This window comes from Lampetra planeri, chromosome 8 (genome assembly GCF_965212315.1).
Source record: "Lampetra planeri chromosome 8, kcLamPlan1.2.h2, whole genome shotgun sequence".
NCBI classification, from domain to species: domain Eukaryota; kingdom Metazoa; phylum Chordata; class Hyperoartia; order Petromyzontiformes; family Petromyzontidae; genus Lampetra; species Lampetra planeri.
The window spans coordinates 7,945,900-8,067,795 of NC_136114.1; the positions used below are offsets into that span (position 1 = coordinate 7,945,900).

General features: G+C 44.3%; 3 protein-coding genes and 1 long non-coding RNA gene across 6 annotated transcripts; all 4 read right to left on the reverse strand.

Moving 5' to 3' along the window:
* Nucleotides 1-3,900: 3,900 nt before the first annotated feature.
* On the reverse strand, nt 3,901-18,801 carry KCNJ11 (potassium inwardly rectifying channel subfamily J member 11). Of its 3 annotated transcripts, XR_013585737.1 has the most exons (4): nt 18,249-18,801; nt 15,601-16,837; nt 12,342-12,402; nt 3,901-12,201 (listed from the first exon to the last, which is right to left on the reverse strand). XR_013585737.1 is itself a non-coding variant. In XM_078596870.1 (3 exons), exon 2 carries the CDS (start codon nt 16,796-16,798, stop codon nt 15,623-15,625), a length of 1,176 nt encoding a protein of 391 aa, XP_078452996.1. In that variant the 5' UTR covers nt 16,799-16,837; nt 18,249-18,801; the 3' UTR covers nt 12,214-12,402; nt 15,601-15,622. The 3 variants fall into 3 exon arrangements, 2 of the variants coding, with proteins under 2 accessions (XP_078452996.1, XP_078452995.1); XM_078596870.1 differs by lacking the exon at nt 3,901-12,201 and having other exon boundaries at nt 12,214-12,402; XM_078596869.1 differs by lacking the exons at nt 3,901-12,201; nt 12,342-12,402 and having other exon boundaries at nt 15,065-16,837.
* A 16,644-nt stretch (nt 18,802-35,445) lies between these two features.
* On the reverse strand, nt 35,446-41,033 carry LOC144720268 (uncharacterized). Its single transcript, XR_013585738.1, has 3 exons — nt 40,971-41,033; nt 39,505-39,692; nt 35,446-35,603 (listed from the first exon to the last, which is right to left on the reverse strand). It is a non-coding gene; the product is annotated as an uncharacterized LOC144720268 (long non-coding RNA).
* Nucleotides 41,034-44,274: 3,241 nt separating this feature from the next.
* On the reverse strand, nt 44,275-49,127 carry LOC144720449 (ATP-binding cassette sub-family C member 9-like). Its single transcript, XM_078597251.1, has 3 exons — nt 49,069-49,127; nt 46,771-46,874; nt 44,275-44,517 (listed from the first exon to the last, which is right to left on the reverse strand). The coding sequence occupies exons 1-3, from the start codon at nt 49,125-49,127 to the stop codon at nt 44,336-44,338; spliced, it is 345 nt and encodes a 114-aa protein (XP_078453377.1). The 3' UTR covers nt 44,275-44,335.
* A 780-nt stretch (nt 49,128-49,907) lies between these two features.
* On the reverse strand, nt 49,908-121,678 carry LOC144720450 (ATP-binding cassette sub-family C member 8-like). The gene is made up of 32 exons (XM_078597252.1): nt 121,544-121,678; nt 116,570-116,812; nt 115,622-115,810; nt 113,516-113,680; nt 110,210-110,365; nt 108,847-108,981; nt 106,584-106,797; nt 104,535-104,575; nt 102,418-102,566; nt 100,893-100,998; nt 99,346-99,459; nt 98,906-98,981; nt 98,316-98,421; nt 97,246-97,380; nt 95,747-95,831; nt 94,758-94,838; nt 92,901-93,038; nt 81,712-81,837; nt 80,564-80,669; nt 78,288-78,521; nt 78,224-78,231; nt 76,764-76,930; nt 76,256-76,325; nt 74,838-74,995; nt 73,917-74,009; nt 71,963-72,065; nt 68,566-68,679; nt 66,638-66,758; nt 58,894-59,024; nt 55,742-55,820; nt 50,387-50,495; nt 49,908-49,914 (listed from the first exon to the last, which is right to left on the reverse strand). Exons 1-32 carry the CDS (start codon nt 121,676-121,678, stop codon nt 49,908-49,910), a joined length of 3,894 nt encoding a protein of 1,297 aa, XP_078453378.1.
* Nucleotides 121,679-121,896: the final 218 nt, after the last annotated feature.

A 121,896-nucleotide genomic window follows, 5' to 3' on the forward strand; every position in this document is an offset into this window, starting at 1 on the left:
GGGACAGCGCACTGCCTCTGGGCTCAATCACCGTCATACCCAGAGAGAGAGAGAGAGATTGGACGCTTTCATGGGGAGTCCCTTAGGGAGAGTCCCCCCCTCGTCCTTTTTACTCGAGTAAGTTCATCATTAGAGCGACGTTGGTCAATGGAGAAGCTACTCATCCCCCCCCCACCATCGATATTTAACGCCACGTTTCAATGGGAATTGGTGGCAGGTGCTTGTTTTTGGTATCATGCAGGTAAGTAAACACGTTGCAATGAACCAATAAATTTCGTATTACACGTAGCGGTGTTTGCGTTTAATAACTTTGAATTTAAACAGAAGTGTTTGTTTATTTATTTAATTTATTAGCACGTTGACACAGCACATTCCTGTTGGACAAATAAAAAATAATTTCCAATGTTACAATAACGTTGTATTTTACGTGCGCTGTACAGTGTGCATTTTGTAATTTTGTTTCACAAAGGCCCTTTGTAGCACAAATGTAACTGGCAAAACACAGTAAAGAAACGCTGAATAACATTGCACAGCTGCACAAGTTAAAATATTTGTTCTGCCCGAAATATACAACACTGTAGATGTATATATACAATATAATGTTTTACTGTTAGAGCCTACACAGGGAGACCAGTACACGATTTCACACACACACATATAGACATATACACATGGTACATAAATTACACAGTTTATTGTTCCGAACAAAGGACCTACATAATACCACAAATTCATTGGTCAGTACCAGAAGACATTTTCAGAAATATACTTTATATATCAAATGTTTACAGCAGGACTTTATATTGGAGAATATAACGTGAGTGTTTGTTTATTTATGTAGGCTAAACGCAGCTATGCAGATGTCATGGGAAAAAAACTCCACATATATGAAAGGCCAAGCGAGCAAAAGCTGACAGCAATGGACATCCTCTTTGCTTCATTAGGGTCAAGAGGATATGCTATGGCCTTTACGCAGTGTTCTTATTTAACAAGTATTCTGGAGCTTGGATGCTTCCTGACTACGGCCACGAAGCCATGTCACTCAGACCACGTGTCGCGTCACAGATGTTGCAGTGGCTTTTCCTGGGTCGTCGTCAGCACACCGAGCAAGCACGCGCACATTCAATCTCGATTGCGTACGGGCAGGGCGAGCGCTTGTAATCTCAACATGAAGAATGTCGAATTTTTTGGGGCTTATTCCGAACAGGCGAGATTATAAATGGGTTCACCTGCTTTTTATTACACTTGGAAATCGTGTAAGCAAAAAAAAACCCCCACCAAATATGTTCATGAAATCACAGTTGGGCAATGTTGTGTATTATTAATGCATTTTTTAATGCTGGAATGGAATTCATATGGGACTGATTTAGTGCACCAATTATTCACTTATTTCCTATGATAAATAAAAAAAAAACGCATATTATTACGTCGAAATATTTTTACATTTCTCTTACGTAACTGGGTGCGAGGGGTCACAGATTGAGTTCCGAATGCTTTTTCGTGCGTCACACACACAGCGTCTTTGAAACACACAAAGTCAGGAAGGAAGGCCAAGAGCGAGAAAAACACGGCAACAGTCCATGTTGGCGAGGCACTCCACTAAAACACTTGCCCAGGTTCTCAGAAGACTATAAAACACTGCTGGCCTGAATGACCAGAGGTCATAAGATCACACAGAGAGAGCTATTCATGGCATCTATTTCAACCCACCAACACGTACAAGGCTTGAATTTAGAATACAGAAAACGATGGTTAATAACAGACCTTATGTCTGAAAAGCCATTGTAAATTTAACTATTTTATTTTTATTTTACCAGGTAAAGCCCACTGAGATATATAGCTCTTTTTCAGAAGCGACCTGCCCACAAATGATAGTTTAACAAAGTGGCTTATCACGTGGATATATGCAGAAGCCAAATACTCTAAATGCATGTTTCTGAATGGGGAAAACAGGAGAAAAATCAATGTGACCACGGGGGAGAACATGCAAACTCCAAATACACAGGTATCAGTGTTGGGATTGAACCCACGACCTCCTGTATACCAGGCGAGGCAGTTAACATCTCGCCAGCGTGGCGTCCATCTGCTTCCTCCTACCTCTCTAACCTCCTTGGCCCTCTACACTCCTTAACCTTCTTTCCAGTCTAGGAGTTCCCCTCCCAAAAGCATGCAATGCCTCCACGTGGAAAGCAAATTGACATTTATCACTGTCGCTTGCATTGACTGTGCAACAGATGGAGTTCTAATTGACTGTTTCTACTGGGGAGGTTCGATCCTTAAGAGAGAAATTTTCATTCGCAGCCTTGCTCGAGGTTTGACGTTTCTGAATTATTTCCTTTTCAGTGTTCGACAAATGTCAGGAATATGAAATCCTTTACAATCTCCACCGCCTGCCACACTTGCTTGTGTATTCAATTCTTAGGTGCATCGCACACCGTGCTTCGTTTATTCACCGAAAATGTTTTGCAGTAGAGAATATTAAATTCATAGAGTATTGTCAATTCCTATTATCTGCAGTAATTTGCGGTAATAAATGGAGCATTGTAGTCGAGGGAGCAGTGGCACAGTGGTTAACTCACTGCGCTATTAAACCGATGACCTGAGTTTGATTCCAGACCACTCGACCATCAGTGGTGAATGATATCAGAACAAGTCCCGAGCCCCCCGACCCAACTTCATTCACAGTGACCAGCGTGGTGAAGTAATATCCACAATCCCCATGATTGACACGGCATGGGGATGGGCAGTTTTATCCAACAGTGGGTGGACGAAGGGCTGTCAATTCATGATTGTAGCATTGTATTCGTTCCTGATGCATATTCTATACAGTCAAGACAGCACAAGGCTTGTCGATAAACAAAATGTAAACATGACTTTCCCATGGTGTTATTTACGTGCAGTGAAAGTGTTTAGCTGACGAGGGCTTGCTGCATACTGTATCATCAATATAAACAGAAAAAGTGATTGCTCTGTCTACCAAAATTTGAAGGTTTAGCTGATATTTATGGAACATAAAACATTATTTATTTAAGAATTCCCTTGCCAAATTTATCTTTGCCAACAGCCACATGACGTGCAAACTTTGATTCCTTTTGTCCTTGTAATGAAAGGCAGATTGTGATAATCTACATCTGCATTATTGGACTATGAGGCTACAAAGGGGCACATTACATGTTAACCAGCCATTATATTTGCTTCAAATACAACCTGCCACTGTAGCCTTCTGTGAGTGATAATTAAATAGGCAACGAGGAAGAAGATTCAGTAACTGATTATTGAAATACCACAAGCCATTGTTTAAAATTAATAAAATTGCAGGAAGCCCTTGAAAGCCCATGTGCACACACCCTGCAATTAGAATAATAAAATGTGGTTTTTAATGGCACGTTGGCTGAAAACGGTGCTTGTACAAACAATGGTCATGATAATTCTATCTAAACAATTAAGACTCTACAATGAATGGTCTTTTCGCTGACTTCTATATTTCAGCTGGTTAAATTGATCCAGTTGGGTTTTTTCATGTTGCGATGTTTTGTAAAATTATTTTGCAGCCGTTTTTTTCAAAGACTCGATAACCGCAAAACAAACTTTAACCTTGCATTAATCCCACTCGAAGGAGATGTTAACTGCAGGCGGCCTTTAAGCAACGACAACAAAAAGGCGATGAAAATGTTTCAAGGCAAACTTTCATCGCAGCCACCATCACAACTCCCCAACCCCCCCGCGTCCAAAAAAAAAGATTGCGGAATTGTTTGTGGTGCAATTAGCGAGAGGCCTCGCTCCTGCGGGGTTAATGCATGAACATGGGACTCCACGCATCCTGTCTCTCACGGAGCCTTTTCCGTTTGATCAGAATCAGCTGTTGGTTGTCCTCAAGGCAAAAGACTGGGGGGGGGCAGGGGGGGGCAGGGGGGGGGGCAACTTTGCAAAGGTCGGCGCTGTGGGACGGAGGCACCAGGGGGACCGTCTGCACCGGAGAACAATGCACCGGAGGACAGCTGTTTGGTGTGTCCTCTGCTTCTGGAAAAATGTGTCCCATGTGCTCTGGGATGTCACTATGCAATTGGATAATCTTACAGTAGGAAAACTAAAATAAACAGTAAAACTTACTTCCGAGGAACAATCATTTGATACTTAGAGAGTCAGATATATAGAGTTGTGTAAAATAATTCTCATATCAAAATACATGTGGTGCAAAATAATGTTGCATTCCACATTAAGTGCGACAAAGATAAATGTTTACACAGAATGGGTGGATGCAGGTGTGGGGGAGTTTAACTTTGGAACATTCCATATTGTTTGCAAGAGCTGATACAAATATATTCCCAGAGCCACTAAAACAAAAAAAACACCCAGTGATAATTAATTGTATGGTTGCCAAAATCCTATGTGTAAATAACATTGATTAACAGATCTACTAAAGTGAAATAGATACACTTTTAGTAAATAAATACCATCATCACGAGACATGATTAATTCGCTGCTGGATGAAGGCCTCCCCAAGCCATTGCCATTGCATCACAGTCCTGCAAAGCAATAGTCAAATACATACATATATATATTTGTACACTTGCATATACAGTTTATATTTTGGCTGGTGATACAATTCTTTAAATTCCACCATTAAGTTAACATTTCAAAGATTGCATTCTCTGTGCAGTAAAATGTATGCAGGAAAACACTGACCTGCAGTAACCAAGGTAAGACTTTGAAATCATCACATTTTAATGTTTTACTTTCATACAGCATCATTTATGCAAATGGCTGATGGGACTACAGACAAGCTAGAAGGCAGCCAGACAGTGAGGCGGCAGCAACAATTGCCTGAGCGCTACAGTCCTCTTTACATAAAGTTGTCTTCAGCCAATTAGTGAGTATTTAGCAGAGGTCGCAAACGGGTTTTGATTCCTTACCCGTACCCGTACCCGGCCGCACCAGGGTCGCAAACGGGTACCCGTACCCGGCCGGTATCGGGTACCTGATTGCGACCTCTGGGATGAAGCCATGTTGCAGGCGCGGGTGGGTTGATTCTAGTAACTTGAATTGTGAGAAGAGACAAGACGTTGGGAAATGAGTGACAAACGGTTACTCACCAGTGACTCACGGCCTACCCGTACCCGTACCCGGCCGCACCAGGGTCGCAAACGGGTACCCGTACCCGTACCCGGCCGGGTACGGGTAGCCGGGTATCGGGTACCCGGTTGCGACCTCTGTTATTTAGACATGTGAGAGGAAACCGGAGCACTCGCAGAAAAAAACACGCATGTGAGTGGCCAACACTCTATCCCATACAAAAGCAACAGTCCATACTTGGCAGTTCTACCTTCATACTCTTAGTTTTTTCGGTAAAGTCACGTAAAAAATGAAATTAAAATTAATAAAAGTAATAATAAAAATAAAATAATAAAAAATAAAAAATCACGACGTTTCGGAGGCAACACAAGTCTCCGTCATCAGGTGGGACCGTCACAGCTCGATTTGCTGTATCAAGTGAGGCAGGGATTCCAAGTTGAAATACAAGTTAAGGGGGAGGAGGGGGGGAGCTTATCAGAATGTGGTAGCCAATGAATGGCTAGATTTGAAGCTTTCGTGACTGCAAGGATTCATACTCTTAGTTTTTTCGGTAAAGTCACGTAAAAATGAAATTAAAATTAATAAAAGTAATAATAGAAACAAAATACCTTCCTCTGGCAAATCAGGGTATGGCACCTTCGTGCACACGGGAAGGTAGAATCAGAACATTGTGCAATCCACCAATCGACGCCTCTACAGTGCTGGATAATGATTCTAATTTATAATTAGAATTAGAAAAAATTATAATGTGCATTCCATCCTAGGATCCCAATCCTGTAAATAGACTAAAACACATTTGGTTTTAAAGTGCAATGTAAAAAAAATGAACGTATGAACGCAGTAATGTGCATGCACAAGAGAAATCTTCATCAACTTTGGAATAAAGGATCAACCTCCCAAATGTGTCAAGTCTAATTAGCTTGTAATGCATTTGGTCACTGGCCATTTAATTGGCTTGGACTTAATTGATCATTTATAATATAATGTGATATGTGTATCAGGGTGTGCTTCAGGATTACTTACGATTAACATCTACATAAAAAAAAAGTTGACAATGTAAATACCGTTTAACATCCCTGGGTATGAGGCATGCCAATCGCATTCTCAGTGCAAGACATCAACAGTGTGATTCTTTTATAGATACCCCACACATTTCTAACGGTCCTCTTTCCTTGCAACAGCTGATTTAACATTGTGAAAGCAATGGCTCCATATATTAGGTAGAAGAGCGTAGAACTATTTACCAATGCGTACTAAAGATTGGCGGGGGATGTGCAGAGGCGCTAACATACACAATGTTGTCTTTTCTCTATGAATGCATCACCCAATATATCCACATTTCGATAACTTCAATACACACAAACATACAATAAGACGTATAAAACTATGGCAACAACAAAAAGGAAAACAAGCATTACATGCAATAAGGAGACATGTTTAAAAACCAAACCAAATGATTAATCTAGTCAAACACAGAGGCCAATAAAAAAAAAACACGCTGACAGACACGAGCAGCATGTTTCCTCCATCACGACCAATCTATGGCTGTCGCCTTTCTTGGCGGATGAGCGTATACGATGTTGGTGTTTTGCACGAAAACGCCTCATGAAAGATACACTGCAATTCATGATGGTGGATTTTGTGGTTTATTGGGCTCTAAATAAACCCACTTAACTTCGTTTATATTTGTTTAGTGATTTGTTTACCTTTCCTATACTTTGCACTGCTAACGTGTTTTTGTATTTGTTGTAACGTTCTGACCACCCGCCCCGTGTCGAAATCTGTGGCAAAGAGCTTCATAGCTCATCGGATTCCTCCAATATAAATATTCTGAACCTGAAAAAATATATATTCTGACTTGTATGTGCCACTCCAAACCCTGTAGAAAAGCTGTTTCATCACATTTCACGCCTCTCACCATTGCTTAACACCGATGACTTTATTTCCACGACTTGCATTGTCTCCTTGGGACGTTTTTACGAGCATCTTTTAACTTCTGGTAATTTTACCCCATTTCCTGAAAACTAATGGATAATCGTTTTTGCACTCACAGTTTATGAACCCCGTATAGTTTTCAGGTCAATTTACACCCCGATGCTGTCACGTTGCTGTCAGCCTGCACGACGCGATCATAAATATTTCATGCAGGCGACAAATTATACTGCTGCCGTTATTTACACCTGCCACGTGAAACGGAAGAGCTCTGAAGACGAATTATTTTTGGACACCAGTATGACAACAAAAAGGTGTCCAATGTCGTGTGGGTTGCCGTGTAAAGCGTGCCATCGTCCTGGTTTACTGTGGTGCTCTGTGGTTGTGAGCCGGCACATTGGATGGGTTTAGAGACTTTACACCAGTGTGACAGCCATGAGAATTATAGTGAGGATCACATGGCAAAATAGTGATCAATAAATGCAGCAATACAGCAATTTAGTAAGTTATAGTCAACTTTGTACATATACTGCGTTCAATACTTTGTACAATGTTAGTTTATTCTCTCAGTTTCCTGGACAACAATGCTTACGGTCCACAAAAAAAATGTAGTTTACAAATTTACCTGTCATATAAACATTCAGTCATTACATGCTGCATATGCCTGATGATTGATAAACACATCCCAAGTGGCATATAGACTGATTTAACTCAGCACCTTCTATGTCAGGTGGGACATGTTTATCAATCGTCACGCATGTGCAGTGTGTAATGAATACATTTGTGATTTGAACGGAGGTTATTTGGTAAACTCGGAACGACGTACCATGAAGTTTGGAAACCCCTGCAACTTGTAGACCGCCACGTCCTGGCCATGTCAGCCACGTGACCACTTCACCCGTTGGCCACAGTTCAAATGATATATTTTGTCGATTTTTTTTACTCCCAGATGAAGAGTGGGTCAACTGTTAAGAGAAGAACACACATGTTTAATCGCATCATGGCGTTTCTGACAGTCTACCACTCGTCAAAATGTGTTGCCAGTACAGCATTTTGAAAAAACACATGATTCAGTGTTTTAATGTCTGGTCTAATAAATGAGTCAATTCACGAATTATATAAACAGTTCTGAGGTATACAAATGGGATGTGAAGTTTACCTCTTAGGATGGATTATCTCATGTGCAATTAATTTCATGGATTCATCCTGATCTTCCAAAACTATAGATATGTAAAAACTTCAGGTCAAAATAACTTTTGAATGGGATTGATTATGCTTACAGAATTATATAAAACAAACTAACAATAACAAAAATATGCAATCTGGTTGGCCGGGTGGCTCAGTTGATCAGAACAATGAGCCGACACCACTGAGAAACCTGGGTTCGAATCCAGGCAGCCACCCGTAATGAAACTGGGTCGCTGAGTGTAGAGAGTCGATGGTTCCACTCCACTCTAAGAAGTAAAACCCACGTGATGAACAACTCTGTAACAGGGCACACGTGAGAATGCAGCACACTACTATAACAACAAACTATTTGGTGATAATGTATTGGCACTGGTCCACAAGCACAAATAACATAACACTCAACGCATGAATCATTAACACTGCCTTAAAGGGAAAGATATAATATAACAAAATGCAATTGACATGCTACGAAGATGGATTATTGCTCGAAATGCCCCCTATTGTGATATCTCCTTCTGTAGTCCTCTCTCAAAAGCATGTTGATGCATTTGCTCCGCAAGAGTTCCGCATTGTAATCTCTTCATCTTGTGACATGATGTTGAGAACACAGCTGGAGACAATTTTCTCATAAAATATTAAAAAAGTAAAGAAAAAACTTACAGAGAACACGTTCAGAATTCTTTTTTTTAACCAATTACTGACACATAAAAACTATAAAATTAATAATTGTAGTAGTTTAATTTTAAAGGTCACAAAATAAAGGACAGTCCTTAGGCATGTTTGTAATAACGAGTTTCACCAATTAGTAGGTGACTAACACCAGCATTCATCCCCAATCAGCAGGAAAACATTAAAGGCTCATCGTTAATTAGTCTGCTTTGTCATATCCCAATTATCACCTATCCAGGATGCGTGATAATGAATAATTATTGCATAGCTCACTAGTGCACCCGCACGGCTTGCCTCAGTATATCCGCAGTGATGATGGCAATTCTGCGTGCGATTATGCTACATCAGACTGAAACATACAATTTTCAATCAGGTAAAACATCAAAGTCTGCTGCGAGAACACTGCAATTGTTTCCTGATTACTGCACAAATGCACTGCCATCATTGTATGCGTCTCGGATTATGTCGAAAAGAAAATCATTGGTACGACAAACACAAATGTAGTGATGAAGGCAAGGAAGTGTGAAAAGGCAGAGTCATAATGTTTTTGCTATTATAACACTTGTTTACCAAGGAAAGCCTCGCCGAGTCTCGTAATTCTTTTTCATAACTCAGAACTCTTTATCAGGAGGGTCCTACCAGGTTTTGAACAACGTTTGAGTAATCTGCGGTGTCATTTTAAAAATAAATATTTGGACCGTGACGCCGGCAAAACAATGGGCTCGTCTTGCGAACGACATCACGGGATCTTTATTGTCCACTGTACAGCAGACGGCGAGTATTTTCACGGTTAACACACAAGACCACCGTAATAACCAGTGGCGGCCACTGGAGTAGAACCGAGAACCTCTGCAAACAAGCAGCGAGTGCGCTACCGCTCGGCCGTTTCAGAAAAAAAAATCAATGTCGTGGTGAATACGGTACAGTATAAAAAAATACTTTTTTTAAGTATCGCACATTATAGCCTGATTATTAGTTGCTATTTTATAATTGATGCCAAAGTTATCATTTGTGTGAGAATGAACACGACTATGCAACAGAATTCAATTGTACCTATATATGGGCAATTTTCACGTTTCATTTTTTAAATACTTTCTGCGAACAATTACCACCAGTCACTTGAGATGAACAGAGTGCATTTCCCGAGATTTTATCCGCATGTGTATCAACGGAGCAATGGACATGTATAAAGCACACCAGGTGATGCACTCTCACAAAGCATTACTACACTCCTCTATTAATAAGAGATGTCACTGAAATGTTTCAATACTAATGGGGTATTCCCCATTGCCAAGAGTAAGTTTAATATGAAGCTCACCTAGAGAGATAGCTACAAAAAGAAACAGATGCTCAACAATTCCGATAATTATCAAATCATCATTATCTGCCGCCATCAATCCACTGCTGGATAGAAGTATCTGCAAGCCGTCACCATCTCGCACAATCTCTGATGTATTAATCCACCCTAAGACCTGCGCACGAGCTGATTTCATCACTCTGTCTCCTTGGTGGACGTGTTCCACTCCTTGGCTGCCACTCCTTTATAAATCTTGATCACTGGCCATCATGCTTTCGAGTTGACATGTCTCATGCAAGCACACTCAGTTTTATTAACAGTTTGAACTGTGTCTTTAATCTGCTTATGTTCCATAATCCACGTCTTCCTCTTTCTATCTCTCAATGTCAATTCCAAGCATCTCATCATGCCGTGCACACTTTGTTTTACCTTTGTTTCATTTACTTTGTTAATGTCCATTATTCCTTCGCATGGCTCGGCAAGGTAGTTTGCACCGGTTAAAACTATCTTGTTTATGGACATTGTTAAGTTACGTTTCATTATCAAGTTCATTTCTCCCAGTGACACTCGCATATATTTTCTGAAAATGTAATTAGCGACATCAAGGCAGAAAGACAAACGGTGAAAGTATTCACTGCTGTATTTCAGATTAATTAATAACATCGTCTATATAATGAGCAATGATACTTAACTACAGGAAATTATTAAATATCTTTACAAAGGTGACTGCTAAGTTGGCCTAAAGATAAATATGATAAGAAAAATGTGGTGTAATAATATCCTTCTTTATACAGGGAAGCCAAACTGAGTGTTAATACTCTTTTTTTTACACGCTTTTATTTAACTCACTCTGTCTGTTGTTGTATCCTCAAATCTTGTAACTCAATTTTAACCCACTTCCAAATGTGGTATCGACTGCAAACTTGGTATACTTATGTAATACTGATGACAATACTATATTCTATCATAAAAAAATTAAATACAAACATTTTTGAATAATCTTTTTTATATGTTATGTTTCGGCTTGTGTCTAATAGTCCACGGTCAATTGACGTTGGCTGTAATTGACCACGGTCCCTTAGGTTATGGCAAGCTTCGGGGCCACTTCCTGGAGTCGTGGAGTTCTTCCATTACTAGTCCGGTACATTCCATTAAAGCGTGTTTTAAAATCTTTTTTTTATATTACTTATTTAAACAGGGTTCTGCATAGAGATATGTGGCCAATTTCATGTATTGGTGTTTGGCTCCATGTGGAAGGAAACTGGAGTACCCAGAGAAAACCAACGCATTTGAGTGAATAACACTCACAGGTCCACACAGATGGATTAAATCCACTTGCTGTAATGCCACCTGTTGGCCACTTTAAATGTTAAGCTAACGTTTTAGGCAATGGTCCTTCTCCAAGAAGCAATATGGAATCAAATCTATACTTATTAATAAAAATACATTTTAACTGATAGACCCTTAAATTTAGATGTAAAGCTTTCGTGACTGTAGAGATTCATATGCTTGGTTCTTTTGGTAAAGTCACGTAGAAGGGAAATAATAAAATAGTTCAAATATAAAACAATAAAATTCTCACGACATTTCGACTGCAACACAAGCAATCATCATCAGGTGTGAAATCCACACCGAGAATATGATAGACCTTTGTCAATCCACTGCTGGGTCAAGGCCATGTCGATCATGGGAGTCGTCTGACCATACTTCACCACGCTGGTCAGCAGGGGTCTGTGAAAGATGGGGTTCATCACGCAAGACATATCACTCACCGCCGAAGTTAGCCATGGCCAGGAATCGAACTCCAGGGTTTAAAGCAGAGTGCACTAATCATTACATTACAGCTCCACCCACATTTGTATCACCATCACTAGCATCGGAAAATCATTCGTGCCGAATCAAACGGAAGCCATAATAAGGGTGATGTGTTGCTCACCAGTACTCTTTGCCGAGGCTGGCTCTTGGGAGTGCAGCAGCAGCAGCAGCAGCTTCGCGTGCACTTCACTCCACAACCGCGTGCCTCCTCCGTGGGTTTGCAACCTCTAGGGTACAAAGTAACCGGGACATATCACCGGAAGAAAAATCTCTCACAAAACTAGGAGAGGGGAGAATGACGTGCAAATGCATTGTCTTGAGTGTGTATTATTACGCAATTGACATTGGATGTCCCGTGAAGACTTACACATTTTTCCATTGGCTATTGCAAAAAGGGGATGATCCTGGTAAAACCGACTTCTCCAGCTCTGCAAATAAAACATGGGGGTTGTCATTTCCGAACAGATTAGACCCAAAGTATAGGAGGCTGTCAGGATCAGCAGAGGTTGTTTGAATTTTCAAATTCAAAGTCTGCCGTCAAACCTGATTATCAGCAGCTTTGGGTGCAGTGCCTGGGTTATCATGTCACCCCTCAACACACTTACTCCTCACCATGGCAACCAAATTAATCCCTGAGTCATTATATAAAAAAAAAACCCAATGCTGCTGTGCTCAGTCTTGCAGCAGCGTTCGTCACGTGACATAGGGATTATCTCAATCGAGCAAGCCTCAAACTCCAACCCATGGGGTCCCCAAGTCAATCTGGAAAAAAACACCAAAACTCGGAATTGGAGACACAGTGGCAAGGTGTCAAATGAGACATCGACACCGCTAAGAGTAAATGCAACTAAAGATTTTTGATATTCAGTCATCATTTAATTGCTACCCTTATTTACCACCTGCCATGAGGAATTTGACCAAATCTGTGGCAGGACACCGGTTCATGGACTCACTAGAGGGACCCAGAGGCAGATCTGCGCTCACGCGTGGAATTGCACGAACCACCGCTCGTCACGGGAGGAAGCCCACGGTGTATTTAACTTGTCCACCGTAAAAGTAGGACTTGGTGGCTTGCGTTTACAGTGCAAGGCCATTAAGACGCTCTGTCATAAAGTGCCCTGTCGCCCGTGACAGGTGGCGCGCGTGCGTGCGCTAGTGCACACGTGGATGCGTGCACACGCTCACCCCCCCTGCGCTTTTCACGGCTGGCTGCGTGTCTGTACTCCATTTCATGCGGCCAATGCCTGGCTTGCGTGAAGCGGTGACACCAACTGCCCCTTCGTTCCCTCCCGTAGCAAAGATTAGCGCGGTTGGCTACGTGCGGCGTGCGAAAGAAGTTCAGCGTGCATGCGTACGGCCTTTCGCCAGACTTGCCTTCGACAAAAGTGAGCCAACGGACAGGGCAGAGGGGGCCCTGTCCGTACGCAGTGCTGCACAAAGCTCCCAGCAAGGCTGTGAAGGAGTCCAGTGACTAGATCGTGTATTTAGCAATCACTGATTTGGCCTTGCCCATTGCTGCATCGGTCCTTTCATTAATTCGAGGTTTGAAATAAACCCCCCCAAAAACACGTGCTCGATGGCATGGCTGCAGTACTGTTGGATGTAGTTATATTATGTACAAGTACGGCGTGTTTTGTCAGTCCACTGCTACATGAGGGCCTCCCCACACCGCGTGTGTCGTGTGCGTTATCAATATTTATGGTTTCCACTTTCACCAAACAGTATATATGCTGCTTGAAATATTAACTATACAGATGTAGGGTTTTGAAATCTTTTCTCTGTATTGAGGTGTATCTTTTTATGATGTGTTACCAGTATTTGTTTGTGAATGTTCAGTAGACAGGTTTCCCTCGCTGTGTGCGGTTGCAGATGCGTTCCAAGAAAGTGGCGCACAAAATGAGACCGCACGAGACAGCTGCCCGCCGAGTAGCGCACAAAGTCCACACTACACAACGACGTCCCACGTCTGACCCCATAACCACACATGAGCGAGTTCAAACCGTATATCGCGAATTTCGAGTAGGAATCGGTTAGCCGTATACACGTGAAATCGCACAAACACTCTTTCAGGTTGTGGCAAAGCTTTGTTCCTGGCAAGGACGCAAGAGAAAGAGAAAAGATAAAGCACATGATTTTTCCATGACATAGCAAATGCAGATTATTTTTCATTTGTCATGACCTAGGTTTAACTAAAGGACACTGAATTGAGTGAACAGTAGCACTCAATGACATAATTGCATATGCCGTAAAACATGTCTCTAACAATATTTATCACCCACAATATTTAAAATGTGAGATTTGTCATCTCCTCAACCAAACTGTTGCCGAGACCATCATCAATGCCTTATTCACATCCCGACTGGAATATTGCAATTCTCTCCTTTATGTCCTTCCAAAATGTCTCATCTACAATCTGTAGATGATCCAAAATGCTGCTGTTAGATGTGTCACCCACACCCGTAACCGTAAGCTAACGAGACCACTCAGTACTCCAATCCCTCCATTCGCTCCCAATCCAATCCACACTCAATTTCAAGATTGCACTCAAGATCCTCAGCGGGCTTGCCCCTATCTCTCCCCTCTCGTCTCATTGCACTCCCCACTGTGCACTTTCTGTTCCAGAAACCAAGGAGTTATATCGATGCTCCCAGTCAACCTTCAATAAGTTGTCCGTCTCTAATTTAGCCCCTGCAATCTGGAATTTACTGCATCCAGCCGTACGTACCGTTTATTCCCTGCCTCTGTTCAAGTCCAAGGTTCAGACCTTCCTTTTTCCCCTCTGCCTATGATCGACCGACTGACTCTCTACAAAATAAATATTCCCACTGTTTTTGTTCAGCGCCTTGAGATATGGCTGCATATAGACGCTATATAAATCCAAATTGCATTGTACGCCCTCAACCCTTGGAAGCTACTGACTCCATGACAAGTGGAGTCAGGCTTAGAGTAATCCATTTAAGACTTTCCCTGCTCCATTTGGTGCGAGTCTACGTATTGTATTACACAATCAATCACTTGCCCAGGCAGTCAAATACAGCAGCTCTACGTTTGTTAAAGTTTTGGCTTTCGAAAAGAGAGCACAGTATTCTATTAATGATATATTACGCTTTTATTCAGACAATTGTAAAAATCCAACTTCCATGCACAATATATATTGCTTCTTTGTGCTTAAAAGTGTACAGTTTATACAGCAATATACAGCGTCCAAAAACATTGTCGTCTTCCTTAAATTAGCCCTTGCCTGGCCAGTACAATAATTTGCTCAAATTGGCTGTTGAGTACTGATTTCCAAAAACATTTAAATCATCCACACAAAATGAGCAGAAACGAACCTCGCCGAACTCTACTCAACACTGAAAGCAAGAGGCTCAAACTCAGCAAACAAACCATAGAGCCGGTGTCATTCAAATTCAAGCAACACTCTTTGCAGTTTCCATCTTGGCCTTCGGATTGTTTTAGCAGCATTTCAAAGTGAACAAGCAATGGCATTTTACGCCGAAGCCAACTGTCGGAAAAAAAGTTCAAGGCAACAAAAATATAGCGATGTAAATTAGTTTTTTTTCCCATATATATAAAATGCCATTTAACGATAATTTTCCTTTAAGAAAACAACAGTGGCTTTTTACTTGTGCTGAGGCATGGTTGGCATCACGAAAAGCGAGGTTGCTGCGTCTCCAAAATCCCCGACGCGCGCCGCTCCTCCACGTGCCTCCTGCGTGTGGCGGTCTGGGCCCTCTGTGAGCTCGACGCCGGCAGCGCTCCGTGCTGCTCGTCCAAGTCCCGCGCGCTGCACCGCGGCGTGGCCACGCGCGTCGTGTTCCCGAACTTTGAGTAGTCCACCGAGAACTTGCCTTCCTCCTCCGTGACGATAGACACGAAACGGTGACCCCACAGGATCTCGTCGGGCAGGTAGGACGTCCTGGCCTGCGTCGTGATGCCCGTGGTCTCCACGACGCCCTCCAGGATGATGACCACCTCGATGTTTTCGTGCTGGAGGGAGTTGGGTGTAAGCAGGTACAGGGGGCTCTTGCTGTCTATCGTGTGGCAGATGATGAGCGGGGACACGAGGAAGATGCCGTTGGTGCCGATGGGGTTCTCCATCTGAATGTCGACCTGGTCGATGGGTATCACCTCACCCTCGGGCGTGGTGGTCTTCTTCACCACCTGCATGTGGATGCTGGCGCCGATGATCATGCTCTTGCGCAGGTCGCCCACGCGGAACATGAAGCAGAGCCTGCCGTTGCGCGGGGCGATGACGGCGTGCTTGCTGAAGATGAGCGTCTCGGCGCGCCGGTGCGCCTGCGCCGTCTTCATGAAGATGCAGCCCAGCATGATGGCGTTGATGATGAGGCCCACGATGTTCTGCACGATGAGCATCGTGATGGCCAGCGGGCACTCCTCCGTGATCATGCGGCCCCCGAATCCGATGGTCACCTGCACCTCGATGGAGAAGAGGAAGGCCGAGGTGAAGGAGTGCACGGCCGTGACGCACGGGTTCGGCGCGTTCTCCACGCGGTCCAGGTCGCCGTGCGAGAAGGCGATGAGCCACCAGATGATGGCGAAGAGCAGCCAGCTGCACAGGAAGCTCATGGTGAAGATGACGAGCGTGTGCGGCCATTTGAGGTCCACGAGTGTGGTGAACACGTCCTGGAGGAAGCGGCCCTGCTCGCGGATGTTCCTGTGGGCCACGTTGCAGGCGCCGTTCTTGCGCACGAAGCGCGCCTTGCGAGGACGCGGCCGCTGCTTGGGCTGGTGGCCCACCTCGTCCTCGGCGAGGCGGGTGAGCACGTACTCCTCGGCGAGGAGGCCCTTCCTAGCCAACATTGCTGCCGGCTCTCGCCCGCACCATCACGTCCGCTGGACCTGACGGCGACAGGCAGGAGGACAGCAGGCGCAAATCACTTTCACCGCTCGCCAGCTGAGACGCTATCTACACTAGGAAATGTTATGATCAAATATCTATCCCCCCCACACCCATGCCACCGACTCGCTTTGGCTATGAAGAAGGGCCCTTTCCCGAAACGTCGCCCGTGATGTGTTTTTTTTTATGTGGCTAATGTTATTGACATGGGTGCTGAGCTGTTCGTTGTTCTTGTGCACAGCTGCCGACGACGCATCACAAACGTGTTCCTTCTTGTGTGGCGAGCGTATCGAGGGGCCACTGGGACCGCGTGAGAAAGCACGGGGGTGGAGTCCTGCAGCCGGGTAAACAAAAGCCCGACCGAGAAGCTCCGCAATTCCACGCGCGATCTCAAGGCATCAGGGTCCCGCGCCACGCGCAAAGAGAGACAGGCTTACGAGAGAGAAACATAATGAACTGATTCACACCCGAGGCAATTAGGCTTAATTATGTAATCCCATTGTTTGTCGACAACACGGACACACACACACACACGGACACCCACGCGAGGCGTGTATGCGTAAAACGTGACACGCACGTGGTCACGATTCGAAATTCGTTCGTGAGATGCCACTGTAACGGTGTCGTGTGTGAGTCCTCCCGATTATGCTATCGAGCAAATTACGACAATGCACCCTCTACCAATGCACGCGTGGAAACATTAAACCCGCGCACCAATTGCGAGATTCCGCGGATACACACACACACACGCGCCTCCTCTTAACACACAGGGACAGGTATGGGCTCACACACACACACAAGGCAAATATCCCCCTTAAGGTACTTTTGGGGCGTGTGTTGTTAACGAGGACTATTGACGGCCGGCATGGCATACGAAGGGGTGGGTGCCCAGCACCACGACGGACTGCCTTTGTCTCCCCGATGGCGATGTTTACACACCGCATCAGATACCAATTTAAGGCTGAGTCGACCTAGGTGAGTCCCAGGACCGGTTTGGATATCACTCGCCACTGACGAGAGGCGTGTCCTGGAATCGAACGAAGGTCAAATGGAATTCATAATGTAATTCGCCAATCGCTATCACCACCGCTTTCTACAAACAGGACGAAGGTACCCCCGTAAATAGCCGTAACGAGACTGGTGGGGCAAGTGCTGTTAGCGAGCACCTAACACTCGCACACAAACAAAGATCCCCCGTATAGCCTTAACAGACTGTTGGGGCAAGTGCTGCTAGCGAGCACCTATGAAGGCCGGCACGGCACACGAGCGGGTGGGCGGCCAACACCACGCCCGGCCGCCTTTGTCTCCCCCAGTGACGATATTTACCACACACGGCACCAGGTACTCATTTGAGGCTGAGCCGACCTACACGCACGCGCTCCCACACTCGTCCGGACCACTCCGCACACTCACCAATTCTGCCGGCGGCTGCAGCTGCCGGCGAGCAGCAGAGGGGGTGGTGGTGGTGGAGGCGTCGTCGGTGACGGCGAAACGAGACGACCTCGTGCCTCCTTTGTCCTCGGCTGGGGAATCGTGAACGGGCACAGCAGCAGCAGCGGCGGCAGCCCTCGGCGAGGACGCGCGCCTCTTCCTCCTCCTCCTCGCACGTCGGGGTGGTGGTGGTGGTGGCGACGTCTCCCTGTCGGACCCTGCTATGCTCGGCACCCCCCCAAGGCTCAACGGCGAAGCGAACTCGAGCGAGCGTCATGTGCCCGACAGCGGCGGAGTCGCGTTTCTCCAGGAATAGACCTCCTCTTGACAAGTGACCGTCACTGTTGCCGCGATGGTGGTGGTGGCACGATTTCGTTCGCCCTCCCTCCCCCCACCCACCAGCGCCGACTTCAGATGGTGCGGGCGCGTGAGAAGCCACATATGGAATGAGCGCTTGTGGGATGATCGAAGCAATGAGGGAAAGAGAGAGAGAGAGGAGGCTCAGAGGAGGGGGAGGTCGGTGCGTTCGGGACGGGGTGGACGAGGGAGGGGAGCGAGATAGTGAGGGTAGTGGGGGGGTGATGCTTGCGCGCACGGATGGGCTTTGCGCAAGACGCGCTGGGGATGTGGGGGGGGGCACAACAACACGCGGGGCTCAGGCAGATGAACGCGTAGTGCTCAGCACACACAAAGATCCGCCTATTCTTCCGTGAAGCGTTTTAGAGACTGTTGGAGCAAGTGCTGTGAGCGAGCGCCTATGAAAGTCGCCGAAGCCACACGAGGTGGAGGGGGGTGTATCAACTCGGGATGAAAGATTTGGGGAAAATATCTATAATTGCGATTTTTCTGACAGATATTGCGATTGCGATTTGATTTGCAATCAAATTTGTTTAAGTCAAGCTTCAGTTCAATATTGACTGTGTAATAGATTTTAAACATGTGATGGAGCATGACCACATGATACCAACAAAATATGTACGTCTCAATATATTCTAATGCAAGGATGAGAACTTAAAATATATGATTTGCTTCCAACATGTATTTATTAAAATGTTTCAATTGAAATAGAACAATCAAACAAAGAACAATTGTTAAGGTAAATAAATAAAGTTCTAATGATACAAAAACAATTCCAATAAGAAAGAAATAGGACTTTTCAAATCGCAAAAAATCGCAGTCTTTGCGATTTGCTAATCGCATTGTTTCAAATTGCGATTTCGATTCAAAATCGATTAATCGTTCAGCCCGAGTAGAAACGTGAACCCGACCCCACGCGGTTCTGTGCGCGTATCAGCGCCGAAGGTGCAGCGTGGCGGTCAAGCACGTGGGCATCGCGCTGTGCGGGGTGATTAAATCAGCGCCCTTTCACCACCACCACCACCACCTACTCACCAACATTCACGTGGAATTATATCAATCACAGTTTACGAATTAGAGGCGAGAAGCAAGCGTACACGTACGTGATCCGACACCCTTGGGTGGTTAGTAAATTAACTGCTGCGCCGCCACCAATGTTTACGTAATACGCGAAGCTGACGCTGTCACGAATACACTACCAAGGTCGAATCTTACAAAGAATGTGGCTCATCCGCCCACTGTGTGCAGACTATAGGAGGGCTTTAAGTGCCACGCGTGTTATGCGATTGCAGTCGCCGATTTCGAACAACGGACCGCATTGTAACGCCACTCGCTGCGCGCCTCGATCACCGTCGGGAGAATTTTAGATATTCATCAGCTCCGCCTGAAGCCACCCACCGGCTCTCTCACCGACCTCGGCATGAACGCTGATCGGCAGAAGGCTGCCACGGTCGCTGAAATCGTGACAATTTCTCACGGCGCCGCGCAAAGGAACACAGAATCAGAACGTTGATTTAGACCCGAAGAATCCGATGCCCTATGAAGCTCTGTTTCACAGATGGGTCAGAAAATGACAATACAAAAATCGGATAGGAGTGCAACGTATATGAAAGTTAAGCAAGCCACTAAATAAATAAAGTACAAATTGCACGTGAATTACTGCCGATTATTAAAAAAACAAATGCAGTCTTGGGTAAAGCAGCAAAAACAAAATAAATAGTCCCAGACCACACCAAGACCACACACAGTCCCTCAATAAGATCGCACATTAAAATTGAACGATGGATGCAAGCAAGGAGCAACGTCAGAAAGCAGTCTCGCCGCTTTCGAAGACGCATTGCTCTCATCAAGGCGTCCCACGCACGAGCGGGTGGGGAGTTTAACCCGAGAATGAGTCGCGTCGCCTTCCAGGATTATAAACGAACGCGGTGGCTCTCGTGACGAACACGAGGACGTCGTCGGCACGAAACGGAAAAGAGTTCGACCCCGCCAGGCTCAAGTTCAGCCGGATGCGGTGCAAGTGTAGAGGCGTTACGGGAGGGCGAACAAACACACCAGGGGTGGTTATGCCCACACGCGGAAGGATGCTTACATCCACGTCCGCATCGTTTAGCCTGGGGGGCTGAAACGGCGCTGTGATCCCCCACGGCCCCACCCCTCGGGGGGGGGGGGGGAGTTGCTATATAAGGCGGTGAGCCGGTGGGCTCGGGGTTCAGTGTTTAGCTTAAACCAGTGAAGAAGGAAGACCGGCTAGATAGGCCCTGGGACTCCCCTGGATCGCTGTCCTTCTAAGGACCGACCAGGGCAAGCCAGTGGCTTGGCCCCGAGAGCCCAGAGCCGATGTTCTTGTAAGAGCCGGTCTGGTGACTCAGGGTGCCGTGATCCCAGCTTGGCCAGAGCTGGATCAGCTAGCCTCCCCTAGCTCTGTAGTGGAGGACCTGGGAGTAGGCTAGCCGGGATAGAGATCGTGGGATCTCCCTGTTAGACGGGTGAAGGGGCCGATACCCCTTCGAGTGTTGCATTCCTTGGCCTGTATAGAGTGGAACGTTTAATAAATAAGTGTGCCTCTGACTACGTCGTCCAAGTCTCTTTGAACCTACTACACAAGTACAAATCCGGGAGTACAGCTTCGGGTTTTCATATTCCCCGCACGCAGACCAATATCGCTAGACTTCAAACTGAGATTGTAACGCCTGATAAAAATGGCTTAGCCAAGCCCGAGCTGGGATATAAATAGTGAAAACACAAACAAATTGCGTTGTAAAATGCGCGGGGCATGCCACGTGCAATTCGCCATAGCAGTCCTCCTTATTTGCAATCTCGCATGATCTGGGTTTGTTCCGGGTCATTTAAGTTAAATTGTAAGTGAAATAAATAAATATCTGTTACTTTCAATCCACCAACGGGATGACGGCCTCCGCACCCTCTCGTCGGTCATTGAGTTATTTGACCATACTTCACCCCGCTGGTCCGTGCGCTTTGGTGCGTTGGGCGGGGCCAGTTCTGATATCACTCGCCACTGACGTTAGTTGTGGTTAGACAGCTAGTCACATCAATCCGTTTTTGCCGGGTGGTTCTTATTGCAGAGTGCGCTAACCACTGCACCACCGCTCCACGCCGTTATTTATTTAGCTATCGTCTGGCCTGCGTGGATTTTCAATTAGATTCTTACAGGACACTTCCCCGTGTCTCTCGCGGCCACAATGGCAAGCCAACGCTTCCATGCGAGCAACAAATGAACCTTTTCCAAGACGACAACAACAGCGTTACCCAAGACCAAAAAAAACACTTGAACGGATGCGCGTTCTGCAAGCGCTTACGTTGACAACAAGCACGAGTTAGGACTGCGTCCTGCGCTCCACAATTGCAATGCAATAGCAACAGCCGGCAACAGCAGCTGCAGACATTAATTCAGCGGTGAACCCGGCGTGAATTGGAGCAATAGGCGGCGCAGAATGAGAAGCAGCTATTGCTATTCACTCTTGTTGTTTTACCAGGTAAATGGTCCGCTGAGCTACACAGATCTTCATTCAGCAGTGACCTGCCGACAAATGATGGTTCAACGAAGTGGGCTTATCACAACGTGGAATTCCGAGCAGCCACACACTCTAAACCAGGGGTCCCCTGTTAGGAACCGGGCCCCACAGCAGGAGGTGAGAGTGGTGAGTCCACGCGTGGCCCGCCCATGATTTTATTATTCACCACTTCAGTCCGCGCCTCTTTCCCGCACTGCGCACTCGTCTCAGTCACAGTGTTGGTGAGCCCACAAGCTCTAACCCCTAGTAGCCAAAATGAGTAAAAAAACAAACGTCGCTGGAGAGCTTCTTTGAAAAGGGGGAAAGACCCAATGATGACCCCCCCCCGGTTCGTGAAAAAATTGTCTTCCACGAAACCGGTCCCTGGTGCCCAAAAGGTTGGGGACCGCTGCTCTTAACGCGTGTTTCTAAATGTGGAGGGAAAAAACCGGGAGGACCCCGAGACAAATCCACACGACCATGGGGAGAACATGCAAACTCCGAATACAGAGGTCGGGATCGAACCCACTACCCCCTGTACACCAGGCGAGGTAGTTAACATCTCGCCACCGTGGCGCACCAGCGACTCAAGCAGCCCAGGAACTGAATCCATCAACAATTAACGCGCAAGAGTGCAGCAAGCAGCAGCAGCGCCGTGTCTTCACAAAACGATTTAGACAGAGGCAGTTTATAGCCACCGCTACACCGAGACCATTGTTAATGCAGAGGGGAGTTGGCCGATACACCTATGCTTCTACCGGATTCTCCGCGTTAGAAGGTTCCAACGGATACCGTATCGACAAAATCTGGTCCACACTGACTAAGAGACGCACCCCCCAAGTTTTGGCGCCCAGTAATCCGCATATGGGGCCATCCATAAATTACGTCACGCACCTAGGGGGGGTCAGACATTTGTGACGATGTGTGACGAGGGGGGGGGGTTGAGAAATGTGACGTAACATAAAAATGCGCAACTTTAAATGAATATAGACAACACGTTCTACTTAATTAAATATACTTTTTAATAAATGTTTTCTTCTACAACATCAGAGTGCAGCGGCACATTAAATACGCACTACAATGACAATAGTTTAAAGTGATTTGAAGCATGTTTTATTTTTTTGGGGGGGGGAGGGCAGAGCTTTGTGACGTAATATTTGAGGGGGGGGGGGTCTGACTTTCTGTGACGCCGTGTGACGATGGGGGGGGGGTCAAAAATCGTCCAAAATCGCGTGACGTCATTTATGGACGGCCCCTAATGCGTTGCAAGCTCGCTCGTGTGCTCTACTGTATATTCACGATGGCGTGAAATCACGAGTGGTGTGTCACCGTCCGAAGTGCATCGAATGAAAAATCACGCGGGCACTTTGCGGGCAACGGGTAAATGCTATTTTTATACGGCGAGCGCGATAGCTGATTAGGAGATGCTAAGTCAACCAAGTCCCCAAAGGGTTCCCAATCATGCCCAAGTTAGTGTAGGAATATATAAAATGCTCTATTTGCCAGAGGAACGCTACATTTATATACGCAATATAAACAATGGATAGAGCTCCTGCATAGCCATTTTTCGCTTTACTGTCGAAGGGCTTCCCAATGCTGTGCCATTCACGGAGGTTGTTAAGTCCATATTTCACACCACAAAGGTTAATGTGGGTTGGTGAAATGAGGCTCAGAATGTGTAGTATGTATGTTGTACTTGGTTCGCACTGCACGTAGCCAGGCGTGCTATATCGGAGGTGCTTTCAGATACAACACACCGCAGATGTTCGCCGTCGCTGGGAATCGAACTCGGGTCGCCAGGGTTGTAGCGCAGTGCGCTGAGGGGCCGTCCATAAATGACGTCACGCACCTAAGGGGGGGGGGGTGTCAGACATGTGTGACGATGTGTGACGAGGGGGGGGTGTGTGAGAAATGTGACGTCACATCAAAATGCGCAACTTTAAATACATATAGACAACACGTTCTACTCAATTAAATATACTTTTCAATAAATGTTTTCTCCTACAACATCAGAGTGCAGCGCCACATTAAATACGCACTACAATGACAATAGTTTAAAGCGATTTGAAGCATGTTTTATTTTTTGGGGGGGAGGGGCAGAGCTTTGTGACGTCATATTTGAGGGGGGAGTCTGACTTTTTGTGACGCCGTGTAACGAGGGGGGGGGGGGACAAAAATTGTCCAAAATCGCGTGACGTCATTTATGGACGGCCCCTAACCCCTGCGCGTGGGGTGGGAATACAGCTTTGTTTCAGCGAGAGTCGGCAGCAGGGGTCGGCTGCTTCGGGTTAGATACCGCGCCGTTCACGCTGCCTTGGAGAGATTAGTGCGGACGGGAGGTCGTAGGGTCACTGGGGAGGATGCTGGGAAGGAGGGGGGGACGTTGAAGTGATTTTGGTGGATTTGCGCAGATTCAGTGGAAGCGTCTTGGAGATGCAGAATCAAACGAAGGAACCGGCCTTAGAAAGACACACGGCATCATGACCAATACACGGGAAGAGGTGAAGCTGCAGCCCTGAAGTTGCTTGCCGAGGCCAGTGCCGACAGAGGAGTCCCCACCACTATGGGAACCTCATTTGCCAGTAAAAATATGATAATTGGTTTTTTACCCTTCTATCTGGCAACAAAACTGACACCTTTTTACAAGGAGTCATGTTTGCATAGACCGCAATACCTGCAGTCATAATACAATGTTCTTTTGTTTGTATTATGACTGCAGGTATTGCGGTCTATGCAAACATGACTCCTTGTAAAAAGGTGTCAGTTTTGTTGCCAGATAGAAGGGTAAAAAACCGAGTCCCCACCATTTGAGTTATCTCTAAAGGTAAAGGCGCGCTGTGCCCTCGAGTCTTCTTGTTGACGCCACTGCTGGCAGAAGGGCCCCGCTAGAGGGAGCGATTAAGCTAAAGGCGCAGCCAAGAATTGCCAATGCCACTGCTTTGATGGAAGGAGCTCACTCGAAGGAGGTCAAGAGTCCCCCTCGAGAGTGTATTTAAGGTCTACTTCTACATGCTGGCCAGACTTCTTGGACAAGAATACACTGTACATGACGCGACACACAGGGTGGACCGTTTATAGAAACCTCCACTAAAATAATTGGGAGAAATTGCAGCGAAAATAACATCTTATCTGAAAGCCTCTTGCGTGTCTCCCGCCAACATCATCTGCTTACTCTCCTGTGTTAAGATATTGAGCCATGACTTTTACACGAGATGGAGAATGCAAGAGACTGCAAGTCAAACACATTCCTGCGGAGGGAGCTGGTAGGAACGTTGGGTTGCTCGGTCAATGGCCAGGGTCAACGGCGGCGTGGTGTATTCCGCAAATATGGCCGACTGTGAGGGCGGGCACAAGCCGGCGTGAGTAGGTTAAACGTTTAGTTTAATAAGGGCACCACGGGGTGACCAGCCCCTCCTCACCCCTCCCAGCCCCACCCAGCCCCACCCTCCCCACCCAGCCCCTCCCCTCCCCACCCAGCCTCACCCCTCCCACCCACCCCCCACCCAGCCCCACCCTCCCCACCCATCCCCTCCCTCCCTCCCCACCCTCCCCTCCCCACCCAGCCCCACCCTCCGCACCCAGCCCCCCCACCCTCCCCTCTCCACCCAGCCCCACCCCTCCCATTTTTGGATGCAGGACGGACGGACACAATAATCCCCTGTGGGCTGGTGTAACCAGGAGGTTCCTACCAGTATAATCAGGTGCCCATGTGGCAGTACAGCAAGTAGGCTCGATGTACTTGCCGTTTTGCTTGTTCTTCTCTAGTAAGTGTAGGCTTTGTCCAAGCACTAGAGGTGGCATAGAGCACTAGAGGTGAGTTTCGGTTTAAAACACAAACACGTTTTCAAAACTTTTAAGAGATATTTATAACAAAAAATTCAGATTTTCAAATAATTTCCATTTGGTACTAGATTTGAAGCTTTTGTGACTGCAAGGAATCATATTCTTAGGTTTTTTCGGTAAAGTCACGATGTTTTACCTACGTGACTTTACCGAAAAAACCTAAGAATATGATTCCATTTGGTACTCATGTAAAATGTCTTTGTGCCAATAAGTGACATCAAGCAATGCTGTCACATGAGTGACATCACGTCCGGTATTTGGATCAATCCTGAACCAATTTCTATTTTTTTAAATCCTCAGAAATATCACACCTCGACCAAAATTTTGCACTTTTTGGATTGATCCAAAAGTCTGGAGCACATCCATCTACAAGACACTGTCGTCGGACTTCTATGTGTAAAATGAGAATACTAAACATCCCACAGCAAGAACAGAATGTTAAAATTAGAAAGTTATTCCAAACAATCCTGGAGTAATCTCTGGATATGTAATCGTTCATCAAAATCAATTACTATGCTTCGCAGTGCACGGATCAAATCATGCGAGGTTAGATGCAATTATTTTATGCCTCTGAAAATGTGAATTTTATGCTAATAGGCTAAATGAGAGAGAGAGAGAACAAATTGGATGTAAAGAGCCAGACAGTACACATGAGACAGGCCAGACGTAGCAAGTGTAGACGACAGTACACGTCAGGCTAGATGGTGCAGATTAGACAGGCAGCACAAATGAGATTGTACGGATGAGATAGATGGAACAAGCAAAACAAAACCATAGATTTTTTGAATGAAATTGTCAATCGTAAAATGTCATCAAATTGTTGGGGAAGGCAGGAGGGAGGGGAGCATTGTTGCATGACTAATAACCACTCTCCCTGGATGCCTTGGTCTTATTTCTTTGCCTTTGAATTTCAATACCTCTATCATTCAGATGTTGCATTTGTCTAAAAGATTGTTCGTGATTTTTCCAATTTGCAATTTCACATGGTCGTTAAAAAAGTGCATGCAAGATGTGTCTGGAGCTGCATAAATGATGTGAGCTTTGGTCTCATGAACACCAATGCATGTGGCGAATGTTTTCTCAATGTGCCTGAAGGCATTTGCTGATGGGAAGGACACTTAGTAGAACTGCATTTGCAAAAGCTAAAATTCACTCACACCACCAGAATACGGAAAAGCCGATCAGAGATATAATGATAGCTCCGTGGGGTGGGGCGGTTTTGCAGTGGGTTGCACAATGCACTGCCAACCCGGCATACGGAATTTGAATCCCAGCCATGGCTAATATCAGAAGTGGTCCCAGGCCCATCTACTCGTGCTCATCACCATGGCAACGTATAGTCAAACAATCTCTACGACTGACATTATGCGGGGAGACCTTCATTCAGTACTCGATTGACAAAGGGCTGCATATTATTGTGATGAAATATTAATTAACATTCACCTTAAAATACTCGGCATTTATTCTGCTTCTTTGATTTTTTTATTCGGATATTCAGCAGGTCAATTCTGTTTCTCTGAGACTTGGCACACACCCTCTGAGTAGTTCTACACATTATTATGCTCCTCTGGCATTGGTGATGGAATAGCTGTTATCTGTGAACCTGGCTTTTACATTTTACTCCATGAATTCCCAACATTTCACCTATTTGTTTTGCGTTCTCTGCCTTCACCTCCCATTTAGACGCTCTATAAGCCCAAACTCTATTCATTTTCTTCATGTCAACAGGGTGAGACTACAAGTATCTTTAGCAAGAGAAAGCTGAGTGACGGGATAATAGTTAAGGCCAAGTAATTTTCTGCCCCAATGAGCACCGAGGCAGTGCTCATCTCCTGTTTACAGTGCTGAGCCATTGGTGGAAATTCCACATTCCTATGATGGGGGGAAAGGCTCTCCATAGGCCAACAACTGTGGACTTTCTCACAAGGCGTTAAAGTTCATTTTATTGGTAGGGTGATGGGCTACAGGGTAATCATATTTTTATTTACGTGTAAAGTGTCAAACAAAACCCTTAGGATGTGTGAGCAAAACAAAACCTCGAACATCGGTTAACAGTTTAACATGTAACAAACATAGTACACTGCCTGAGATTGAATCAAATATCAAAAGCATTGGCACTTACATTTTCCCAGCTACAAATCCAGCTTATCAAATCGAAGGCCAATTGAAAGGGAACAAATGTTGATCATAGAAGAGAATGTTTCAGATACATGAAGTGTCACGGACAAAAATCATTGGGAATATTCCTAGCTCTACGCATATACACATTTTAAGTTGTGAAGGCCACCGTGGCTGTAAAGGTTATGTAACGGGAGCAAGTGATATTGACTGTGATCGAGGTTCACTGCGCGAGGAAGCCCTGTAATTTTCACAATAAATACCAATACTACCGCCGCTACTCAAAATAGCCTCCACCGCAGAGTGATCGTGTCCGTGTTGCCAAGGAATGAGCTCTCACCCCCCCCCCCCCACAACGCGGGTAAATATCGGTTGCTACTAATAGTTATATGCACTCAGAGTGAAATCACAAAGAAAGTGTGAATCAGTATGTTGCGCCGAGACAGCTGCATACACCGTAAGCTAAACACCGAGGAAAGTGAATGAGGGAAGGTAAATCAAAAGTCACGTTCCATGCGAAATATGGGCAACAACAACTAAGTGACGGTGACGTCACCACGGCGCTTGTGCCAGGCGATGTGCACGTTGAGGCCACGTGAAGTGTCGAACGGCCGCTGGCAGGAGGTCACGGGGCAGACCCAGCAGGTGGCACGGGTCGACTGACTGAGATAAGTGACCGATGCACCATCTGTGCCCGCTACTATGCCAATAAGGGGGGAAATATAGGCGCGCACACACACGCACACAACAGTACCGGAGAATGTTTCGGACAGCATCATGTGCTGACAAGAACACCGACAACACAATGGGTGTCTTTTTTTTTTTAGGCTGTGGTCGCTTTCATCGGTGGACAGGGATAAAAACACGCATTCGAGGCTCCGATGGATTTGTGTCCTTGGGCAGGACACGTCGCTCGAGAGGGAGAATGTCTCCACTAGGAGGACCATCACACGACGGAGATCGCATCGTGTTCGCGATGGTTCGTGGCATCGCAGAACAGTGACGGGTGGCGATGCCACAGGGAGGAGGCCTTCATCCAAAATTGTCGAGGCGATGGCTCATGATTGCGATGATGAATGTTGAACGTTAGTATGTTCGCCATTGGCTTTGGCACACTATTTTGCATTGGTTTTTATACTTTGATTTTGTTTTGTTGATTACAATTTAATGAAACGCTGATGGAGCAATACAGTCCGTTTATAAAACTGATGGATGGCAACGGTCGCAATATTCCAAATGGGATAAAAAAACATAATATATTACGTAATTATACACAGATAAGACATCACCTGTATTTATTGCCAGGTAAGAACCCATTGAGACCAGGAGGTTTTTTTTTCCTCCAAGGGAAACCGAAGTGAGAAAACAACTCATACAGCGATCCATGGCGTTAAAATATTACGGAAAAGAAAATCACCGTTATTGTTGGTTTACGTAAATGGACGTCAAATTGGTACACGCAGATAACGACACCTTTTGCAGACGACACAGAGGCCATCTCTGCTCGCCCATCAATCAGCGAGCTGGGTGCAATGCTTGTCATCCGACTGGCAAGTGAATGGAGCTGATTGTGTGACGTGAGAAACGATGGACTGTGCGAGGCGACGACGTTTTCCTGCGTCCGATCGAGGACAACCACACTCGAGCCACGGCGTAAATGCAGCACATTCAAACAAACAAGGACAGATCCTGCCCCGTCTTCGCTTGATTTCGCCCCATTTGAGTATAATCCCCTCGGATTGTGGTCTGCCCGCAACTGAGTCACTCGCGCCCTGACCTCTCTGCATGGACACATTATCGCTTCCCAGCTGAGCGGAGATTATCTGGAAAGAGTTGAGGCCTCCCATCGGTCGTGTGTGCCTGGGGACTATGATGATAAGGGCTGTGTAATGAACCGCATGCATACGTTTAGAGAGTAATGGCACAAAACACGCAAAATGGGGGTGGAATTCAGATATTATAATTGGACGTCTTAGACGTGCCGGTCCAACAAATTACAATTTTACGATAAACGGCTGATAGTTTTTGGATATCTGTTGTATTGTCACACAATATACGATAGTGAACGGAAAACACATTTGAAGCTGGTGTGTCCTTCACGGCTGATGGCAATTTTACACCCGATCCCCATATTGTTAGGGCATCCTATAAATGAAAAGTACATCAAATTAATAGACGATATCACGACACGGAGTATGAAGCAATACACGAACACGCGTTACTATTCCACAATATTTGAAACAAATATGAAAGTACAACAGACTTTTGCCGTAGAATTTCAGTAAAACTCGTAAAAACTGCAGTCAAAATTTAACTGCAGTCAAATAAACAACAGTACTTTATGATAATAGGGTTTTCCCCTTTTATCTGGCAACAAAACAGGTGTTAAGTTGTTAAAACACCAAACTGAAACCTTTTACAAGGAATCATGTCTGCATTAACCACAATACTTGTGGTTAAAATGCAAAAAAAAAACACTGATAATTTATGCATAGTCTTTGAAACTAATTGGTCCACACCAGAGACAGCTTTCTTTTGAGCCTCGTCTTAAATGGTGTTAGACCAGAGGACGCCAAAAGGCGTACAGCACAAAGACAATGCACTATCAGAGTAATGAGAGCTCGGGGTGAGCATCTACATTATGGGACCTACTTTGCCAGTACTTTACTCAAATTATATTAAAACAAAGCAACTGCTAACATCTGCGAGCCTACTGTTCCTACTGTGCGTTTCAAGATTGTCAACAGCATAATCACCACGTATGTCGCCTTATTAGAGGGATTAAAATGCAGACTGAAATACATCATGATTTTTGTCCATTATTTTGCGGCCGTCTCTTAGCCATACGTAAACATGGCAGGGATGTCTGGACACCGACGACATCCACAGTGGCCGTGGCCCCTGGTGCCTGTCTTCGGATATTATGAAGCCACTGGAGCTATGCACTTTTAAATCTAGATTGAAAACTCATTTATTTAGAGCTGCTTTTTGTGTTTAGTTTGTTGTCGTTCCCCCGCACCTCCGATTCGCACAATTGGCTACGTACGGTGCGGAAGTTCAACATACATGGATGCATGAGGACAGATGGCAAATCCTCAGCCCTTGAAGCATTTGCCTTCTTCAGCCTTGATCAATTCTACATGTTGTCACCGGGTTCAAATTGTCAAAATTCGCCAGTAGCACTGTGGAGCAAGACCAATCTCAGAATCTTGATTTATACTGGAGGAATCCGATGAGTTCTAAAGCTCTTTTTTCACAGATGCCCAGTAGACATCTCTCCAGGGGTTGACTGCAAGGCTGCAGCGGGCTCTGTCCCGTGATAATGATGGGTCTGTGAGCACACGGCAGGTCGTGGTGAGCCCCGTCTACAGCACCTGCCGGTCACAAGAACAATGTTTCAGTCTTTCGTGTTCGGTGTGGGGAAAAAAAAGCAAATTACGCACGGACCCCTGCCATGAATATTAACTCAAAGTTATATCACGTCACGTGGGATGGAGGCTGCCTGCGATGTATCAAAAAGTTACATTTTAGATGAATGCTTGAGCAGTGTGCATAAAGTGTATTTAGAATGTGTTTCAGCTCGCCAATGTAATTCGCGAGGATAACGATGCGTTTATAGCGTGATCATTTCTGTTATTTGCTTACCGTGATTGAGACTGTAAAAAAACCGTGCCTTGCACAAATAATGTACGGCAATTTCAGTGCCAGGTATTTCAATTCCAAATTTATCAGTACAATTTAAAACAAACTGGATGGTTTATTTAAAATGTACAATTATAGGCTTGCCAACAAAACAGGAAAACAAATATATAACCGGTACTTACAACCAATTTACGAATGAGACTGCAATAAAAAAAGCCATGAGAACTTCACATTATACCTACTTTTAAAACACAACCTTGAAGCAGTAACCATGCATAATAGGTGAACATTGATTAAAATACATCTTTTGAAAATGTTGTTGTGAATTAAATTAAAATAACAACTATACAGAATGCACATTCTTTAATACTGTTATATTTTGTGTAGATAACAACGTTCATCCTTCTGTCAATTCACTGCGGGATGAAGGCCTCCCCACACCGTGTCAGTAATGGGGATTGTTTTGACCATACTTCACCATGCTGACACAATGCGGGTTAGTGAAGAGAAAGGCCCAGTATTAATTAAAATACCACTCACCACTGACTCATAATCAAACTCATATTTCTAAGTTCATAACACAGTGTGTTAAACGCTGTCGCACCGCTCACCTCCACTGCACGTTTTAATTTCCCATTTGTGTCAATAGCTCAAACTATTATTTCAATGAATGTAAATAATTGGATTACAGTAATTGTTTTTTTCACGTTATTTTGTCCAGCAGGCTTGTGTGGGCTTCCCAGCATAAGGCCAAGCTAAAGAGGTTGAAAGTCACGTAATATAATTTTAAGCACCAATTCACTTTATCTCATCTATCTGCAGATGCTGGCTGTGAATATGTTCAAGTATGATTTGTACAGCCAGACCAGAGCTTCATAGCCAATAACTGTTAATGATATTCCTCTGGACATGTGTCCGGATGTTGTTCCTGTGATCGAATATCATGAGGTGTAAACCGTTGTTTACACTGGACAAAATGTTTATCTGGCAATTCCCTATATCTTTAAATTTGGAAGACTGAAGATAGTGCTTGCACACTGTGGTTTCATGTTTCCATTCCACTGTTGGTGTCAGATAATAAACAGCTGCTTGATGATGGCTATTTCCCGTAGAAGGGACCCAGCCAGTATTGTGTCACTGCAATCATGGGAAAAGCTGGGATTCTCAAGGCTGGGATACAGCACATTATTGATTGATGTTGCTAAAACACCCTAACTTTGATAGCTCTTGGTGTGATACGAAAATGGTCTCATTTAATGTCCAATTTTGGAACTACGTAAACTGATGGTTCATCGTCCCAATTTTGGACGTACCACTTTATGATCCACAATGCATTATTGGTTTAAAAAAAGAAGACCAAATGACTCGAGATGTCCCCATGCCCGACCTCATCAAATCTCGAAAGCTTTGCAGGTTTGAGCTGCATAGTACTTGGATGGGCAGCCGCTTTGTTGTGGGCAACAGACAGCAGCGCGATTAGTGCGGTTGGCTACGTAAGGTGCGAAAGAAGTTCAACATACAGACATACAAAATCTGTTGTTGTACTCTATGTCAACACTCCCACATGTATATCCCCCACTGTCACCAACTGCCATTGAACTGTGTGTGGTATGGTCAAATAATTCGCACGACACGTACAACATGGGTAGGTCCTCTCACCCAGCAGTGCATTTGCAAGAGGTTTTAAACACCCCCAGCTTCCCGCCTTAATCCGTGCATGTAAAATTGTATTTTTCATACACTCCACAGCAATTAAACAAAAAAACATCATGCAGATCGTGTCGTGCTTTGGCAAATATATTCAGCATCTTTATTTTAACGTCAAATATTTGCGGTGTAAACTTAATTAAGGCTGTTGCTGTGAAACGATGATAAAAAAAACATGTCATGATATCTCGTATGAGACATGAATGTGACTACACTCAAACGAAGCATAACACAGCTGAGTAAATAAGAAGCGTTGAAATTAGGAATTGAAAGTTGTTATATTGTTCGACATTGCTGGAACATTTCGCGACGAAAGTTGCAGCAGTAAAAGCTATTGAACTTGTAAAAAATTAGAATGAAGCGCACACAAACATACACCATTTATGAAGTGTTATTAGATTTGAAGCTATAAATAGAGTGAAAAAGATTACGTATTTCTGCCGAAATTTAAGATGCACGACAACAAGAAAAACAACACGTAGAAGCCTAATTGGTGAAACCATTTATTTTGGCTTAATTCTTTACAAAACCAAAAGAACTGTAAAATTTTGGCTTATGCATATTCAGCAACGATATACGTGGTGTATGAAAGCCAACACGTTCGACATTTTGAATTATTGTGACATGGTAATAACTGCATTGTCTTTTAATAATTTTAAATATCGATATGCCCCATTTTATAAATAAAATCACAAAATTGGAGGATAGATATTACTGTAAATAATTGAAAAGTAAAGATACACATTTCATGAATCATAAACAAATGTAAGAACAAATAATGTACAAAAAAAATCTGCAAAATAAAGCTAACACAATGAGAACCAGACAGAAACCCACTACATGCACACAGAATATATCCCTTTCAAGGCCATGATTTGCAAATATGCAACAAGATTATAGAAAACGTATACTTCAAAATATATTTTTAAAAATAATTTTAGTGATTAAAAAAAGGACTACACATTGATCTTTTTCCAGGCAGTAAGTGTTTTCTTGTACCAACATGCATGATATTTCATGAAAATATTTACGTACATTTTGTGCACATCTAACATTTACACTTTCGGATGTCACGGAAACAGAATTCGATTAAGCTCAGACATGGGAAATGAATGCACCCACGCATTAATTAAAGCTGCATTGATGGCAGCATTCATTTGGGAAAGTGCATTAACGATTATCATACAATCATGGGGGTTGCAGTGAGCGTAGCAGCAAAGACAGGGAAGGTGTCAAATTTGTACACGCAGTCAGCTCGTGTTGTCCGTGGCTTAAGACCAATTCTGCTCATTATCATCCTACAAATACAGCATTTGCACAATTGCATTCGCACTGCCAGACTAAAAATAAGCATGAATGCACAGCTGTGTGGCTCTCAAATGGGACTGTTCCGTGTGGCATCGAATTAACACCAAGCCCTCACAAACGCATATGTGTACTTGATATTTTTTTCCAAATTATCCTAACTAGACTAGCAAACAACACAGGGCTGTCTTAATGGACTTTACAATCCATCATTGTAAACCCAACAATGAGCATTACTTGTGTATATAAAGTTTTTTTGTGTTAGATCGCGTATATTAATGTGTTGTTAAACCCGCCACTACAAAGCCATTTAGTCAGATTTGTTATATAAACAAAGCGTGCCAATTAATTACTACTTGAGCACACCATGACAAGTTTAACTAATTGGCATGTTTTGTTTACGTGACAAACCTCACTATTTGGCTGTGTCGGGTGGCGGCGGGTTAAACGACACATTTACATTTACGTGATCGAACACAAAACATCTTTATTATGGATAATATTCTTAGGTTTTTTCGGTAAAGTCACGTAGGTAAAAAAAAGAAAATTAAAAATTACTAAACGTAATAATATAATTTTATTTTATTTTTTTATTTTATTTCTATTAATACTTTTAGTAATTTTTAATTTAGTAATTTTGTATTTTATTTTTTTACCTACGTGACTTTACCGAAACAACCTAAGAGTATGAATCCTTGCAGTCACGAAAGCTTCAAATCTAGAATGGATAATATTGGTCACGAAAGCCCATGTGTTAAACGGTCTACTTGTGTGGTTTTTTTATGAGAATCGTGCCTGAAATTGAGTTGAAAACTGGAGATGATGACCGCATCCTGGCTGGGTGAGGATTCTGGGAAAACAAAAGAAATACATTAAAACGTGTGTTTTTTTTAACGCATATAATTTCTTACTACACTGAGCAAAACCAGGTATGGACTTCTAGAAAAATTAATTGCAAAACAATCTCTAAGCTAAGATTGATTGTAAACATAGCCATAAAATACAGATTATTTCGTTTTTTATCACATCATAAAGCTAACATAGCATATTGACAATGGGCTTTGTTTATAACTGCCATATTCTGCGGATTATAAGATGCTCTGGAAATGAGGATGCATTCCAAAATGTGTGCTTGGTTACACACATTATAAGAAGCACCTCCTACTTCTGCTTTAGAATAAGATAACATTTGTGTCTTAAAATCTGGAGAAAACGCTAGTCAATGGTTATACAGAAACGTGTTACCTTACAAATGTATTTACAATGCAGCAAATAACATACGGTACCGACAAATGACTTGCCATAGAAATATAATCCCTTCAAGGTTATTTTGACTATTCCATTACACATTGGAATTGTTTGACTTGATAATCTGAATAAGACATTTTGAATTCAACACGAATTCAAATTACCGTTCACGATTTTCTCTGAAAAATAATAAAGGGTCATTGTTGTGAGCACAGACCACATTTTTTGCTGCTGTTTTTTTGACGTTCCACAGATATTCTGAAACGTGGAGATTTCTATCTGGCAGATTAACGAGCTCAGTGGCTGTTGTGTTTGTTCATAATGTGTATTGTAAGAGATCGCTTTAATAAAATACTACCAACCATGACAAGTTCCTTTTATTATACAAATTACAAAACAGGAAAACAAGAATTATTTCAGATTCTGAAGTGTCACTTTGCATATGAAGAATTTAAATGAGAAAAAAGGGGTTAAAACAACATCCATTCATTACAAAATAAATCATGCTGGTTATAGTATCAATTATGGTATTCTTGCGTTAAGCGGCGAGGGTTTCACATGGGTATGACCTCATGATGGTATCAATTGTCATGAAGACATGAAATGCTTTTAAAGACTCAAAAGGCTTCCTCCCGAATATAATGTTGGGGACTGGAGACCATGACTGCATAATTTATCTCGTCTTTTGAGCCCATGCAAACACGTGCACATTGCAATTTTCTGTTATAATATAGCCAGAACAATATTCACCTAGGTGGGTTGTGCAGCGGTAATGTGCAAGGCTCACAATCAGAACGACGCAAGTTCAAATGCAGGCCAGGGGTCGTCGACGCAGCCCTTCATCCAACCAGAGTTGTGGGGAGGTCTATGGGAACTGTCTTATGGCAAACATTATCCCTCCCTGCCATAAGAATGAGGATTTTCCACCACTGTATCTGGACCACTTGTTTTGTCATACCTTAAACTTTCTGATTAGTGCGGGTTGGTGAAGGGGGGGGGGGGGGGGGTGACCCGGGGGGGGGGGGTGGCAGTGACTCAAGACTAGTTCAGATTTGATGCTGATGTTAGCCATGGCTACTAAGGCACTCAGGTTGGCGTATTCCTCGTGCTGAGCACTAACCACTGCACCATAACTCCATTTTGGAAAATGGCCACACATAGCAAAATTGTACACAATTGTTCATAACGACAATAAAAAAAAGAATGTATGTCAGTTGACAAGTTATTTATGTGATCAATTACTCTACCTATAATCGGTTGGATTACTCAACTCATCGGATAGCACGAAAATAGTTGGGGAAAATAAGTCTCGGCTACGTTCTCACATGTGACACTCGACGGGAGGTAATGGGCAGGACATCAAGGTCCTTGCATTGTGATATGAACCCAGCCATCTGAGTTCGATTTCTCGCATTGGCTAACATCAGTGATGAGTGATATCTGCATCAGTCTTCGGCACCTCCTTCACCAACCTGCATTGACCAGCAAGGTGAAGTATGGTCAAACAACTCTCGTTACCAACATAGCATCGAGAGGAGGGCTTCATCCAGCAGTGGATTGATGGAGAGCTGCACCACGTGCCAACAAATAGTGAGCGTCTAAAAATAAATAAACTTCACGTTACGAGATAAGATCTCATTAAGACAATATGCGTGCCTTTTAGAGGGGAGGCCCACAGCTTGCCGAAAGGAAATGAACCCTGGGTTCAACTAAGGATATGCACTCCTTGTCAGAAATAGCCTATCCATCTGTCAACGCTTCAACACAGAGGTCATTGTACAGAATAATAATAAAGCCTATCCAAGTGGTCACATATTTGTATATTTTTCCAATTCGGGAAATCGGTTTACAGAAAATGCTATTTAATCTTCCTACCCGGAAGTACGTACTCTTAGTCCTTGGAATTTTAAGCATTTTAACAACCCATATGTACAAGATTTGAAGCGTTCGTGACTGCAAGGATTCATATTCTTAGGTTTTTTCGGTAAAGTCACGTAGGTAAAACATTAAAATTAATAAAAGTAAAATAATGTGTTGCCTCCGAAACGTCGTGATTTTTATTTTATTTTACTTTTATTAATTATAATGTTTTACCTACGTGACTTTACCGAAAAAACCTAAGAATATGAACCCATATGTCACCGACACTTTAAATATTAGTTATAAATTGGCATTTCCATGATATAAAACAGAGCTGTTTTATTTACCCAAGCGATATCCATCGATGTGTGTGACAATGGAAATAACACCACAAGAGGTATATAGGCTCTTGCTGCATGGAATGTAGATATATGCAATTAAGTAATTGTGCTTTGAGAAGGATTGCTGAAATGGAGCCAGGCTTAGAGTCACAACAGAAGCTTAGGGTTTAAGACTACTGTCAGGGCTTCCATGCGTGGTAAATTGAGGATTGATGCTCGGGTCACGGTCAGGACAAAGGAAACATTTAAGGATAGGTTTATGGGTAACTAAATAATTAACTGCACACTATGGAGTAGTTAGGATTACAGGAGGGCATAGGGTTACGTTTATTGCTCAGATTACGATCCTGGTTCGGATTACAGTGGTTCTCATATGGCTCTACGAACGCGTCCATCGCCGAGTTAGAATCTTGGCCACGGCTGACGTCAGCGGTGAGTGAAATATGGACCAGTCCTGGGCACCCACTCTACCAACTCACAATGATCAGCATTGCGAGGATAGGTTTGTGGTGAAGATAGGTTTAAGGTGACGATATATTGATGGTGAAGACAGGTTAAGGGTTAAGTTCAGTAGTGTATTGTATTGTATTGGGATTGATGTTTTGGTTTCAACGTCAGTCAGATATGGATTTTACAGAATGGTTAGAATGCTGTTCAGAATTAGAGTGAAAATTATGGCTGTGATAGATTGAGGGCTACGGTTACAGTCAGGGTCAAGGATAACTTTAGGACAACTGCTATCATTACCCTTGACTTGACACATAGCTTAGGGTATCGATAGTCAAGGGACAAAGTGAGACCAAGTGGCGGCTGACAGCATCCAGATGGCCGACCGTGCCAGTTCGAGGTGGACATGGGCCTCTCTACTCCAGTGTCATGGATTCAAACGAGTGACTGGCTGGGGTAGAGGATGCCACGACTGTTTGCCGGTAAAGTGCAATAGTTGTCGCAGTGGAAGTAGCTACCATTGTTATCAGGAGAAGTATAATTAAAAAGAAGTGATTTGAAAAAGTCACTCCAGACACTCATGAACCCCACGTGTGTTTTATATGTGACAATCGGACACCTGGGGAAAGCGGTGGTGTAGTTATTGCTGCTCTGCGCTATGAACCCGGCGACCTGAGTTTTATTCCCGGCCACGGCTGACATCAGTGGTGATATCTGAACTTCTCTTGGGTGGCCCACTTCACCAAACGTGTCAGCCAGTGCGGTAAAGTATTGCCAGAACAACCCCCCACGGATGACATAGCACGAGGAGGCCTTCATCCAGCAGTGGATTAAGGGTTGTCAAAATGCAGTTACCCGCCGACTTCATTTTGTCCACGGCTCCCCACGGCCTCGTGTCCGCCGTGTCACTTATTGGACTTGACGAGGGATGAGAAGATGGTGTCGGGGTCGGCGAGCAGATTGGCAGGCGAGTCGTTCTCCTCCAGCAGGCCCTGATTCAGCACCAGCACCACGTCTGCATCGAGGATGTTGGCCACCCGGTGCTGGCCATTGTGAAGAGAGCAAGAGTGAAATTGAGAGGTATAGAAGGTTTAGGGGGTGGAAGATCAGCCAGAATAACTGCTTCAGATTTGATGTAAAAAAATGGGACAGTGCAGGAGGAAGAGGTGAAGGATGATTTTAGTGCCATTGCTTGGATTTAGAGTAACGGACAGCCGGATGGAGAATATTTGTGATTTGACAAATGACAAAGGATTATACAATGTCATAGAGCTGACAAGAGGCTATTAATGTTCTGCTCCCAGACCATGTAGAGACATAGTGCAACACTCGCTTCAACTCTTTGTATTCAGGTATTCTGTAGCTTGCACTGCATCCTATGAAAATGTTGCATTGGGTAAGAATGCTTCACCTATGGCCCAATCACCCAGAAAGTACCAGCAGACCTCCGAAACTAACCAGTTTTGAGCTCGGATAGTGTCTGTGTGGGTGACCACCACGTGTAAAAAACAGGTGTTGTAGGTGTTGTCGGCAGTAGAGGGCAGGGCACAATAAACCCATTGTGTTCATATATTTCACCGACCTTCACTAACCCACACTGACCCACGTGATGAAGTATGGTCAAACGACCCTCATGACCCGCACGGTATGGGGAGGCCCACATCCACAGCGGTGGATTGACAAATGGGCTGTACATGCACAAGATCACTTCACTTCCTCTTGTAAACTTGGTTAGAAATAAATGTATGCAGTGACTTTGTCAATGTTTTTGATCAGACCGTGTCCGTTTTCAGATTGTGTGGCTGCCATGAGCCAATTTGTTTTCGTTTGACCACATTTAGTTTTTTCACCATTGCTTATATTTTCCTAATCTAGTCACTGTCCTTCAGGAAAATGTGTTACATATTTTGTAAATGTAGAATTTTAGCGTGCAATTCACTTTGTTTATTTAGCCTTATTCAATACAAAAAATATTGTTAAATTTAGTCGGAATTTGTTACATGTAATATTTGTTTAAATGATGCAGTGATCTGATGTCACCCAGGTCACCGTTTCAAAACCAGGCAGTGGTGTTTCATGCGTCTCAACGGGTTTATTTTATTTCCCAATTAAATAAAGGTTTGCAAGTGGCACCACCAGCGCGCCTGATATGTTTCACACGTTCAATAGCAGTCAAATAAATGCATGCTTGACGGGATGAAAACACATTTTGACAGCCAGCACATAACCACAATGTTCACAATAAAAATTATATGGTGTTTTTTAACCGTTAAGTTTGTAGCAAGCATGCATGTAGAGGCTTTTTTTTAAAGTATACTTACCGCTATCATCACCACTGTTCTGTCAGCAAAAGCCGTCATAACAACCTTTTGCAAGATTTTCTCCTGAATGTAAAAAAAAAGAAAGTGATAATTCCTTATTATAACATACGCAATGCTTTAATGAGTACACAATTTCTTTGGTATACTCCAAAGCATTCCAAGAATAACACGCCAGAGTGTCCCAATGCTCAATCGAGCAATCACATGGTGCTCATCGCCAAGGGCAGGCCTGCTTGGGCAAAATCAACTCGATTTAAAGCTTTCGTGAATGCAGGGATTCATCTTCTTGGTTCTTTCGGTAAAGTAACGTAGAAGGGAAGTAATTAAATAATAAAAATAAAACATAATAAAATTATTCTCACGACGTTTCGGCCACAACGCAAGCAGCCGTCCTCAGGTGAAGACCAGGTCTGTCGGTGAGACAGGTGAAGAACAGGTCTGTCGGGGAGACAGCGTCTGAACAGACCTGGTCTTCACCTGAGGACGGCTGCTTGCGTTGTGGCCAAAACGTCGTGAGAATTATTTTATCATGTTTTATTTTTATTATTGTATTACTTCCCTTCTACGTGACTTTACCGAAAGAACCAAGAAGAAGAAAAATCAACTCCTTTGGTAGCACCCAGTCTATCCACAGGACGAAGATTGTTCACTTCCTACAAGTTCGTTTCTCAGTCCGCTTGTCCTGGCGAGGGTCACGGTGGCAGCGTGTTGAGTTGGGCGGCCCAGACCTCCCTTTTCTACAAAGTGTTACTTATTTTATTGACACCGGAGGGATGATGGGCTGAGTGGAGTCCCTTATTGCTAGGTCACCCAGTCAGTTTAACATGAGCCGAGAAAAACAAACCTGAAAAGTTACTGAATTCGCTGACAATGCCTAACTGTCATGACCTCACAGGCATACGAGTGTTTGTTTACCAAATTACAACCAATAAATCTAGCTTTACCACTCCGTATACTCGGAGTAAAATAAACAAAACGTGATGCTGTTATTTAATAAATAAAAAACCAGATGCGCCCAGTGGAATATTCACTCATATATTCAAAATCACCTAGGATTCATCTTATGCGACACCTCTGATATTGAAGCCTCATATCACATCAGCTTATGACATTCCCCGGGCATTGCACTCTAAATAAATTGGTATACAGGCGTCAGACCTTCACCTCTTCTTGTTTTGTCAGTACCAATGAAGGCTGCGCGTTTTTCAAATTTTGATGGTGCAGCATTATGCTGGTCCAACTGAACAATACCTATTGACCCTGACAGGCTCCATTGTTTTTAGATAACGATTACAAATGCATGATTCTGTCAGCTCTGCTAATCTTTTACGGAAGCCCTATAGAATCTGGTAATTTGACAGCATTTAATTAACAAGCCTGACCCCGCTGATGTGACCATGAAGGTCAAAACAAGCACAGAGTTTTGTTGCTTAAATAAATACCACTAGATACTATTGGTCAGGAAAGCCAATTGGCAAAGCGATTAAAATGTTTTATTTATATGTGCAAACACAGAACAGTAGTATGAGCACATATGGTGTTTGCGCCATTCCTATTGCACAAAGGCTGTTACGAAGGCGCTATGTTTATGCCTTGTAAGCTTTAGAGAACATTACTGTCCTCAATGTTTGAGAGTCTAATTATAGCATACTGCTGCTGCTGTAAGCAGTCATCACTGTTCCTGTTAACTGTCTGATCTCCAATCCATGCTGAATACAAAGCTGCGTAATTTCGGTCAGTGAGGCCATAAGGGACAGAGACCTTTCACCCAACGACCCCCATATCTCAGACTGTTAACCTGATTAGCTTATCGTGCAATCCCAGTGCAATGGAGTGACATGCTTTTTTCCACTTTTGACAGCAAAGCCACCGCTCACAATATAGCTTTATAATATATTGACAACAAAAATCACAAGACCAACATATATACAATGGGCGGTCTAAACAAGTGGACATACGGATATTAGAAATATGTGCAGACCCACACATATTTATTTCGTTTAATATGTAATAAGTACTCCCGTGCCATCTGTACACTTATTTATTACAGAGTGTGATTATTACTCAGAGACGGGGCTGTTATTGTTGGCGTCACACACTGTGGTGCACCATTCTCAAAACGGATTTGGCCTGTCTGCAATGCATCATGAGTCTCCTTCTAAAGTGCAAATGAGGTACACATCCATCGAATGTGAATGTTTCACTTGAAGTATAAAGTGACTTAAAGAGGTGGCTGAATCATTCACTTCTTCATCTCTCCCCCGACCCCCTTCACCGCCACCCACGGCAATTCAATGAATCGTCACAATATAGGGCCACACTTTAATTAAAGTATACAAACATGTTTTTTTTTAATATTCCCGTGGATGGTAGTGCCTCTACTGGCTGCTGGAGTGACGTGAATGCATTGCTTACATAATAGAAAATGGAAAAACATCAATGCGTACAGTTTTCGCGACGAATATCATCCATAATATAGTTTTTTGTTATTAGATTGCGTAAATGTATAAATGTGTCGTTAAACCCGCCACCACCCGACACAGCCAATTAGTAAGGTTTGTCACGTAAACAGAACATTCCAATTCGTTACTAGTACAGCACACCGGTGTATTGGAGAGCAAATCCACAACATTTACAATCTGAGTACGACGTTTTGCCAGTAATTACAACGAGCATCATCAGGCGGACAGACAGATTTGCTCAATGCTTATCAATGCTTATGAATGCAATTCAGTGCTTTGTTTCATAAGCTCATTAATGTACATTATTCATTATTAGTCGACGCATCGATTCAGTGTTCCACCCCTACTCATGATCCTGCTTATCTATGCTCCAGCACGCACTTATTCAAGCATGATGGCACAGCTCATTATACGCAAGTGTAAGCTTGCTGAACGCTGTGGTTAATTCATTACCCTTTGATTTGCCTTTCCTACTTGTGTTTTGGAGAGAGTTTTTTTTACTATATTTGTCTCTCTGGGTTTTTGGGCGATTCTAGAAGGATGGCTCTTCTCTTTTTTTTTGTCAATATGAGCAGCAGTGTGTAATAGTTATGAGATTATGATTAAGCTCTGTGTCTATGATATTGTTATTCAGCTGGATTTCCAATGCGTGCTACTTTGGTAAGACGACTGCATGTATGTGACACATTCTGTCACGACACATGCCTTTAGTAATTTTAAGGCAGCTTCAAATTACTCTGTTGTCTTTAACTTATGTTTTTTTTTCAGCTGTACTATTTTCTTGCTGTTAATGCAAGCACATATCCAGAAAACCCTAAAGTTAAAAAAAACATTAAAAAGTCCCCTGGTAGTAAGATACAATTCTTGTGTGTAACTGTACGAGGCACAGCAGAAGCGCAAGATTCAGAACGAAAGGCCCGGTTGGATCGATGAAAAATCAGCGTTGCTCACCGTGGCCATGTCGAGCGCTGCTGTGGCCTCGTCCATGATGAGGACGGCAGTCCGCCTGACGAAGGCCCGGGCCAGGCAGAACAGCTGCCGCTGTCCCACGCTGAAGTTCTCTCCGCCTTCCCTCACCGTGGCGTCTGAGCAGACGGAAGCCTCATTAGGTGCCGCGTTTACTGCTTCGTCACCATCCCCGTTTCTCACCTCTGCCACTGCTGCTGCCGCCACTACTCGCTCGATGCGCGTACAAGTGATCATTTTTTTTTTATCCCAAATGTCTTATGTGTCAAGCGGGGGAAGTTTAATGAGCGAGCTACTTGTTCGAATGTGACAAGGCTGGCCCAGGTGATTTATGATGGGTAAATGGAGTCCAGATAATGGTGTGTCTGGGTAATTGGCCTTTGAGAGTAAGGTTTCATATCATTACAATTTCGATAGCTTTGCTTCAAGAAAGAGGGTTTTTAATAACGAGCCTTACTTTACAAAGTGTCATATGATTGGAATGCATTTAATGATATCTATAAAGGAATGTGATCTCACACAATGTGATCTCGCAGTGCATGGAAGACAATCGTGGATTAAAAAACACAAGAGGATTTACTGGGGATAACACAAAGACCATCAATTATTTACATATATTTTGAATCTATTCATTTATACACGAACTGTAAGATAATTTTTTTTTCAATTTCCAATTTTATTTCATACATCCTGTTGCCAGGATTATAGAAACATGGGTTGAGATTACTCTACTCAAACAATCTTCACATATGAGACAGTGGTGGTTAAGCGAAAATAATGGTAAAGTTATTTTAAATATATGCATTCCCATTTGCTACTCTTCCTCATTCACAAAATAAAAGCTGTTTCTTTTACTGATAACATAACCTACACACATACAAGCAGTACCAGCACCACATTTGTCAACCCTTCTCTATGGTCCCATGGGGCTGTAGGCAGTCGCGTTGCCCTTCCTGTTGGGAACCAGGCCTGGGATGGGAAGGACACGCGACTAACATGGGCAGGGTCCGCTCGGAGGCCCATGATGTGGGGGTCGTGATTTCACCCAAGTTTCAAATTTGTCTCTTCACTTCAGGGTCTCATCTGGTTCATATTATTTGGACAGTCTCGTTTGCTTCCTTTATCTAAATTTCATTGCAATTTATATTCTATGAAAAAGGGCCATTGCCCGAAATATTGCCTATTGTATATTATATTCTTGGTTCTTTCGGTAAAGTCACGTAGAAGGGAAATAATAAAAAAATAAAAATAAAACAATAAAATGCTCACGGCGTTTCGGCCACAATGCAAGCAGCCGTCCTCAGGTTTTTCACCTGAGGTTTTTCACCTGAGGACGGCTGCTTGCGTTGTGGCCGAAACGTCGTGAAAATGTTATTTAATAATGTTTTATTTATTATTTTATTATTTCCCTTCTACGTGACTTTACCGAAAGAACCAAGAATATTAATCCCTGCAGTCACGAAAGCTTTAAATCGAAATTTATTGTATATTATTTTACTTTAACATGCTGAAACTGACGAATGTGTTTTTATAAAAATTGTAATTGCATACATTCTCTGATGAGTTTTCTGGTTGTACCACGTGTTATTCGACAGCTTACTACGTTTCACTTCACGTGCTGGGAGCCCAGGGAGCTGTACTCTACACAACTAAAAGCGATGCAGTGGTAGTAATTGCATAGCACGTTTGTATCATTGGAATAAATAGTAAATTCATCTAACATACACAATTACATGCATTGAGTTTAACTGATAATCCATGAATTGTCGCTATCCTCTTCGGGATTGCGACCTGGCTTCCATCATCACTCTGAACAGCAGAGAACACTGCTCTATGCTGCCGTGGGCCATTGGAGGTATGGCCACTATGTCACTGAAAACCTCGTGTGATGGATACGTCATAGGGGCTAGTAAGGATGTCAATGAGAATGCATGAGCTTCTCCTGGCCTTTAGAAGGCTCTCTAGGTCTGGGAAGTGATGACAACTGGAGCTGGAACAATTAGTCAATTTAGTCAATTAATTTACTGAAAATTGTCATTGCCAATTTTTTGGTGGTGAATGTATTTGGACCCTTGAAACATGGCGACTGTCCCCACAACCTGCCACCTGAAGGTGGGAAACCTCCTACAAGCCACGCCCGATGTGATGAGGCTGATGATGCCGATGATATCAGCAATCCCCGTCCATCACCTCCCCTTTAAATTAGCGGCACACGTGGAAACAAGATGGAGGGTTTTTTCCCCCAACTATGTATGTTCGTGATATCCAATTATTTGAGTAACTGGGCCGAGTAATAGCTTACTTAAACGATTGGGTCGCTCAGCTCTAATGTGAACCCTGGCCAGAGGTTCCGTGCGGTTGTGAAGCCTTACCCAGCCCTCCCGGCAGTGCCTTCACCACACACTTGAGCTGAGCAATCTCCAGAGCATCCCAAAGCATGGAGTCCGTGCTGCGAGCCTCGGGGTCCAGATTAAACCTGGGGTGCCAAGAGATTCATCATCCTGCAATTAGGAAGGGATTTTAGGAAAACGACCTCAAGAATTACACTGTGACACGGACACTCGCAGGAAGCCAGTTATTCTGCGGGGTGTAAAGGTGCAGCCGGCAAAAAAACAGCAGCCCGATTTTGTTTAAAAGAGGGCATTCATCACACACAGTGGGAACATGCAATGTTAAACAAATGTGAAACTAATATAAAAACACTGAAAAGACTGAGGAACGATATGATCTGTTTTCTTGTCTTTTGTACATTCTGGTCTAACTCTCTCACCTCCTGTGTTACGAGTAAAGGCTGCGGATGCCCATTGCTAAGCTGGACATTTTGGTAGAATATTGAATTTAGAAGGACGCCTGAGCCTTTATTGGGGGGGGGGGGGGCATTCAGCCTCCTCCCTCCACCCAGCACATCCTGCGTCGTGGTGGACGTAAATGTGTGGTGCTATGTTGTTTTATTTTAAAATGCCTTCATTGAGGGGAGAAACCATGGGATGGATTTTCAGCAATCACAAAGAACAAACAAATGGACACATGTCCAGTTCTAGCAACATCACAATTTCAATTTGGACTTAGTTAATTACCAACCAAACCAACAAAGGAAACCGTCAATTACGGGGATTCGTGTCACCTCTGTGGAGCTTTTGAAAGTGAATAATTGATTAACTTGTTCCTATGGTAAATATCAGCCGCCAGGGTTACAAGGGCAATACACTGCATCTTAGCATTGGCATGTTCCTCCAGCTTGCCCAGCCCAGAAAATATCCTCATTAATGCATGCGATTACCAGCTAACACCAACATATTCATGTTTACAAACACACCCATACACACACACACACAAAAGATCCCCTGCGTAGCCTACTTAGGCTGTTGGGACAAGCGCTGTAATAGAGCGCCATTCTAATCGACTGGCGCGACACACAGGGGGTGGTGTGGCGAACATGGACCATGACTGACCGACCACTTATGTTTCTCTAGTGCTGATGACCATGTACTTATTTAAGGTCAAGTCGACCTAAAGGAGGCCCAAAACTGTTTCAGATATTTTGCTTATGAGCGGAATTCGAACTCAGGTCTCTGGGTTTGTAGGCAGTGCACAAACTGCAACACAACTCCTTCCCACACAACACAAAGACACATAAAGACACAAACTTGCACACAGCAATACACACAAACAAATGACGTAAGAGTAATATAAGTGATGTATGCATGTGCATTTAATGAGAATATCTATACGAAAATTGTACATTCTGAAATATGTTTCATTAATATTGCCTGCTCTGCCACTGCTCCATTAGGTGAGGCGTGTGCATTTAATCAATGGCAATGCTGTAAATTGCAATATAGCAATTTAAAGGTGATTCCTTCGTTGAGATGTGGCTAGGCTGACGAATGTGATGCACACGCGAACACGCGAGAGTGTACATGCACACAATGTATGTACGTGTGTTAAACTTCTTTCGAACCATACGTAGCCAACCGTGCTAATCGGGGAAAGGACAACACAAATGCAGCACGCACAAACACAAACACACAAAGATTACCGTATTTACGAAGAAAAAAAACGTAATATCATTTCAAAAACCAAAAATTAATCTCTCCAACGATATTCAGGACATTGGCACACCCAGCCAAATGTTTCGGAGTGGGCAAATCATTTTGGGACACAAAATTGATCGCACATGATATACAATAGCTGTCTAAAGATTTCAGGTGAGGGGTGGGGGTGGGGGAAGAGGGTATGGGGAGCTACGCCCCCTCCTCCTGAGACACCAATGCATAAAAAGTAGTAGTCATGATAATTAACACATTGTCCTGCGGAGGGAGCTGGTAGGAACATTGGGTTGCTCGGTCAATGGCCAGGGTCAACAGCGGCGTGGTGTATTCCGCAAATATACCCGACTGTGAGGGCGGGCACAAGCCGGCGTGAGTAGGTTAAACGTTGAGTTTTATAAGGGCACCACGGGGTGACCAGCCCCTCCCCACCCAGCCCCACCCTCCCCACTCAGCCCCTCCCCACCCTCCCCACCCAGCCCCTCCCCACCCAGCCACTCCCCACCCTCCCCTCCCCACCCAGCCCCTCTCTCCCCACCCAGCCCCTCCCTGCACGACGGACACAATCAACTGCTGGATTGAGGCCTCCCCATGCCGTGTTCAGTCATTGCATAAACATACCTCACCGTGATGGCCAATGTGGGTTGGTGAATTGGAAGGGCCCCACTGACGTTAGCCATGGCCGGGAACTGAACATAGTTCCTCTGGATCAATGGCACATTGTGCGAGCCGCTCCATCAGTTCTGATGGCATAGTTAATAATCTCCCACATGAAGATGAATAAAGATTGGGCATCACTTCTCAAGCAGCACCCCTCCATGTTGTCATTATATACGGATTATATCTCCTATATCGAATTATTTTCAAATTAAAACCGGACATATACTGCATAATATTAAGCATTCATTTCCCTACTATAATTACTACGGCATATCTCTACGAAAAAAGACATCCTGTGGTTTGCGTACAGAATGAGAATCAGAAACTTGGGCACTGAAAATGAAAACCAAACTCAAGTGGAAAAGTGCGTTAGAAAGCAGTTCGAGGTGCATGCTTGCAATTGCACTGAAACAGAAGCGGAACACGTGGATTATTTCGCATACGCAAGTAATTTTTTTTTATTATTTACGTGAAGGACCTGTGCAGGATATGGCACGAGAAAGGACGGTGGCCAGTGGTGCTCGACTCGGGATGGAGTGATAGCCATAGGAAGGAACACAGCCAAGAGGGTGAGTGATGCCAGGGCCGGCCCGAGGCATAAGCGAACTAAGCGGCTGCTTGGGGCCCCCTGGCCACCAGGGGGCCCCCGAATCGTTTTTTTTTTTTTACAATTAAATAACTTAAACAAGTGATATAAATGAATTAATGAATGAATGAATAAATGATGGTGGGAGGGGGGCCCCCAAATCAAATTCTGCTTAGGGCCCCCAAGAGGCTCGGGCCGGCACTGAGTGATGCTATCAGCTCCTGTGCATGCGTTAGATGGATTGTTACATCACAGGACCTTGAGAGATGGCAACAACTTGGAGAAGCTTTCATGGAGCAGTGGACATTTTCAGTTTCATTTATTAGGAATAACCCTGCGAGCCATGCGGCTCTTGACTCGGGTGCAAACGCAACAAACAAAAACATGAACAAGAAACATCTTAAAGTGACTACACGAAACAGAAAAATCCAGGAATCACCGATGGCGATAACGATGAAAAAATATATACGAGACAAACGTTGCGTAACATTATGCGTTGCGAAGGAAAAGCATTCGGGTGCCTGGTATTTTATTTTTGTGTGAGGTTACACGAAGGGCTGTACGAACTGGATCGCTGTGATGTAATGAGAATTTCACCGCGTTCAGGAAGCTGTCCCCCAAGGAGGGGGAGTGGGAGAGGGTGGGGGGGTTGGGGGCGAGCGAGCGAGCGTGCGCGCACGCACACGCACGCACCGTATCGAGCCGCTGAACAGCACGGGGTCCTGCAGGATGATGGAAAGCCTCGAGCGTAGCAGGGAAAGCGGAATCTTGGAAATGTCGACATCGTCGATGGTGATGCTTCCTGCGGAAGAAGCGGAAGAATTTGTTTACGTGAAGGTGCAGCCCTGCGATGTCTTACTTTTGCCCCTGCAGCGTTCATTGGGCTTTGCCTGATAGGGTAGGGATGTATTTACACTATGAGACATCTCCTTTACCAGTGGCAAAATATAGTGATAGGGTTTTACCCTTTCAACTGGTACAAAAACTGACACCTTTATACAAGGCACACTCTGATAGTGTACTGTTTTTGAGTTGTACGCCTTTTGGCGTCATCTGGTCCAACACCAATGGAGGCTGGGCTCTAAGAAAAGCTGTCTCGGGTGTGGACCAATCAATTTCAAGGACAGTGCATATCATTGTCATCATCAGAGTTGTTTCTTTTTGTTTGCATTTTGACTGCTTGTGTTGTGGTTATTGCAAACATGATGCCTTGTATAAAGGTGTCAGTTTTTGTACCAGTTGAAAGGGTAAAAACCTATTACTATAGGGTGGGGATGGTTTCGCTTTATTTCCATGTGTTTGGGTGATTTGTTTATCTTTTTTGTACTTTGCACTCCCTATCGTGTTTTTGTACCGTTTGTTGTCATAACCTTCTTACCTGCCCCTACTGGGCAACTGTGAAAAAAATCTTTAAAGCTCATCAGATTCATCTTCTTGGTTCTTTCGGTAAAGTCACGTAGAAGGGAAGTAATAAAATAATAAAAATAAAACATAAGTTATTATTTTATTACTTCCCTTCTACGTGACTTTACCGAAAGAACCAAGAAGATGAATCCCTGCAGTCACGAAAGCTTTAAATCGAAAGCTCATCAGATTCTTCCAGAATAAATATATATTCCGATTCTGATTGTATCATTACGTCGTTCAGCAGCTATTGCTTGCCATTGGTACACGTACCCAATTGGCAATAAAATGTTCACTCCGGTCAGAGTTGGGAATGGCCTTGAGACGTTGTAGAAGGTAAAAGTACACGCCATTTACTCGCAGAAAGACCTCCGCTAGAGGAAGCCCCCCAAGAGAGCCCATCTAAAGGATATTTTTCTCCCACTCTTCCACACTATCTAGACATCTTGGAAGAGGTTGGATTACCGGCAATTTATGCCACCACACGTGCACTGCCGATCATCTGACTGGTGTACCAATTTATACTGTTAGGGGGAGGGGGGAGGGGAAAAAGAAACTTGCCCCTTGTTTCTACTCCCGTGTCGGGAGATCGAAATGAACCGGCGACCTCTGATGAGCAAGTCCAGCCTGGTGCCAAGAGTTACACAACGCCTTTGTTGATGTAATTACAGCAATTACCGAGCCACGAAATGCATTGCGTGCCTGCTGCTTGCGTGTCGAGTTGACACTGAATTGTTACCGCAGTCAAAGCGAACAGCCTACCGTGATTAATGCAGGCGAATGGATTCCATATGGCCTGATCCTAATCCAACAAGGAAAATGCGCCCGACGCACTGATTACTCATGCAAAGAACATGCATTAAAGAACATCCGTAACCAATGGTCTGTTGCGAGTAATCGTAACGTCCATCCACTGAAATCCTCTGCGGGTAAAAATGCAAATACTGTGTCCCATAAAATTAGCCCAAACAGTTGTGGCAGCGGTGCTTGCATTTAGAGCGATAAGGCAGCAGATTCGATGACCTTCTGCTAGATGTAATGAGCTGTAGGTTATTTATTTATTTTAAGAGCAGCAAGCACATCGATAACATGTTATTGTTATGCAAGGGAGAGTCAATGTCACTTGATGTATTAGTTACAGTGTTACACAACTGAAGGGGGAAAAAAGGTTGGGTTTCTTTAAACCAGATTTTGGAATCTTGCCTGTGAGAACGTGAAAAAGATATAAACGTATACTTTTAATAAATCAGGTTCATTTTAAAAGTATTTGGGAAGGTAGAAAATGCTAATTATGACCCACTTGTAACATTCTTGATATATCCGAACACAATAAAATAAACCATAGAAATTTTCAGTAATGTCATATTCGCCTCCACCCATGTTCAGAACCCCCGCATGTCAGACTGACTGATTGTTCAGCCACTGTGTAGACCACAATGCTTCTCTCTCTCTGCTGCTCCACTTGGGGAGTGCCTTCTCCCATCATCTCGTTTCCTAAATTCTCATAACCTTGCTTAATTCTAGAATAGTAGTCAACTGTTATCTATTACAACATTAAGAGTGCTGTTTGTTGCTGGAAGCCTGACATTTTGGTCTGTGGGCTCTGTTGCCCAGTAACTATGATAAAAAAATCTTTATAAATAAAGACCTTCATCTGTATGTCTCAAAAACCTCCAGGGTACTTCCCGACAAGGTAGAAAGCTGAAATGTGGTACATAAGTAGATTTTAGGACACAAACAACAGGAAAAATATGAAAATCCAAGATTTGTATTTGAAGGCCCCCAAATCTCGATTTTAAATGCCCCATAAACATATTTGTGCGTGCCATTCAGAAAGCGTTCAAAATATAACATTGCGTCATTTCAGTTTAATAGAACGTTAAACAGCAAATACAATGAAAGCGATAATCATTGTTCTATCTTTTATTGTTTTTGAGATATTTCGGATTAAAGTGGGTTTAAATGAAAAAATACACATTTTATGATGTTCAAATCAGAATAATTCGAAAACGGTAAAAGATATTAGTTTCCCCTCATAGAGTATTACGTTCATACAATTTTGTTCTTTCTCATAAAAAAATTAAGTGGTTTCTGATGGGAATGTCTTTCACTATAAGAAGTTGAATCAAGTCGTCAACAATTTGTGTTTTTTGTGAAAAACTACACATTTTTGTAGTAGTTGTTAGTGTCTGATCATATCAGCTTACTTATTATATTTTTAGAAAACTTTAGTCTGACGAAGACAGGCCTTATGAACGAGTAATAAATAAAATACCATAATGTAATTTCTGGTCGAAAGATACATCTCGTTTTTAAAACGTAAACCAAAGCCGGTCACAGTGGAGAGAGCATTGATGTAAGAAGCAATTTCAAAGAGTAAATAAAATCAATCGAAATCCCGTTTTGCCCACTAAACAGAACGGTTATAGGAAATAACAAACCGACGTTTAAGAGGCAGAGAGGTAAAATACATCTTGACGATTTCCTTTAAAATACAAACTGGTGCCTTTAGTTTTCACTTTTTCTTACGCGTGACGCACTGACCACTCATTAATCAACCGCCTTCAAAAGCTGAGCTCACCAATTTGTGACTCAGAGCCCTGATAAAATCAATGTCCATAAGGCATGTAACACAAGCTGCAATGTACGACTGATATATCATTACATAATAAAGAGTACATGTGCATAAATATAAACCTTAAAATAAAATGGTAACATAGTTGTACCATTTAAATACCATGTTATCCAGATTTTAAGATAGGCTGGAAAAATAAGATGCACCTGAAATTTGTGCCCAGTCTCAATAAACTTATGTAAATGTAATTTTCTGCACGCACACTGGATAATAAGATGCACCAACAACTCTTGATGTTTAATACAGAAGGGAAAATTTCCCTTATAAATCGAAGAATACGGGAACTCAAATTGTGAACAACTGGTGATGACAAAATCGAAGCATTTGACAAAAGGAGAGCTTGTTTATGATGGCGTAATGATGCATCAATATTAACATTGATACTTAAGCTCACGATACATGCAATTAATCATGCGTGTAAGAATCAATGTGTGTAGATTTATACATGTTGTATGTAATGGGGTCTAGTAACCCCTGAATATGCCATAGGTGGCATAATGTTAAACACTTAGTTCGTGAATTAAATCACAACCCTGATTCACGACAATCCATGAAGCCGCTGGGGAAGGGTGAATTTTTACACAACTATTCTTTTTTTTAGACCTTCAATCGAGTTTATACTTTATAATCTCCATATATATAAAAGGCAAAGTTGTGAATATGTGTCTGTTCAAAATGTTTAGCGTACTTCCCGACATGCAACAAACTGCAAATTTGCCATGTGGGTACTTTCCAGACTGTACACCATGCAAAAATTATAAAAAATTAACCCGTAAAAACAAAGTTTTTCACTATAAATTCTTTATATGCGTGGCGGCTAGAGCCCTCTCGTCCTCTGGCTTGAGATGGCTGCCACCTATGGGTCAGATGAATGGCTGCCACCATTAAGCAATTGGTAATTAAATATAAAAAAAAATCCTAAAAAGTGTAAAATTTTGGAAAAATTTTTTCACGAAAATACATTGTCACGCACAACGAGTCTGTGTGCAAAATGTCAGCTCGATTGGATCACGGGAAGTGGGTTAAAAAACGACCGAAAGATTTGCACGGTGGTAAGCAAGCAAGCAAGCAAGTGAACTTAATATAAAGGATTTCAAAATACACTTTAGTTTTGGGGGGGGGAGCTCAATAATGCATACATTTTTTGCACGGCTGTGACGTCAAATCTGTCACGTGACCCACGCATGTGGAAGCGTAACGCATTGTAGTGTAGTGGTTAGCGCGCTGCACTACAAACCCGGCGACCCGAGTTCGATTCCCGCTCACGGCCACCACCAGTGACGATTATTTGAACCGGTCCTGGGCCTCCCCTAGGTCGACTCAGCCTCAAACGAGTAACTGCTGTGGTGTGTGAACATTGCCACTGGGGAGATAGAGGCGGCCGGGCGTGCTGCTGTCACCCACCGACTCGTTATATATATTTTAAAAGGGTTCCAATTTCCTAGTCCAAATTGTGCATAGTCGAAGCGAGAATGCGTGGCAAGCTGAGAATGGAATTGGGTTTGCGATTGCCACATGACAGGCCGTTATTGTTATGCTTCGTGACGTGTGTCTATCGTGTTCACATTACCCACGGTGCACGGCTAACCTTTACACTGGCTCAGTGCTTTACTGGGTCACCTATTGTTTGCGTGTCTCTCCTTTGAGATCAATTTAATAATGGAACAAAACAAATGTTTTATGTTTTAAAGCCCGCTATGTAGTCATGCAAGCAGTGGCAGATAATGTTATTTCATGCCCACTGGGCAAGGCATTTTCAGTTGCTTTTAAGGTTTCCTCAAGACTCTGTGAGCAGTCACATATTGATCTGGATACGACTCAGCAAGAGCTGCTGCATATGGATGGAGGAGAGTCCAAAGTAATTTCAAGTCGGCTTCCCTCTGAACACACATTGGCCGTGCTATAAGCCACGAAGACTAAATACAGAGGTGGACACGTGGAACACGGAGACATTTGCAGAAGTCGTCAGAGAGAGGCTGATAATAACGGTGATATGGGTCACCTCTCACCGTCAAAGATATCCAGCATTCGGAAGAGAGCCAGCGACAGAGAGGACTTGCCGCTGCCGGTCCGCCCACAAATCCCAACCTGGATTAGAAAAAAAACACATTTTCATCACGGACGGATTATACACTATACAATAGATAACTCAGTTCAAATTTGTGAGTGTCCAGTGATCCCAATTACACTTTTCACATTCACGACAATCCATCGTATTTCACAAAGGTTCTGCATAATACCACATACAATATGTAGTGGCAATATTTTATGTACAGAGTTACAAATAAAATATCCAATGTGCTTGAGCCTAATCACCCGACGTCCATTTCCCAGCCACGTCTAACGTGAAAGACGAGCGACATCTAAACCATTCTTGGCCACGACCTTCACCAACCCGCACTGACCAACGTGAGGAAATATATTCAAACAAACCCAATGACCGACACGTCGTGTTGGGGGGAAGCCTTCCTCCAGCAGTGGAAGGGCTGTAAATATATATTTTTAAATTTTCCTTACCATCAATTACCTAACAACTAAATTAATGCAAATACTAATTAATCACGATTTAAAGCTTTCGTGACTGCAGGGATTCATCTTCTTGGTTCTTTCGGTTAAGTCACGTAGAAGGGAAACAATAAAATAATAAAAATAAAACATAATAAAATAATTCTCACGACGTTTCGGCCACTACGCAAGCAGCCGTCCTCAGGTGAAGACCAGGTCTGTTCAGACGCTGTCTCCCCGACAGACCTGGTCTTCACCTGAGGATGGCTGCCTGCGTTGTGGCCGAAACGTCGTGAGAATTATTTTATTATGTTTTATTTTTATTATTTTATTATTTCCCTTCTACGTGACTTTACCGAAAGAACCAAGAAGACGAATTAATCAGCTGGCTTAAATATGAGCTGCTTAATATTATGCACAGCACCGTCACCATTCTGCATTCTGGTTACCCAAAGAAAAAAGAGTTTAAAATCGTGCGAGACACTATCAGTGTTTTTCTATATCAGCAAGGCAAGCAACATATGAGAGGCCACAGAGATCGAATTGAGAAAACAAGCGTCAATATTCAATAATGCCAAGGGTAAGTCGATGCAGTATTCCACCAGAGAGCTGCACTTTGCAATAAAATACCAGAGGCTATATGGTGCGGACGCCGGAAGGTTGTGCTGCGTTTATTATTTCACCCAGCAAAGTACACGGGATGTCCTCTAGGTATGAAGAGCAGCATGCGTGCATGTGTTTGTGTGTATGTGCGTACGTGGGGAGCGGTAGTGCAGTGGTTAGTGCGCTGCGCTATGAACCCAGTGAGTTGAGTTTATTTTAACACGTAGGCTTTCGCGACAAATGTTATTCATAATATAGGTTTTTGGGTCAGATCGCGTTATTTATAAATGTGTCGTAACCCTCCACCACCCGACACGGCCAAACAGTAAAAAATGTGTCACGTTTTCAAAGGACGGTGGGCTAAAAAAGTCAATTAATTTGTCCTTTGGAAACGTGACACATTTTTTACTGTTTGGCCGTGTCGGGTGGTGGAGGGTTACGACACAATTATAAATAACGCGATCTGACCCAAAAAACTATATTATGAGTTGAGCTTGATTCCTGCTCATGCGCAAACACCAGTGACGATTATCTAAATTGGTTCTGGGCCTCTCCTAGGTTGACTCAGCCACAAATGAGTACTTGGTGCGGTGTGTAAACATCGCCACTGGGGATACAACGGCGACCAGGCGTGGTGCTGGTCATCCATCCTATCGTGTGCCGTTCCGGCCTTGATAGGTGCTCACTCAGAGCCCTTACCCCAAAAGTCTGTTAAAGGCTATATGGGGGATTTTTGTATACGTATGTATTCACTGAAGAGACAGCGATTTATGGGCATAGTTCCAGTCACACCACACCCTAATGCTCTGTGCATATCTTAATAGGTGCTCGCTACACAGCGCATGCCACAACAGTATTATAATGGGTATGTGTGGGATCTTTTGTGCGCGTATGTTTTAAGAGGTGTGTCTGCATCTTGCAATCGTCCTGCTCCTATGGGTTCACATTCGTTTTAAAGGGCCACTGTTGCGGTTCTCAAATGAAATCTATTGTCAATGTTGACTGTGCACTAAAATGTCCATCTGGAGGTTCGCAAGACCCTTTTCTGAGGACGTGGAGTGGGGTAGGAGGCAGCTTGCATCGCAAGTCTCGCTGCTGGAGGTGGCGCGCATGCATGCGTGCCTTGGAGTCCACACTCCCCACATGACCTCGGTATGTTACATGTGCGGGGGGGGGACTCTTTTTGTACTTGTCACTGCTGTAAGAGGCACCAGTGCTGCACACTGATCTTGTCATTATTATTCGTTGTATTTAAGATGTTTCGGCGGAAATCAGTGTAACGCTAATACGAATCATGTGCCGTAAAACTGAATTACATTATTGTAATAAGATAGACTGCTGAGACGCTTCTGCTACAGAGTTAATAACTGAATTCTCAATTGCAGATGAGTTCACGTTCAAATTTTTTTTAATGAAAATGTTCCCATTTACATTGCCCTTTAATAGATTTTGTTTTACCTTTCAATGTCAGTATTAAAATAGAATATTACCGGCGACGAAACGTGTTAAGTTTCGCACCGGTAATGAGAACTCACTGGTGCGTACTGTGCATGTTACTGCGAAAACGCTGGTGCCGAAGCCCCAGCGCAGGTTTCAAAACAGTGGCAGATTCTCTTAAAAGTTCGCCACGTCACTTCAACGAACACCCATAACCATCTTCTTGGTTCTTTCGGTAAAGTCACGTAGAAGTAATAAAATTAAATGTTTTTATTGTGTTAAAATTGTATTATTTTATTATTTCCCTGATGAATCCCTGCAGTCACGAAAGCTTTAAATTGAAACCCATAACTATATTCAACCTTTCCTCATATACATAGCGGGGGGGGGGGGGGGGGGGCGGGGGTAGCTTGAGGAGAAAGGGTGATAGACAAAAGTACATCCTATCATTGTTTATTCCGTTGAGCATTCAACATTCATTTGACGTTTGTTTAACATTGACGGCGTCACGCCACCCCCTCCGTTGTCGACAAGGTCAGCTACAGGGTGTCTGTGAGAGTATTTAAATATAATCGGTGGTGAGTGTGAATTCACACATGGTGTGACGCTCGCTCACCTTCTGCCCTGGCTGGATGACTGAGCTGAGGTTCTTGAGGACAGGCTTGAGGGAGGCATCATAGCGAGCGGACAGCCGATTGATCTTGATCTCCCCACGGTGTGGCCAGTCCTCTGGCACGGCGTGCGGGTCTGCAACAAGGGACGGCTTGAACTCAGCTGCCAGGTTTCATACATCAATGATAAACTAAACTTTTTTGTTTTTTTTTACCAGATAAGGCCCACTGAGCTATATAGATATTTTTTACAGAAGAGACACGGCCACAAATGATAGCTCAACGAAGTGGCTTATCACGTGGAAATGTATCGCAGCCAAATACTCCAATCGCATGTTGATTCTAAATGTGGAAGAAAAAATGTGGAAGGAAAAACCGGAGGACCGAGGTAAAAATCTACGCAACTACGGGGAGAGAGCCACGCAACTTCCAAATATACAGGCATCAGGGTCGGGATAGAACCCACAACCTCACGTATACCAGGCGAGGTAGTTAACATCTTGCGACTATCAGACCCACGGTGGCACAGCCAGAGGTTAATTTCTTTGTGGATATATTTTCCAGGTCACTGGTATAAGGTGGAATTTGACCATTAGCAACAGCTATAATGAGAAGTATACTGGATGTGGTGTTCTGGGAGAAGAAGTATAACCTGGACAGACCCAGATGAACTTAATTCCGGAGAACTATGCTCCTGTGCTTAGCAAGAGCCGTAGAACGAGGGCAATTTTGAAACAGGTATGACCCTATCTTGACTTTTATCAATCTACTGCTAAATGAGGGGCCTCCCTATATCCTACAAGTTCAAGGGGTCAATTGACCATACTTCACTGCACTGGTCAGTCCAGGTTGGAAAAGGCGAGGAGCAATAGAATAATGGATTTTGATTACACTGCCCTCTGCTGCACCCAACAAAGCCAGCAACACCTATTGTACGCATGGTGGTCACGCGTCCATCGCACAACTTTTCAGCCAACATCCCTGCTTACGTTCCTGTATTTCATGCGATCGGGTGATCTCTGGGTGATTTGGCCATACATAACGTACACAGCGGCAGTAGAATACAGCACAGAGCAGAATTGCCCTCGAATGCCATGGGTACTCCCAGTGATGAGAACGCGAAGGCAAGCGCCTTTGTTTTACTGAGCCACAGTTCTGCTGGCTCCATGGCAGCTGAACGTGCACTGCAGCACTCACATTGCTAAGGAAAAAAGAAGTATAAGTTATTTTGGAACGAGTAAAAGTTTTTTTTTCTCTTGAAACAACGGTTGATATTTCGGCAGTGTTCGTATTGTACACCTTTTACCAAATCACCCTTAATGTCTCTGATCGCGTCAAATCTCGGAAGCTAGGTAGGGTTGAGCTTGGATATGGCTTAGATGGGTGACCACCACGCACAGCAGGTTAGTCAAGGTTGCTCGGGGATGGGGGCGGAAAGTGGTGGGCAGCAGAGGACAGTGCAGCAGCAACATTCATTGTTCTACTGTACTTCTATGCTCCTGCATCCATGAACCCCGCCTTTATCGACTCGCACTGACTAGTGTGGGTGAGGTATGGTCATGTATACCCAATGCTGCGCATGGCATACAGAGGCACTATTCCAGCAGTGGATTGATAAAGAGGCTGTAGATGTACACGTGCACACTTAAATTAGCACTGAGAGTGCCAATAGGGATGTATTCCATCATTATTTACCGCTTTCACGTTCCTGTTCAGGACTGTAAACTCGGTTTATATAACACTGCCAAATGCATGCCCTCTAAAAGAAATGAGGGTATCTTTATATAGTGTCACTTACATGCCAATACAGTAGGACTCACAAACAGTTGTCATGTTCAGTAGCATGGCCAAAATGTAATCATCAAATCACACTCAATGTAGTCACGTGACCCGTAAAAGGTAAAAGTGCCGCCCTGAAATTACCTGCTCATACCACCGCTGGCGGAAAGACCTCCAGGATAGAGAGCTTTAAATTGTTGACAATAGTTTTTATTACAACTCAACGCCGAGCCTGGCACAAATCGCCGATCACAGAATGGAGGAGGGAGTGGGAACAGAAACTACGCGAACGGCAGCAGCCCGATCTCGGTGCGACAGGTGCCCTACAAAAGGGGGGAAATTTGGGCTCACTGCCCCACTCAAGTGGGGTCATAGGTGGGGTCATATGCGGGGGGACATGAAGGTATATCATAAGAAGAGGGCATTTGGACGTATTGGCGGTACACCGGTGCAGCATAATAAACCGGTTCTCATAGAACAGTCTAAGAATCGAAATTTGAATAACCAAATCGTCGTGAGAATTTTGTTGTTTTATTATTATTATTTTATTATTTCCCTTCTACGTGACTTTACCGAAAGAACCAAGAATATGAATCCCTGCAGTCACGAAAGCTTTAAATCTAAATCCAAATCTGTTTTGTCAGTCTTTAATTGACCCCGTTGCCAAGTTTGACACGATTTGAAGGTTTATTCAGACTTTCAATTTTTTTTTCAAAATTGACCATTGATTTGGGTCCGTTGAATCGAGGAACCATCCGACCAAGTCTAGGACAGGAGACAAATCTGCCTTTGGAACACGGAGCTCATTGTCATCAGGTTGGGTACTATACGGCAACAGACTGTGAATCTTCGTGTTCAGATGCTCGTAACATTCGTCTGTCGACTGCTTCGACATCACGAGAACTGATTTTGATGCACCATGCAAGATTGTATGACCGTGGTTGCGAATCACGGTAAAATCATTCATTATTGCCAACATTTTGCTTTCATTTGACCTATTTTCCACAGTGGCCAGATGTCTTGGAAGAGATGGGCATACCCACACTTTACCCTTCCACACGCCAACTGCCATTTGACTAACCAGTGAACCTATTAATACTGCTGGATGGACAGAGACGGTGGGCGATTTCATGTTCACACTACTTCAACTGCCACCCCCGGAACATGGAATGTTACGACCTCCGGGCACAAAGTCTGGTGTGCTCACCATGACAGCACGGCGGCATCCCAATGTGATGTGTGTGTGCCCTGTATTATGACTTAAATCCTGTGCAAGGACATTGGCTTGTTGAGCGGGGGTGGGGGTGGGAGTCTAATTTAAGCTCAAAACTCACAGGGTTTCAAGTGGAAAACTCTCTGCTCTGCCAAGTGAGATTGAGTACAGAGTGCGCTGGGTAAAAGCTGACACACAATCTCCCCGCTGACTTTGGACGCAAAAGACAAGCACCGTTGCTCGAGGTCTTTCTTAAATAATGAAACAGGGATGTTTTATTCAATTTCCAAATGCAACAACGACATAATTTAAACCCGTTCAATATTCCATTTGAACGTTCGTGTGTTGTTATTCTCCCGCTGCATTGGAATGCGTTACATGTTTTTATTAATGTAATTTTTACAATGCAAGATAAGGTCAGGAATGCATTCAGAAATGTAGATTTGCATCCCATTTTCCAGTAAATGAATAGAAAATGCACCAATGCCTTTTGTAAAAGTCCATGTCAGAGGTCTAAACTCAAGCACAAATCGCATTATAAAAGTACACGACTGATTCTAGATTTGAAGCTTTCGTGACTACAAGGATTCATATTCTTAGGTTTTTTCGGTAAAGTCACGTAGGTAAAACATTTAAATTAATAAAAGTAAAATAAAAATAAAATAAAAATCACGACGTTTCGGAGGCAACACAAGCTTCCGTCTTCAGGTGGAACAGTCACAGCACAATAGCTGTATCAAGTGAGAGAAATTCCCAGAAAACCGTATTTGTATATACGACTGATACCAAGTCATATATCTATACAACAAATGGGGCAAGGGAACTGCATTGCATTTTCTGTAGGTAGAATACTTTATTTAAAAGGACCTATCAAATTTACATCGCCAAGGTCATAACGCGATGGGAAATATGTTACACTTCATTCTAGGCTGTGCACATTATCATATATTTAAAATATCCAAGAAATAATATCAACAAAAGTACAGTTGCATTACCTTAACATTGTCCTTCATGGAGTTTCTGGCCAAAATAAACACAGTTGAGATTAAGAGGTGTTTTACAATTATGCTCGCATGTTTGGGGACTGTGTTGTCTGCTCGAAGCCAGAGTTTGATCTTTAATACAAACAGAACTACTGGTCATGAAAACATCAGGGGATCAGAGACAAGTAACCCTCTGATCCTTGGGAGTGCATTCCAAAAATGAAAAAAATATATATATTTTTAAAAATGTCACACAAATTGTGCTCAGGGCTGCTTATGACAGAGGAGCATACACTTTTTGGAAAAAGTTTAAATCCTCACTGGCGCCTGGGCGGAGAGCATGAACTCTCTGCATGTAAGCACTCTACCAATATCACAAATCAATGTTCATTTTTCACGGGTGTGCCTCTGCTGCTTGAACCCAGGCACACAAAGGTGGTCAACAGAGGTGGGACAAAGTCATTGTTATGCAAGTCCAAGTCGAGTCGCAAGTCATCAAATTCATGACTCGAGTCTGACTCGAGTCCAAGTCACATGACTCGAGTCCACATCTCATAGGTGGGACAAAGTCATTGTTATGCAAGTCCAAGTCGAGTCGCAAGTCATCAAATTCATGACTCGAGTCTGACTCGAGTCCAAGTCACATGACTCGAGTCCACACCTCTGGTGGTCAATAACCACGATGCGTGTAGTGATCTGGCCACATCCAGTAAAACTACCGTTTATATCAGAGCACTTCAGGGCAATTTGTGATGTGCAAATCTCAACGTGAGTTAATGAGGATGCAGTTTATGAGCCAGTTATGGAGCGGTAAGCAATATATTGGCGGCCTCAGGCATTAAAACATTGCCAATTAAAAAAAAAATTCGTTTTAGTTTCTGCACACCGTTCGGTGTAGTGACACCGACTTGTCCCTAACATCTCTCATTTGACATGTTGTGCACGCTTGTCATCGCTCGAGAGTGAAGTTAAGTGGGAACCAATGTCACCTCTCATTTGCCCTGTGTGATGAAGCGGGCATTTATTTTAGTGGACTGTCGCAGTAAAATATATTTCTTTGCTGATTGGAGGAGGCCTTTATTGATTAGAGCTTTTAGTGTGTCGTAAATCTCTCTGGAATAGTCTAATTGATTCATTGATCATGTTAGGTATTGGCCATGCTGTTATTCGCACTGATTAGTCGGTGCCTTTGTCCCTCATTTTAACATGACAAAGTTGTGAATCTTCTTGGTTCTTTCGGTAAAGTCACGTAGAAGGAAAATAATAAAATAATAAAAATAAAACAGAATAAAATAATTCTCACGACGTTTCGGCCACAACGCAAGCAGCCGTCTTCAGGTGGAGAACAGGTCTGTCGAGAAGGCAGAGTCTGAATGAATGGACATTCAGACTCTGCCTTCTCGACAGACCTGTCCATTCAGACTCTGCCTTCTCGACAGACCTGTTCTCCACCTGAAAACGGCTGCTTGCGTTGTGGCCGAAACGTCGTGAGAATGATTTTATAATGTTTTATTTTTATTATTTTATTATTTCCCTTCTACGTGACTTTACCGAAAGAACCAAGAAGATGAATCCCTGCAGTCACGAAAGCTTTAAATCTAAAAGTTGTGAATGTATCGGCATTCGTGTGATATCAACAGCCAAATTGGCTGTAGTATAAGACCCCACATGCAATTCATTATTTCTGCCCATAGTTCATTCTCCAATCCAATACCCTGTGGCAATAGGTTCCATTTGCTTGTATTGAATATTTGCTTCAATATTTCATACTCTAGGTTTTTTTCGGTAAAGTCACGTAGTTAAAAATACATAATAAAATAACAATAATAGAAATTCAATTATTATATTTAATTTCTATTATTAGAATTTTATTTCTATTATTATTTCATTATTTATTTTTACCTACGTGACTTTCCAGAAAAAAAAACCTAAGAGTATGAATCCTTGCAGTCACGAAAGCTTCAAATCTAGAATTCAATATTTCAGGCAGCATATATAGTATAAATGTGGGTGCCATACGCGTCACTCCCTACTAAGGTGTAGCCATCCTCTTCAGCTCCCCGATGTGTTCCCGGGTCGTACCCTATGCTGCTCGGAAACAATGTTCTGACATTTCGCCCCACGCGCCGAGAGCTCCTTCAGGATATGAACATTCTAGTTCCCAAAGAAGGCTTTCGTATAGAGTATATAACACGTGCATAGGGGTTGTCTACAGCTGTTATATAAGAACATGTGAACGTTTATTTCCCCCCGGACAATTCAGTGCAAGCCCACGACATAGCGGAGCGATACGGCACACCCACCAACACCGACACAGTGGTGTTCTTTTTGTTGCTTTGGATTTTTTTTTAGTCAAGCCTCGGAGCCTCGACAACTCTTACTTTCCATACAGATGCCACCTGTGAAGGTATGCCGTTGACATTTGTGTGCTCTTTAAATGTTCAATTCATTTGAGCTCTGATTCTCTTTACCCTTACGGTTTAAGCTTTGAGTTTCCCAGGAGGCAAGGCGATAATACGGTTTTGGGGCAGCCTGTATAGGTGTTATATCGGAAATTGTAATAAAACTATTTTCCCCTTGAATGAGGAAGAGGAAGAGTCAGCAACTGTTATTTCTCACTGTGACGAATTGCTTTACCGGATGTTCAGTGTGTGTCGAAAGTGTCTATGCAAAGGGCACAAAATCTTGGATATAAAAAAATATATATACTCATTTTATTTATCGGGCGTATTATTCTGGAATGCACTATTTATGCATTGACATTTATAGTTTATTAGAGGGCCATGGAGCAGTGAAAAGAACAGAGTGAATGTAACAACATACACAAAAAATAGAAATGCACAACGTTTTGCTACAAAAGAAACCCCGAACGTGAAACTTAATAGATATGACAACAAATGTACATTAAACTAATGAAAAGCCAGACAAACGAATCAAATGTCAAACTGCAATTATCCGTTTCGCTTGTGCAAACGATTAATAACTCTTTCTTGAAAACGAGTGTGATTGTTACTTGTGGACATCTAATTTGGTAAAAGATAATTTCAATGTTGACCTCTTTGTCAATCCACCGTTGGATGAAGGCCTCCCCATGATGTGTCAGTTGCTTAACCATACTTCACCACACTAGTCATACTTCACCACACTAGTCAGTTGCTGGCGTTGGCCAGACATAGAACCGAGGTCACTGGGTATATCGACATGAATACAAGTTCACGAATGACTGATTAGCTTATCGCAACACAGGGGCCGTCCATAAATGACGTCACGCACCTAGGGGGGCAAGGGGGGTCAGATTTTTGTGACGAAGTGTGACGAGGGGGGGGGGGGGGTTGGGAAATGTGACGTCACATCAAAATGCGCAACTTTAAATAAATATAGAATTGTTATAACAACACTAATTGTTATAACAACACTCCTATAACATCAGAGTGCAGTGCCACATTAAATGACAAAAGTTTAAAGCGATTTAAAGCATGTTTTATTTTCAAAATTAAAATATGGTTTGGGGGGGGGGGCAGAGCTTTGTGACGTCATATTTGAGAGGGGGTCTGACTTTTTGTGACGCCGTGTGACGAGGAGGGGTGGGTCAAAAATCGTCTAAAATCGCGTGACGTCATTTATGGACGGCCCACACTTCACCTCGATAAAGATGTTTCAAAAGCCCAATATGTAAAGCAACATGTACGTGAATTCCCGGCGCTTAAAACGTATATAAAATACAAGCCATACTGTATAGGTTAAACAAAATAAAAACTTAAACTTGCGAGTTACCTGGGCTTCGCTCATCGTCCTCGATCTCCACCTTCATGAGGTTGTTGACTCTCTTTATGGCTTGCAGCTGCACCTCGATGTCGGCCAGGTTCCTTACCACCCAGTTCAGGTAGATGGACACCTGGTTAAAAGAAAGGTCAGTATTATCCTTGGATATATCGGCAGTGTGGATGAAAGTAGGCCAGTAATTTCAAAATTGTTCCAAAGATGCATGTTTTGAAATGTATCCGGCCGCGAATGTTAAATTCTGCGATTACCAGAAAGTACAGATTTCATTAATAAGTGAGTGATACATTCCTATGACAACATAATAATATGAGCCATATAGTAATGTGATGTGTGATGTGATTTAGAAATAACAGGGGGCCTGACGATTATAAAGGGTGGCATTGTCGGGAACCTAAGTAAGGTAACATCGCAAATCATCTTGTTCTTGAGGACCAACACCACAGACCGCGCTTAATAACACACAATGAGCCTTTTGCTCAACTGGGGCTAAAACAAACCCTTTGTGAATAAAAAATATTGAATATTAAATCTAACAAAGTGCAATATTTCCAAATCCATGGGATTACTCGTCAGTAATCCCATGGATTTGTAGGTTACCGACATGGGTGAAGTTTGCAGGGGGGGCAACGCCATGGCCAAACTGGGCAACTTTATTATTGATTTCCAGTAGTTTACAATTAAGATAAAATAAATAATTAATCTCGCTCGCGATTTCTAATGTAGGGGACAAAGCGAACCACCCCCCCCCCCCCCCAGTATAGTAGTCAAATTCCATCTATAGTAACAGGTAACTTCTCATAGGAAATACGTTTAACAGTTATGCAGGCATCTCCACAAACATTTACTTACTGTTCACATTTGAAAATGATGAAGGTGAAATGACAAACGCTGTGTGCCGGGTGGAAGTGAGCGTGTGATTGTACGCGCGTGGGCGAGTGATTTGTTCGCCGAGCATTTGGAAATCCCTTGCGGATTCATTATTTTGGTGTTCACAGATGGGAGTCCAGTTTATCCATTGCAAATTCATGCTCTAGGCACCAAGTAAACAGCCACACTCTAAGGATTTCATTACAACTCGCGAAATGCGTAACCTCCTTTGCCATCGCATTCATTAGCAATCTCCCATGAATGTCAATGAGGGTAGCCTTTTTAATGCCATTTATCAATGTACCTGCAATCAACTATGGTAATACAACCACGTAACGTTTTTTGACATGACTCCTGTATCGATGGACACACGGGATGGAATCCCATTGGCATATTCTGGCACAATGTCCCAGTGGGTTCCACAATGTCAAAATGTCATACACATAATATAACAGTCCAACCTAATTACTCTGCTTGGAAATTGAATCAAACACAGTGTGTGGTCGTAATTAAGAAATAGCAGGAGGCCCCAGGTCTATGGTTATATTCGACACTTCATGAACGCATGATGTTGGTCTCCAAAAGACCAAGATGACAAGTCACGTAGAAAAATATGTTGTTGTAGATTATGGGCAATGCATCACTACATGAATCACATTGAATTGAGAATGCATCTTTTGATAAGTGACAAATATTGACGTTTAAATATTGTTATTCTATATAACATTGCCAGTGAATATTAATGAACACCAAACAAATCATCTCGAGAGTCTGTCCACTCTTGCCAATCCCACTCTTTGCTATCTCAGTTCAAACAAAACAAAAGTCCCATAACATGAAACCGACTTGAATAAAATGGAACGTTTTCAAGAGGATGTCCTATGAGGTGGAGCGATAAAATCGGCTCGTGTGTCGGCGTTAGGTGGATTATATCACATTGCAGGATTGCGTAAGATGTCGAGGACTTGGGGAGACCTTCATCTAGCAGGGGGATAGACCGCGATTAATCATGGTAAGAACAATATAAACGTCCACAGGAGGTCGTTTCTGACCAGCAGGGCGTAGGTGAGCCCCAGGCCCACCAGGCCGGAGTCGAGCCCTGAGTAAAAGGACCTCGTTATGGACGCCATGGCCGTGGCGAGCACGATGGACGCCCCAATGTAGTCCTGTGAAAGACAGCATGGCACAGACGCACGCGGTCACCCTGCCTCACGGCTCATCGTGGGCAACGTACTCCCAGAGGTGCACACCAGCAGCAAGCGCCTGATAATTGGCGAGCACCTCAAAGCATCAGAATTGCTCCTCGTGCGGCAGATCGCTGCAATTAGTTGTTGTTATTACCCATTAACCAGGTCGTCGGTACACATTGCTGAACCAGGAGGGATGTGTAAAACGAAAATAAACAAGGGGTTCATTATTTATATATTTTGTGAGCTCAGGGTAGCACAAGGCCCATCGAGTTGGAGCCAAGTGATGTGGCACGTGGGTGGCGTTTGCTCTTGCCCTGGATTATACTGCAATGGAAAACGTCAATGAAGCACCATTTGAGGAAGCAACAGCTGGGCAGCCTACCACCCCACCGTGAGTCTGATTACGTCATGCTTTTGAACTTTAAATGTCGAGAGAACGTGTGGAGATGGTGACCTTCATAAAATGCATGGGGAAGCTGCACTGAACATAGAGAAAAAAAATGCTTTTTTTGGGGGGAAAAACTACTTTAATTGTATTTATAATGCAGATATGTTAATGCTCTGCTCAGGGTCAACAGGCAATTAGTGAAAGGTTACTTGGGTTTAGTCATAATTGATATGCAGCATAACTATCGAATAATATGACGTATTTTAATGCCGCATTGAAATATATGAAAGTCACAACTGTGCTTGCTAAAATGTGTGAAAACGCAACATTAGTTTTTTTTTTTATAAATATTAAAAGGTTTTAGGGTTATATTTTCCCATAAAAATCCACAAAAGCCATTTGAAATCGTTATATTAATTTGCAAATTAAATCCCACGGATACAGTTACTTTTCGAAATACAGGAGTAACCCCTGAATTAGTTCCGTCTGAAGATCCGTTGATGAATATGTGGCTTCATGAATAAACCTGGGACCATACCTCAGAAATTTCTCCTTCTCAAAGGACGTCCAAAATGTCGCATGCTTTTTCCACAGGCTACAATTTTAGAAGCACACTTTAAGAACATTGTTCATGCAACAGCATCCACTCCAGAAAGGCTACGGAGCAATGGCACGCACTCGAACAAACGCTCAATGGCGATACTGCACCGTGGAGACATCACATTTAATTAAAGGCAAAGTTCAGCTTTAAGTACGGTGGGCCTGTCTGCTGCCTCCTTAATTAAAAATCAATGCCATGGTCCTCGTGTATCTGTTTATTCATGGATTGGTGAAATCATCGCATTGCCCCTGCACAAACCTATTAACCCTGCTACAAATGTTATTTTTGCAGGGCAGTCAAGTCTCATCTATTGTTCCGTGTGACATGCGGCACTTCAGCTCGCCGACAAGTGAACTCACGGACGTCGTATACTTTGTGGTCAGCGACTGCCACACCAAGCAAGTGAAATTTAGGGTTGTCATGCCGACCAGTAAATCTCACACACTGGCAAGCCCCAATCTCATTAAAGTACAAGTAGTGTATTATAATTATACGGCAACATAAGCTGCACGGTTGAAATGTTGCCAACATATTTTGTACACACCTAATTTTTTTAAACCAAAAATCTCGAGTGATCTTCAACAGCTGACGAGAGGAGCGTTCGTAGAGATGCTGGTGAACGCCTGAGACTCTCTCTCTCGCTGTGATGTGTGTGGCCAATGCTATGGCCGACACAGGGTGAGACTTGCCATTTTGGGAGATGACGGTAGGGTAGGGCAATGGTATGATGGGATGGTAAGGTGGTTACTGGTAAGCACAGCATTGACTGTAATTGCGTGTACAGGCAGATGCTGAAAGGTACAGGCAATGCCCATCAAATATTGAACTCAGTTGTTGATGTGCATTTCCTAATTATACTTAAACTACAAATATGATCAAGATATTTGTTGATTGTCTAATTGGCTATTTATGAATGTATAATCACCCTGCAGTGCATTACTGGTTATTCCGGAGCACCACTTGAAAACCTTATCTTGGCTCCATCCAATTGAGCATTACACTCGTCAAAGCGCATCGTATGCCAAACACCAAGCTAGGAGCATTGGGCAAAATGTCAACGTGTTCCAAAAGTGCTTTTTGATTAAATGTGTTTAGCTCCAAGGTGACTTTGAACAACATCAAAGGTCACCTTTTAGCCAAAGCGGTGCTCATACACTGCCAAGCAGGATAGTCCATTACTTAAATAACACGTGTAAACCTGTTACTCACACTATATTGTGTACAATTCATTGTCATGGAATGATAAATATGGTACAAAATAGTCCAGTGCAGTGAGAAAACCTAACAAGAACTGTCGACAGCTGTCGATGTTGTTCAAACCGGTGTTACTTACTCGTCATGTGCGAAATATGAAACAATCTCAAGGCATCACCATTAATGTGAGTATTTTTTATGCATTTTTAAAATAAAATTTTCTTAACCTATAAATAAAAATGATAAAGAGGACGAGTGATTACATTGACTTGCCGTTGTGGATTGAATACTAATTTAAAATGTGTCTTTGTCAGCAGTTAAACAAGTCTGAGCATGCTACTGAGTTACAATTAAATTTTTTAAATCTGCATTCATGCTATTTATTCAAATAAGGATGAAAACATTAATTATGCGAGCATCATATTTTACCAAGTAAATATATTTAGGTTACAGTGAGTTCATTTTAAGTTAAGTATATTTTGGATGACTTTACGTTACTAAATAAAAATGTTGGATTTGGATTTGAAGTTCAGTGAGTTGATGGTCTTAGCCAATCACCAATGACTGCATACAAAAGCATTTTATTTAATGGTTTTGCACTTAATTTGGTAAAATTCCAACTTTGAGAGTTAGAATATTGGTTGTACTGTCATGCAACGAACACACATTTTAGCAGAGGCCACTTGAAACACTTTCAGAGCTAGCTCTGGAGTATCTACCCCTTTGGGCCAAGATGATACCAATAGACAATTGGGATGAAGTTGGATAAAATACGAAAACGTTAAAGAAAAGAAGAAATGGATACAATTTGCTAAACTACACCTGATGGATTCCATCCACTTAGTTCTTTTCAGAACCATACTGTAAAAAACGATGCATTTGTAGTCACAGTACCGTTTGCTAGCAGAATCAATTAAAGAGAAACAATGATGGTATGGAAAATGGTCAGTTGCTCAACTTGTTGTATAAAAAAAGAGGGCAACTTTGATTTGAATAAATTGAGTTAATTCTGCTACTTCTTAATGGAACCCATTGTGAGTGCGAGTTTATAAAACAAGCGAACGCGGCCGGCGTACCATGCGCACTTCAAGCCACCGGTTAGCAGCTGAGAGGAACAGGAATGGGACGTTGTTGGCGTCGATGAGTTCGAAGATCTTCTGCCGGAACTGGCTTTCGTGCCTGACAAGGACAGTCTCAGAAGGGACTTATTATGCAACAGCAGCTCAGACAAATGAAGAATATCTTAAGAAAGAATAATCACTGATAATGTAAAATCACTGATAATGTAAAATCAATGACAATTATTATTACCGTCATCATCATATGTTGGATGTAACTACCCAGTATGAACAAACACATTCCTGCAGAGGGAGCTGGTAGGAACGTTGGGTCAACGGCGGCGTGGTGTATTCCGCAAATATGCCCAACTGTGAGGGCGGGCACATGCTGGCGTGAGTAGGTTAAACGTTGAGTTTTATAAGGGCACCACGGGGTGACCAGGCCCTCCCCACCCAGCCCCACCCCTCCCACCCCCCACCCAGCCCCACCCTCCCCACCCAGCCCCTCCCTCCCTCCCCACCCAGCCCCTCCCCACCCTCTCCTCTCCTCCTCACCCTCCCCACCCTCCCCACCCAGCCCCTCCCCACCCTCCCCTCCCCACCCAGCCCCTCCCTCCCCATCCAGCCCCTCCCTGCAGGACAGACGGACGGACACAATAATCCCCTGTGGGCTGGTGTAACCAGGAGGTTCCTACCAGTATAATTGGACATTTCTCATGGGACATTTAGTTCTAGATATTGGTCACCAAAGGACATTCTGCCCATTGTATAGTTATCCTAATGAGTCCGTGATGCCAACACACAGTGGCCAAATCTTATGCTAATGACAAACTCTGTTGTGCAATAATAATACCGTGTAGCAGCTGGTGTTCCAATCTGATGACATTTGCATAAGCTCCACAGAGTTTGTGATCAATTTATGCACGAAGATAAGTACAATGAGATGAGGCTAATATTACAGCATTTCATTTCCACGAAAACAAGTGTTTGGAAAGGATTTGAAACATATGTACTCTCAAATGGATTATTAATTTAAATTGAAAACACTACATCAGAGGACAGACACTGTGATAATTACACAGGAAAACATCAGCATCATAATGAGTTTGTGAAAAGGGTGTTTTGGATTAGATATTGAATATTATGATTATAGCACATAATTGTATTTTGATCAATGATAATATTTAGTTTTACATTTGATCATAGCATCTTATTTCCTTTTCTGACATGAAAATTCTCATTTTACATCGATATTATACCTTCTCAAGTATTCACTGCAAAGGAGATCATCACCCGAATTGACTCAACCCTACAGATTGATGGGTTGATTGGAATTGATGGCATGCTGCTCAAATTGACAGAGCTCTACAAGGGACCTCTGAAAAATATTGTTCGTGAGAAGTCCCCATTTATATTGATATTACGCTTGCATTTGGGGTACAATGTTGTCATGTGTAATCCATAATGAGTCATTTGCAGGTATATTTTATGAGGTATATTCTATGAGGTATATTTCATGAGGTATATTTCACGAGGTATATTTGGTCAGGTATATTGTAGCACTGGAATGTTTGGCCGACATCATTTACAATGTAAGTTTCTATTTTAGCATTGTTTTTTTTTTCCCCACGGCACATTGCTCTGATCCGGTGGAGAAGACCGAGTTACTCGCAGACCTGAGCATGATATTGGCCAATGACCTTAAAAACATACATAAATGAGCTATTAAATACATGAACAGTTGCATAATAACAAAAAAGATTGGTTTAACCCATTCTCTCTCATCACTTTATCTCATCACTTTCTTTCTCTTTCTCTTTAGAGTTCCAGATGCGATTCGAAGATCACCAAAATCGCGGAGAGCAAGTTCCTGAATAACGAGGGAATTCTGTATTCAGCGAGAAGTGAGACAACATGAGGATGAGAAGCCCCTGAATGTGCACCAGCCAGCCCAGCTGCGAGCAGAACTCACCGGAAGGCTCGGATGGTTGCAATGCCATCCACCGTCTCCATGATGTGTAGGAGGAGAGGCAGTTTGGTGTTTTCATCCATTTCCTGCAGGTCTCTGTTCACAGTCACAGGATCATACATCATCGTCCACCCATAGCACGCCACGTGCAGTCGTGTCAAGACTCAAGAAGGTCTTACATTGCTTTTGGCCATCTCATACACCAGTGGACAATCAAGAATGGCCCACATTGTAACTGTGGTCATCAATTTTATAAAAGTGGAACACATAGGTGGTACACCACTGCTCGAGTCGACCATTCGCTGGCAACATTTCAGATATTTACCAGGTTACTCCTTAAGCCTTTCATTGGGCTCACTACCCTGACTTCCAACCATACCAGATAACATTACTATACCATTGGAACAAGCAGTGCCGCCAGCATTTGCCAATTGTCTACTTGACTATGTTGTGGAAATATACATAGCAAGAAAAGTGCCTAATTCTATCAATCACAATGCAACAACCACATTGGCATATGTGTTCATCGTGAACATTTCACCGGCAATTAGGTGTGTGCGGAATTGTCTTGAAGTAGATGCAGAATTACATGTCTGTTGAACTCTGATCAACGGACACTCCGTGGGACAAGACGAACGTTTGGCCACGACCAGTTACACTCTACACTTTATCAGCATCTTTTGTAACTTTCTTCCACGGGGCACTGCCCTTGACGTTGGCGGAGCAGATAGAGTCATATTCTTAGGTTTTTTCGGTAAAGTCACGTGACTTTACCGAAAAAACCAAAGAATATGAATCCTTGCAGTCACGAAAGCTTCAAATCTAGAATTAGGTAGAGTCACCTGCAGACGTGAGCAGCTCGACGGGGATAGGGACACCCGTATGCGCCAGCTATTTGGCACCGCAACCGCCGGTGAGGCTCACTTGGACGCGATGCGGAAGTGCTTCTGTATGAAGTAGTGGATGAGCGCCAGAGGCACGAGCGCCACCAGGAAAATGGGCGTCACGTACGCGATGACGCTCACGGCCGACAGAGAGAAGAGGGATGAGCGCACGAGGCTCTCGGTGCTGGACGGGATGAGCTGTGAAGGTTACAGAGACAAGTGATCTACAACACCACTGATTCTTTTTGAACTGGGAAATGTGCTGTTTGTGTGGTGGAGGGGGGGGGCGGTGATGCAGTGGTTAGTATATTTGCACTCTAAATATGACTTCCTGAGCTTGATTTCTGGCCATGGCAAACATCAGTGGCAAGTGATGTCTGCACCTGCACTCACGAGTGTGGCCAAGTATGGTCAAGCAAGCCCCATGACTTGGCTTGCACAGCGTGGGAAGGCTTTCATCCAGCAGTGAATTGACAAATGTCTGCAAATGATTATTTTTATTTGTTTATCCCCTCGTGGCTAATACACCTCGACATTAGCATTTATCTCCCGAACAAGTTGCTACCATGCGCAAGAATAGAAAAAAAAACAGCTGTAGACAGATGACAAGCATGGCCATGTGCTCATTTGAGCACAAAACCAATGTGACTGGTGCATTTAGCAACAACAACAGCCGCTGTTCACCAAGAGATAATAGTAACTTAGTAATGACACCGACGACTGTACACTGGGAGCCTCTTAATTATGGACACAGCAACAACACTAGGCCCGGGCTTCATTAACGGTCTCGAAGCTCGTCCCTTCCCTCGAACGCCGCCTCTCCTCGTGCTCTCCCCTTTTATCCTTCTCGAGCCCCATTTCTCGGACTCTCCCCCTCAATGTTTTTTACCGCAGCCAATCACCGTCCTTCTCCTCCAACGGTTCCCAACCGTCGCCTCCGGGTTCCGCTCTGTTTCCTGTTTTTACCCCCCGCTTCAATCTTTCCTCCAACCTTTTCAAACCCCTGCCTCCCGACCAATCATCGCGGAGGCCTCTTTCCGCCAATAGGAGGCCTTGGCCTACTTTTGAAATACAGTTTTGGTGCTTCTTAATTTTGATCGTTACAATTTTATGCAGTTTTAAATCTGAATTGAAAACGCAGTTATTTAGAACTGCTTGTTGTTGTGTTTAGTTTCTTGTCCTTCCCCTGGTACATCCGATTAGCATGATTGGCTATGTATGGCGCGAAATATATTTTACTCTTTGGTTCTTTCGGTAAAGTCACTTTACCGAAAGAACCAAAGAGTAATTCCTGCAGTCACGAAAGCTCCAAATTAAGTTTGAAATATATTTTACATGCACACATACAGGTGGTGGTGGCATTATCACAGCTCTTGTGTCAGGCTAGGTAAACTTTGAGGAATATGCATATATATACACACACATTCCATTTCACTATTACTCACACTTCCCACTGACCTGATCAATCATGTGTAAGTCAGCAGAGAATCTATTTAGAATGCTTCCCAGGGGTGTAGTGTCAAAGAACCTGCAATGCATATACACACGTTATCACAAGGCATTTCAATCAACGTCAGTTATTGGTAAATCAATCTGCCAATACAACAATAATCTTCATGATCAACAACACTGGCACTTTTGGTCTGACGTATAACAAGTAACAATCATGATGGTAACACCAATGATGAAGACAATGCTGCTGATAATGATGATGATCAGGACAAAATATAAGAAAATGCAGCGTCTGCTGATGACAATGACCAAAAAGTGACGATGAAGTTGCTGCTGTTGGAAATAATGAAGACAAAGCTGCTGCTGATGATGAAAATAGTAATGAAGATGCTCCTACTAGTGATGACGATAGTAATGAAGATGCTGCTGATGATGAAAATTATTATTATGGAGGCAATGCTGCTGATGACGATAATGACGACGACGATGACATGTGAGCGAAAGGGGCCTGCACCTCAAAGGAGCACGCACGATGCGCCCCAGCAGCCTCTTGTGCAGGCCCCGTGCCGCTTTGAGTCCCACCCACTCGACGGCGAGCGACGAGATGAGACACATGACCACGGCCAGGCAGCAGAGTACGGCGAAGACGGACGCATACCAGTGGTGCTCGAAGGCACAGTCCTACGGGCGACACACAGAGACAAACACCAATCAATGATGTTCAAAGACACAGGACTATGGGCGACACACAGACAAACACCATCAAGGGTGCTCGAAGACACAGCGCAGCGGGAGATTCACAAAGAGACAAACGCTTACCAACAGTGATTGAAGGCACAGAGACAATGACAAACAGCAATCAGTGCTGCTCAAATACACAGGGATATGGGCAACACAGAGACAAGGACAAAAAGACATGAATCATTTGCACAAGCGGAGTGTCAGACTTCAGGATATTAAATAACATGATCTATTCATAAATACCATGCTGAATTCTAATTATCCTCTTACTTTTTTCCCAGAAAGTGATTAAATATTGTGACAGCGATGGCTCAATCTCTTACAAAGAACAGCGTTAAATATTTAATATTTTTACTGAGATTGATGTGAGACATTAAGAGGCTTTAATATCAAATGTTGTTCTCCCTCTATCTCCTCATCATTTTAGTGGGGTATGTATACATTGATCGCCCTGTATATTAAGGCCAATAAGGCATGTAAGAGTATGATGGGGGTTACTTTTCTCTCACCACAAATGCTTTTTGGGCATGAACCACGTACAAATGTTTATGGTCAGCTCAATTTCAGCAATATTAAAAGCGACATTTACTTCAGCGTTGTCAAATCAAGCGATGGGATACAGCAATCGTTTCACCATACTTCACCACACTGTTGTTTACCCGTTTGAAAGTCATTTTGTCGTGGTTTGAGGGAAGTGGGGGAGGGGGGGTGTCGCACCGATTACCGATGGGGAAGGCTATGATTTTGTCACGGTCATTTTTTGTAAAATTCATGGCCGAGGTGCAGGAAAAAAAAAATCTATAATATCACAGCAAGGTCATGGAATATGGTGGCACAGTGTCCCACCTATAACTCTGTTTGAACTTTTTTTCTTCTTCATAAACATAGTAATAATGTCTTTTTTTTAAATATAAAAACCAAGTGTAAGTAAACCAAGTTGATCATTTAAGAAATTTTCTTATTTTTCTTGGCATAATGAATATATTGAGAGAAAGAGTCAATGACAAAACAATTTAAATACGGAGCACCCAGTTTGCATAGACAGCTCTATAACCCTCCTTCTCCCTCTCTTCCCCCAATTCATCTAATCACCTATAGGAATCACTTTCTTGAAGGAATCACCGCTCGAGGAATCATGAGATTCAGCATATCATTCCTGCAGGAATCTCTACCCAGGACCTCAGCTCTACATGGGATCTGAGTTCTACTCATGACCTCAGCTCGGCATGAGACCTCTACCTCTACATGGGACCTCGGCTCTACAGCCGCCGCGTCGGCACCTCGGGTAGCAGGTCACTGGTGCAGGTGTGGTTCTGAGCTGTGACATTGAGGGCGCGGCTGGTCCACATGGCGAGCCAGAAGTCTGGCGCGGCCATGGAGACGTGCTTGCAAAGCTGAGACAGGACGATGAGCAGCAGTAGGGGCCACCCGCTGGCCGCCAGGTATGACCGCCACTCGCCCAGAGGCAGTCCCGGCAGCTGGCGATTAGTGGCCGTCTCCCGGGCCTGCGTGTGTACCTCCAGCTCCTCCTCTGTGTGTGCATCACATGCCACGGCAAGCGTCTTACAAAATATACAACACCAGCATCGCAGCAGCAGCAGCATCGTTACCACCACTATTATTACCATGATCGCAAACGTTACCATCATCATGAATTTCAGTTGAATGAAAAGGTAAATTGCTTGCTCACAGATGGGCTTCTATTAGAGGGATCTCGAGAGAGTCTTTCTCAAGAGGGTATTTGGCCTATTCTTTCAAGCTGGCCAAACGTCTTGCATGAGGTGGGAGTATTAGCCACAAGCAACCTGATGTTTGACTGAGTGCGGTGTGCTCGTGTATACTGGAGGGTGGACAGAGGTGGGATTTAATAACCTTGGCCATTATTTAAATGGGACATCGAATCGAACTGGTGACCTCTGGATTGCAAGTCGTGTGTGCTAACCATTACACTGTCTCAGTATCCTTCACTCTCTGTGCATATATGATTCTTGACAGCTTACATGCTCTGAGTTAATGCTCTTTATTCATCCAGAAAAACCTCAGGGTAGTCTCAAGATTGTGTTTCTGCAGAGTGTTGCTTTGGGATGTTTGGCCAATTCTAGTAATTAGTGTTTGGCACATGGGAGGAAACTGAATTACCCACATAAATCCTAGCATACTAGGAAGTAAGACTCAAACCTTTGCACAGATGGATTCAAGAGTCCAACTCACTGCCATTCTCAGTGATTGTGAAGTCCAGTGACTTTGGGATAAAACTGCACGAGCTACCAAACCTTGCTTCCAAATTGCTGAATGACTGTTGTGTCTGAAAACGGTTCATTACATTTATTAAATATACATTAACCGTTGCGCTATATTGTACTTAAAATCTACATACAATAACAAAACATCACTTTGCAGATTTTTGCGGTGTGAAATTAATTGGCTTTCATCTTTTGTGCATCAAAATGTTACGATTATTTTTTTAAGTCGGTTAGGGTTTTTAAATAGAGTGCAAGTTTGAGTTTGCATAAAAATATCATGAAATGTGAAATTGACGCCAAAGCTATCAACACTGAACTAGAATCGCTATTATCCAATATGGAAGGCAATAATGCATCGTTATGTGTGGATTTCGCTTAAACATATTCTAGACCTTCTGTGTCGACAATGTGACCTATTGCTTAAGTGACCGTTGTCGTCATAGCTGATGAGAACAAAACTGTAGTGATGGAACTAAGGTTGGGCTGAAGCAATAGAAGTGTCCATCCCTGCAAAATGAAGCAGAGTGCATGTGCACTCCTTTGCAGTAAATGATCTCGGTTATACGCACGGCAGAACATGTGAAGTCATTGTTAAGTCAAACACTCACATGTTATGAGTGGTTCAAAAACAATTTGTAGGGGGTTTTGTTAACTCTGCCTCTGAACAAAAATCATGATCTGATGTGCCAGCCAGACCAACAAACAAACACAAACACACACACACCCTGCCCCCCCATTCACCATCTGTGCCGAGCACAGTGTCACAATATTAGAGATATAAAAGCCGTTAGAACGTTTTCCTCTCGCGAAATTGGGAAACTTTTTCCCACACTGCAGTTGGCTGCATCTAGTTAAAGGGCGACAACTCTGCCTTTATGAAGATTTATGCTCCAAATTACTTGCGTTAAACGCCCTTAAAACGTTCAAAATTACTTTCTGCGGCATCTGCGCGTCTGGTTGCCCTTTCTAAATGCAGCCAAGTAGGAGCATCTCGTGTCAGATGACAAATCACACGCACACTTCTTAGGACAAACCCACACGGATACTTGCCCCCGCGAAATATCACATGAATGGCCATCAGATCTGAGCAAGCGGGAGTGGTGCACAAGACAGCGCAATCCGTGTTACCATCACACACCAACCACCGCAGGTTTCAACGAAACACACATTTGCATTTTCATGAATGTGTAGCACTTCACCTGGAACAAAGTTCAGGTCAAAACAGAAGCCACAATTAATGGAGCTGGCCTTTTACCCTCGAATATGAAAATGAGACACTTTATAGTTTGGCCTTGTGCAGGACTCATGACAAGGTGGCAGGCAATATTACCGTTTTCTTCATCCTCAAACGACGTTTTTACGAGCACTTCTTTGGAGTACATCGCACGCCGAAGGTTCTTTCGCTCCAAAACGGTTCTGCTCTGAATAATAGTCTCCTGGGAAAGATATCAAAAGGCACTATCAATATGGGCCATCATTGGGAAAAATCCAACTCAGTTCGGTGTGCAAAATTACAATGCACTTAAGAGCCGAGCGCTTTGAATCGTTCACATTTACTCTGCCGCTTTCACAGTGCCCTTGGCAGACCTTTATTGCACAAGCAGAGTGGGTGTGATTTTCTTGCAAGAGTGGACTGTCTGGCTCGTCTTGCTGGGGTATGTGATGATGGGTCGACATTGCCAACATCCAGGCTTTTTTTCGATTTAAAGCTTTCGTGACTGCAGGGATTCATATTCTTGGTTCTTTCGGTAAAGTCACGTAGAAGGGAAATAATAAAATAATAAAAATAAAACACAATAATGAAAATAAAAACACGGCTGCTTGCGTTGTGGCCGAAACGTCGGGAGAATTTCATGTTATTGTGTTTTTATTTTTTATTATTTTATTATTTCCCTTCTACGTGACTTTACCGAAAGAACCAAGAATATAACATCCAGGCCGCTTGAGCAAGAGCAAATTCTCTAAGCGAGCAGCTGCTCAGGCCAGCACGGCGTACGCGTGGCAGGCCCTGCGGCTGGAAATCTTTTTCCGCCCAATGCGATATTTACAGATTGCACTCGGAACTCATGTAAGGCTAAGTAGACATTTGGTCTGGGAATGTGGTCCAGCACCGATGAAGATATATTCACCACCGACAGGGAAAATTAACTGGGATGGTCCGTTTTGAGTGCAGGGAAGTGAGCAGACACCCACACACGATAATTGTTTTTTTTACCCTTCTATCTGGCAACAAAACTGACACCTTTTTTACAAGGAGTCATGTTTGCATAGACCACAATACCTGCAGTCATAATGCAAACAAAAAACATAACTCTGATAATGTGCACTGTCCTTGAAGTTGATTGGTCCACACCCGAGACAGCTTTCCTTAGAGCCTAGTCTCACATGGGTTGGACCAGATGACGCCAAAAGGCGCAAAACCAATTATCATATTTGTTACTGGCAAATGAGGTTCCAATGGTGTAAACGTCCACACACCTTCTGTAGCTCCTCGTCCTGCTTATTCATGAGCTCCTTCCACATCTCGTAGAGCTCAGGGTCTGACGTCTGGATGTCCTTGAGGGTGCCTTCCCTTTGCACCGTCCCGTCCTTCATCGCAACGATCTGGAATGGCAGAATCAAATACATACGCAAGCACACCTCTGTGTTGTTCCTTGTTCGTTATTGACACCGCCCTAAAAGGAAAACAATACATATTTCTGCTTTATCTACATGATAGGAAAAGTGTTTGGGTAATTACCCTTCTTCGTAGCAGAGAGATAGATATATTTAGTAACAGACAAAGTCTTACAAAATCAAATATGCATGCATTAAGTTATTGGATAATCGTATCAATAGATTCATTATTAATCTCCCTCATCGTGTTTCCGTTGTACTTGAGTATGGATTGCTTGAACAGATGCCACAACTCACAATTCTGTTTATGTACAACTAACGGAATTGGAATCTTAATCTCACCCGGAGCACCCATTAAGTCAATACAGCCTACATTGTGCATCTGGCATTTGGCTGCCAACATTACAACTGGGGATATAAAGGTGCTGGGCACACTACTCCTCTTGTTGTGCTACCGGTGCCTGCTAACAGGCTCGGTAAAAACATGAAGCATTCAATAATTCCGTACAAATCAATACTTTTGTGAACATTAAGAAAAATAGAGAAATTGGTTCGCATTTCTTGCAAGCACACGGCGAGTTTACATTTAATAATGATTAAACAATCACAACTGTTTGGCGAGTTACATTTAGAATGTCACCCTTTGTGCTCTGCTTCCACAAACTTCTCTGGATCAAACTGCTGCAGGGAAATATGACACTTACACACATTGCGAATCCATGTAACTCACTATGACAGAAATACCAATTCAAATTCATTTTACGTATGTAATTGCTGCATTATAACTTTCATTCATTGTCTTTTCCCCACATTTATTGCGATTGTGCTTTCAGTGCCGTGTCATGGCCTCTTTCGCCTGTTTCCTGCCCATCTGCCATCACGGCATTCACTCTGGACCAACATGCCACGCCAGGATGTGTTAGCAGAGTCACCGTGGCATGGAGGAGTGGCTCTCATAGTCAACAAGGACCCCATCCCTCGTGGACGACAGCACGTTCCGGCAGTCCTACTTTTGATCAAGTGTTCCCACACTGGCCAAGGTTTCCTGTGCGCAACAAGCCTGCTAAGGTGGGGCTTACACGACAACCTGAACTGTAGCTGTGGTGTAAGATAGACGGTGAGGCACATTGTTGAAAACATTATTGTCTGCTAACCAAGCTTAGTGGCAGTCTGAGGACACCGCATTATGCAAATGATAATTTTTCCGCCTGGCCCGGCACAAATGCACACGTGACAAAACAAAGAAGTGCCATGTAATGACAAGAAAACTCATTCAGAACTCTTGCCGAGATGTGGATCACAATGTGTGCAAAAATATCCCGTGAAAGGTAATATCAAAATTACTTCTGAGATATGTTTAAGTGACCTAGATTACACTAGGGGTGTTGCAATTTCCCAAGAACCCTGCGAAATTAATGTTTGTTACATGGCAGTCAAGCCAAAGCATTTCTGTTAGAGTCTCATATTGTTGAAATTGCTGAATTTCATGAAAGCCAAACTTAATATACGGGATGTTTGTGCAGTTATTGGTGACAGGCTGTGACCATCAACGTGCTTGGACGTGGGCGATGACACAGCCGTCTGCTTCACGAGTGGAAAGATCAGGGATTTTTCGATTTAAAGCTTTCGTGACTGCAGGGATTCATCTTCTTGGTTCTTTCGGTAAAGTCACGTAGAAGGGAAGTAATAAAATAATAAAAATAAAACATAATAAAATAAAATAATTCTCACGACGTTTTGGCCACAACGCAAGCAGCCGTCCTCAGGTGAAGACCAGGTCTGTCGGGGAGACAGCGTCTGAATGAAACACCACCACGCTTGGAGCGTATATTTAAGCTGGGTTGGAAGGGGGGAAGGGCGCCTTGACAAAATAATTTGCATATCAAGAGGAATTTAGCATATTTATGGAAAATGCAGTTATGTGATTAGTACTACTTGTGAAATGCGTAGGAGGTGTGCGGGGGGGTTTCAAAGTCATATTATGCCTGTGCATTATGCAGGATTAGCAGCATCAAAAGGAGAAAAGATCAGGGATGTTACCCCAAATGGGACTGGAGCCATGAGTCCCAGACCATAGAGCATATCGGATCAACCTGCCCACTGAGATTTGTTGCTGCAGGCACTTACACATAGCATCCACACCTCCGATTCATCACGGTTGACTACGTACATACATCTCAGAAAGCCATTGAGCAGATCGCCAAACTAGATGTCCCATTGTAAGCTTTTGCCAACATACGAAGCAAGAACACTTGAAAACCCAGATTGTAAGACAGAATGTCAGTCGTGCTGGCCCAGTGCTCGGACCCCTTAGCCATCCGGCCACCATGTATTAATCATTCCTGAAAGTAAAATAACAACACATACTAATTTTCAGCTTTGTCAATTCACTCCAGGAAGAAGGGTTTTCAATGGCATAATGATCTGAGCATACTTCACCTAACCTGTCAGCAAATATTGGTGAATTAGTTGGATTGGTTGCCATACCATTCACTACTGTTCGTTGTGGCCGGGTATTAAGACAGGTTGCTGGGTTTAGATAGCAGTGTATAAACCAGTTACAAAAATAAAATGTATTGCATGTGTAGGGGTGTCAGGGGAAGGATTCCCACCAATAGATGGGTTAGGGGGAGGGGTGATCGAGGGGATATAAGGAGAGAACGGGCGGGAAAGAGAGGCCTTTGGCGGGAACGGGATTGGGACGGGTGGCGACAGGTGTGAATGGAAGGAAAGGAATAAAGGACGAGACCCCTGCAATCTCGTGTCGGCTCCTCTCTACATTTGGTGGCAGCGGTGGGATCCTAATGGCTACAAAGAAGAATCCTCGCGGGAGGGAGCCGAGGGAGGAGGAAGCAGGGGCCGGGGATCCTTCACATCCTGGGCAACAAGGGGGCCTGCTGTCAGAAGCAGCAGAAGGGGGCCCGGATCGCCTGGAGGATCGCATGGAGGACCGCATGGCCCGCGTGGAGAGGGCGCTCCAGGAGCTCTTGCAGAGGCTCCCTATGGGGGGCCCGCCGGCACCGGGACCCCCACCCCCACGCGTACTACGGGACGAGAGGCCACGGGAACCGGACGCCGACCAGCCGGCCGGGCAGGAGCCGCAACCAACCTCGTCACGCCAGCCGCCGCCGCTCCCGCCAAAACCCCCAGGGCTAAACACCCAACACGGAGAGCAGGTGGCCGGACGGCCGCGTCGGCTGGGGCCCGTCGACAAGTTTGTGGCTGAGGAAGAAGATTGGGAGGAGTTTGTCCGCCGATTCGAGGCTGCCTTCCACGCTCTCGAGTGGACAGACCAAGAGGCCCTACGAGCGCTGCCATCTGTTCTGGGCAAAGAAGCACTCTCCTCTTACACCTCCCTTCCCTCGCACAGCAAGTCCACGCTACAGGCGGCCTACGAGGCTTTGGGGGAGATCTATTGCCCGGCGGAAGGAGCCTTTAAACGGTTCCAGGATCGCCAGCGAGGGGCTAAAGAATCCCCTTTAGCCTACAGGGGGGCGCTGCTCGTGTTGGCGAGGAGAGCTTTCCCTCGCCTGGCTGAAGAAGCGCTCGAGGACCTCGTGGTCGAGCACCTCATCGCCTACGCTTGCCGCGCCGGCGTTGTAATGCCCGTAGTGACGCCGGAAGAACGCACCTCGCTGTGGGCTGCCCGGACCATCCAAGCCCACGAGCAGGTCATGGGCCGGGCGCCACCCGTGGGCCCGGTGGCTGGCGCGGCGGGGGTGAACAGCCGAGCCGTTGCTGCGGCGCTACTTGGTCCAGCGACACTAACCGCCGAACCTGCACCGTCACCACAGGCTGCCGGTGGGGCATCTGGGGACGGACCGCCGACGTCTGAGACGGAGCCATCGCTGCGGGAGGTGTACGCGGCGATCCGGGGACTGGCGGAGCAGAGGGACCAGCCGCCGCGTCGCTGGCAGCCGCCTCTACAACATCGCGCCGAGCCCCCCCGACGCAACGCCCCGTGGGTCTGCCACCGTTGTGGTCGCGAGGGGCATGTGGCGAGGGGGTGCCGCACGGAGCCGGAGGCCGCCAACGTCACCTGGAACCTGCCGGGGCCGAACGCCGACAGGAGCCAGGCGAGTGACGCCGTCCCACCCGGCCTCTCGGGCGGGCCGGGTAATTACAATTCCGACGCCGCGAACTCACCGGGAGTCTCCTCGGGGTGGGCGCCGGTGGTGTCGTTTCCCGGTCCCCGCTGTTCTGGTCGGGGGAAGGGGATAGCGCCGGGGCCTGTGGTCGCATCGCGACCCGGAGTGGCGTCGCGAACGGACGTGACGTTGCGTCCGGAAGTGACGTCGCGGTCGGAAGTGGTGTCGCGGATCGCGCCGGGAATTGCGCCGGGGCCGTGGACCGCGCCTGGAATCGCGCCGGGGCCAGGGACCGCGTCGGGGATCGCGCCGAGGCCGGGGACCGCGCCGGGAGTCGCGCCGACGCCGGGAGGGACGTCGCGGACGGAGGTGACGTCGCGGGCGGAGGTGACGTCGCGGGCGGAAGTGACGTCGCGGCCGGCAGCGACGTCGATGCCGGGCGTGACGTCGCGCGCGGGCGGGGTTTCGCGGGCGGGCGTGACGTCGCGGGCGGGCGTGGTCTCGCGGGCGGGCGTGGGTTCGCGGGCGGGCGTGACGTCGCGGGTGGGCGTGGTTTCGCGGGCGGGCGGGGTTTCGCGGGCGGGCGTGACGTCGCGGGTGGGCGTGGTTTCGCGGGCGGGCGTGGGTTCGCGGGCGGGCGTGACGTCACCGGCGGGCGTGACGTCGCCGGCGGGCGTGACGTCACCAGTTACCTGCAACGCCGGCGAGTTGCCAGGGGCAACGGCCCGGGGGCGGAGGCAGCCCACACGATTGACATTGCGCCCTGGAGCAATTCCACGACCCGCCTCACCACCGCTTTGCGACAGAGCGAGACGGAACCAGGGGGACCACGCCCCCGTGACAAAGGAAAGGGAGGGGCTCACGGGAAGGCCCACCCCCCAGTCCCCACCGCCCCCTACAATGGGGGGGCCCCCCCACACCACAAGGGGGGCCCATCCTACGTCACCTAGGGGGGGCAATTTGCACTACATAGAGAGCCCAGCCCGCAACCCAGGGGTAAGCCCACACTATGTAACAAGGGCGCGTTCACCCTGCTGTGACGCACTCCAAAGGGAGGAACCCCATCTTCAGTCCATCCACACCCATCCCCCATCATTTCACCATGCACCACAGGATAACGAGACGCCGCCTGGTCAGTGGCCGGACTCAGCCACACAATGGAGGAAGCTGGCAAGGCGGGTGGTAGCGGCCACGTCAGGAACCTCGGTCCTGGTCGGGGAAATCGCGGGAGTGTCGGCACGTATCTTGGTCGATACGGGAGCATCAGCCACGATCATCTCGAGCACCATGCATGAGATGCTGCCGGATAAAATCCGACCTTTAGTCCCCGTCAAGACAACGTTCATTGCAGCAAATGGAGGCAGCATGGGCTTCCTGGGCCAGGTTGAAGCCCCGATACAGATTGGGCAGCTTTCGGTAGCAGGACCCATCCTTGTCTCCGCAACGTTGCCCGTACCCTGCCTGTTGGGGACGGACTTTCTGAGGCGGATGCCAATGAAAATCGATCTGGCCAATGGGCGGGTGGAAGTCCAGGGAACGCATCTCCATTTCCTAAAGGCGGAGGGGGCCAGCCGGGGTGTACCCTACGTGCAGGCTCTGGTCAGTAAGTCTGTCTCCATTCCCCCGGCAGCCCAGATGCTGGTTCCGCTGCAATATCGGTCCCCCCTCGTGACAGCCCGACCAGACTCACCCATCCTGGTGTCTCCGGCGTCAGCGGCCATGGATCGTCATGCGCTGGTGGGGGCCGAAACTATTGTACAGAGGAACCAGCATCTGTTCATTCAGGTGCTGAACACCTCCGATAGAACAGCGACGGTGCAGGAGGGAACAGTTCTGGCCCACGTTAGTCCCTTGTCACTAGGAGCCCCAGGGACAGAGCCCGAGCTTGTAGGCAGCATCAGCCAGTCCGAGGACAGAGGGGCCAAATCGTGGATGGACCAGCTGGCGGGGCCTGAGCCGGGATTGCCGCCCGACCAGAAACAGCAGCTGCACTCGTTATTGCAGGAGTTCTCGGACGTGTTCAGCCGGGGACCGTTCGACCTAGGGCGCACAAATCTGTCACAGCACCACATCAACACGGGAGATGCCGCACCCCTGCGCCAAAACACATATAGAATGAGCCCATTGGAAAAAGGGCACATTCAACAAGCGGTGCAGGAGATGCTGCGGGCCGACATAATTTCTCCATCCTCGAGTCCCTGGGGGGCACCGGTGGTCCTAGTCAAGAAGTCAGATGGGTCACTGAGATTCTGTGTGGACTTCCGACGCCTCAATGCCGTCACGCTGGCCGACGCATATCCCCTACCACGTATCGACGACTCATTGGATGCACTGGCGGGAGCAAAATTTTTCAGTACGCTGGATTTGTTGTCCGGGTTCTGGCAGGTCCCACTAGACGCGGACTCCCGGCCTAAAACAGCATTCCGGACACCACAGGGCCTGTTCGAGTTCAACTGCCTTCCTATGGGCCTCCAGACGGCGCCGGCAACGTTCCAACGCATAATGGAGTTGGCCTTGGCAGGCCTCCAATGGGAAACGTGCCTCATCTACCTGGACGACGTCATTGTTTTCAGCCGATCATTCGAGGAACACATTGACCGATTGCGTCAGGTGTTCCTGCGGTTCCGGAACGCGAACTTGAAGCTCAAGCCGTCGAAGTGCCACCTTATGCAGTCGTCGGTACGCTACTTGGGCCACGTCGTCAGTGAGTCGGGAGTGGCTACAGACCCGGAAAAGACGGCCTGCGTGAGGGCCTGGGCTGTTCCCACAACGGTTCCGGAGGTACGCCGGTTTGTGGGTTTCGTTTCTTACTACCGCCGGTTTGTGCCCAACTTCGCAACCATTGCCAAGCCCTTGCACGTGTTGACGGCGAAGAACCAGAGGTTTTATTGGGGCCCTCTGGAGGAAGAGGCATTCCAGCAGCTGCGCTCACGTCTGACAGATGCACCACCATTGGCCTTTCCGGATTTTGGCCTCCCCTTTATCCTGGACACGGACGCCAGCGATGTGGGCATCGGCAGTGTTTTGTCGCAAGTCCAGCAGGGTCGGGAGGTGGTTATCGCCTATGGTAGTCGCGTGCTTTCATCAGCGGAGCAGCGCTACTGCGTCACACGTAGGGAACTCCTGGCAGTCGTTCACTTTGTGCAGCAATTCCGACCCTACCTGTATGGTCGCAAATTTACGGTCCGCACTGACCACGCGGCCTTGCAGTATTCGCTCCGCATCGACCAGCCTTCGGGCCAGCTGGCCAGATGGATAGAACGCCTGCAGGAGTACAGGTACCAAGTAGTGCATCGCAAAGGGACCAGACATGCCAACGCAGACGCATTGTCCCGACTGGTGCCCCAGGGCCCTTGTGCATGCACCACAGGCGGGGCACGCTGCAAGGAGGCGAGGCCGGAGGGGACGGTCATCGCTCCCGTACGCACGGCGGAGGGCGCACAGGGTGAGGTCCAGCTGACCGACCACGACCTGGGGCTGACCTTGGACGATTGGAGACGGCTACAGCTGGAGGAAGCCCCACTGCGAACACTACGCGCCTCAGCAGAGGCAGGGGGGGAGGAGTACATCGTATGGGAGGATCTCCTCATGCGATGGGACCCGACAGGGCGCCGGCGATGCCTGGTAGTTCCGGAGTCGCTGCGTCAACAATTGGTTATGGACGTACACGGCCGCCAGCTGCTGCATCTGGCAGGGCGGAAGACACTGCACACATTACAGGGTCGGTACTTTTGGCCAGGTATGACCGCTGACGTGCATCGATGGGTCGCTACCTGCGTCGAATGTGCGCGGCGAAAGCCGCCACCCCGGGTAAGCCGGGCGCCCCTACAGCCCATCACGGTGACCAGGGTCAACGAATTGGTTGCGTTGGACATCTTGGGACCGCTGCCGGTCACGCCACGGGGAAATAAATACCTGTTGGTCGGAGTCGAGTACTGCACGAGGTGGCCGATGGCGTGGGCCCTCCCGGACCAAACGGCACAGACCATCGCCGATGCCTTCGTGGGAGGCTATGTCCTTGATAAAGGGGCACCGGAGCGGTTGCTCACGGATCAGGGCAGGAATTTCTCCTCACAGCTATTGAAGGACGTCTGCTCTATCCTGGGCACTAAAAAGGTCCGAACATCTCCATATCATCCCCAGACCGATGGGATGGTAGAGCGGCTTAACCGCACCATAGCGGCCATGCTGTCCCAAGTGGTGGACGAAAACCATTCCGACTGGGACCTCCACATTCCATCGGTCTTAGCGGCGTACAGGGTGGCCCCACACGCGGCGACGGGGTTCTCGCCGTTTTTCCTGATGTACGGACGGGATCCCGTTCCGCCTATTGAGGTGCAGCTGACGGACATTCCGGCAAGAGCCGACGCATGGCCGAAGGCACTAAAGACCTCCCTCATTTATTTGAGAGAGGCCCGCCAAGCAGCCGAGGCCGCATCGGCCGCGAGCCAAGAGAGTAATGTACGGATACGGGAGAGGACAGTGACAGCCAAGCCCTTTAAAGTCGGGGACCAGGCATGGCTACACTGTCCTCAGGTGCCGGTTGGCCTCTCACCAAAGCTGCACCGACCCTGGAAAGGGCCGGTCGAGGTCATCAAAGCACTCCGACCGCAGTGCGTCCAGGTCCAACTGGGTAAGCGACGATGGTTTGTACACCCCACCCGCCTTAAGCCATACATCTCTCCACCGTCATCTTCACCAACATCACCACCAACATCACTGCCAACATCATCATCATCCCTACCCAGGCCAAGGTCGCCGACCACCACGCGCCGACCGGCAGGGGGTTCGGTGCCCTGTGTTCCCTTGTCACCTACAGCACCCCATGTGAGGCCTGACGGAGCGGCGGCACGAGCGGGGGCCGGAGAGACAGCGGCGCCAGGCAAGGCGACACCGGCACCACCGAACCAGGGACCGCGACGAGAGGGCCTTCGAAGGAGGGGGCCGCCACGGTCATCTGCTGCCTGTGGATGTCCGGGCTGTTACGGGATGCTGGCTGGAGACCTGGGCAGGCCGCGCAATTGATTTGTTGTGTTATATTGCATTGTATGGTTGTGGGGGGGGGTAAGGGCTGTCGTCACTGTCAGTGGTGGGAGGCATGGGGAGACTTAAATGGTCCATGGGGGAGGCAGAACCGAGGACGGTTATTTTTTCTCCGGGGGGGGGGGGGTGATGTAGGGGTGTCAGGGGAAGGATTCCCACCAATAGATGGGTTAGGGGGAGGGGTGATCGAGGGGATATAAGGAGAGAACGGGCGGGAAAGAGAGGCCTTTGGCGGGAACGGGATTGGGACGGGTGGCGACAGGTGTGAATGGAAGGAAAGGAATAAAGGACGAGACCCCTGCAATCTCGTGTCGGCTCCTCTCTACACATGATAAGCGTGTCCATGGTTTGCCTGATCGAATCTCATTAGCACTAATAAACGAGTAATGCGCCTTTCATGTGAATATTGTCTTGAGCTGTAATTAGAATATGAGCTTACCTTAATGCAGGGTTTGAGATGACTGCCTGCAATATTAGGGGGAAAAAAACCCTATGCATCTCCTGCACTGAATATACCCACACGGCACTATTGCTTGACACCTAAGCCTAATTAAATATATCAGAAACAAATTGGAGTCAAATTACGCACATTCTCGATAATAAAGGATGTAAAAATGTCAAACTGATGTTCATTATTGAATCAATGAATAATGTACGATCTTTTACGACTTCTTTGTAAAAATAACATATACACAAGAATCACTTTTGTTCATTCATTATACATTACTGTGATGCAACTTACTGATGTTTGTTGGACAGCTACCACTCAGTTCAATTCCATTTGAAGTCCACGATAATACAAGATACATTGAAAGCACTTAATTATAACAGGTTAATTTTATGTTTTGTGGCATTAACATTGCAGACATATTATCTGGCAAGCCAAGCAGTGGACCGAACTTATGAGCCAGCCAGTGAAGCAGGCAACTGAATCTCACATTTACACATCGGCTTTCACGACCAATATTATATTTTATTATCCACAAAAGCCTCTATTTTGAATCACACATTTTAGTCAAACTGTGAGCCAGTGGGTGAGCCACAGGACACATCATGTTCCGTGTTTTTCTTATAATGGATCCTTTTGTCCTGCTTCCTATGACCTTGCTAACATAAAGGCATTGGTTGTTTGCAAAAGCAGCTGACGTCACTCAAGTGACCCTTATTTAATTTCTTGCAAAGAAAATGTTTATTGTATCTGTATATTTGCGTCCATTGTTAATGTTGTTTTACTTACTAAACAAATGATTAACGATCAATTATACTTTGTTCCTGTTCAGAGACTGCTGGATAATTGATTGACTAGCTTTACTGACTGTTTGATGATGGATGACTGAATCACTGATTGCAGGATCTCTGCCTGCTTCACTGTTTGATTGATTGAACTGAGTGAATGAGTGAGCAAGTGAGAATTCGGATTGCCACCTCGGAAAAAAACTCGGACATATCATAGAAAGATGAATATTTCACAATTCTGTAAGGGGGAATGACAGCATGCAAATGCATTGTTTTTAGTCTATTCCGAGGTTTATTTCAGCCAGAACAATGAGAACGCTGTTCTGGGAATTATTTTGCTACATTACATCCATCTTGTATTTTATTGTCCTCGTGATACTGAAAACATGTGTGTCGGATTATAGGAACACAGCGAACAGTAATATAGCATTAAATGGATGGGCGTACCATGAATGATAGTGGTCGCTCTTTACGCCACCAATCCCTCCTCTAAGCCAGCCTAGCAGAGTCACATAATTAGGAATTAAGCCCTGTGCGTGTGACTATACAACTGCCAAAACATTGGACGAGAATATTCCGAGAAGACTCTACGTGTTAGCCTGGATGGCTGGCTCCAAAAAAAGAGGACATCCTGGGAAAACCAGAACAGGTGGCAGCCCTGGCGTGAAGGTTGGGGGCACTCACCCAGTCTGCGTGAGTGAGGTACTGCAGCTTGTGCGTCACCAGCACGACCGTGCGCGTGTCGTTGTGCAGTAGGCCCAGGATGCCGCTGTGCATCAGATGGTCACTGAGGTGGATGTCCAGGGCTGTGAACGGGTCGTCCTGACATCACCAGCAACAAGAAGAAGAATTACAAACCTACACATGCGGTAACGCGGTGGACAGGACCAACATTTTGGGGTGGGCGATTGTGTTGAAGACAAAGGACACAAAGCTGTGTTTGGGCTAGAAATTCCACATTTCTATGGCAGGATTTAGTCACATATAATTAAACCAGAGCAGACTTTACGCAAAAAGGTGCCGATATGATTGCTTACATAGAAATAAAGGGATGAGCCAACCCTTGATTTGGAATTGAACTTTGTAATGTTGCGTTACCACTGTGCCAGCAAGCTTGGTAATTACTTTGTATCAACGTGCATAATGCAGAATGTTATGAACAAACACTGATGTGTGAGAAGGCACGTTGCATCACAGCAGAATGAATCAATCACATTGGAAATAATACAAGCTCCGTGTAACGGCATAATCTTTATTTACTCACACTTGCTGTAACAGGTATGTGAGCAGTGGTATGAGTGATCTCTATATTCTGGGACACGTGGACTAAACAGATATGGATCAATCTCAGTGTTGAAACAAGCCGCTAATATTGATGTGTTGTTCCCAAAGCCTTTTTAAGGTTCATATCTCTGAGTGAAAATGGGACCTATATGAATGACTATCAAGTTGTCAGTATGAATGTTTACAAGCGTTACCAATGTTGCTAAATATCAACATTTGAATAAAAAAATATACTCTTTACAAAAACAAGTGCACAGGTAAAACACGTAGGATGGGTTGCCTGCATTATTGCAGACATAGGAAAACATGCATCTAATTTTCTCCTGGCAGGGTATGTAATAATTGTAGGATGCAAGCTGTAGTTAGAGGATAATTTTATCTCTCATTCAATATTCAGTTGAGCCATTATATCTGGCTCAATGCATCTCTTTGAATGCATCGTACCATTATTAATGCTCTTGCTTTTACTTCTGTTAATGCAGCTGTTCCTACTGTTGTTAAATAAGGCCTCTGTCCGTACTACGATTAACATTGTCATTCATTGTATTCGCATTGCTCTCTCTACAACCAATAACAAGACATTTTTGCCCCAATTTGTCACGCTAATTTTGGCTCATTAAAACTAACACGCGAATATTCTCTCAGAAATATGTACGTTATCCGACCGCATGGCTGCTGTTGCTCTTGATTTCCAATTGTTTTACAACCACAGCTGCGGGTTGCTGAATATTATCCACACTCTTCCATCTGATTAGTGGTGGGTTTATTTCCGTGTCATTTTTATATTTTTTAAAAATGAGCAATTTGCATCAGCCTACGAGTGCACAAATGCTGCACGTTTGCATCATAAATACACACCACAATAGTTTGTTTAAATCCGCTATTTAGTGTGTGCCACGCATTCAATACATAAAGCTTTCTACCATGTATTTTGGCCTATTCTTCCACGCTGGCAAGATGCCTTGGAAGAGGTGGCAATTACCCACATTTTACCCAATCACAAGCGACTACTGCCGGGTGGAAAGAGGAATTCAAGAAACTTCCAAATTTTTCGAGTGCCGCGATGGGAGATTTAACCAGCAACCTCTGGAATACAAAGTCCAGTGCAATATCCATTGTACCACGGGGACATATCCACATCCATTCATTCGGTCAATACCACGTGTTTAATCCAACCCTTTAAGTGGACACCGTGTGTCCTCGTTGTAGAGTCATGTCCCATCCTGGCACGTCTGTCCTCGGAATGTGTTTTCTCACCAGGAACACAACGTTCGTGTGTTGGTACAAAGCCCGAGCCACGCTGATCCGTTGCCTCTGCCCGGCACTCAAGTTGATCCCCTGCAGGCACAACATGAACTGAGTGACCCAGCACTATGCCCCCGCCCCCCCACAAGCAACACAACCGAGGAGTATCATCCCCTCATTTGCATGGGTTTTCTCCAGGCATGCTCGTTTCCACTCACATGCGAATATAATAATTGCAATAATGACCTTTGGTTATCCAAGAAAGCCCTACTGAGTCTCAATATTTTTTTTAGGAGAGTCCTGCATTGGAATGAGGTCTTGATGTATGGGAGGAAATCTAAATACTCAGAGAGAAAAAAACGAATACCAAAGGGAATAACCACACTCCAAGTTGCAGCACAGGTGGATTTAATCCATTTGCGGATCTGTCATCTCCTGGCCACCTTTGCAGCCCAGCGAGTTTGGAAGCTTCACAAATCTGCGCGATCCACGAAGTGCTGGGTTACTGACGTGCACTATCATAACCCGGTTGGAAACACATTACGACCAGGACCCTCCTGAGCAAGAGCTTTCAAACTAAGCGAGGCTTTCCTAAATAACCAGGAAAAAATGGAACCTATCCAATCAACAGAGGTTGTGAGATGTAATTGCCTAATTTGCGCACGTTTAATTGAATGGTATATAAACTCAATTAGCACTACCCACCAGCAGCATCACCATCAACAGCAGCACCAACAGCACAACCACTATTCCTGGCGTCAGCAACATCACCAGCACATACAATCCACTCAACTTTGAACATCGACCAACCATGTATTTATCAATATAATTCAGAGGTATCCGCTATGGTCTATATAATCACGGAAATTGTAACTTTCAACAAAGAGTTAGAGGCGATATCGAACAGGCGCTTGGGACAGCCCTGTTTTTGTTCTCGTTAAATGTCTCATGATCTCGTGTTGTTACATTGAATCTGTTTTGTCAATCAATTTTCAACTGACCTTCTCTCCAATCTGGGTCCGGTCCCCTTGGGGCAGGATGTCAATGTCAGGCTGAAGCGAGCACGTGTTGATCACTGCTTTGTACCTGCACGGCATTGGAAATGGTTAAGACCTCTTGGGAATCCGTCACTCATTTATAAACCCCACATTGTCAGCTGCATTGATCACCGTATCCACGATTCTAAATTAAGAGGCTTCCGGTTCCCTTGGTGACAGCGCAAATGATTGCCCGTGCAGGAATATGGAGTGGCGGTCTATAATTTGTTGGTAATACATATCAGATGACGCCCACAATCCAAATGTTTAATCGAGGAAAATTACTAATCCGTTGAATTTGTCACAGCCTCGTCAAGATGTTCCGTTGGAAATGGTTCCAGCTATTTCCCATTCGCAATGAAATTCTAAACAGCTTCAACTGTGTGTCCAATTATCGTGGTTGGCCACATACGGTAATGATAAAATTAAACATACATACTTCGGTGACCTACCTCATGCCTTTACTAAAGGGGGTTATATAGTGGGTATTTGTTTCAAATATTGCAATGCATTTGTAATCATAATGTATTATAATACATTTCACAGCTGTGACACTACCTCAATGTCTCTCAATGTCAATTACTAAACGAATAATGCATGTATCGAATCATATGTGAAAGAATCAATGTTTTTAGATTTGTACTGTTAATGTTGTATGGGATGGGTGCACGTAAACCCTGTAGCCAAGAGAGGCACGACCATTCACAATGTAACAAAATAATAATCGATTTTTGAATTGCATTGAGACCTAAAATCTCAATAATTCATCACATTGCTGGGGTGGGGTGAAGCGTTTCACCCAGGGATTAATTTCAGATCGAGTTGACCAGGGCTGAGTTCTGGAATATATTTTCCTGCCCTCCACTGCCCTTGGCTATCAGGCAAGCCAGGACCCTGGGGAGGGAGGGGGGGTTAGAGGGCCCTGGAAAATATTCCATGATAAATTATTCCTTGGTTCCACCACTTTTCCACATTGCTCAGAATGTGAAGGGATAAGATGTTTACGGCCGTCCGTGTATTGCTTATCAGTTTTCTCTTTCTAATGGTGCAAAAAGCCTCCACTGGATTGACACGGCATGCATCCAGAGCACATCTAAAGTAGTTTCCATTACAGTGTTCACTTCATCATAGACTACATCTCACAAAAATCAACGCTTCACCACAATTGCAGATAAATACATAAAATAACCATATACGTATCAGCCGCGTACTGATGAGAAGTGCCATTTTTATGTTATTTCATAGTCTCAGCTCCACTACCGCTTGTGAAAGAGAACCTAGTAGTGTAATGTGATAAGCAATGAGATCATCATCATCATCAGCCATGGTCAATCCACTGTTGGATGATGGCCTCCCCAAGCTGCTGGCATCTCTCACGATCCTGCGACAAAATAATGTCCTTAATCCACGAAGCAATGAGAGTACAGCTCGATGGAGACGTAATGAGGTGAACAAAGTTGAACCTTTCTTCATCGAAGGGGCTCCCAAAGGTGATGTTCTCCAGCACGTTGGAGTTTAAGATCCAGGGTTTTTGAGCTGCGTATGCCACGGAACCTCGTCGCCTGCCAAATGCGAAGTGCAACACCAAGCGGGGACAATCGCCGTCAATCAGGAGGCATGCGACATGATTAGAACAGTGCGTGTTGGCTATCGGGATGAACTGTGGAAGAGAAATAATAATTTAAAAATGCTCACGTTTGAGAATTTTTCGAACATTTTACAAAATGTTGAGGCTCTCTCTTCGCTCTTGACGAAATGTACAGAGTATTTTTTGTGTTTACACTTTGCCAACAATGTTGATTATAATAGCAAGCATGATAAATAGGAAATACAATAATCAAATTAAATAATGTAAACATTGATTAATAAAATAATGGCATGTCGATGAACTGTGACAAAATGTACTGAATATTAAGTGAAAAAAGTGCAATGCCTTTATATATATGCAATGTAATTATATGTAAAGCACTTCATCAATCCACTGCCGGATGAAGGCCTCTCCATGCCGTGCCGGTCATGGCGGTTGTTTCACACCATCTATCACCACACTGGCCAGTGTGGCTTGTAAAGGGTGATGCCGAGGGCTGGTTTCAGATATCACTCGCACACCGATGTTAGCCACGGCCGGGGAGTCAAACTCATTTACTTGATACAGCAAGCGTGCTGTGACGGTTCCACCTGAAGACGGAAGCTTGTGTTGCCTCCGAAACGTCGTGATTTTTAGTTTATTTTTTATTTTACTTTTATTAATTTTAATTTGAATAATTTTTTACCTACGTGACTTTACCGAAAAACCCTAAGAATATGAATCCTTGCAGTCACAAAAGCTTCAAATCTAGAATCAGGGTGACAGGGTTCATAATTCATCGCGCAAACCTGTTGCGCCAGCGCTGATATCCAATGCCTCTATATTTTTTCTGTACTTCAAATAGGCTACAAGAGACAGCATGCTGTATGCAGCTAAGCTCGTACAATGGCAAAGCTAAACAGAATTACAATCAACCCACGGGAGAGCTGCTCGGCACGGCCTGACCTGTTCCAGTAGACCGAGCCGCTGACGAGATGCATCTCTCCAAGCGTCGCACTCAGCAGGGACGACTTCCCACATCCAATCTGACCCACGACCATTGTGAGCTGCCCTGTGCAAGACCAGGATAGGCATAAACATTCATGGATGTCGTCGTCTTCCCGTTGCTTACATTGCCGCATGACAACGGGGTGCACGCACAAAGTCAACCTCGGCTAAACCCCAGCTATAGTGTAGATATTTTGTGTGTGGTTGACTTGTACAGGATGGGAAAACAAGAGATGAATGTGGTTTCAGAAAAGAATGATGGAAAAAAGAAGCCATTCTGATATCATGACATGTTCGAACTAAATATTGTATCTTTGCTTTGAGAATCGGTAATGCAGTAAAAGTGTTCAATAATCGGCAGCCTGCTGCTTACACTGGTAGGATTGGCATGCTTGGGATTATACATACACACACACAATGTGATTGGAGGACGCATCACCATAATAGCCGCTACTAAGAGTCAACGGCGTGACCACATTAGCGATAAACTGCAAGCTTACATTCAGATTATAAAATAATGATTATCAAAGGGTCACTCGTAAACCGACCGTGTGGAATACAAATGTTGATGTCGGTGAGGAGGGCTGGCTCACTGGACGCCCACGTAAACACCCCAGCGGTCACCTGCAGCACCACCGACAGCAAGTCAGGCTTCAGCACGTGCTCCACGCAAACCCAACACATGGCACGGCTCAACAATACACTTCGGCAAAGCTGTTGGACATTGGTCGTTACATTTTTTCCTTATTTTATTTCAGCTTCGTCTCAATGTTAACTGTGGTTTTTTTTGCCTTTCCCATAGAATTATAAAAAGAATCATGATTGTGCCATCGGTATCATGTCATGACACCGACTATTCGGATTTCTCCCACAGAAGAGCGCAATCCTTTGCGTTCGAGATTGGCCCATGGAGCCACCCGACCACCTCGTTCAATCTTTAATCCACCCCACAAACTGTGAATTTCTGCTTCCAGGGCTTCTATGTCACCTTAATGGCAAAGTCCTCTGATCCATCGGTGAATTCAAACTGCCTCCAGTCCTGTGGCTCGAAATCATCCCACACGGGCGTCTGCGGTTGCTTTCGATTCACCACCATCATTTGCTGTGGGAGAACACACAAGGGAGCCCTATTTGTGCAGCACGACTGACGATGCTGACGCTGCACACGGACACAGATCCATTCCCAGACGTGTTGCAGTTGGCCGTCGAGGAAATTAAACTTGCATGAAACATTGAAAGCGCTGGTAAGCAAAACAATGTGTCCGATCCCTTAACGCTGCATTTCGTTGTGGCAAATAGCAAAAGGTTGTAGTAAAATTGTGTCCCTCGGAAAACATGCTTTTCGTGTAGAATGTCTCAACAGACTAGACATAAATGCATATATATGCATACACGTATATTTATGCATTCATAAATGCATTCATAAATATACAATACATGTATGCACTCATCCATCATACCATTACGGTATATTGGGATATACAAGGCTCGCACTGTACGTTTATATTTGACATCACATATATATTGTTTACATAAACTACGCACATTTATCGACACAGCTGTAATGTTTTGCTCATGTAATTTCGAAGATTGTAGCACAATTACCCTTGTTTATGACTGAAAATCCTTTTCAGATGTAATATATGCAGTATATTTAAGATTACTCTTTGGTTCTTTCGGTAAAGTCACGTAGAAAATCAAATCAAATAATAATAGAAGACGACGTTTCGGTTGCAACACAAGCAACCATCGTCAGGTAAGAATGAATGATACGGACACAGACACGGGAACAACACAGGCAGACACACGTGCAGAGAGAGAGAGAGACACCACATTTAAGATTATCAAACATGTCAAAGGGAATTAATTAGCATGATCCAATCAAAGCAAAAGGTCAGAATAGCACAGTCTATATCTGTACTCTTTGTTTTTTTCGGTAAGGTCACGTAGGTAAAAAACTGAAATAAATTAAATCACGACGTTTTGGGCACAACACAAGCGTCCTTCTTCAGGTGGGTACAACTGAGCGAAAGCACACTGCTTAAGTGGTGCGCCGGAAACGTCGTGATTTAATTTATTCAAATTTTTTACCTACGTGACTTTACCGAAAAAAACAAAGAGTATGAATCCTTGCAGTCACGAAAACGTCAAATTTAGAAGTATATATCTGAGCAGATGACTTGGAAAATCCATTCAGGGTATGCAAATGAAGATAGTTACGTAATATTCCAATTACCACAAACATAGCTGACTAAGTTGGTAATAGGTTATTGATTTAAATGTATAATGTTTAAACACAGACGTTGTTTAGCCTTCTAAGATGTAGATGGCGTTCCAATTTTAACTAATCAAAATAAATTGTAAAAATAAATAAATAAATGAAGGAGCAGCTGTGCAATGACAAGTTCACACCACTGCTGTTGGGAGTGTAATGACCGCATTTGCATGAAGAAGAACGAGCGGACAGACCATGACGGGTATGAGGAATGGGCGTGTAAGGAAGCTCTCAACACGTGCTAGTTAGACGTATCTCACCACCGCATCGGTGTTGCTACTTCTTTTTGGCCGAGGCTCCACGTCCATCGTGTTGGGTTCGTCACCAATTTCACTGGTGGCAAGGAACTCGGTGAGCTTTTGCATGCTGCATTGTTCACACAAAGACAACGATCCCCCAGGTTAGCCTCAGCAGACTGTTGGGGCAAGTGCTGTTAGCGAGCACCTCTCTCACACACACACACAAACAAAGACAAAGATCCCCCATATAGCCTTAACAGACTGTTGGGGCAAGTGCTGTTAGCGAGCACCTCTCTCACACACACACAAACAAATACAAAGATCCCCCATATAGCCTTAGCAGACTGTAGGGGCAAGTGCTGTTAACGAGCACCTATGAAGGCCGGAACGGCACACGAGGGGGTGGGTGGCCAGCATCACGCCCGACCACCTTTGTCTCCCCAGTGGCGATGTTTACACACCGCACCAGGTACTCATTTGAGGATGAGTCGACCTAGGGGAGGCCCAGGACCGGTTCAGATAATCGTCACTGGTGTTGGCCATGAGCGGGAATCGAACCCGGATCACTGGGTTCAAAGCGCAGCGCGCTAACCGCTACACTACCGCTCCCCACACACACACACATGTAGACACATACACCTCCGATAAGCATAATTGGCTACATACGGAGCGAAAGAAGTTCTACATACACATATATATAGAGACATAAGGTGAATGTGCTTTATATTAATGAGCAACTGCAAACCCAATTTGAGCATGCGCGGGACACCTGTACAACAAGAGTTAAATTGGAATCCAAAGCGTATAGCACAAATGTGTGTGTACATTTACAGCCCTTCTGTGAATACACTGATGGATGAGTACCTCCTCATGAGCTGTGCGGGTCACAGGGGTTATTTGGCCACACTTCACCACATTGGTCGTATGTATGCATGCATGAATGTTGAACTTATTTCGCACCGTACGTAGGCAACCGTGCTAATAAGAGGTGCGGGTCAGACAGGGAGCACAGACGTGGACGTAAAGAACGACTGCTCAGCTCTGCGCTGTCCACAACAGAGCAGCCCCCCCCCCACCCCACAGCTGCCTACAACACCTGTTTACAGCTTGGTGGTCACCCCATCTAAGTACGATACAGGCTCCCGCCTGCTGATATGATCATAGGCATGAGGACAGTAAAAACAAAATGGTAAAGGTGAAGCCCTCCAATTTCTTGCTCACACCCCGCCTTGGAGGAAGGAAGGGGGCCTCCTCCTCTGGAGGGAGCTCTAGAGAGCCCCTCTTGAGGATATTTGTGCCTACTCTTCCACAATGGCCAAGCATTCTTGAATAGGTGGGAGTAGCCCCACTTTATCCAACCGCACAAGACCTGTCGCTCAACTAACTGTGGTGTACCGCTGGTTGGACAGATGCAAGGGCTGTTACAAACACTTTCCAATAGTTTCAAATGCCACGCCCGGGACATTAAACCTTGGTTTGTAGGTCCAGTGTGCTAACCATGATCACAGTAGCACCTGGTGTGTAGGATGCTGGTGTGGAAAGCCACCTGATGAGAGCTTTGACGGCAAAGCGTACGACGGTCGAGAGGAGGAAGAGGGGAGTGACCAGGATGTGGAAGAGAGCCAGCGACGCAAATGCCACCGCCGGTGACAAGGTGATGTCAGGCGAGCTCAAGTGCACGTAGGTCACGAATGTCTAGACGGTGAACAGCGACACAAACGCACGACGTAAAAAAGTGTTACATTAACGTTTGGCCGAGATCTGTAAAACAAACATCAATTCTTTAGTATCTCTGGCAAATAATAATAATAAGAATATTTTTTTATAAAACGCCTTTAATATGGAAATATCTCAAAGCTCCGGACAATAATTACATGAATATACAGTAATACTCCGGTTTACGTTGGGGATGCGTCCCTGAAAGGAATATCCAACGACGAATATCCAAACGACGTAAATCAAAGCGATTTACAGGGTAAGTGGAGGCGAAGGGCGAGGCAACGGACACGAGAAAGGACGGACGATGCTGTCAGCGACGTGCGTGTGGGTTGAGGCGACGCAATCAGCTCGTGGTATTAACAGTGACGACATATTTGCAAAACTACGTAAAAAGGGGAAGACGTAAATCGGGGTATTACTGTAGTTGAAAATAACACTCTCAAGTATTGCTGAAAACTAATAGAAATAATAACAATGATTAAACCTGCAATATATATGGAATGCAAACTAATTACACAGCATGAAAGTCGGTAATAATAATTACACTCCAATCAAATTACAGGAAAAGCCAATTAATAAAAATAGGATGGCAGGTCTTTGGCTCAAGCTCCCCCCATCTTGAACATTCTTCTTCATTTCACTCTGTGGATCCATTTCCTTCACGTCATCAAGCGGCATTTGTAGTCATCACTCAGCTCCATGGTGCTCCCATGGGGAGACATTCTCATTAATAAACTGACTGCCCAGTGCCGCAACTGCTAGAAACTAGCTCAAACATTTTAAAAGCCACGCACAAATGAATTACACTAATTTACCTATTTAAATACAATTAATTACATTTGTTGCTGCATGGGCAATCTTCCCCAAAGCATAACAAGTTAAGACATGAAAATATAATGTATTGTGTTAATTCTGTCTGCATCCTTGGCATTTTTGCCGAATGGTTTCAATTTAGGGAGATGAATTAAACGTGCATCCATTTTCCCACGGAACATATTTAATTGTATCTGTCAAATTTAGTGAGTTAAACTACTTTTTCTAAATGATCAGAATAAGAAAATGGCACAATTTATATAAACTTCTTTGAAATTATAAATGTGAATACAATAATGCAGATTTTAAAAAACTTAAGCAGATATGAAAATGGAAAACATGCCTTGTTACTATCTGTAACTGATTAAATTTGGGTGACATTCACAAGTTGAGCCTGCAACTTTCTGCAACATTATCTCTTTTGCTACATTGCTCAGCAGGGCATCCATTTATTATCGCAACAGCCTTTCTTTATTGACAGTAAATGTTCATCGAATTTTCCATACGTCCGGATGTGAATAAATTTATCTAATCGCTGCAATGATGGAGCAGGCTGTCCCACGAGAATAATAAGTGGATAGATGGCTCCGAAGTGCTCTCCTGGGGACACATTCTAATAAATAAACTGGCTGCTTAGTACTGCAACTGATGGGACAGCAGGCTCACAATGTACGGGGAACCACGCACGAACGTAGACGGCTCACCAATTTTACCAAACGCCTTTGGGTCATGACAACTACTGCCTAGCCTGCTACGTGGAAGGTGGCCAATTCAAGATGCTGCGACCTCAATTTATAGCAAGGCGATTCAATGCCGACCTGTTAGGTGTTAGATGTGGACACACTCAGCAATGCCTGCTGGGGTAATCTAAAGAAAAAAACTAAACATTTCACCTTTGGTTTACAAACAAACAAGTCAACTATGAGGCACAGGTCGCGTGAAATTAGGTTCAAATAAAACTCAATAATATAAGAGTCCTAAGTCCGACTGAGACTCCAACGCCGCAGTTGACTGCTCCGCGCAGTCAGTGGTATACATACACACACAGTACTTTATGAGTGACGGCTGTTGAAATCCATCATGAACAGTTAGTTTTGATTTTGCTCAAGCAGGAAACAGGAATGGACTCACCGCCATGACAGCCGTAATCGGTATGGCTGCGTTCATGAAGGCTGCATTCAATAAAACACAAACATAATTTAAGGAACTTCCTATATCCATAAAAGTAAGCATTGCACATTCAAAAATTGAACCCTTAAAATAATACAAATATAACTAACAATTAAACTTTGTTTCAATATCACATAAAACTGGTGGAATAAAATCATCATCATCATTGATGTTCCCATGCTGTAATGATTAGCAGACGGGACTTGCAATCCAGAGGTCACCAGTTCGATTAGATCTCCCAGGGCAGCAGTAAAACAATTGGCACATTTCTTTAATCCCTCCGCCATTGTCCACTCAGCAGTGTTTATGGGTACACCACAGTTAGTCAATCAGAAAGCAGTGGATGGTGGGATAAAGTGTGGGTAACTCCCACCACTTCCAAGACATGTGACCAGTGTGAAAGATGAGGCCAAAATACCCTCTACCCTCTAGAGGAGCTCTATTGAGCTCCTTGAAGTGGAAGCCTTTCTGACAACATGGGTGTAAGAACACAATCACAGGGCTGCAATTATGCTTTTACCACCATCATCATCATCACAATAATGTGTAGACCATGACTTTGGAAGTTTCTTGGTGCTCAGATATCTATGGCAAGCATGGAGAAATAAAATCAATAAAATACCACACATGGATGAGTGTCTGGTGCAGGCTCCAGTGATCTGAATCAACTGTGACAACTCCTTATTGTGAATTGATTTGAAAACCATCAATCATTCATTTGTCATTTACCAAATTTGAAAAGGAGGGATGATTGTAAAACCTTATGCTTGGATAATGTTCTGTATCTACCCTTGAAATGTGAACTGAAACATTGAAATAAATCATAATACAGTAATGAAATGATTGTTTTTTTTTATATTACTGTGCAGTAAATTGATTGAAGCCGTTCAGTATCTCTTAAGCACAAATTGTTCTCTGGCTTGTCTCAAACAAGCATTATTACATTTGCATTTCGAGTTTCACAGAAGTGACACGTTCAGTGAATTAACCATATGTGGGTCGAACAAAAGAAGATTGATTCCAAGACCTTCGTTGGCGATTCCAAAGCCATATTTATTTACGAGCTGTCAACACAGCCTTGAAACAAACATTCATTGCCACTGGGGGTGGGAATAAACGACCAAGAGTCCAACCCATTCGTCAGCATTGGCCGCTCGATTGTCGGTACAGTGATTGGTCCAAAAAAAGTATGAATGATTCATTTATTCATCTTGTTCAGGCACTTCATGTGTAATCAGGCAAAAGCCCATTGAGACGATGAATCCCTATTGCAGGGTGGACATGCGGTATGAAATCAACGGTATTCCTTTTTGTAAGGCACAAGGGTTGTTAGGTGGGGGCAGGGTTGGGGGAAATGTAGAGTGCAATCCTAGCAAAACAACTCCATAAAACGTGAGATAGTTTCTGCGAGTGAACAAAATTGGAATAATAAAACTACACTTGAATCACATGAATACCTAAATTACGTTCATGAGAACCAGAGGACGTCAAAACCATTTGAGACTAGGGCGTCCCCTGGTCTAACACCGTTTGAGACTAGGCTCGAAAGAAAGCTGTCTCTGGTGTGGACCAATCCGTTTCAAAGACAATGCATATATTATCACAGTGTGTTTTTTCTTTGCATTCTGACCACAAGTATTGTGGTTAATGCAGACATGATTCCTTGTTAAATGTTTCAGTTTGGTGTTTTAACATCTTAACACCTGTTTTGTTGCCAGAAAAAAGGGGGAAACCTATTCTCATATGTTGATCTTCTTTCGCAACGTACACAGCCGACCATGCTAGGACAACAAACTAAACACAAAAAGCAGTTCTAAAGAAATCAGTTTTCAATCTAGATCTGAAAGTGCATAGCTCCAGTGGCTTTCTAATATCGGAAGGAAGAGCGTTCCAGATGGTTGCTTAAGTGCAACTGAAAGTGCGCGATGCAGTGACCGCCTTTGTTCAATAGCTAGCCAAAAGCCACCTCGAAGATGATCGGAGTTCGCGTGATGGTTTATGCTCATTGACCCGTGCCCTTGAGCCATGCCCTTGAGCCATGTGCCCCCGTGCTCGTCTCACTGGACAGGGCGGTGTAGATGGCGAAGGTGGAGAGGCTGCGAAGCTCCTTGGAGCGCGTCTCCTCCACGGTGCTGCAGAACACCTGCTCCCAGGCGTACAGCTTCAGCAGCTTGATGCCGTGCACCAGCTCGCTCGTCTGCTTAATACGCGAGCTGCTGTGCTCCTGCAATGCATCGCGCATATGCACGAAAGACAACGGTCCCCGATGCAGCCTTCAAAAGACTGTTGGGACAATCTCTGTCAGCGAGCAGGCGTAAAGGCTGGCATGGCGCGAACAGGGGCATACACAATGGCTACCTTCATCTCGACAGCGCTGATGTTCCGACACTGCACCAGGTACTCATTTAAGGCTGAGTAGATCTAGGCGTGGCCCAGGACCAGTACAGATTGCACTTGCCGCTGATGTTAGCCGTGGCCGGGAATTGAACCTAGGTGGGTGGCAGTTCATAGAGCAGTGCGCTAACCACTACGTTAACATTCCACCCATCACACACAAAGACATGCATGTAGATACAAATAAAAGAACAAAGATTCTCTGCATAGCAAGTGGTGCTATCGATCACCTATGAAGGCAGGCATGGCCAGCACCACTCCCAGCCACCGTTGTTCCCCCAGTGCTGATGTTTACACACTGCTCCAGGTACCCATTTGAGGCTGGGTCGACCTAGTAGAAGCCCGTGAACAGTTCTAATACCACTGGCAGCTGATGTTGGCCGTGGTCGAGTATCGGTTGCAGATTTCATTGCACGTTGCCCTAACCATTGTGACACTCTTCATCACAAAAACACAACCGAACGCACACACACATGCACACGTGCAGTAATACGAACACCAATAGGCTCCATTGTGAGCACCTGACCCCACTCAAAAATGTACAGACCCTGTCTCAAAGCGACCGTAACAATTTACTTTTCTTAGTGAATTGTGCCACTATTTTTCACGATAACAAAAATTACGTTGTTCAATTAAGCTTGCCACAACAATCCAAAATGTGCCTATTGGATCAATACAACGCAGCGGAAGCGCATTGCTAACCAGTCAATCATCTCCCAATTTTATTCTTCAGAATAATGATTAGAGCTTCATATGTAACACATTCAGTATACGAGATAATACAATCAGTAACATGTGTATATATGAAATACATGTGCAGCGTTATACGTAGGTGTAGAGATGAAAAGGTGAACCAGATATAAAACATTACATGTGCACATAATATATTTTTGCGATCAAATACATGCACACCACGACAAACATACATTTAACCTTTGCCCCGTGTGCTTTGTACATCACGATCATCTTAAAGCAGCATTTAAATAAAGCATACATTAAATAACAAATACGATGAATCACTTCATTAATTGGCAACAATTAGTGCAATATATTCCAACACGGAGAAAAAATGTACGCAACAGAGCATCCATCTAGTTAACAGAATGGGAAGAAAGAAAATAGGGGGTGGAGGTGGGAGGCTTAAGGGGGTGGGGGGGGGGGCTTGGGCGGAGGAGGGATGGAGGGGTACGAGTCGATCACTGAACACGACGAAGTCTCGGGTAGTGCGTTGTCTTTGTGCTGTACGCCTTTTGGCGTCCTCTGGTCTAACACCATTTGAGACTAGGCTCCAAAGAAAGCTGTCTCTGGTGTGGACCAATCAGTTTCAAAGCCAATGCATATATTATCAGAGGATGTTTTTTGTTTGCATTCTGACCACAAGCATTGTTGTTAATGCAGACATGATTCCTTGAAAAAGGTTTCAGTTCGGTGTTTTAACAACTTAACACCTAAATTTCGATTTAAAGCTTTCGTGACTGCAGGGATTCATCTTCTTGGTTCTTTCGGTAAAGTCACGTAGAAGGGAAATAATAAAATAATAAAAATTTAATATTATAAAATAATTCTCACGACGTTTCGGCCACAACGCAAGCAGCCGTTGTGGCCGAAACGTCGTGAGAATTATTTTATTATGTTCTATTTTTATTATTTTATTATTTCCCTTCTACGCTTGCGTTGTGGCCGAAACGTCGTGAGAATTGTATTTTATTATCTTTAACTTTTATTATTTTATTATTTCCCTTCTACGTGACTTTACCGAAAGAACCAAGAAGAACTTAACACAGCTGTTTTGTTGCCAGATAAAAGGGGAAAACCTATTCTCATAGTTTGGCACTGGCAAAAGGAGGTCACATGACCTCGGGTAGTTAGTTGTGCTCACCAGCGTGAGCTTCTGTGCGCGGGCAAGCTTCGTGGCGATGCAGTACTGCAGCGGAGCAAGCAGGGCGATGACGGCGGCGCCGATGAGGGCACTCACCCCGAGCAGGGAGTAGAGCAGCGACACCCCCACGATGATCTGCCGGGCAAAGCACCGGAGAGGGCACGGGAGTGAAAGGTCACTCCTAGCGCTGGGATCTCGCGTTGTTTCAGCAATCGATTTTTCCTTCGCCCATTTATTGGTGCGATCACTACAATACATCGGATAACGCGGAAATAGCTGCGAGAGAAAAAAAGTCTCGTCTCCGTTCGCACATGTGCCACAGGGGGTGACGGACGAGACTTCATGATATCGTCGGCATTATGGGCCGTGTCAAGTCGGGGTCGGCTGGTGGGGAGTTTCCCACCTTTTGGAGGCAGGATGTCAGAGCGGCAACCATTTTTTGGCTGAGTAATCCACCACAAAGTAAATTGGTCAATTACAACATTTATTCGATTGATTCCATACCTGTCAACCCCTTATCAGTGCCTACCTTATTACAGACCTAATCAGACCTTATTGGTCACCCCGTGCCCTTATAAATCTCAACGTTCGTCCTACAAAGTCCCATCACAAGGGAGAAACTCAAACAATTAGACATAAAAATGTTTGCCCGTATTGAAACGGCTTTACGCTGTATGGACCTGAAAGCTCAATTTCCCTTTACAAGAATACGGGAAACCGTGTGGGTTCACAGCTATGGAATTGACTTCATCACACTACTAGTCCCAGCTCTCTACTCCCTGCTGAGACGAGCTTGGAGTATTTGCTGTTCTTAGTTTGCGGTCCATAAGCCGGTGGTGGATATTCCACATTTTGAAGCCAACAACACCATATTAGTCATTGCTGACTTTTCATCAGGGAAAGCACCTGCTACTATTTTGAATCTAAAGGCAATTAAAAAGATGACATTTCAAAGTGAATACATCTGAGATAAATAAATTAATAGCTTAAGATTATTGTACAAGACATGCATGGTCTGTCGACTCTGTAAATTTTACTAACTTTACCGTACTTTGACAATCCACTGCTCTCGACTTTGTAACAATGATACGTAATCCAGTAACGATGTGTACGAGGGCAGTGGTTCTCATTGTGGGGTCAAAATGACCCAGTCACACTCCCAACTGTCCATGTCTTCAAATGTCCACACTTTAAGAATGCTCGCATCATAATTATGAACGAACTGATACCAGGCGTCTGACTTGTAAAAGGCAGGATCACAAGTCTCATCACAGCAGCTGGAGATGAGGATATCTTTGTGAAAGGGCTTTTGTTGTGGTTACAAAGGTGATTGTGAGTCGCGTCTCTCAGACTGACATCAAACCTGCACAGGCAGAGCCCAGAGGTTGGGGCACAGGAAGAGGAACCACATGAGCTGATTGGAGTCGACAGTCACGACGTTGGAGATGTATCTTGAGGTCATCTTCCCACGAGACACGCTGGACGTGGAGAGGTGAAGAATCTTGTCATAAATCATCGTCTGGAAAACATTGAAGAGTTTACATATAATATAGAATTTATATTTTATTACATTTATTCAACATAGCAATGTGTGATAGACGTTACCTGCGAAAGAACACAATGTATAATACATTTTAATGGATACCCATTTATATATTTGTAAATAGTGTGGTCTTAGACTTGACAGTGAATTTTATTTATAATATTGAATGCTTTTTAAATTGGGATATTGTAATGTCGAGTAATACAGTACATATGTTGAACTTCTTTCACATCGTACGTAGCCAACTGCGCTAATTGGAGTTGCTGTATCAGAGGAGTGGTAATGCAATGTGTTACGGACCCTTGGACCTGAGTTCAATCCTCGGCAAGTGCCAATATCAGTAGCAAGCTGGAATCTGAACTGGTACTGGACGCCCTTTTCAATCAATTGCACTGAGCAGGCTGGAGTACGGTCAAACAATCTCCATGGCCGACATGGATTGGCAAAGGTCTCTAAATTCACATTTAACATGTAGTAGACTTTCGCAGCCAATATTAACCATAAGAGGGTTTTTTGGTGAGATTGTGTAAATATAATTCAGTTGTTAAATCTTCCACCACAACATTGTAAAAAAAATATTAATGTTGTGGGTTTACTCTCCAACACACCGGTGTGCTGAGCTAGTAACGAATTAGCATTTTCTGTTTACCTGACAAACCTTACTAATTGACTGTGTCGGGTGGTGGCAGGTGTTACGACACATTTATATTTACGCGATCTAACCCACAAAACCTCTATTATGGTCTCTAAATTATGATTTATTCTTACAGTACAGAAATTGTCACACATTTAAAATACAATAAATGGTGGTGTAATATAAACTCAAGCGAGACAATACGAACGAAGCACGTCCACTTTTTCTCCGTCATCTTCTTTTACTTGTGAATTCCAGATAAAATGCCCGTCATAAGATTCTGTTGACCGTTTTGTGTCTGTGGCCAAATGTCCATAAACGACTGAGCTATGATCCTCCCAGCCAGCCTGTACCATGACCACTTTGGCAGCCATTATTCACCCCAGCCAGGGTTAGATTTTAATTCAGGAATCCAGAAGTGTTGGAAACTGCGGTCGGATATTGGAATTTGGCCACCTGCTCCATCCAGGGATTTCAAATTAGGTCAAATATTGAGACCTCAACTGAGCAATTTCATTAAATAAGATTCCATGTGTGTGCTATGTGCTGACATAGCAGAAAAAGCTATGATTGTGCCTATATGTAGCACTGGTGAATATCAACATTCAATATATTGCACAATGCACTGTGCTAACAATTGAAATAAGCATGTAACAAGGATTTTTTTAATGTAATTATTTGAACATACAACAGTAAAGGAAAATTATTCAAAAGAATTACATTGTTTATTATAATTATTGAAAGCAGACTGGGATCAACATATACAATAGAGAGGCAGGCCAGAGCAGGTTGGAATGCTAATGTGAATTTGATAATGCTAAGTAACACATCAACGTTCCTGTAGAGGAATGTTTTTAGTGTATATTGCCTGCTTCGACATGGATTGGAAACCTGCACACTGGCAAAGAAAATGTAACAAAAATTGAGAATGCATGCTGGGAATAACACTGAGAAAGAGAGGAACATCTGGATCCGAGATCAAATGCCAATTACGGACATCACATAGACTGTTCACGAATGTGAGTGGAATAAGGAAGGATACATTCCTCGAAGGGGTTTAATAACGAACTGACAAGCATGGTGATGAAGTGCTAGCAGGGCGACCACCACAGAGATGGAGCGATGGGGCTAGCTTATGTGCAGGATTTAGATAGATTATATAATTGCAAGACCATGAGGGATGACGTAGGCAGGTATTCATCGAGCAGTGGATAAATTATATTTAATTGACTACTGCAGTGTAAGTGTTACAAATATTAGTGGCAGTATTTATTTAAGCCTCACTCAATGCATTACAAATATTTTCTTTTTGAATTTCAAAGGTGAAGATTTTCATTTCATTCTGCAATTAGGGTATAAATGAAAAGCACTTTTCTAGCCAAGGTCTTCCTAATCATAAGGCCCTTCCTTATAAGAATGTCCTGTTTGGTTACAAATTGGACAAATGAGAATGACTTGCTGAATAAAATTGAATGAGTTGAGCACAACATATTCTGTTCTGTGGCAATTCTAATCTAAAGCACTCATTCACTCAAAGTCTGCGATTAATTGAGATTGGGTATGTTATATATTGTGATCAGCTCTTAAAGAGAAGGTGGATTATGCACATGGAAAACCTGGACTTTCTAAAACTCTGGGTTGAGAGAAATACGAAGCGTTGTTCTACAACATGAGAACGTGTAATGACCATAGCAGGGGAGCAATAGATGTGTACTGCCAGAGGTGGATGGCTTGTTCAGAGGGTAAGTAAAATGTCGGAGCACTTACCTGGTGCCCCTGATATTCTGGGGATGACTCTAGGCAGCCACACATAATTAAACTGTATTCAGAAGTAAAGCAAGTTTACAGCTTCAGCCTTATCAACAATTTCTGCACAAAATAATTATCGTTACATTTGGCAATGAACTTAACTGAACCTCTGAGACTTGAAAATATACCATTGGTACCTCATTTGCCAGTAAAAAAATATGATAATTGGTTTTTAACCCTTTAATCTGGCAAAAAAAACTGACACCTTTTTTACGAGGAGTCATGTTTGCATAAACCACAATACCTGCAATCATAATGCAAACAAAACACATAACTCTGATAATGAATGCACTGTCCTTGAAGTTGATTGGTCCACACCCGAGACAGCTTTCCTTAGAGCCTAGTCTCACATGGGTTGGACCAGATGACTAGGCTCTAAGGAAAGCTGTCTCGGGTGTGAACCAATCAACTTCAAGGACAGTGCATACATTATCAGAGTTATGTTTTTGTTTGCATTATGACTGCAGGTATTGTGGTCTATGCAAATATGAATCCTCGTAAAAAAGGTGTCAGTTTTGTTGCCAGATTAAAGGGTAAAAAACAAATAATCACTTGAAAATATAGTTTTTTACATGGAATGAACACTTTGTTCAGGGCATTTCCAAGCTGTGCCCCCTCGTGTAGACAAAAAATAATGGATGTTACTTTGGGGAAGGGGAGGGGGGGACCCACAAAAACCAAACCTGCACCGCCGCACGGAACTTGATGCCCGTCTCGATGGCCTTGTAGTAGGAGGCCTGCAGCAGGGTGCGCTGCAGCACCAACGAGAAGAAGAGCAGCACGGACAGCACGTACGCGTTGGCCAGGAACTCGCGCGAGGAGATGAAGTACACGCCAAGCTGGTGCACCTGGCCAGGCAAAAGCGGGTGGCCGTGTTCGTCAGGGCCCTTTGGCAATGGCAGGTGGCCACACCTGTGTACTCTGCCACGAGCAACATTTGAAAGTATTAATAATAATGATTAATTATTAAATTTCTAAAAAAGAATGAATTGTTATTGAGATTTGTTTCAGTTGCCACACTATAATAACGTCAGCTGTAGAATGTATCAGGGTTGTCAAAGGGAGGGGTCTGTCTTGACTGGTGTCCTGAGGCCTAAAACATATTGAGGAGCCAAACAGACTATGCATTTTCTTGGTTCTTTCGGTAAAGTCACGTAGAAGGGAAGTAATAAAATAATAAAAATAAAACATAATAAAATAATTATTTTATTCTACGTGACTTTATTATGTTTTATTTTTATTATGTTATTACTTCCCTTCTACGTGGCTTTACCGAAAGAACCAAGAAGATGAATCCCTGCAGTCACGAAAGCTTTAAATCGAATAAAGGCTATGCATTATTAGGGCTCTCAAAAATAACGATCGTGAAAAATATTTCATCAGCGAAGCCGCAATGAGTCTCACAACAAATTTTTAGGAGGGTCCGTCATTGCGATGTTTGGCCAATTCCATTTGCGAAGAAGTTGAAATTTCAAGATAAATCTTACGCATAATAAAGGCAACACTGAACACTGCAGTCAGTTGACCACTTTGTAGCCCCAATTTTACGACACTTGGCACACCCGAGTGACCCATCCAATACCAACGAGGGTCAGCTCCACTTAGCTTCTGAGATCTGATAAGATTGAATGTATTTAGGGTCAATTGGTTATGAAATTGTTTGAGGATAAACAAGCCATGAAAAAACACGGTACATATATTTTTACACACCAGTTTTTGCTCTGTTACAGTCTGGAATTAATCATTTAAGCTCTTTGTTAATCCGCTGTTGGATGAAGGCCTCCCCATGCCATGTCTTTCATGAGGAATGTTTGATCACATCAATCTTTGCTGGTCAGTGTTGATTGGTGAAGGAGATGAGGACCAGTTCAGATATTACTCAGCACTGATGTTAGCCTTGGCCAGGAATCAAACTCATGTCGCCAGGTTCATTGCCCAGTGACCTATTCACTCCAATAGCACTCTACCCCTGTTTGATATGAAGTCACTTAAAGATAAACACTAGATTATTAGTAGAAAGTGGTCACTTAATAGTGGGCTAACTACTGCCCCACCACTCTACCTATGTCTGGTATTGGGCCACTTCAGAGATAAACACTGCATAAGTGGTGGTTTAATAGCTAGCTACATTGGGGTGAAAAGGACATCTATAGAGAACATGGGTTGGCTCTCTTTGCCAATGAAAGCATGCTTGCATTAGGGCCTCCATCGGTCCTGATTTTCCCAGCACCATCCCCTTTTTTTTGAGGTGGACTTCGATGGAAATTTGTAAATCTACCCGAGACATTACAAGTCCTGGTTTTTGTCAATTTGCGTAATATTATACCACTCAATGCATTGCATACACGTGAAATCCCCCCTCTTCTGGTATCTGTGAGATATTCCCATGATATGTTTTGGGTTTTTTTTTGTTACCTCAGAAGTAGCAACCATTGCATAAATGTGCGAGTGAATGCTCACGTGAAATTTCAATAATTTGGTGCATTTGGTATTTGTTGCATTAATATACCGCAGGGCTATTACGAAGGCTATGCTTCAGACAGATATAGTCTTCCAGCAGAGACCAATATTGCACCTCCGATTATGACGGGTGGCTATGTACAGTGCGAAAAAAGTTCAACATATATACATATGTAATCCGATTTGAGAATTTGTGAGTAATTTTCCAAATTGATAAATTTGGACCATGGATGGAAGAGATCCCCTGAATGAGGTCAGGGGATCTCCATCGTTCCACTGTGAAGCAGACGGCCTCGTATTTGCATGGTTACTACACCCGCAGTAATAACCTGTGGCTTCAGCTGCTGCTCGTCGTTGTTGAGGTGGTGCACGATGCCGTATATGCAGAGGGGCCCAGTGAAGGCCAGCAGGTCGGCCATGTAGCGCAGCACGCTGCTCACGAGGATGGGACGGCCAAACGTGCGGAACACCGAGCGCCAGAGCGAAGGCACAACCTCCTGTCGCGCCTCACACTCGCGCTATCGACACACGGAGCATTGTTGCAACATTTCTTTTGTCAGAATAGGGGACTGATTAATGTAAAAAACTTTACCAAATTGCAATTGATTTTCAAACAATGCCAGTTGTTATTTTTGTTGCGTATCGTGTGGTTTTGCATTGAACGAGGAAGCTTATCTAACAGAAGGTGGTCTTTGCCAATACACATTTATCAATTCACCAGCACTGTTTTTTTTGCCTACCGCTGCTTATTGTCAAAACCGGTCCTGAGTTTGCTTTATTGAAGGAATGCGTGCTCCCAGAATGCTGAGTGGCTGATGGAATATGTAAAAATTAGTATCAATTATTTACATTGTCTCAGCATACATTTTTTTTAATTAAATGTTTGTTTTACTCTTAAATTGCTGAGCCAAAAAGCAGTCCAAGTTGTAAATTACATTTTTTACAGTTTGGTAAATGAACTAAGAAAATTATGAGGTCATATAATTGTCATACTACCAATGATATATTTTTAATAAGCCCATTCTATAATTATTAAGTTAGTGAATAATAACCTTCTATTTAGAACTTTTATTATTGTGTTTGATACTTTATACATATTTTTTCAGGAAATAAAACACTTAAGAAACATAACATTGGCAAGAACAACCGCGACATAACGACATTCTCCAAAAAGGGGCGAAACAATTACTATACATCTTAGACCGTAAACTATATCGCAATATCGCCACATCACGACAACCCCTCATGTGCACATCCACAGTTGCATACGACGCCACCTTGTGTTCCTGGAAGGAATTTTGCAGAATGATGTAGTTGCTGAGAGCTCGCATGCCGATGGGCAGTTTGCCGATGTCTTCCAGGTCTATTAGCCGTTTCTGGGCCAGGCTGATGAGGTTTCCGAGCCACCAGTAAGTGGACTGCGAGAGCAGGTTCACGAAGGGATGCATAAATCGCACACCCAGGTCCAGGAGGTCATCCGGAGGGTTCACCTTCAGCGGCTTCCGAAAGAATATGTACCTCTGTGAAAAACATACAAGCACGTCAAGCAGGTGTTGTTGTCGCTGTTGGCTCAGTGGTGAACATTGGCGTGCCGTGCCCGCTGTCTTTGAGGATTAAATGAGGCGTGTCACTTCATGTCATAGGTGCATCGAAAAGCTTACTGGTTTGGCCATGTTTGTTTGTTGTAGTACATAGTTGGACTGATGGCCTTAATCTAAGTTGTCTTGTGGTTGTTGTTGTTGTTTGACTTGCATCCCACTGGGATTTTTGCACACAGCGTTGGTGTACGGTGTTTTTTCTGCAATATTTTTCTGTCTTTTCTTGTATTTTCTGTTTGCACTCAGTCACATTCACTTTAAGATGTTTTTTTTGTTCATGTTTTTGTTTGTTGCGGTTGCACCCGATTCAAGAGCCGAATGGCTCACAGGGCTATACCAAATAAATAAACTTGAACTTGAGCATGTAACGGGAAAAAAACAATAACTGCAAGCATTGAAGAAGATCTATACACATCTGTGGATTTTATTTCTGGTCTTCGTGTAAATGAGGGACAAATCCTCACTAGTTTATTTTTAATTTCTTGCAATTTAGCGTGTAAAACTGAATGCCAGCTGAGTCTATGGCAAAACAATGTATCTCCCCAGCTCTCCCACATATCCACCTCTGCTTTGCATTTCACATGCGGTGATTCTGGGGAGGTAGTGTGTGGCTGTTCAGGAATTGAACGCCAATTGTGGGAGTATTTGGAGCCCCGACTGCAGAGTGCACAAGAATTTGTCAGCTGAAATTGTGGGCCACGTTGATGCAGGCAGCTGAGGAGGTGTTTTTTTTTTAATGCGTGGCTTAAAATAACTTCGTGGACGATCACTTGATAGCCATATTGGAGCATCGTTTGCCACTTTTTGGCTTCACTCAGCAGACATGAGATGCAGCAAAGGCTCTCTATGCATGTCAAGAGATCCATGGGGATGAATAGATATAGCAAAGCTTGAGTGACTGGGCATCTGTGCACGTAGGTAGTGTCTACAGTACAATACTCGAGAGTTAGCAAACAGACAGCCACCTTGGGACAGTGTACCTTTCAGCACTGGTGTGTTCATGGGCCACATTACTTCAGGCAACCCAATAATATTTGTTTAACAGGATCTCCTCTGCTGACGAGGTTCAGAAAATCGAAACCGGTCCACCATTTACCTCCCGGGACAACGCTAGCCTAGAAAGCATTGGTCCAGAAGGCCCATTAGGTTGATGGACAAATATAATGTTGATTTATGTTTTTTAGTTGGAAGGAGAGACCTTTGTACTTTTATTTTTTGTAATGTGTGTCCATGATCTCGCCCATGTCTATCACTCCCATCATATCTCACTCCACTCCCATCTACACATTCTCTGCGACAGCGAGCAATGCTTTCTGTTGAAGCCCCCAGTCAACCTTCGCTGAGTGGGAGGTAGCTCGTTCTCCTATGCTGCACCCCATAGTCTAACACCCCCCCCCCCAGCTTTCTGTGCTGTAGACTCCCTGTTCAAGCCTCGGCCCATTGTGAGACGCTTTGAATGTAGATTCTAGATATTTTCAATTTGTATTACATGCTGTTGTCATCCAATTCATTGGCATCCTATGAGTGACTGTCTCTTTCTCGCTACAAAATTAATATGCTCACCGTTTTTCTACAACACCTCCAGATGCCGTTGCATTAGGATGCAAAATAAATTCTGCATTCTATTGCAAATGTTGCCAGAATCAGCATCTTTATTTATCCTGGCAGGATCCCCATAGCCACTTGGTTTCCAATAAGTAGAAGGAGAAATCACTTGACGTGTGTGAATATGTATCCTTCTCATTAAGTGCACACTCGCTCAATGTATTCAATACAAGAGGTGTAAGTATACAACATTACTTTCTGGTTTTTATTGCGACGATTATTTTGTTTTACCCCTCGTTAATTTTCGTAACCATTTTCACTCGAATAAATGTCACTTATTTGAACAAACAAGTAAATTGAAAACCAATGTAGAGAGATGATTGCAGAGTCGTGCATAGTGCAACACTATTTGCCATTAAATGGGGGGCAAGAAAAACACGTGTGTGTGTGCGGCAAAGTGGGTGGCGCAGATGGTGTAGTCATCTCGGGCAGTTAACCCATAAGACCTGGGTCTGCCATGTCACCTCTTGCCAGCGAGCATTCCACACTTAACGTAGCCTCGAAGTGCACCCAGCCTGGCACACGTGCTCTGGTGACGTCACGGCCAACTTAGTTGGGAAAACGACGGCTGTTGGTATATTTGTGTGTAGACCGAGCAGAGGGACACCGATGCGTGAGACATTCACATCCGATGAGGTGGGGAAGGATGTATGTATGTGAGGAACCACTCAAGTATTTATAGTTTCTGACTAAGCACTTATTCACATTCTCTAAAATCTGACACCGAGGATCTCCATCCCATTGGGTCACGTGAGAAGATAGAACATTGTCGGCCCTTATTGCTGAGGGTTCTCATGTGCTATTGGACAGGTGGTTGCTATGAATGTGCCAAGTCAGTGACAATCGAGTGTTAACAATAACTTAGAATCCATTTTTGGGTGAAGGCCTATCCATGCCACGTTAGTTATGAAGTTTGTGTGACCATAATTCACACATGCTGGTCAGTGCAGGTTAGTTAAGGGGACAGAGGAATGGACCGTTTCAAATATCACCCTCCGCCAATGTTAGCTGTGACTAGGAATGGAAGTCAGGTCGCTGGTTTCAAAGTGCAGTTCACTAACCAATGCGTCATCCAAATTAAGTGTTACGTGAAATTGGAAAAAAAGGCCGATTTTATAATATTACATTTGGTTTCACAGACTCTGATCGTCACCTTTCAGGCATTAGGCCCACATGAGTCAGGAATCCTCTTGGATTAATCAACGGATAAACTGTAAAGCTGCCGCCCATGCAACTGCTTGTTTATGCCACCACGGATGGAAGAGCCTCTGCTAAAGAGTGGTCTATAGAGCTGCTCTAAAGGGGATTTGGTTTACTTTTACACTTTGGCCAGGCATCCCAGAGGAGGTGAGAATACCCAAACTTTATCCCAACCACACATGGCCTGCCGATCGATCCACTGACTGTGGTGTATCCATTTATCCTGATTGGTGGACAAGGGCGGAGGGATTTAAGACACATTCCCATTGTTGCAACTTCCAGGCCTGGAGATTGGGCTGGCAGCCTGAAACTATCAACGATTTTTTTTATATTACCAGGTAAGGCCCACTGAGCTGTGTAGCGCTTTTTGCAGAAGCGAGCTGGCCACAAATGATAGCTCAACGAAGTGGCTTATCATGTGGAAATTTATCGCAGCCAAATACGCAAAATGCATGTTTCTAAATGTGAAGGGAAAAACCGGAGGACCTGGAGAAAAATCCACACGACCACAGGGAGAACATTCAAATTCCAACTATATAAAACCCACGACCTCCAATATACCAGGCAAGGTAGTTAACATCTTGCCACCTCTGTGTGTTAACCATTATACGATGGCAGCATGCAATCTTTCAGTACAGCAATGAAAACGCAACATTAAAAATAAACACGTGAATGAATGTGAACGTGTATTTTTTTTCTACCCAGTATATATAGTAAATAAATATGGGAATCAAACAGCCATACACGTGACACTGGCATTTGTGACAGGAGAATATATGAGCATGCAGCTGTGAAATAAGAATTGTAGACATCCTTGTCATGGCGCCATTGGATCCACCAATGGTGGCTGACACGTGGTTGCCTCCCAATTACAGTGAACAGCACTGGTGCCAGCCCAAAAATAGGCTCGGAAGAATTACATAATAAAATGGACAAAGGGTGTAAGGCTAACCCTCGTGTAAAATTAGCCACGGTTGTAAATGCAACTCTCAGATGTAACAGCAAGGAGTACAAGGACTGGAAAATGGCAGTGTCAGTGTTTGAAATGAGGCTTGAAATCAGCAAACGGGAAAGATGGTGTAGCTTGTGTAATTATGTCTGGGTCAGGTGGTGTGCTGGAATGGTTAGTTTAACAGATGCACAGATCCCAGTGGGGGAGCAATGGGAAGATGCACCCAAGGATACAATAAACACTCCACCATCTGTAGAGACCAGAATTGCCCTTGGGGCGAGTAGCAGTTAAAATAATGAAATAGCCAATATTGAGTTGTGTAGCATGGTTGACCCAGACCGTGGTGCAAGGAATGACTTAGGGCCCTTGTGCAATTTCCTCCTACCTCTTTGTAACATAGCACCTGGGCCCTTTTGCCCGTGGGCCTTGGTGAATTTGCCCAGCTTGCACACTCGATTTCTGCCAATATGAGGTATTATTTACTCTTTGGCACATGCCAAAGCATATCACTGTGCTGTTGTGGCATGCACAGATTCAACGATAATGGATTCATTGGCAGCTCTGCAATTAACAAGCATCTTGCCATTGGCATCACACCGATTGGTTTGATATTGTCAGTATTAAAGGCTGTTCAATAAAATGCTGTTACAAAACAAATATGGTGGCATATAGAGGTTGTTTCTATGGTGATTTTGTTTGTCTTTCATCGATTCAGTTGGATAGACATTTGGAGGTTTGCATTTTCACGAGGCCTCACGCTAAAATACCCTCGGCCCTCCGTAACATTGTGCAAAACGGGATATGGAATTAAGATTGACAATTGGCAGCCAGGCAGAAACACATATGGACACGTGGGAATAAAAATCACTGTCTGACAGACAAAGAGGCTGACTCACCCGGAGTCGGATGATGTTAACCTCCAAGCAGAGGAAGAGTGCATAGATTAAGACGAGCAACGCGGTGATGCAGAAGCGCAACTCGCTGGGCCCCACGCCGTGCTGGCAGAACTGAACCAGCTTCAGCAGCTTCATGGTGAAGGCCAACAGCCAGTATCCCAGCAGGGCTGCCGAAGACACAGACCCAGCAGAATTACTTTCTGAGATGGCACTGTCTCTTCCCTGTGTCCTTCCCTTTCTCTGTACTCCTTCCCTTCCCTACTACAGACTGTATCATACCTCTCCCTGTCCTCTTGTCTTTAATCAACTCCTTCTTTTGGTATCTTTTCAACCCTGCTTGCCTCCCATCTCCC

What these genes read in the sequence shown, in the direction of transcription:
- KCNJ11 (XM_078596870.1), bottom strand. Translation starts at nt 16,798, where the DNA reads ATGTTGGCTAGGAAGGGCCTCCTCGCCGAGGAGTACGTGCTCACCCGC.
- LOC144720449 (XM_078597251.1), bottom strand. Translation starts at nt 49,127, where the DNA reads ATGGCTAACGTCAGTGGGGCCCTTCCAATTCACCAACCCACATTGGCC. An exon ending in ACATTGGCCATCACGGTGAG is followed by an intron (nt 46,875 to 49,068) that starts GTATGTTTATGC and finishes TTGGCACCCCAG; the next exon opens with GTTTAATCTGGACCCCGAGG. An exon ending in GGCACTGCCGGGAGGGCTGG is followed by an intron (nt 44,518 to 46,770) that starts GTAAGGCTTCAC and finishes CCGTCTGCTCAG; the next exon opens with ACGCCACGGTGAGGGAAGGC.
- LOC144720450 (XM_078597252.1), bottom strand. Translation starts at nt 121,678, where the DNA reads ATGAAGCTGCTGAAGCTGGTTCAGTTCTGCCAGCACGGCGTGGGGCCC. An exon ending in AGCAGCAGCTGAAGCCACAG is followed by an intron (nt 113,681 to 115,621) that starts GTTATTACTGCG and finishes TTGCCTGGCCAG; the next exon opens with GTGCACCAGCTTGGCGTGTA. An exon ending in CGATTACGGCTGTCATGGCG is followed by an intron (nt 102,567 to 104,534) that starts GTGAGTCCATTC and finishes TTCACCGTCTAG; the next exon opens with ACATTCGTGACCTACGTGCA.